The 144,179-nt window shown below is 35.3% G+C and overlaps 5 protein-coding genes and 1 pseudogene across 7 annotated transcripts; 5 read left to right on the top strand and 1 right to left on the bottom strand.

The window, feature by feature from the left end:
• The first annotated feature begins 58,345 nt into the window (after positions 1–58,345).
• Positions 58,346–117,641, top strand: LOC123527787 (beta-1,3-galactosyltransferase 1-like). 3 transcript variants are annotated; one of them, XM_053523753.1, is made up of 2 exons: positions 58,346–58,466; positions 115,240–117,641. In XM_053523753.1, the coding sequence occupies exon 2, from the start codon at positions 115,321–115,323 to the stop codon at positions 116,389–116,391; it is 1,071 nt and encodes a 356-aa protein (XP_053379728.1). In that variant the 5' UTR covers positions 58,346–58,466; positions 115,240–115,320; the 3' UTR covers positions 116,392–117,641. The 3 variants fall into 3 exon arrangements, with proteins under 3 accessions (XP_053379728.1, XP_045163387.1, XP_045163389.1); XM_045307452.2 differs by lacking the exon at positions 58,346–58,466 and adding an exon at positions 96,390–96,594; XM_045307454.2 differs by lacking the exon at positions 58,346–58,466 and adding an exon at positions 96,611–96,872.
• LOC123526140 (beta-1,3-galactosyltransferase 1-like) lies at positions 70,960–72,761 on the top strand. Its single transcript, XM_045305156.2, has one exon. The coding sequence runs from the start codon at positions 71,027–71,029 to the stop codon at positions 72,101–72,103; it is 1,077 nt and encodes a 358-aa protein (XP_045161091.2). The 5' UTR covers positions 70,960–71,026; the 3' UTR covers positions 72,104–72,761.
• Positions 100,428–102,858, top strand: LOC123543991 (uncharacterized). The gene is made up of 2 exons (XM_053522682.1): positions 100,428–100,860; positions 101,075–102,858. The coding sequence occupies exons 1-2, from the start codon at positions 100,428–100,430 to the stop codon at positions 102,856–102,858; spliced, it is 2,217 nt and encodes a 738-aa protein (XP_053378657.1).
• On the top strand, positions 103,003–103,893 carry LOC123543992 (uncharacterized). Its single transcript, XM_045330053.2, has one exon. It carries the CDS (start codon positions 103,003–103,005, stop codon positions 103,891–103,893), a length of 891 nt encoding a protein of 296 aa, XP_045185988.2.
• An 18,891-nt stretch (positions 117,642–136,532) lies between the features above and the next one.
• LOC123541041 (uncharacterized) lies at positions 136,533–138,974 on the top strand. The gene is made up of 2 exons (XM_045326394.2): positions 136,533–136,764; positions 137,115–138,974. The coding sequence occupies exons 1-2, from the start codon at positions 136,664–136,666 to the stop codon at positions 138,559–138,561; spliced, it is 1,548 nt and encodes a 515-aa protein (XP_045182329.2). The 5' UTR covers positions 136,533–136,663; the 3' UTR covers positions 138,562–138,974.
• A 102-nt stretch (positions 138,975–139,076) lies between these two features.
• LOC123541042 (uncharacterized) lies at positions 139,077–141,838 on the bottom strand (annotated as a pseudogene).
• Positions 141,839–144,179: the final 2,341 nt, after the last annotated feature.

Genomic DNA, 144,179 nt, shown 5'->3' with positions numbered 1-144,179 from the left:
GCACTACGCTTCACTTTTACTTTGCATGTTGATGAGTTATTGTTTAATGTCCTAATTTTGATACATCATGTACATGAACAAATTTTTTATATTCTGTGGTTTTCATATATGCTGATAATCATGGTGTAAACATGATTTTAGTCTGTGTTCTGGGTTTTTAGAATGTATTCATTCTTGGTGATACATGAAAGTGCTGAAATCTTCCATGATGCTTCAGATAGGAAGCTGCCTAAGGCAAAACAAAAGAGCCTAATCAAGATCTTAATGAAAAACTGTCCTGTATTTTTGATAACAAAATATTGGACATTTAACATTTGAGTTACGTTAACATTGTGGATTTTAAGATTTATATTTAAAGAGCGAATTAATATTCATTGGATATTCAGTCTGGATTCTTTGTAAGATTTGAATTAATATTGACTAGATTTAATTTGACAAGGACAGGATTTTGACTCAGTTTGGAAATAAATACTGGATTTATATTGATTAATTGCAATGGTAAAGTGCTATTGTTCATTTTGCTTTAGGGAGGGGACTCTTTCTTGCGTTGGAATCATACAACCGGAGAGTATAGACTGCTTCCGACATGCGCCCTGATTACGAAAATGTAATATTTGTTTACCGGCCTGGTTATATACTGTTATTTTGTGGTTTAATAATTCAACGACAGTTTTTGCTAGACTATACATGAATATACCCCAAAATCTAGAAATGTAATGGAAGAAGGCCTTTGTTATCTGATACAACCACTTATACTATTTCTGCTGTTCGTTTTTTTTTTTTTTTTGTTTTTTTTTTTATACACGATGCATAGGGAGGTAGAAACTAAACACTACGGAAGCCTTGGCTTCTATATGAATTTGATTTTTACGCTTAAAACTACTCTTAATGTCGGAATGAATGTCAGTGTTTGAGGCACCTTAGGTGAAATTATTAAAAGCTGTCAAAACTCGAATACAGTGAAAATTATATACGTAATTGATATTTTTTACTATGAAATTATCAAATATATTTTTCACTTTTATCTTAGTAATTTATCCGAAAGCATAACATAAATTATACTATACCAAATATAAGAGTACGAAACTAATTTGAAGACAGATGTCAAAATTGTGTAATATCAATATCTTTACAATACAGACCTATTTTGTGATATTTTGACAAATCCAATATACGTGTCTAACCAGTAATACCGATCGATTTACGGTCGGTAATGCCAATGGTTAAAGAAATAACGATTTGGCGGATTTCTGAACGATTGAAAAATTAGATTCTAAAACTACATATTCTGTGTATATTCATTGGAAAACATTTTAACATCACAGAAAACGATTTTAAACACAAACATTTCCAATTGCCTTCCATTATGGAGCTAATGAAGTTATCTAAAAATTATACAAACGCCTTTTTAAAATCGTTTATAATGAAAAGTTGTATCTGCCACTTACGACCTTTTTATCACATTAGTTTCTATTCAATAGTAAATAATGTGTAATCTAGAAGGGTTGTAAATGGCATTTTCGACCTTCACTTTCAGTAGATCTTCTGTACATTTCGTTATTTCTCAATCTGACCACAAGCTGGTCGTGGACAGTAGATACGACATTCTTAACTAAATGTGATTTGTGTTTCGAAAATCAGGGTTACATATACACAGATTTATGTTTAGACTATGGCCAATTGACTGCAGTTTCTAAAAGGTACAGGTAATAATATTGAGTTTTATTTACGTCCATTTATTTCGGTTACTTCCAGTTTTCGGATTATCTACTCCAGTTTTGTAATTATATGAAAAGCACATTCCATTGTATACGGATAAGGACATCCAGTGCAAATTCAATAATTGCCCTGGTTTCATAAATCTGCGGTATCAAACATTGGTCTTCAGGAGAAATAGTAATATACATTAAGCCTTCTTTCAAACATCAGATGTATGCTGCGTGTCCGCACTCTTAGTTCAAAAGGGGGAGCGTAGATTTATGGATCGTTGGGTCGTGAGTTCGATCCCCGGGAGGGGCGTATGTTCTCCGTGACGATTTGATAAAAGACATTGTGTCTGAAATCATTCGTCCCCAACCTCTGACTCATGTGGGGAAGTTTGCAGTTACTTGCGGAAAATAGGTTTGTATTGGTTAAGAATCAATGTACACTGGTTAGGTTAGCAGCCCGCCGTTACATAACTGAAATACTGTTTGTTGAAAAACGGCGGAAAACCCAGAACAAACAAACAAAGATCTACGCTGCATCTGAAAGTCAGTTATAATAAATGTTTAGAAACTGTAAGTGTTAGTTGCCTAGACAGACCAAAATTCAAAATAAGACATAGATATGACCGCCCGGGAAATTTAAATCTTCTTAATTTATTAAATAATGGTTACTTCTAGAAAAAAGTTTGCGAATTTCGGCACATTATCTTTCTTATATGTGACGTATGTTTTAGCCGTAATATTTGACACTATATCATTTTAAGTTTTACATTTTCTAACAAAGTAATTTGACCTTATTTAAGCTTTTATTGTCAACTGTCGTTCGGTCCCTTCCGGTTTAGCAATCATAGATACTACTGATGTAACTTTTTTTGAGACCGAACCAGCTGAAAATTCCTTCTAAACTGTTTCAAGTTCAACTATCTATAATCGCTGGAATTTAGGGAACTCGCGCTGTGTTAGCCTCACTCTAAAGCCCCCTGGAATGTGATAAATTTCCTTAAGTAAACCAGGCAAAATATTAAATCATGCTTATTTATAAAACACTGTAAGATTAGTGTGCAACTACGGCAGTTGGACCGGCATATAACACTACCAGTGTCACATTCACAAAAGTGAATGCTTCATTGATAGCTTACCGACACATACAATACAACACATTGGGAATGGCATATAATTGTCATACCAACATTTGAATATCTGTTCATGTCTCATTTATAGGTCATATGGCGACTTTTCAGCTTTTAATGGTGGTTTAAGACCTCACAGGCTTCCCTCTTTGCATCCAGCAAAAGTAACGGCCTTCAGTGAGCCAACTGGATGGCTGACGCATATGAAATGAAATATTGAACGCCCCGAGTGAGTCTTGAACCCACACAAATGAAGGTAAACGATATGTGGCCAGCAACCTTAACCACTTGGCCATGGTAGAAGCAACTAAACCAGCTTTTAAAATTAAACATTAACTGAAGAAAGATGACCTTGTTCCCCTAAAAAATGTTGTGTTTCTTCTTAATTTTATTACGTTATGATCCCAATACTGACCACCACTTGAGAGCGATATTAGGGGCTTGTTGCTGACCAGCATTAAGAATGAAGTAGTCTTCATCAGTAAGCTCTATATATAAGACATGTAGGATACCATTTGAAATGAGTATTGTGTATAATGTATTTAGTCAAAAAATCATTATACATATTCATTTACCGACCAAAATATTAGTTCTTAACAAAAACATGTCCTCCAGAAATTTTCGTTATGTAACTGATTCGTTTTCAGTAATGCAGTTAACACAAACACTGTCAGAAGAGCAAGCGCGCTGAAATAATTCAATGCTTGATACTAGACATTTACGAATTAAGTCTACGTGGACTGTGAACACCTAAGACGATCGATTTTTCAAGGGGACCGTCTCAACATGATAATTTTAACTTGTGTTTGGTAGGAAAACATTCCTATAATGATGGTAAGGTCTGGCTTAATATGTCACTGCACAGGATAATATTTGGATTTGTCTGTCCGTCCGTCTGTTCGCCAGAGAAATGTTTTGTTATACATATCGCAAAAAGTATTTGATCTAGTGTCATAACACTTTCCTGAAATGTTCTTCAATATTATAAGTTGCGCATCTGCGACAAAGTTGAAAAGATGAGCTAGTCTGATCGCAATGTATCCGTATTCCATCGTCGTTGTCGTCCAACATGAAAAAAAATCTAAACTGGGTCTGTTGGGATCAAAATGTAGGTCAGCAGGTAAAACATTGTGAAAACTGTAGAAAACGTAATATCTTGCGTCTCTATTCCTTTGTTGTTATTATACGCCCGAAGGGACGTATTTTGGGATACCACAGGTGTTCATCTGGCTTTCTGTCTGTCTGTTTGTCTGTCTGTCCGTCTGTCCGTTAACAATTTCGTGTCGACTCCGCTCCTTGAAGGATTTTAAACAATCTTGAAACAAATGTTATCCACATCAAGAGGACGTGCAGAGCGCCTTGTATAAGGTGGCTTGCTTTAAGGTCAAGGTAACACTTAGGGGTCAAAGGTCACATGACTTTGTTTTGTGTTTATGTTGCTTTGCATTGCGGTGCTCTTGGTTTTATTTGGCATATCCATTTTTTGTTCACTTACAATATTTTTTTATTGAATTACTTCCCTTTTATGTTACTATAAATAGGTTATTTTGTAACATTTTTATTACTGGCCGTAGGGAAAAAACCGATACCACTTTTCTGTGGTACAACATGTATGGTACCTGCGAAGTTAAGGTGTATTTTGACATATCTGTACCTGGTAATGATTTTAGTGGACTTAGAGTTTTGCGGGGGAATTTCTTCCCTTTGTTGTCCTTTTCGGTTGGGCTTCAACAGAAATTAAGTTCTTTAAATGTTGCTCCACTCCCCTGATATAATCCTTCGGGCTTATATTGCCCCGCTTGACGGAGCACTTGTTATTTCTGTGTTAGCGTTAAAGACTTTGTATTCGTTTAACTTTATTGTTTTTATTTGTCAGTAGTGGATGGACGAAGAGATGGACAGCTTTTTTACTAGATAAATGAACGGAAGATAGGAAAATAATCAAAATAAAAATATCTTCCCATTTATACTGTATTATGGCATAAACATGAATGAAATGAAATTCACTTCTTGTTGACAGTTTTCAGTTTATACAATCAATCCAATATGTTTTCTTCTACACACAAGGGATGCACAGACATGTACGGTTCTTGAAAGTCGTTGTCGTGAGTGCCTCCATACAGAGCTTACGCTCTTGTAACACTTCAATTCTGCGATTGAATGTTCTACAGTTATTCTGTAATGACATATATATTTGTTCAATTTAGTACATTTAATTAAAAAGGGGTATAATTCTGTCAAAATCCAAATCAGAGTTATGGGGATTGCTCTTCTTGGTGTAGATTTCGATAGTAAATAACTATTTTAAGTTTCAAGTCAATAGCTTAGATAGTAACAGAGATATTTGACTTTATCAAAAACTTTAACCAAAAATTCTAAGTTAAAAAGGGGCATAATTCTATCAAAATTCAATCAGAGTTATGCGGATAGTTTCTCCTGGTGAAGCCTTTGATGGTAAATAAGTATTTTAAGATTCAAGTCAATAGCTTTGATAGTAACAAAGATATTTGACTTGATCAAAAAAATTAACAGAAAATTCTTAATTAAAAAGGGGCATAATTCTGTAAAAATTCAAATCAGAGTTATGGGGATTAATTTTCCTTGTGTAGACTTCGATAGGAAATAATTATTTTAAGTTTCAAGTCAATAGCTTTGATAGTAACAGAGATATTTGACTTTATCAAAAATTTTAACCAAAAATTCTAAGTTTAAAAGGGGCATAATTCTATCAAAATTCAAATCAGGGTAACGCAGAATGTTTTTCCTGGTGTAGACTTCGATAGTAAATAATTACTTTAAGTTTCAAGTCAGTAGCTTTGATAGTAACAGAGATATTTGACTTTATAATAAAATTTAACAGAAAATTCTTAATTAAAAAGGGGCATAATTTTGTAAAAATTCAAACCAGAGTTATGGGGAGTGTTCTTCCTTGTGTAGACTTTGATAGTAAATAAGTATTTTAAGTTTTAAGTCAATAGCTATGACAGTAACAGAGATATTTGACTTTATCAAAAAATTTAACCCAACGGAGACGCCGACGCCGACGCCGACGCAGGAGCGAGTGCAATAGCTCTACTTTTTCTTCGAAAAGTCGAGCTAAAAACAGGCACATCCAAATTTATATGACCTACCGCATATGTCATTACAGAATAACTGTAGAACATTCAATCGCAGAATTGAAGTGTTACAAGAGCGTAAGCTCTGTATGGAGGCACTCACGACCACGACCTTCAAGAACCGTACATGTCTGTGCATCCCTTCTGTGTAGAAGAAAACATATTGGATTGATTGTATAAACTGAAAACTGTCAACAAGAAGTGAATTTCATTTCATTCATGTTTATGCCATAATACAGTATAAATGGGAAGATTTTTTTATTTTGATTATTTTCCTATCTTCCGTTCATTTATCTAGTAAAAAAGCTGTCCATCTCTTCGTCCATCCACTACTGACAAATTAAAACAATAAAGTTATACGAATACAAAGTCTTTAACGCTAACACAGAAATAACAAGTGCTCCGCCAAGCGGGGCAATATACGCCCGAAGGATTATATCAGGGGAGTGGAGCAACATTTAAAGAACTTAATTACTGTTGAAGCCCAACCGAAAAGGACAACAAAGGGAAGAAATTCCCCGCAAAACTCTAAGTCCACTAAAATCATTACCAGGTACAGATATGTCAAAATACACCTTAACTTCGCAGGTACCATACATGTTGTACCACAGAAAAGTGGTATCGGTTTTTTCCCTACGGCCAGTAATAAAAATGTTACAAAATAACCTATTTATAGTAACATAAAAGGGAAGTAATTCAATAAAAAAATATTGTAAGTGAACAAAAAATGGATATGCCAAATAAAACCAAGAGCACCGCAATGCAAAGCAACATAAACACAAAACAAAGTCATGTGACCTTTGACCCCTAAGTGTTACCTTGACCTTAAAGCAAGTCACCTGATACAAGGCGCTCTGCACGTCCTCTTGATGTGGATAACATTTGTTTCAAGATTGTTTAAAATCCTTCAAGGAACGGAGTCGACACGAAATTGTTGACGAACAGACGGACAGACAGACAAACAGACAGACAGACAGCCAGATGAACACCTGTGGTATCCCAAAATACGTCCCTTCGGGCGTATAATAACAACAAAGGAATAGAGACGCAAGATATTACGTTTTCTACAGTTTTCACAATGTTTTACCTGCTGACCTACATTTTGATCCCAACAGACCCAGTTTAGATTTTTTTCATGTTGGACGACAACGACGATGGAATACGGATACATTGCGATCAGACTAGCTCATCTTTTCAACTTTGTCGCAGATGCGCAACTTATAATATTGAAGAACATTTCAGGAAAGTGTTATGACGCTAGATCAAATACTTTTTGCGATATGTATAACAAAACATTTCTCTGGCGAACAGACGGACGGACAGACAAATCCAAATATTATCCTGTGCAGTGACATATTAAGCCAGACCTTACCATCATTATAGGAATGTTTTCCTACCAAACATAAATTAAAATTATCATGTTGAGACGGTCCCCTTGAAAAATCGATCGTCTTAGGTGTTCACAGTCCACGTAGACTTAATCCGTAAATGTCTACTAAAATAGGGCATATCTGAGGAAACTAGAGCTATCACTGGAGTGATTAGTACCCACAATGTTGATGATGAAGTGCGACAACTGTTAAAAGTTTGTTAATAACAGAGGTAGACTTAATAAGCATTAAAATTTTAAGAAGAGATTCTAATTAAAGGAAAATTATTCATGGACTGTGTTTGCCAGGGTAATGCACATTGTGCCATACGATGACATGGAACAATCAATTTTAGACAGAATCAAATTTCATTGAGTACATTAAAAATTATCGTAAAGCTCAAAGCAGAAAGGAAGCATATTTTATTAAACTTTGGTACAATAGTTACGGTCTTTGTGTCATTAATGAGGAAGAACTATAATTTTAGTTTCAAGCAAATCTATCATATAGTTACAAAGACAAAACTTTAACCAAGTTGTGGTCGCGGATGCAAACGCCGACGCCTTGGCAATTAGGATAACTTTCCTTATACTTCGCATAGTCTAGTTAAAATGTTTCAGTGAATACATACAGCATCTGAAAGCTACGTCACCACCTCCATCTTCAGCCGAGTCCAACCGTCAACGAGTGTTTCGACCCCTAACTCAGAAGATTCTCGGGAAGCGGGGTCCACAGTGGTGGTCAAGTCAACTGTGTGGTGGTTTTTGATTTCCAGCTACTAGTGTCTCATCTTGTCCACACCAAACGATGCTCTTTCAGCTGCCTGAGCTACGCTCTGGATTGCAGCTTTCCTGCTTCGTCCTGTCACTCCAAGTGCACTGGACATACGCCACACAGATAAGGCGGGAAATCCTCGTGCCCCAACTTCAACTGGGAAGTTCCAAGTGTACCATCCCTGTTGCCTGCATTCTGACAAAGGGTCCTCATATTTTGTCTTCTTCCTCTCGTGGGCCTCAGCACATCTCTCCTCCCATGGTACAGTTAGTTCAATGACAATGATCTTCTTTAATCCACAGCACATCATTTTGGTTGTGGACAAAATGTCTGGAAAAGTGAGCCTGGTTCCAAGATCGACTGCCATTATCGAGTCTTCTGCCTGGTCTAGAATGCCACTTCTGTCCTTCTTTTACAAACTGTATTGACACTCCCTTCTTTAATCTAGCCTTACGCTCCTTCTCAAACTCCCTGTGAACTTGGTCGTGCCTCCTTGTGCATCTCCCTTGTGTGAGTGCCACTTGGCATGAAGAGACCATTATGTTCAAGGGTTCCTCGCTTTTCAAACAGAGTGCAGTCTGGTCTGTCACTGAGATTCCACTGATAGAGGTTGGCTGGTGATAGTAACGTGTCATAGACTGCCCGTGAAAGAAAACTGAGCCGGTATAGTGGGTATCTCCATATCTCAGCCCAAGTGAGATTTCTGTTGTCAGTTTCCCATCAGGTCCAGGCTCCCCGGCAGCCCATCTCCACTGCCTTCGTTCTTCTCTGTTCTTCTTCCTCTGCCCTTATCGCCTTCTCTCCTGTATGATGCTTCTCCGCTCAGCAGCACTGACACCGTTCCAGAAGCAGCTGCTTCTTGTACCCAGTCCCAACTTTGCACACTGATCCCCGCGATCTCCTTATGTCTCAGCCTGCTTTCAGCTTCATCAACTGCTTTGCTGGCTGACCATTTCCTCCCTGTCTTGGCCTGCACCCCTGCCATCCATACTTTCTCATTTATTGAGTCCTTCATTGTCACTATAAGCTTCGCCTTGCTAACTTTGTACATGTCAGAAGGAGTTGCAGCTTGGCTGTTGAGCTATAGATTCTAATGCTGGAGAAACTTGGTGGAAGGCCAAGCCATTTGCGAAGATTCTTGTTAATGATACGCTCCAGTTTCTCCACCGCTGTGGCGGTTATCTTGTACATTATCAGCGGCCAAGTCAATCGTGGCAAGAGTCCATGCTGATAGATCCAAGCCTTGATCCAACCCAGTCTTATCAGTCTTCCTCATTCCCTCTTCTGCTTGCTGCTCTACTTTTCTGATGTTGGCCTTACCACACAGTGTGTCATTGAACCATTTCCTAGACACTTGATGGGGTTTCCAGTTATTGTTGGAATTGTCTCTCCCTGTACAGTCAGAGTGAACTGCTGAGAGACCTTCCCTTTCCTTATTACCAAAGCTCTTGACTTCTTTTTGGTTTGAAAGTCATTTTTGCAATGCTGCTGCATCCACAAGATCATTGAGTATCAATCTAGCTTGGATATGGGACTGTGCGGTTATCGTCAAATTATCCATAAAGCCTCTGCTCAGTAGTTGCCTGATATTAGTGGCTGTCATTGGGCCCATTGTCTCTCCGTTTATTAGCATGTTCATATAACAATCTCATTCTCTAGCTTCTGCCAGGAAGTCGTGAAACCATTGACCGAGAAGCGTAGATGGATCCCGCTAAAGTAGTTTTGTTTTGAGCTACAAAGAAGATAGCCCCTTTATTCAAAACTTTACACACACACACGCACGCACACACACACGCACGCACTTACGCACGCACACACACACACGCACACACATATTATTTGTACATATATAGATAGAACTTTCTGAATAAATCAATGAAAAGAAAAAAAACATTCAGATATATATCGGTAAGTAATTCAATATATTACGATTCGAATTTGGGTGTGTAAAGTATGATGTTTTGTTACGAAATAAGAGTCTAAAGGCCGCGGGAACTGTAGCAGAGACTTAGTGCTTTTATAATAAATTTCCCATCAAACTTTTTGTTTTAAGTCTCAACCACATCGAGATAGTTTTATAGAACACAATAAACTAAGATTCCATTTTTTTATTTATTTTCCATAAGAACACATTTATCGTTGCATTAACTAAATTAATCCAGAATAAGAACTGACAATTTGTGTTATAGCAAGGCCTAAATAGTAGACTATTTGGCGCCAAAAATGCATGAATATCGGACAAAAAGCAAGAAAAGCATGAAATAATGAGTTTATATAACAAACATATCATTGTATGCTCCAATGGGAGCTGCCTGCTCCCATCAGTGTCAATAAACAGAACATAAAAGGACTGCTCCCATGAATGTCTTTAATCGTAATAAACAAACAAAAATCGCCTTTCGCGACACTCCCGCCAGAAGTAAAGTCAAATATATCCCACATATAACAAGTTAATTCTGAAAACTGGATGTTTATTTATTTGTATCCATTTAGTTTACTTTACCCTGTGAATTCGTTCAAATTTTCATTTTGATCTCGAAGTGTAGGATCAGGTTTAAACTTACTTTGACGCATTTTACGCGTGAGTGACCCCATATTCTTTTAGTGCAAACAATGGAATAGTACTAGTCAAAACCTTTTGTAGGATACCAAACACGGGTTAGTCGGGTTTAGTAATAAAGGAGAAAATCGATATTTTACGCATGAGTGATTCATTTCCGGTTGTATGCTACCAACACTTAGTTCTCGTCAAGCGTTTTTTGGGTTTTACCACCAAGATCATTAAAATCGGTCCACAAATAGAGGAGAAATTACATTTTGAAACTTTTGGTTGCGAATTTGAATTTACCGCTCAAAAGGTGACGTCACTTCAATCTTTAAACGCCAATATCTTGAGAACGGATCTAGATAGAGGTAAATAATCTATACATTTTTTGAACCCCATGCGACGAGATCTTTCCCAAAGCTATCTGTTTCAAGAGTTTATTGCAAAGTTTAAGAAAGAAGTTTAAAAACGCTGTTACGTCCATAACTCGATACGGTTGAAAATCGAATCGAGAATGGGGGATGTAAAAAGAAAGATTTTTATGAATTCTATCACATGAAATAAACATTCAGGGAAATTTATGAATAGAAAGTGTGTCACGAAATGGGGAAAACTGATTGTTCAATGTATTTATGTTATTGAAAAACTGACGATTTCCTAAATGGTCGAAATAGGCTTTCTAGAACCTAACTGGGACTTAAGACAGTATCCTAAAGGACTATAAAAGTTTTATAACACAAAATACTCGTTTCTAAAGTTTTTTTCCTAAAAGTCATAAAATTGACCGAAATTTAAACCGCTTTTACAGTTTTCAAAGTATTAGTGTCAACATTGGCCAGTTCTCTTTCATACATTTATCTTAAGCCGATCTCAAGTCAAAAAATATTAATACTTAAAATCCGCTGAAGGTTGAATTTCATGCATAGACTTGTACGATTACATTGAAATGTATACTCTGTTAATTCAAAATTCTGGGTGTTATAAATTATATATATGAAATAAATTGTGTGATGTGTTGGGTATCTACACCGTAGTGGAACTGGCATGTTCAGTTTCGGAGACTATGATGTTGTTGTAATAACTAAAGATGACAAATGTAAAGTTACAAAGGAAGATATTATTGTGATACCTGTTAATGAAGTTGCAGACACAACTGTGTACTAGGGTAATAGGCACGAAAAATTTTGATAATTTTGAATATTTTGAAAGAGTTACATATATTGTTTAATGGCGCGTCGTGTGTGCGTGCATGCATGTATGCGCGTGTGGGTGTGCTTGGGGTGTGTGTGTGTGATTGCGCGTATGCGTGTGTGTGTGTGTGTGTGTGTCTGTGTTGTATGTGCGTGTCGTGTATGTTGTGTGTGTGTGTTCTCGTGTGTACGCGTGTGCTTTTGCTTGTGCTTGTGTAGGTTTTGGGTCTAGGGACGTGCAGAAAATGTGAATTTTACGCGTGATGATTTCACTTCCGGTTTGAGTGTACCAACTTTTAGTACTAGTCGAGACCTTCGGTTAGATACCCAACATGCCTAGGTTATCTTTAATAATAAAGGCAGAAGCCGGGTGTTTCCGGGTGAATGATTCTGGTTTAAAACCTCAATATCTGGAAAAAAGGATAGAGATAGACCCCCCTAATTGTACATATTTCTGAACCTACTCAAAAAGATCTTTCTAACGGTACCGGTCCCGAGTCTGTACGATGACTTTTAAATTTAATGACTTCATTTCCGTTGGCACCTAGTTTATGGTAAAGTACACCCTTTGGGCTTTTCAAAAATGTCAGATACCCAAAATGTAAAAATGGACCCTAAAAAGTCTTTTTTTGATGATTTTAGCAACCTTCTTAAAAAGCCCTTTACAGTTCTAAAACTCTGGATGGTCATTAAAAATGTTGACAATTGTTTAAGAAAAAGGGTTTTTTAACATCATATCATTGATGGGAAAGAAAAGGCACTTCGGTCCATATGCGACCCAGACCTGATGTCACCTCCCTTCCCGTACTCAATACACGGATTAACTTGGACAGATCAAAAGGCCTTTGTTAATGCATCCGTCCATAAATCAACAGAAGCCAGACATTGTGGCGACTTTAAAGGGGTTAACTTTGACAGTTTGAATAGGCTACTGTTAACGCATCCGCTCTTAAATAAATACACGCCAGGCATTGTGGCGACTTTAAAGGGGTTAACTTTGACATGTTTACTTTTTATTGTCCATCTATCCGGGCCTTAAATCAACCCCACGCTAGACATTCTGACCATGATCACGTTTGATGCACTCATGACCCTTATCTAAATATAGCTTATGAAGTCATTATGAAAAATAGGTCCGAGCATGCGCATTAGGAATAATACGCTTATGAATTGTAGTCATTTTGTCAATGGGCGCCAAGGAGGAAACATCGTAAGCAAGAAAGTAATACTTATTTTCAGTTAACGTTACTTCTAACGTAGCTATCTTAAATAAAGCTTAATGGTTTTTATTAAAAAAATAATAAATATTTTGCTTTCATTAAAAAAGTTCTTTGATTAAACCCTACTATGTATATTACGTTATAGATAAATCTATATGATTATTAATTAAACATTTTAATATAAGTTTTTTTGTTTTTATGTTATCCCCCGTCTAGGCTGAGCACCTGACCCTCAATGTGCGCGATCACGCCCTAGAAGGTATATTAAGTCAGCTCTATATACATCTGGGGGATATAAATAGCAGAGTGAAGTCATCCCTTAAAATAGAAAGATGATGTCCTTCTTAAATAGAATTCAAAATGGCCGCCACGCATGACGTCCATTCTCTACGCCTGCGCCTTCGTGGGCCCAAACCTGCCCCTATACTACCAAATGAATAAAACTAATCCCGTGCAGCCGCCGCATTTCCTTTTATCAAACCGTCGTAACTACAATTATTTTTCGGACCATGTACACCACAAACTCTATACGTGGACTGTAGCTCATGTTTGCACACTGTCTGGCCTTCCCATCCTGAGGTCGGGGGTTCAGATCGCTCTGTGTCTGTACTAGTAGAGGATGAATTATGCGCCCTGTGTGGCTGCATTTGAACTATGTAAAGCACCTTTGAACGTGAAATTGATCATGTACATGGCGCTGGATAATCATGGTATAATAATACTAATAATAATATAGCCATATATGCTTTGTTGAACATTTTGAGCATGAATTCTTTACCTGAAAAAAAACACCGCGATAAAGAGCAGAAAATCCCTGTTAGATAAGTGCATAACGAGTTAGCTATATTCCTAGGCTTAGAATTTCCAGCGTTTTTAAACAGTTTTTTTACACAACGTACTGGAGTCAGATCCTTGTGACCTTTTCTTTGAGGTGTATAGAATAAATCATCAGATATGTACTAATGTCAGATTAATGTGGTCCTAGAAATTTGAAAAATACTTACAGTCATAAATAAACTGTTTTAAACTACTCGACTTTGTTTTTACTTCTTCTTCACCTACCGTAATAACTGGCTTACGATAACAACTGATTATATAAAACATCGTAGAGTAATACCTAATAATTGCAGCAGTTTTTCAATGCAGCAATCCAGTAATTTGAGAGTATCAGTATCTTCTTTACTTTTGGAAGACCAAAATAATAACCAAGTACGTCATGGACGAATGTAACCCTGAACCTGTCAGTGTTAGGGGGCGATGTCTTTCAATTATTTCTTAGTTTCTTAATGAAATGCCTTTTTTTTGCACGCTTATCAGTATAAAAACGCAGTACTTTACCATACATACATTTATAACATAATTGTAATGTATAAATGGGGTCATCTTAACGTAATGGCACAGACTGTTGTGAACAGCTTGAAAACTTCTTTCTATAATTCCTACATGTTAATACTGAGCAGATTGCCGGGAAAAATCAATGCATATATATACGCACCGTGAGTTGAAAGTTTGTAAACTGTATACATTAGGACCAAAAATAAACTGTATCTTTTGGTGATCTCCCTGAATTTTATAATATTCTCAATTTAGTATTTCATTTCAATCGTTGTATAAACATCGCAATAAAAGCAAAATGTGAACAATAAGCGGACACGATATCCTGGAAATAAGATAATATATAACATCGTCTTGTGATGTAAAACATCTTATATTGGTATTATTATTATCAACAGTTTTTTTCACAAATGACTTAAAATACGAAACATAGTTTAGATCGTGTATAATGCTTAACCTGGTGTATTTACTTACATTTGTACAGGTTTACCCGGGGAACTGCAGTCAATGGCGAAGATATACAATCTGGTAAATTCTAACTGGGTGTGAGATCTGTGTATGACTAAACCTACCTACCGGGGAATAAATTTCTACGCGCTAGCAAATAGGCTCAATATTTTCGAGAGATGACTATTTCAGGTCAGATTAACGTGGAATGGTATATTTAACTGGATTATTCCCCGGTTCGTGGCGTATCCCCGAGACGTTGGTGTGTATTCATATAGGAGAAATGATTAATTTTCATTATGAAAACGGTCTTTCATTTATTCCTATGGAACGAATTATAAAAGGGGAAAATAATTGCTGCCGTATCCACTCAAAACGTTATAAAATGTTATAAATGTACAATAGGAAGATATCATGATAATTATTCATAAATTCCTTTTTTAAAGTTTGGAGTTAATTGTTGTCATCTCGAAGGTCACTGTCTTGAGGAATTCTGTCAAATTACTCGGGAACAACGAACCAATACAGGTTATATATTCCGCTCCTTGATTTCATCTCGAGTCACCCCGAGGATTTCCTTGGAGTGACTTCACATAAATCCTCGGAGTCAGACAGCGAAATTCCTTGACGGAATCTTGCCGACGCTTAGAAACTTCGAGGCGGAGCTTTGGTACTCGTTTTGGCCATCCTCCAATGATGGTTTCCGTGTGAGCTGATCTGTATAAGTAAAAAGCCATTGAATATGTTTTACATAAGAATAGGCGTTTAATCAAATAAAACAGTTTCAGTTTTAGCATTAAAATCGCCACAATGCATATTATTAAAACAATCAAGAATCTCTTTGATTCAGATTTAGTCAACATCCTAATACTGTTTTATTTATGCAATTTTTTTAGCAGTTTTGCACTTAGCGTTCCAAACCTGTCTTAACATTTCACTTGTAACTTGATGAGACGTGAATAAGTTATTCCCCTTGTATAAACATGGATCTAAATCTTGTCTGTTACGATGAAATCCTTTTATATGTTTTACAGTTCCACCAATTTTTCTGAAACAAAGTGAAACATAAATGTCTTCTATCCAGAAAAACGGCACATATATGGCGATCTTTGTCTATCCTTTTCGATAATTTTCAACTTGTAAATACCCAGTGCCTGAGCAATGCACGGTAATAACTTTCCTTTATAGTCCCTGTTCTGATGCATACCATTTAGACTCTAACTCTCTGATTGGTCCATCGTTACTACATGCCCCGCCATTTGTTGCTGAGAATCCTTGTCACATTTTTTGATTATATTTCCATGTTTCGGAACATTTATAAAAGTAGCGTCTCGCTTTTCTGACTATGTACCGCTGTGTCGGCAAATTTTGCATCCATTTTAATCCCATAATTGTTTTTAAGTGTCTTCTTTCGTACGTGGTCAACAAGTCCTCCGTCAAATATCTCTGTAAGCGTATTCTCTTGAGGAACATTTAGTATATATCATCTTTTCACCTTCCCAACAAAAACACATACCGCCGTTAGCATGTTGCCATTAGCACTAGTCCCACCCTTTTTGTCGAATGGCCTTGCCTCTTTTTTCATTAACATGCTCCTTGAAAATCATCATGAATAGGTCTATATTCCTGTCCAGACTTTTTGCAAATGTTCTTTATTAATCAAATAATTTATAGATTGTGTTGGAAACAGCAACTGCAATGTATTTCTCCTCCTCTGATCTTAGATCTAGTTTATCCATTACACGTTCGTTAAAACATTCGATTTGGAGGCACACATGAAAACTTGTTGGATGGCATCATGGTCCTCCGTCCGTTTACTGCGGTTTGCTTTTATATTAACAGTGCATGCATATCTGGAATACCTAGCGTTGATGGCCAACTTAAAAGCGATACATGCACATGGTAAAACAATTCAGGGTCTACTAATTTCATATCCAGCCTTATCATATTACGTATTATTTCTGTCCTATAGTTGATTTGAAAAATATGCCGAATATGCACTGGCCAGCAGATCCTATAAACTGAAAGAGAAAACACAAATAAACTTTAATAAGTTTTTTGGATATAGAGATGTCACAACTAATGTTGGTTATGGAAAAACTCCGTTTTTTTACACAAACACTGCTCGCTCGAACCTATCTGGTATCCTAAATGCATTATTATTTATTTAATGTAAATATCATGCATCACATATTTATTAATATTAAACACCCTAGTCTTAATAATCTGTCTCAATTCACTATAACTTTGATTCAGTGTTGTTAGTATTTTCGGTGCGTTTTCTGGGGCGTTTGGAACAGAAGTTTATTATAAGCATACTAATGTATTACTGACAAATACTGATGATGTATAATTCATATATTCATTGTTTTTATTTATCAGTGACTTTGGTATCATTTGAAGTCAAAAATGTGTATTGATAGTAAAACAGGCTAGTTGTAGTCAAATTATAGAATTAACAATAATCGCAACCAGCCTAATGTTCATTCTAACAGGTTGATGCACGAGTAGATTGCATTTAACCTTCTGCAAAGAAACATTGTTTGGAAAACCGTTTAAAACGCCAGAAAATACGAGACTTGTCACTATCAACGGCAAATACACCCGCTGTCACTATTAGTGACAAATACACCTGCTGTCACTATTAGTGACAAATACACCCGCTGTCACTATAAGTGACAAATGCATCCGAAGCAACCCTTATTATATGAACATTTGTGTTAGGGTTATGGTTAGGGTTTGTTTTTATTTCTAACATAAGACTAAATTTCGGCTGTACTAATAATGTTTTGTTGTTGTTAATGTGTGTATATTAATTAATGTTTGTATATACTAATTAATTTGTGTATATATTAAACAGATAATTCAACTGTTTTGCATGAACATGGCTATTATTTTCATCTCATGATATGAAAAAAACCATATTTCACTCATGGCTTTGCAACGAGTGAAATATTTTATTTTCAGACTATTCGATGAAAATGAAAATCATATTCATGCAAAAATAAAACTTTAGTATATTCTATATATTCGTTTTATATATAATAGAATTTCGCTGAAGCTGTTGCTAGGGTGCATGAAGGGCATTGCACATTTCTAACATTTTCATAACAGACTCATAAAACCGCGTGTTTTATTATGTTTGCTTGGTTGCGTTTTAGTCTCTCCTGGATTCTTGCAGAATATTTAATTCACTAGACAAATTTAAGGTCATTTTATCTTAAAATTACCATGATATGTTCTGAAACCGATTACTTGTTTCACTCATATCATCGGCGGAAATTTGCAGATAAACAATTTACTTCATTCACGAAATAAAGTCCCGATGTATAAGAAACTCGTTCATTTTCAACGTTCAACAAAATTGAAATCTAAGGAATTGTATCCTAATGGATATCTGGTTTGGCCAAATAACAGGAGTTCATGCCTAAAGTATTAAATGATTTCGCAGTTATGTCAAATATTTGTTTTCAATCCCTTGACATTTCTCTGATATTTGTCGCACCTTTTTTCTACGCGTTTCAAATTTATTTAACCCCCTACTCCGACCGCAATTTTTCTTAAATAGTAAATAATGTATAAGATACAGATACTGGTAACACCCCCTATTGATCACATTTATATCAACTTAATGAATGGTTAAACAAAATTATATTAAAGACATTCATAATGGAAGCATTAATTGCGATAACTAAAAATTTAAATAGAAAAGTGAAATCTTGTACCTGGCTCCTTTTTAATATCCAGAATGTCAGCACAATCGCATCTTTAAAACAATTCACGGACGTAAATAATGTATTATGATTACGAGACCAGCAAGTAGCTATTGTGAATATATCTGGTTTAACAGATGTTTTCTTTTTTTTCTATCATTTGATAGAATCGCAGTTGTTTTAATTGTGTAAACCAATGTCAAAATCCAGGTCCTACTATAACGTATAAGCGGAAACCACAGTTCACCACACATGTAATTCATGCATATCAAGATAACGACTGGCTTGATGATAACATAACATATTTTAGTTACGGTGGGATTTAAAAAGTTTCTTTTAAAGAGTTATCCGCCTGTTTCGTCAGACACAATCAAAGAAGGGTAGAGAAGCGTCTAATTACAGCAGGGCTGTAAATCAAACATGCTTTGTGTCTTATAACAGTTGGGTCGTAACTTTTTTTCACTAAAACTTTTACAAAACTTATGCAAAAAAAACCCCAAAATTTAAATACTGCTCCAAATCCGCCAAAGTTTTTCAAACCGAGTCACATAAAACGAGTTGTGATATATCTTCTTGCAAAAGGGTCTTTAGGAATTCAACATTTACAAATATTAAAAGTACAAAATACAATTTAGAGACACCTACGGATATATTAATACGGTGATGTGCATTGAACTTTCAATGTTACACATGTACTTTTCCTGAAAAGTGGCCAAAGTTCAAAAAATGGGGTTGCCATCATCTAGAAAATAATGAGTAGACACTGAGAGTGGATGATGTTATGGAAACCGCTGAACAACACTGCCAAAAGATGAACATCAAAGGGGCAAAATATCCGATGTTGATTAAACCCTAAGTTTGAAAAGGGTGGTATTGACCCCCAACCCGTGAAATAGTTCAAGTGAACATTAGACAGGCACTACACGACTGACAAGACTTATAGAAGGAAGGGGAAGTGTACCGACACAGCAACACTGTTAACGATAAAGTATACCCAGAAACAATGGTAAAACAGGTATCACCCCAGAACGACAAATGATAATGTTGTAGGATCGGTTTGATTTAATTTGTTCAAAGACGGTAGTGGAAATGCAAGGTACGGTCCACGCCCTCTAGCCCCAGGTAGAACAGACCTCAATATTTACAAATGTTACCAGCCACTAGTACCAAAATGCAATTAAGAGACACTTGTAGATGTATTCATACGGCAGTGTACATAAAACCTTCAATGATACACGATGATACACAGGCAGAGCATCCCTCCTTTCTAAAGGCAGGTATGGTTCTCAATTAAAACCTGGATCCGGTTGGCCTATGGGTACCAGTCAAAAATGGAATTTTTGGCATGGTTCTTAGTCATGGAACTGCATATCTGTCTTTGATTAAAATCATTCTGCTCATTACGAAATGAAAGTGAAACACTCACTGGCATTGACTTAAGAGAAATTCTATGAAAACATTACATTGAGGGAATCTTTGACCAAGAGAAAAGAACATACAATAAAGCCGAGTTCTAGTACGACTTATAAGCAGTATACATTTTCGTTGTGAGACAGAAAACACACAGCGCCCTCCAAGCTGAAGAGGGATCACGTAAGATGACCAAATCAGCTATAAATGATTGGGTACCCGAACGATTAAGCAGCAAGACCAGTCAGAATAGTTAAAAAACTTTCCCGTTGGAGTCAACTGTCTTTTTTACTTGATCTGCATAGGAAAAAAAATCAAATACTGACAGCGAAAAACAAGAACTTTACTTCTTGACTGTGAATTTCAAATGTCATTACTTTGGCACAGAAAACTCACCGACTTCACCGTCAATAGTTCGATAAAAAATAATTAGACCCGTATAATCGTAAAGACATTCCTTTATCTGACTTTCAACACTTCAGACGTAATTATCATGTTAAATATGGACCAGGCGCTTAAGACCATACATATTTCACCTAGTAATCGATGTCAGATATAGATATATGTCCAATTATAATTGTTCAGATTATTTGGACGTATTGCAAGTGGTTTTACGTTTAACAGCACTGATAATATTTTTTGAAGCAGATTTTCAATGTAGGATTCCTCAGTTAATTTTCTTAAAGAGTGTTCAGTGAGCTTAAAAGCCCTTGTCTGCACGTGTTCGTCTTTTATTATATCTATATATTTTACCTGTAAGACGCATGGCACGGGTGCCTTGAGAATACCGTTGTTGTCCTTTACAACCTTCTCACGTATTTTGCTTTATTTTGGTGGGTTTATGAACACAGGTCCCATAAAGTCATAGCACTTGACCTCTTATACTCTGTTTCCGCGGGAACTAATAGTCAAATAAACTACCAATTCTTAGATGACCGCTTCGTGTTTTTTCTGAAGTTCATATTTACATCTCTCTTTGTAGACAATATATGGTTATCAAATTTAGGACAATTCTATAAAATCCCTCCATTTGAATTGTCCGATGTTACCAGCACCTATTAGGGATAATAGCTTTCACAGTTGTTCGGTTCACCAGAGCTAATAATCACGTCGAGGATTTCAATGCACGTAATTCATAAATTACTATTCGTAATATTCCGTCTTTCTTACATTCATCAAATTTTGGTTCAAGATGTTATAGAAATCAAAATCTCTTATATATGCGAGAGTTAAGTTAAACCCATTTTTTATGGTAATGTTGTCTACAAACTTTGCAATAGTTTGGGCCGTTGCAATTTCCGGTGTATTTGCAAAGTTCTAAATATATATTACAGGCACTCGCTACAGTTTTTCCGACGGTCGATATTGACCCCACACCGTGCAATTTTGTTTCGATGTAGCTCGTTGCATTTTGGTGCGGTCTTCTGCGAATTTTCCCCCGAAGGTGATTATCTATCGTGCGTACTCGGCAGAAATTCCAAATTATTGTAATGTTTTCATGCATTGAATTTACAAATGTATAATATACTGACTAAAGTTATGGTAGAGTATCACCCTGGTACAAAATATATCATTTAAAGTACTTTTAGTGTCAATTGCTTCAATCCCACATCTACTGGAGTCTGTTATATTATACCAACGCTCTAACTCCTCGTGATTCACAGCGGTTTGTATCCCGTACCGTACCATTACCGTAATTCGTTAACTATAGGTTTTTTAAAAAAAATGCGGAAAACTTTCAATCATCGTTCTAATGCCTCAAATGCTCGAAACAACACCTTAAAAAAATCCGATTATAAGACTGCCATTTAATAATTTTATAATTATACATTTCGAAGTCTTTTGCTCATACCTGAAAAAGTATTTCGTGCAACCTGCGTTGGGTAATGCCCCCCACATACCCCCACGCTATTTGTAGATTTTGATTTAAGTGAAAATCTATAGGGTGACTATCAATTTTCTTTTGTTTAGATTAGGTAACATCAAAGGTATGGAGAGTTGATTAATGCTCTTTGTGTGACACTCGATAAATAGCAAGAAGTGCCACTTAAAACTGACCAAAATAGCAAAAATAGCCCTTGGGTGCTGCTGAACAAGTATTCCCTTTCTAACAAAATCATGTTCTTTCTTTTTGATTTCTCTGAGCATGTTTTTCAAATAGATATATTTTTTCCCGTGTAAAAAATTGCTTAGATAATCAAATTTATGCTGATTATTTGTACTTTACTGAAATATATTTGAGGATTACAGAATTTTGAAAAAATGTTTAAATAGCACCAAATCTAGGGGCAATTAAATTGAAACAAAGCGGTGACCTAGTATTTTATTTCATTTTAAATACATCATAACATGAATCTGTTTAATACAACACAATCTATTATGAGAAAAAAAATCGAAACTGTAACACGAGCGTCCTTAACCGAGGTTATGCCACCATAGTTTTGTTTGAAACTACATTCAATGGTTAACTGTTGACAGATAAATTACAGGTACTTTTAGATTCGACAGTTAAGCAGAAAGATACAATATGTTGTCCTATGGCACCAAAATAATTGTTTTACTTCTACAAAAAAGTGTTCTTAAATATTTGAATGAATGTAGGGAAGTTAGGGATCACAAACACAGTCAATTTACAGTCTTGAATCATAGGTGATGGCCTAGTTTGGAGAAGAATAGTTATTTTTAAATCAGTCTTACTTACAATTAGTTAAAATTTAAATGTTGTGCAGTAAAACAACATTTATTTGAAGTAGCAACGATTTTAATAAAATGCCTATGTTATCCAGGTTTTGAACTATCGAAACATATCGAATATAGGGGGACCTGCAGTGGCAAATTAGCATCCTTCTTTAATATAGTTGCCAAGAAATCACTTATTTGCAAATAGTTAATGCCAGTATGTATCTTGTTATGTTAGTTCTGGCCCGATCGATTCGAACGGTTTTTCTACAATGTAGAACTTATACTCTGATTTTTCAGAACTTCAGAAATATACATAGGAAATTCAGCATTAAAAAAGATAGAAGGGTCGTGTGCTTTTTTTTTTTTTTTTTTGGTTTTTTTTTTTTTTTTTGTTTTTTTTTTTTTTTTTTGCTTTGATTTGGAAAAAAATGAACTTACCTCATTTTTTCATACTGAAAGTCTAAGAGAAAATCAGAATTTTCACGTTTCACGATAATTACAAGACATTATTTTGAATTTTTTAGCAAGTCAGATGTTTTAGATCATATTTCAACTTAAGACAGATCCGTAGCAGCAAGCAGCAGCGAAAATTATATATTTTTCTCACAGGTGTGCATTTATTCTAAATCTATTTTAATTTCCGTAGGCCGTATCCAGGCTTTATTCTACGTTTTTCCGAATAACGACGTTTGCCATCCACGTCCGGCTTTATCACACGTGCAGAACAAACCTAAAAGCCACTTATTATTTAAATCACTTACAAACAACACCGCACATTTGTGTCTCGAAACGGTTTGGATTTTTTTGGTCTTTAGTGGAAGTTATTCCCTCAGTATCAGGAGGCTTTCTCTATCCTAGTTATGTTCAGGCAGCACGGCTTCCTTTTTTCATGTTTTACAAAACAAACAAGACATTTTGAATGAATAGATATCACTGCGGCAGCTACCTACCATGTTATGTTACTTTTTCTGGATAGAAAGATTGGCGGAATAGTAAAATATTCAGTAGGAAGATTTCACATGACCGTCTATCTGTATTTCTATCTACCTACCGGTTTCATATCATAATCATCAGGGCAGACATATAAAAAATGTGTAGTTTGCTACGCAACGTCAATGTGTACACAACATGTGTACGCACTATTTTAATTACGTCATCAATTTGTTGGTTTGGCTTATATATCAAAAAGTTAACGTTCTTTAGACAACCTATGATATTAAAGAAAAACATCAACGAATGCCGTTCCAACACACTGTATCCGGAAGGAATACAAGAACATTTAAAAAAAGATAAATTATAGAGTATGAGAAATTAAACTTTTGACACTGTTTGAACATATATTCTTCTCTTCGTCTCTCGCTCCTCCCTCACTCTCCCTCTCTCCTTGCCTCTCTCTCCCTCTCCCTCTCTCTCTCTCTCTTCCTCTCTCTAGATAATATATAGTATATATATATTTATCATATCTATATATTATTATATATATATATATATATATCTATATAATACGATACCAGATAGGTTGGAATATTTATTAATTGCTAGTTCCTTTATGTTACCATGTTGGTCAGCATCTTTCCAAACCATTAGTATCTAATAATAACTACGTTTTGATTATGATTCCTTCCGATGTGAACATATGGAGGAGATATCAGCCAATTGATAAAGCCAAGACCATAGTGACCCACAGTGCGATTCATCGGTGGCCTAAGCTTACTTATATTGTTTTACTATAAGAATGAAAAATTAAATCCCTAACGACATTAAAGCGTTTTATTACAACAAACAAACTTGCAATAAGTTATAACAAACTTGAATCATGGAGGAAGAAAATTTGTGCGTGGTGCGCCTTATTTTTGGTTTTGAAATTATAATATCATGATAACAAAATATACCTTATCATATTTTTTTCAATTAATGCAAAGGCATAAGGTAAGTTAAGAAAAGCCATTCCTTTCAAGCCTGCAATTTTCCGACACGTAACATCATAAAATGGATAGAGCATTTTATGGTAATATCACCAGTCTGAATTACAAATAATTTGTTGTTTTTTTATCAGAAAGTGTCCTAATGAAACGTTGGGTACGACAGAGTTGTGTCATCTTCGCTATTTGTTGTTTGTGTGAAATTATTCACTAATACTATAAGAAAAGATAAATACATTAAGGAGTTTTAATATAGAGAAAGACCAGAACGTTACAGAAAACAAATGCAAACTTTTTTGCAGATGATGCGACAGTATATTAATAATGGTAATAAAGAATTGCTCGAGATATTAAAAGATACCAATGTGCCGAAAAACAAGAAAGAAATTGATTATGAAATACGCCAACATTTATGTAAAAATAACATTTTCTAATAAATAAATTCAATTTAAATTTTTCTCGCGGTCATATATATATGTCTGATTTAGCTTTTTGTGCTAATAAAGGTCATGCTTGTCTTAAACATTAAAAATTCAGTGAATTGAATATATGAAAAGTAGATCCCTCAGAAGCACCGAAAAAAGGGCGAACAGTGAAAATTGCAGACTCGGTTTGATTGAGTCTGTTCATGAGCAGTATGAAAATGCCACCCTGGGCCCCACCCCCCTAGCACCGGCTTAAGCAGTCTTCAAATCATCTTCAAATTTAAATGATTTGAAATCATGACCCGAAGGACCCAGAAAATATACAACACTGATATGAAGCCGGGGCGACTTTTAAATAGACGTACGCGCCAACAAACAGCACGTTAACAACCCGCTGTTTGAAGTAAATAAAAATGAAAGTAGATCCCTCGGACGCACCGAAAACAAGGCAAACAGTGAAAATTAATTGCAGACTCGGTTTGACTGAGTGATCTGTTCATTAGCATTATTGGAAAATGCCAACGCTGCCCACTCCCCCTAGCACCGGTCTTAAGCGTATTTTCAATCTTCAAATCTAAATGAGCTGCGGAAATTTGCAGATAACCAATCTTTGAAAGAATATAACGTAGAAAGCGATACAATAGAACAATAAAATCGGAAAACTACAGGTCCCAGGCCCATGTACTGAATGATGCAGTTGCACACGACTTAGCATCAAGATAAACCAAACTAGGCCAGCGAATAGATATTTAATAGCTTAGTAAACGGTGGTTTAAAAATTCTATCATGAGTTGTCTCCGCCATAGATTCTCCTCCGCTTGTCGCAGCCTCCAATCAACGTCTAAAATGTACCCGGGCTGTACATCAAACATGCGTTGTGTCTTATAACAGTTGGGTCGTTACGTTTTTAACAAATCGTGTTTGAAAATTACAAAAACAACATTTTGAAATTACAAGATCCGAATCTTGCCAAGTTTTTTTTAAACCATACTTCCTATTCCCATAAAATAATACTCGGGCGATGATCAATCCTTCCTTTAAATACAAAAAGTGTCCTTGAATTCACATGTATGTAACCAATATTAAAAGTACAATACAATTTGAGAGACATCAAATAAAAGCGATATATTAAGACGGTATATACTTAGAAACGTATCATGTTACATTTGTCCCTAACCCCTGGAAAAGCCCAAAGTTAAAGTAATGGGGAGGTTGCCATCATCTAGAAACTACTGGAGTAGAACTTAAACAACTGGAATAGAGACGTGGGGGTGATGTTATGGCATTCTTGAATATCAAAAAACTTTGCCAAATGATATACATCAAAGTAGGCAAAATACCGATGTTGATTAAACCCCTCACGGGCTATGAAAGGAGTATTGAAACAACCCCAGCCGAAATGTGCAAGCTGACAATTGAACAGGGCACACTAAATGTCGATATAAATGTCTTGCTTAAATCGAAATATGACAACACTTGTAGAAAGTACGAGGAAACATTATGACACAAGAAAAACTGTTACGATAATAATACAGAATTAGTGGAAAACCACAGTTATCGCAACAACCGCATAAATAAAATGTTTGCTGTCCGGTTGATTGAATTTTTTCATAGACGTGTAGTGGAATGTACGCTCCGCCACGCCGCCCTCTACTAGAAACCCACCAGGTTGAAACAGAAACCTAACATTTACACATGTTACTAGTACCAAAATACAACTTAGAGACACTTCTAGATGTATTCATACGGCAGTGTACATGAACCTCAATGATACTCAGGGCAGTCAAACCATACTTCATGAGAGCGGCGGTATGGTCTACAGTTAAAGCCCATGGGTTTGCCCAAATGGTAAAACTATTAAAACTGGAATTTTGATAGGGGTTCCGAGGTCATGTAACCTACATATCTCACTGTTATCAATACTGTTCATTAGACGAAATGAAAAGTGAAACACCTCTTCATCCTTCTTATGGCTTTCCCTGGCCTTCGACTTAGAGAATCCTATGATCCTTACCCAAGACAATAAAACTAACAATTACCGAGTTCCAATTAGACTTAAAGTCTTGCAAGCAGTATACCGTTAACATTTCTGTTGGGAGGCAGACACCACACAGCGCCTTCCAACCTGAGGAGGGGTCATGTAAGATTACCAAATCAGCTTTTAATAATAGGGTGCTAAAATGATTAAGTAGCTGTCTCGACTACAGGACCACCAGGGATAGTTTCAAAAACGGCAAAAAAACCGTTGGAGTCACCTGTCGTTTTTTATCACTTGATCTGCATAAAGAAAAAACAACAACAATTTTAATACTGAACAGCGAAAAACATGAACTATATAATTATTATGACTGTGAATGTCCAAAAAGTCTATTTTGGCCATAGAAAACTCACCGCATTCACCGTCAGTAATTATAATTACATTTCCTTACAAAGTAATTAGACACGTATAATCGTTAGGATATACCTTCATCCGAATTTTAACACTACAGACTTAGTTAGAATTTACCGTGTTAAATCGGGACCAGACGACTAAGACCATACATATTTTCCTTAGTAGATCCGGGGATTTTGCCCCCAGAATATAGAGTATGATAATTGTTCAGTTTATTTGGTTTGGACCGTTTTGCAAGCGTTTCTTTCCTTGTAATTAACGTGTTAAGGCACTGATAGCTATTTTCATTTTTTTTTTGAAGCAGTTTTTTTGGAATGAGACAATGTGAATTCCTTCCTTCACGTTGTTTTCTTCCCTTGTATAGAGTTTTCATGCATTTAACTTAATTAAATAAACCACCCTTGAGCTTAAAAATAACTGCACTTTTTTATTACAGTTATATATGCAGTTTAAACCTCTAAGACTCGTGCGTTGGAAGGGTGGCCTATACATTTAGGCATTTTACCCTCTCGGACCGTTTGGAATGGTGCCTCGAGAATAACATTGCTGTCCCTGTACAAATACCAATAGAATGGGACAATTGTAATACACGTATTCTATTTACCCTGGTTCAACTACACTCAGAAACGTGGATACCCTAAAAGATTTATAACTGCGTTATAACTATGCTATGTAATAAACATTGACTGAGTGAAAAACTTGCAGGCGACTGTGAAACTGCTGGACGCTACACAACTAGTTTTAAGCCCTTCTCCAACACATAATTTTTGGCTTTATTTTGTGCGGTAGGAAACATGCGTCAAGAACAGTCATAAAGACTTGCCCTGTTAGCCCATCCCCAACATTCGGGAGGCTTAAAAAGATTTGACTTTGTAACCAACACACAACCAATATTTTTTTTTTTTTTTTTTTTCAAAAAAGATGTTACATTAACATCACATGTCTTAATGCTATAAAGCTATAAGCCACACTTAAAAGAAATTGCGCGAAACAGTATAGCAACGAACAACTCTGGGTACACTTAATTTGGTCTCCTTGAAAGGTCTTGCAGTATCCGAGATACGACGTTTAAAACTAACTTCGTCGCGGGTCCACATAGTACAACACATTGTTAACATGCACTATAGAAATGTAGATTAACCCACCCGTGGGGCAAAATTCTTTTGAATTAAAGCAGTAGTTATGACTATTCCAGAGTAGACCATGTGATGGTGATCTGACTAGAGCCCCTTTTTATTCACCTCTTGTCATAAACTTAACTTCCGCCCATTATTAAGGGAAAAAATTGACATCTGATATCTGGGCGTCTTGTTTCTTCTTTCCATACTAATAACACCTATTTTTGTATCATAAAATGCATCCTAAAGTCTCAACGCATAGAAGGTATTTTGCTGTAATCAGTTTACAACGCAACGATGCAAAACTGCCCTCAACAATGTTCTTACTACTCTCGCTTCTTCTTCTTCCCGTGTTTACTCACCTTTAGAACTCGCGGTCGTTTCACAGTTTTTTGTAGATTCCCGTGAATGTTAAGCAATCGCGTGTAACTTGTGGCGTTGTTTGTGTATTTAGGAATCATATTTTTTTATTGTCAGTATTCAGTTCGGTTTGTTTTTCATCTAATTTCTTCTCTCTCTTTCCTCGGAGAGTTAATATAAAAAAAGCTTGAATGAAAGCTTGTCACTAACTAAACCACTACGATCGTACTCATCCTACTCGAAATGTTGTCACTACTTAAAAAAATAACTCGAATGTAAAGTTTATTTTCCTTAAAAAAACCTGTGCTCTTGTTTCCCAATTTTTAAGTTAATATAGAAAATTAATTTTCTATTTTTTTTTAATGAGAGATAAAAAAATCGTTTAAAAACTTCATATGTGCTCTTTTTTTTTTGGCAAGTGTTGTTGATTTCTGGTTCGTTTTTCTTGGCCCTGGTTATGGATTTTAAAACATGTTTATAACTATAGAATATTATAATATTATTACATAAAGTTTATACTAAATAATATATAATAAAACTATAAAATGAACCGTTTCCAAAACAACAGAATGGTATTCAAAAATAGTACCGAATCGTAAAGGTCATCACATGACTATTATGAAAAACAATACATGTTAGGCGTTCATGTAATGTTTTATTCAAGTAGCGGACAAATACACAACAAACAAAAGACAACGTTTGTTTTTTGTGTATTAACGTCTGGCGAAGCCCTGGAAAACATGCCGCGGGGCTTCTTCTGTAGACGTAATATACAGAAAACTGATATTAATCCCTCTATTCCGCTAGATTGGGGGATGCAGTTTTTCAGACAAATGGTTTGGTATTCCCATGGAAAAAAAGTGTCACCCTCACCCCAGCACAAATGTCACCACCCTTCACATCACCGCTCTTCACCCCACCCCTCCCCCCCTGTCGTAGATTGTTCGATAATTGTATTTGAAAGAAATATCAGCCCATCAGCCTTTCCTACAGATAATACGGGCAGGCCCAGACATTATAATATAAATGCATTAAATCACATACTCACCCAACGGGCTACTGAAGATACTCTTCTACGCATTAAATACCTGGATTTCCTTTTTTTTTTTTTCACCTCATTGTGGATTATTATTCCCGGTATATATAGTTAAATAAAACTACTAATTTCTATTTTACGTTACGTATTACTTATTACGAATTATTACGGGCGTTCGTTTTTTAGATGTACATCTCTCATTTTATGAACAAATGATGATATACCCAATTTTATAATTAATGACAGATGGTAATGTTTTTTTACTAATTTTCCTCCCTTTGGTGATGGTGATGAACCCAAGGCAACATCTTACAGAATATAGATTTCACAGTTAGTTCGGTTTACCAGAGCGTGAAGTCATGTTGAAAATTTCAATGCACGTAATTCAAATATTACAATTAAGCTTCTTCAGCCGTTATTATAAATTACGTAAATAATTTACTGTATTTTACTATCAACAGATTTTGTTTCAAAAAATTTTATTCAAAAACGCATCTGCGAAAAGGTAAGTTAAAACCCATTCTTATTGGGATTTTGTCTACAAACTTTGCAAACTTTTCAAGATTTTGTGTCTTGGCAAATTTCCAAGTGTATTAAGTAAAGTTATAAAAAGTTTTATTAAAAGAGGTTATGACCCAATTGTTTGAGACACACCCCATGTGTAGTCTTGACAGATAAATTATAGGTACTTTTGGATTCGACAGTATAGCAGAAAAATAAAACTGTGTTGTCCCATGGCATTAAAATGTTTGTTTTACTTCTAAATATCTTATATTTGGATGAAATTGAGTAAGTTAAGGTTGATAACGAACACATTTATCCACAGTGAATATAACTAAAAAAGGTACAGGCTACAAAGTTAGTTTAGGCATGTCATGAACAAAAGTCTGCCTAGTTTGGAAGAAACGAGTTTTTTTAAATAGTTAAACGATAGTTAAAATTAAATGCTGTACAGCAAAACAACAATTACTTGAAGTCGCAACGGTATGAACAAAATGCATGGGATATCCACATCGAATATAAGGAGAACGGCAAGTGAACACATGACCAGCGTCCTGCAGCCATCATTGCTCGAGAAAGCAGTATTTCACTGTATTTGCAAATATTTAATGCCAGGTTTTATTCGTGTTTAAGGCCGCTTATTTCATTTACACCGCACAACTGTGTGTTCGAAATGTTTTGTATGCATAATTCCTTCTTTCGGGGAAGCTATTCCCTCGCTAGCAGGAGGCTTGTCGGATCTACTTATGTGCCCGCCCGTCTTCCTTTTTCATATGTCAATCATTTAATGCTTTACAAAACAAATAAGGCTTTTGAATAAATAGATATAACTATGCGGCAGCTACCTATCTGGTATATAACTAGCAGTTTTACACTTAGCATTCCAGATCGTTTTCCAATATACAGGTGTCGCTCCATGTTATGCAATTAAGTTCTCATGGTTGCTTAACCATAACTGTCAGGTGAAATCTTACTAGATATGTTACCATTCCGCCAATCTTTCTATTTAAAAAAATAACATATATGGCGATATTTTATATATGTCTTCATTTATTGTAAAACATGTAAAATAGACACTCCCTTAGCAGTGCGATGGTAGAATAGTCCTTTTCAGACGCATAACATATAGAATTTAATTCTTTAATTGGTTCATCATGTCCATATGACCAGACCAGTTGTATCTAAAGCTCTTTGCCAGAAGTATTGATGTAACTCAATAGGTTAGGAACGTTTATAAACGTATCATCGTCTGTTTTCAGTACGTATATAGTCCCGCCGCAATAATTTGCTATCCATTTAAATCCTATCATTGTTTTAAGATTCTGATTTTTATGCTTGTCTACTTCGAAGTCCTCCTTTAAAATGTTTATGTTCAAATCATTTTCTTGAGCAAAGAAGTGCTAAAAAGTTTGTGTTGCTTATATCTTATAAATATTGCACCTAGGATCATGAAACCATGTACAGTAACAGGAAGTGGGGTCACCTGTGTCCTATGGACACACCTCTATTTCTGCTTTCTTTTTCAAGAGCCAGATAAAAGATATGCATGATTCAGAAGGTCTCCATGGGCTTAAGAAGGAAATATTTTAATTCTGAAGACATCTCTAATTATTATATAGTATAACGAAACGTATTTTAAAAAAGGAAATCTCACGAAAATTGCAAACTTATGTTTTTACAAAAAAAAAAAAAAAAAAAAAAAAATACAAACGATTTTTTGTACATTTCATCTATATGGCTGGTATGAGAAACTCCAACATCAAACATTACAAAAATTGCAATTTTAATTACATGGATTAAATAAGCGTCTTATCCCGTAATTACGAGATTTTTACGAGATTTATAAAAAAATAACCGTAAGACGTAACTAATCTTTCCTCGTGACTTCCTATTTCGTTTTACGAGAAAATATTTCGTTATTACAAGAAAGTCGTATCCTAATAACGAAATTATTACAGCCAAATTTTCTCGTAATACCAAAACGTATAGTAAACCTTTAGAGAACTTGTTTTTACTTTGTAGTAGATAGGTGAAAATGCACAGTTCTGGGTAGGATTTCAATAAATGTTTGTTATGGCAAAAATTTTAGCCAATTTATCATGTACACTGCATGAGAAAGACAGGTCTGTAGCATTTGAAAAATAAAGGAAAGATATGTTTTTGTACATGGCGTTGCCATTAAAATCTACATTGTGGAAAATTTTATATTCGCGGAAATGTTATGAATGTTGCTATTTTCCCATAGACTCCCATTATGAAAAATTGCGTGAGGTCCAAAATTTTCAAATCAATCTAGCAAAAAATCAAGCACACGTCCCTATCCTTTTTATTTGCTGAATTTTCTAGGTATATTCTGAAGTTTTGGAAAATCAGAGTTTAATCAAATTCTACACTGTATAAAAAAAAATCGATCCAAACGTGCAGAACTACCTTAAAGTGCTTTTATCTGAAAACAACACTTTAATCGTAATCACCACGCTATTTTATTTTCTGACTTAAGTCATTTCTTACATATCTTAAGTTTTAGCTGTTTTATGACTAGAACTTAAGTTTTTACTTAGACTTAAGCTGAAATCACCACAGATTTAAGTAAAATCTTAAACTTAAGTCAAAACTTATACTTAAGATGCTTTATGAATACGGCCCCTGGTGTATGTCTGTGGTGCTTTTCTAGGGTAATTTAGTGGTATAAAAAGAGGGTTTTACTATTTTCTAACAGTTGAAGATTTAAACTAACTTTCTGTAACTGTTTTGGCCTATTATTTGATTTTATTTTTCTGATAATTTTGTCGGTCGATTTTGGTCAAACCTTCAGAATTTTTATTGCAGCTATTATTTCTGTAAAACGTTGCAGTTTATATTTCGACTCTTTTGAATTTTGTAGGTTGACGTTCTCACACCTCTCAACGCACAAGGTATTTGCTATACATGTCCATTACCTGCTAACTGTCCATTTTTAAGGTATCCATTATTTTAAGAATTGACAGTTACAGGTTAATAATGGATAGTTATAGTAAAATAATCGTGTGTATTATTAAATACACTGCTTGTTGGTGACAGGATACGGGATATACGCTGTCGAGGAGATCCAAATCAGGCGGGAGCGAAGCTCGAGCCTGATATGGATTTTCGAGACAGCGTATATCCCGTATCCTGTCACCAACAAGCAGTGTAACGATTTTATCTTGCCGACTACCCTTTACTTACATGCTATAATCTAATATTTTATAAATTAACAAAACGGCAGCCATTTTTTAAATCAAAATTCATATCTGAAATGTACTAGCAGGATATGGAATATATCCTGTCCACGTGACGTCTATTGACCGATAGAAATGCAAGAAACTTGTAGGAGGCAAGATATAGAGCGGTATCGGTACAATAACCTATATAATGGACAAAACTAACAAAAGATCACATCACAACCGTGTTTAAGTACAAATATGTAATATGACACTGTTGAAAAAAAGACTGTTATGTTTGTTCGGAACTGATATCACCAAAAGTATTTTTGCAATGAATACGAGATACCACCTATCGTATTAGCTTCAAATCCAATTATCGCCCACAATGTACTATAGAGATTTTCTATTTCATATCCTAGTTCTAATCTGTTACCAGTGCTACATCAAAGTATATTGTCAGCAATCTTTCACCATCAGTTTTTAACGTTATTGATTTATGATTTTCATAAGATATGTGACATATTGTGATATCATATGTAACAGATAAAAATGACTCCATCGATTCAAGTCGAAACGTCAATGAAACATCTGGCGACATAACAGCAGGACTATAAAATTGCAACAAAAACTATCACTAACCGACTTAACAGCGTTTTTGTCAACTTTTAGTAAGGTTATGAACAACTTGGAGTCATGAAGGGTAGATATGTTGGAGAAAATATTGTGTGCCTTGTTTTGAAATTATAGAATACCTCGATATACAAAATATTCCTGTTCTTTCTTTTGGACAGTCATTTATAAAATTGATAGAACTCTTTTATAGAGATATCACCAATCTAAGTATTAATGTTTATATATGAGAAAGTGTCCAAACTGACAGCGTTGTCCTCTTTCCATGCTATTTGCATGGAATTAATATGAAATAAGGCACTGCCTCAACAGGAATCGATCCGACTTCAACCCATCCCATAATATTTGAACTGTCTAATGACGGCACGGACCGAAGAACACATTTTACAAGTCGACAGTGAATATCTCATCCGGTATATCGCATGTTACCGTAGAGGGATCGATCCCGATTTTCGTCGCTTCCAGGATCGATTCCCTATCAATTTAAAGGTAGATTTTGGAATAAAAGCAACACTGCCCATATTTGTACTGATGTGCAAGACATTGCATTTCGGACAAGTTATGTGGACGTTTATTATGTACAAGGATAAGCGTATTCTTCCAAAAAATCCGAAGTCAGACGCTTTGTGCACGTGCTAGAAGTACACATTTTTCAATTTGATAATATGTATCTCATTCAGTATATCGCACGTTACCGTAGAGGGATCGATCCCGATTTTCGTCGCGAAGGATAACACATTAAAGGAGTTAATATGGAAAATACTGGAATAAAACAAGCACTCTCTGCAGATGATGCGACATATATCTAAAATGGTAATAAAACGTTTGTGAGATTAATAGAAGTTATAACTAGTTTTGGCAATATTTCGGGACTAAATCTAGATATAACAAAAACAATTATAGTACTTAGAGCAGGATCATTAAGAAAAACTCAGATGTGAAGTACGCAAGGAAGAAAAAAATCATTTGGACATCAAAAAAAGCACAAACACAATATAAGTTAAATATAAGTTAAACTGTGTTACATGAATTCAAAAAGTGCTTAACCTTTAGCCTGCTGGCGGCATGTGATTTTGCCTTTGCGACTAGTGCAGACCAAGATCAGCCTGCACATCCATGCATACTGATAATGGTCTGCACTGTTTGCTATCCAGTTAGTAAATGTTCAGTGAACACCCCTTCGAATAATAAGTGGTACTGCCCAAATTTAATGACCAGTCCATTTTAGAAATTTAGCAGGGTAAAGGTTAAAACAATAGCAGCACCATATACTTATTCTTTTAGGTTCAGTTACTGTAGTATAAACGGTTAGTCGGCCCAAACTCGTACATCCTTTTACACCCCTGCCGAACCCATCGGACAATATTATAACAGATATAATTTAATTCGAGGATTTTTAGATAATATATCTGAAAAAGACGATACTTAAGGTTTCTCTAAAGTTCTAAACTGTTTTATACAAATACCCTTGAAAAGTTTGGTGCTCAATTAATTTTTGAATGTAACTTAAATAAAAAAGACATAGAACTTATCTGCAATAAAAATAATTATGTATATTTATAGGATGTTCTAAGTGCGTTTTAAGATAAGTCTGAAATACAAAAAAAAGAAGATATAGCAATGTTTGGGGGATGTGCTTCAGCTCAAATAACACAAGTTTATTGATCATAGTTCATCATGTTGTTCAGTTTTAGTATTATCTTGTTTTCAGAGATGTCTGTTTCAGCATAGATTAATTTAAGCAAATTTGCTAAAATACCTAATGTAGAAAAATTATTTACCTTCACAGTAATAAAATACTATTCTAAAAAAACACTGAGGGACATTAAGACCAGATCAAAGCTGTCTGATCTTTATTTTTCTAAATAATTGATGTAACAAAACAAGTTATTGAAATTGTAACGCAGCATGTGTAAAGTATGTTACATACTGATTCCTTCTTCAAAAAGGTGTTCAAACTTCATTTCCAAACAATATAGCTCACATAATTGTTATTTCATTGATAACATTTAATTATATTATTTTATTAATTTTAGTGGTATCTTGTTTCCTGAGATGTTGGTTGTGCTTATGGTTAATATAATGAAAATTAGTTAAACATACCTATTTTGGAGTAAAAAACGTTACCATCAGTATTACAAAATACTTTTAAAAAAAAACACTGATAGACTTTCAGAACAGATCAAAACTGTTTGGTACATTTAAATTGATTTGAAACTTAAAAAACTTAAAAAATATTATTTTCTAATAAAATTTTGTAATTTGTAACATTCTCATTAATATTCATGAATATGTAAATTAGTTAATTAACATAAAAATGCTGTTTTTTAAAGTCTAACGTCTTAGCTCCATTTTGATAACATTGTTATTGTTTTATCACCAAAACTGATAAAGATATGACTGATGATCACCTATTTGGTCGTATTTTTCAAAAATGAACGGTTGCCATGGAAACAGTGAAATCTGATATAGTTCAAAATCAGTATTTGCCAAACGCTCCATTGTCTATAAGATTCTTTAACACATGTATTTTAAAGTCAAAATCAGTAATGCCACCAGCTGCAAAACAGTATATTTCATTCTGCTTTCACAATAAAATCGTATTAACATAATTTTTGTTATATACTATTACTTCATAAAATTTGAATTGTATTCAGTCAATATATAGATATTTTTATCTGCTAATAATTCAGCCATTGGTGAAACCTAGCTAAATGTTAGTATAAGTGCACTTTCTTTTGACAAATGTAACGAAATGTAACCAAAATTACCCACCTGGTGAAAACCTGCCCCGTATTTTCGCTAAATGACTGACCTAAAGCTGGTGTACACTTTTAGCACAGGATACACGTATGATAATCGAAGTGCAAAAAATGTCTTCTTTAATATTTTCTTTATTCGCGAATTGGAACTAAAGCTACATTGTTGAATGAACGTTGTTACTTTGACTTATTACACATTAGACTAGTTTGTCTTAAGACAATGCCTTTTCCAAGGAGATTTTATTTAATTCAAGCATTAATTAATTTTTCACAAAACATTATCAATAGTGGCAGTCTGGATCTGTATGCAATAACCATAAATAACCAACTGAGTATGAATGGCTATAAAAAATACAAAAATACATGTACTTACTTTATCAATTCTAGTAAAGGTACCAAGGCCATAATATGAAACTGTTTCAGGCTTGCTTGAAGACTTTTGACGTTGTCAATCCCTCTCTTTATCAACAAAAGTTTTTTTCAGTTTGGAGAATAACGTTTTTCGACAGTTATGTGTATGCTTTTGAATACTACCTTCGCATCCCTAATCGCACGCTTGTTTTAATATTGTTATGTACTTGTCATCAGCACTTCACACTATCGACAAATAAAACGTAGATAAGCCTTAGTATGGTCATATAGTTGCTGATACAGTGTAACCTCTGTAGAGCAACATCCTTTGGGAGATACAAATATTGAATGTTATGTAGAGGTTATTGTTCTGGAGAGGTACATTTGATGGTATATAGTATTTATTGTATATACAGCTTAGGGAAATGTTTACGGTATAGCTATAGATAGACTTTTGCTTAAGGGAAGGCCGCTCTGTAGATGGTGTACTGTGTATATCCTGGAGATCTTCAGTTAAATAAGGCTAACAAGCTTAGCTTTGTAAAACAGCTAGTATGTGGCCCGTTGTCCATTTAAATAATAATTTTAACATATCTTAAACTTAAGGAAAGTTTGTTCAAAAGCAATTCTATGATACGAGGGTTTGCTTGATTTTACCAGAATATTTATCGACACTCCTCGTTTGCAACATGTCAAACAGTTGCTCCTCTTTTACATGTATACTCAACACAAACAAAGTATATCATATTCTATATCTGAAATAAAATTACCATTTTTACGCTAATTAATTGAACGTAAAACTTCCAATTTAGACATAGGTCTCCACATCTCATTCATGCAAGATTACGTGTTTGAGAGACTAAACCTTTTCTATACACATACTCCTTTGCATACTGAAGGAACAACTGGTAATATTTTCATATCCTTGGCACATAACCGGACCTTCCGCACCAGTGCTTGATTTTACCAGAATATTTATCGGCACTCCTCGTTTGCAACATGTCAAACAGTTGCTCCCCTTTTACATGTATACTCAACACAAACATAGTATATCAGATTCTATATCTGAAATAAAATTACCATTTTTACGCTAATTAGTTTAACGTAAAACTTCCAATTTAGACATAGGTCTCCACATCTCATTCATGCAAGATTACAAGTTTGAGAGACCAAACCTTTTCTATATACATACTCCTTAGCATACTGAAGGAACATATGGTAATATTTTCATATCCTTGGCACATAACCGGACCTTCCGCACCAGAGGCGGACGCTCTTCCATTAGACAAAAGTGGATTTGCCATGATAGCTCAGTGTGTGAGCGTTCGCGAGCTCCAGAGTTTGAGACTCAGCGGGGAGAGAGAAAGAGAGACAAAGAGACACAGACAGAGAGGTCAGTTAGGCAGAGTAGCTGGTCCCGCGAGGATACCTTGTTCCTGAAAGATAGCTCATCAGATGACGATAAAGCATTACAGCTGGTCCAACAGAGATAATTTAGTATTGTGAGAGTGTCTTCAGCGTTTCATTTATGTCGAGTTGAGCGACCTGTGTAGAGTTTCGATTTGTTTTTTCTATTCTATTTTCGCAGCCGCGTTGTTTGTGCCGTGTGGCGACCGTAAAAGGCCCTGTACATTCAGTCAGGGCTGTTATATTTAGATCTTGTCAGATCGTTCAGTTCGACTTTTATGTAGTGCTATTGGTACTCTTTAGTTTCTCAGCTTGATAATTTAGGCCTAGGTGTCTTTCATAGCTTGGGTATTGTATAATCACCCCCTGGGTATGATGTCTGCTTTTTAAATTTGTCCTTTGGCAGTTCCTGTAATATGCAAGCTCCATCACCTCATATCCCATTTACCAGTTGTTTTTAGTTATGCCAATTGTTTTCTCGTTTAGAGGAAACCCACAATTTTAACTGGGTACCATATGCCACTTTTCATGGAATTACACGCTAGTGTATCATTATAGGTACCATGGCACCGCCGTATCTGTTAATGTCTCTTAATTGTTTTTAGTACTTGCAGCATGTGTAAATGTTGAGTTCTGCTCAACCGAGGACTAGAGGGCGTGAACTGTAGCATCCATTTCCACTACCGTCCACGAACAGGCTCTTTCAAACCGAGCCTGAAGCATTTTCGTTTGTGTCGTTTTGAGCAGTGGAGTTTCCACATTTTTATTTTCATATTACAATCAAAGACAGATACATGTACAGGTAATGCAAAGAATTTATTCCTTGGCGGGAACCTTTTAAGCAAGTTTCTTTCCACCACAGCCGAGACTTTCTGAACTTATCGTAGATTTTCATATAAAAATCTTATCGCAGTTTCGTCCAGTTGATATAATTTAGTTACCATCATTGCTTGTGTGTTTCGATTTACGTTTGTACGAAAATGTAAGACAGGGAAATGACATTAGTTTTGATAATGTAATTTTTCTACTGGAAATCTACTCCGTGTTTTCTGGTGTTTATATTCTTTCCCTAATAAAACTTTCCCAAGGCCTATAGTCATACTTCATAGTATTTCTTTTATCGAATGGCTTCCTTAACATGGCTGCTTTTTCATGAACTTCGTAAATTGTTTCTCAATTCTATAACCGTTATTCGGAATGATTGAATTTAAAAGTATTACGAAGTCTTTAATGGAGGATGCATTTTAGAAAATGTATGTCTTATATGTTTCAGCAAAAGCCTAGTCGTGTCAAGTTAAGAAATGATTCAAGAAAATGTAATCTCATTACGAAATTACTTTCCCGTAATAATGCGAATATACATCGTATAATAACAAAAGAAACGAAATAACAGAAAAAAAACAAAGATCTCATAATTACGAAATAATAACAAACGAAAAAAAAAAAGAATACATGTATTTTTTACAAAGAAAAAGCTCTAAAGTACGAAAACAAACGTCTCGCTATTGTATATTCAAGTAAAATTACAGCACGTTTTACGTATCCTACTGTTTCTTGCTGGGCATATTGCCCTTTCACTATGCATGCCAAAACATAAGGACTGAGAAAAACAATACAGATATGTCTCTAGAATCCCCATGATTAATATGTTTGAAGTCATTAATTAAACTGTTCATGATTTAACAACCAACAATTCTTTAGTATAATTAGGATCACCCAATTCTTTGTTAAAACACTTTTGCTGTAAATTATTTATTTCATGTCTCTTTTTATAGATATTATATAATATACGGTAGTGCTATGTTTTGGTGTCGCTATATTTGTTAAGTCATGTGCCACTATTCTATAGTTCATTTTCTCCCGAGTATTTAATGTTGCCCTGAAATGAAGTAAAACACCAGTTAGCTCTGTTTTACCGGTAATGTTATGATATGCAATCGTGTTTTGAAAAATCGACGTACACCTAATTTCTGATCTCTTTTCACTTTGGAATATTGATTTGATCGTTTTAAGTGATGACTGTCATTCATTTATTACCATGTCCGTTACAGGTGGCTGTGGAAGTTATTCTCTGACATTTGTTACAAACAATGAAGTGACTACATTTCAAAGAGGGATTTGTGCTGTGTTTTCCAAGTTATCTGGCACAATGGGACAAAACATGACACATGTCAATGTTATGTCACATGTGTTGTTTTAATCAACAACTCAACATTTTAACAATGTGACGGTAAGTGTCACTTGAAGAATTGTTTCATAGTATGAATAGTATAACATAACATGACATAAAGTATCTTTTATAAGTCTTAAGCATATAACTGCTCACCGACTTATACATACAATATTAAACATATTTGGCATACGAGAGATTTGAATTACTCAGCAATAGTATATTTATAACATGAAATATAGATAAGAAATCAGGAAACAAAACAGAAAACAAGAAAAGCGTATACACACACGGCGAGAATAGAAAAACTTGTTAAAAAAGTATATACAGCGTTTACAAATCGTATATTTATCAAGTTAAGTCTCTGAAAAAGTTAACTGTCTCAGCTTGAATGCGTTAATGATATACACTGCTAATTTAATAAGTACGTTTTTATTTTGTCGAATTTAAAAGTTGATATACACTTGATATTTACGATTGTAGTTACTTATATATTTTTCCTTATATCTGTATATAACTTGCATTTCATAACGGAATGAAATTCATCCTCAATGTCATTCATAGCACACAGAAGACATTTGCGTTGTTCTCTTGGGACTACATTTTTATTATATCTTGCCTTTTCTTTCATTAAGCCATGTGATCCCATACGTATTTTTGCAAAATTTTGAAGTATTTACTAGTCTATTTCCCATTCAAAATTGACAGGAAGTAAGAATTATTCAGTATTTTTTAAAATTAAACAACGGAAGGGACAACTGTACGTTAAACTCGATATTTGACAAATTGATAAGATTACCAGAAAATGGCATCAACAACAGTTACTGGCTATTGCATGTAAACACGTTATTTAGTGTGAGAGAATTTGGAGAAATCTGGACTTTCCCATCGTCAGTAAGTATTGAAAGTTTCACATCTGTTCTAAAGTAGAGATTTAAGGATGTGTACATAATAGACTGGCGTACACCTGTTTAAGGGAATCAAACAACTTTTGACATACCAGAGTATCTGATTCTAGTGAATACTTTAAAAATAGACTTGTTATTGCAAAAATACCATCTACCATCAGTAGATGAGTGATTGTCAAATCTTTCAAGGGGTTGCTGGTTTAGTAAAATTGACCTGTTAGCAAGTTTTAGAAAGATTCCACTTGCAGAAAAGTCACGCCCACTATGAACCTTTATAACTCCGTTTGGAAGGTATTGCTTTAACATGATCCCTATGGGTATTAATTCAGCGCCCGAATATTTGCAAAAGAAACTGTCAGAGCTGCTCAGACCTACTGTGGAGTCACATGTCACAGATGGACGACTGTCTCATCTCAGGTACCACTAAAAGTTAGTACAATACCAGATTGTTTCAAATGTTAGAGATATTGCAAAATGCAGGCATTATACTGAACAAGGCAAATTTGAGTTTTGTAAGCAATCAGTCATCTTTTTAGGGCATGTAATTGGCCAGGGTAAAATTGAGGCCGATCCCAGCAAGGTCCTTGCCGGAGCCACAAAATGTATCTGATGTAGGCAGATTTCTGTGTCTCGTAAGTCAGCTAGAAAAAAATTCTCACCAAACTTAGCAGAATACTCACAACCTGTCAGGGAAATACTTAAGGCTAAATATCCATGGGTATGGGAGTCTCCTCAGAAAATTGTCTTCCAGCGCATCAAAACAGAACTAAATTCCCTACAGATGTAAGTTCAGTATGACCCAGATTTAGAAACGCACATGTCAGCGAAAAGTTCATCATTTAGGTTAGGCGGTATAGTTAGGCTAAGGCACGGTCAATTATGAGAGCCGGTAGCTTATGACTCAAGGTCACTGTCTGATACTGAGCGTAGGTATGCTCTGATTCAGAAAGAGGATTAAGCCTTAACATGGATATGCCTGATATTCGCAAACTTACTAAGAGGGATGAAATTCCAAATAGAAACAGACCACAAACCTTTGATTCTCTTATTTGTTACGAAGGATTTGTCAGAGGTACCTCCAAGAATTCAAATATTTCGCATCAGACTTATGAGGTTTGATAACACAATTTCTCACACTGCAGGTAAAGATCTTATAATAGCAGACTGTCTGTCAAGAGCACCAATTAGCAGTCAATCCCAACAAGATTAAGCTTTATTCCTAGAGAGTAATGCCTTTGTAAATCAGGTAATGACCGACTGGAACAAATTTAATCAGCCTACTCTGAGGATGAAATTTGTAAGAACCTTTTTATCTACTGTTCTGATTAATGGCCAGAGAAATCTGCACTTTCTGATAAATTGCTGACATTCTGGCAGTACAGGGGTGAAGTGAAGTCACGGACAAAAAGGATCTCTTACTCAATAATTCAAGGTTAATTGTCCCAGAATGTCTGCAGAATGAGATCTTAGAGAAATTTCATGAAAATCACCAGGGTAATGTGAAATGCCGCGATAAAGCAAAGATGTCAGTTTGGTGGCCTGGGTAACCAAAACAATTAGAATCTTTGGGAAAGTCCTATCGAACATGCATAGAGCAATCAGCAGATCAGGCTGAGGCCATGAAGTCTATGGAATTTCCCAGTCGTCCTTCGCAAAGCCTTGCTACGGATTTGTTTGAGCTAAAAGGCCGACGTATTTGCTGTACATTATTTATGTAATGACATACAAAAAATAAGTTTAAACTAAACATTTTTATAAATTGTTGTACATTGAGATATCCAAAGTTACAAGTTTAGAGTCAAATGCTGTCATAATGCACATGAAATATATATTTGCGCGACATGGATTTCCAGAGTACGCACACTGACGGCGGCAGTCAATATAATTCTTCTGCATTTCGTGACTTCATGGCGAAATATGGTTTCACGCATATAAAGAGTAGCCCAAGCAAACGGAACTGCAAACGGAGCAGTCAGAACAATTAAAGCAAATGCTTAGAAAGGCAGACGATCCATATTTAGCTCAATTAGCCGAATGGACAACGCCTCTTTTTTATAAATTTTTGCCTTCAGAACTCCCGTTTGGTGGAAAATTACAAAATACTGTGTGCATCAATCCAAATAAGTTACGGCCTAAATGGCCAAACATAGAAAAGGTCTCTTGAACGGAAAACACGCTTTAACAAAAACAAGTTAAAAGTCAAATTTATGAGGGGGAATTGTATGGGTATAAGATAAAGAGCAATACGGCAGTAGATTCGGAAGATAAAAATCTACTGTCTTTTCATGAAGAAACTGACAATGGTATTCTTAGAAGAAATCCAAAATTCTTAAGGTCATTTTCTAGGTCATCGGTAGTACAATATCAAACAGATTGCAAGACCAAACCGGATTGCCTCCATACACCAATAAACAAAAATGAATGAATCTTCAGTGAACTGTGAACAGGAAATAATTGACCTGTCTGACAAACAAGAGCAAGAAATTTCAAAGGAACATTATATAAAAAGATCAGTTCGAATTTCTAAAACTCCAGACAGACAAAATTTATGACAGTTCAACATTCTTCTCTAATAAGATAAAAACTGTGGTAATTATTGCAAATAGCTCAGGAGAACGAGTTAATTAAACGATAAAGTGTAATGAACCATTATCCACTTGAAAAGGAGATTTAGTATCAGCACAGTAAAGACTGGGTTATAAATAGAGCATGCTACCTGTATGATAAGCCCTTAGATATATGGGTCACTCACTCACTCTAGTCTTGGCTACGGCATCTCTGTAGTTCAGTCAATTTGTTTTGCAAAGGGAGAACACAACTGACATTTTTTTGTCCAACATTATGTGCATAACTGGTTCCTCGGGCTTTCATAAAACATTATTACAAAGGCAGCCACCATTTCAAATAAGACTCCTTCCGCTTCTTGTCTCAAACAGTGTTTTAGCTTTAAGATATTAAATGAATACCTGTATTAATGAATGTCTATCTAATAACAGGGTCGAGTTCACTGTTTTCAAGACATTAAATAAGAAATATTAAACTTAAGGTTATCGGCGTGCTTCATGTCAATGGACTGGTCTTCGTCCATATAAGCGGCGTATGTAATTAGAACACTGATTTTAGTTGAGCCGCTATTATTAGTAGTAGTACCGTACCTGGCCCACGAAGTAGTGCTAAATGCGGGTTATCACAAACATGAATTCTGACAGGAAACTTCATACAACTGATCTGCAGTAAACATAATCTGAAAAGTAGATCCCTAGGAAGCAATGGGATTAGTGAGAATTGCAGTCTCGGTTTTATTGAGTCTGTTCATGAGCAGTAAAGGAAAATGCAACACTGCCCACGCCCCCTAGCACCGGCTTAAGCAGTATTCAATCTTCAAATCTAAAATAGAAATCAATGATCCCGAAAGACCAGAAAATATAACATCACTGAGAGGAAGTCGGGGCGACATTTTACGGCCACCACACAGCATTTAACACCCGCTGTTGTGAAGTAAATACATATTACATATTTACTTTACATACACTTAAAATACACAGTAAAAATGAACTTGTACCTAGCTTTTCCTTAATTCTAGAAATTACTTTAAAAACAACAGAATCAACGTTTGAAATAAACGTGTCTAGATGAATGTATTAGACCTGTCGATAACCTATGAAAGCACATTTTTGCACATCTGATACGTATCTGTGACATATGTTTTAGCCTTATTATCGGCGTTTTAATTATTGATCTACTACAATATACAGTATGCAATTTATATACTTAATGAAACTCATTTTCCCTGCATTATAAGATAATTATATTCATCAGAGAACACAGCTATCGGAAAGAATAGGTCATATTTTGACAAACCACGGTTGCCATCATGAATATTTACAGTTACCAATTAATGGTGGAAGAATGTGAAATAATGCTGCTGCATTAAACTTCCATTTATATGCCTAGAAATAACAAAGCTGACAGTTCTGGCTACTTGATTATTTTTCTGCTGTGAACAAAAAATTTAAATTATAAATTTCAATATAATGACAGTATAAGTAATATCACAGACAGAAAGTGTCACACTTATCATTAAAGCACAGATATACTAGTAATTTCACATTATGATACTTAAACACAGTGATGGCACAGGAACTCATCATGCCTCCTCAAATACTTTACATTACAGCTATTTGAGGTATGTCCAGTGACCACTTATCAGTTATCACGCTGTCCCCACTCGACAAGTGCCAGTGTGTACTTAAGGTTCATGGGCTCTGGCGTGAACTTCCAACGAACACAACACATATCCTTTTCAGCGACCTCCTCATAGTCATATGATAGTCGTCCTCTAAATCTTAACTGTAATTGCCACGAGATGGACCAGGCAATGGTGACAATGGCTCTTTCTGGACTCGCTGAGTTCCTGCGCATGAAAGCCTGGCACTTAATGTGGTAGATGTTCTTTAATGGTCCAAGGCAACAAATATCAAGGGGATGTACAACATGTGACGTGTGATGTGATAACAAAGAACACTACATTGTTTACCTCTCTGCATGCAGGTGGTGTCAGGTTAACATGGGACCTTTGTCCATCAAAAAGAAACATAACAGGATGGTCCTTCGTTGAAACATGCTTCCGGAGGTGCTGTCCGAAGTATTCTATAAATACAACCGAGTTAGACCATCCATCTACTCTCTTTCACAGTAACAGCTGATCCTGGACAAGGACAAGCCCCTGTCAAAAGGCACTGATTCCGTTTTATCCCCGGGATGGCGTAGTATGGTTGTAGTCTGCTGTCTGCTGCACTTCCACATGCTATGACTGTCACTGTTTCCCGCTGTTTGAGGATATGGCCGGTGGTGTTGTTCCCTTCATACATAAATACATATATTTAACATAGCGGGCTTTGTGTCTGTTAGTAAATCTGTTCATCAGCATTCCAGATAAACTCTGGGTCATTCTCAAAGTTGTGGTTCTTTAACACTTTCGCCAGTTCACAGAAATACCTGCTCCTGGTCTCCTCAGAGGTATACTTTGCTCCAAGCACAGACAATCTCTGGGATTTGGCTAAAGTCACGTCCGAGTTCCGTTATTTGAATTCTGTATACCGTACTTCTGCAAACGCTGGACCACCCTGTTTCTTCTTTCCAGATCTAATCACATGCCAGGCCTTGAAAATTCAGCAGGGATATAGCCATACCCTGTGCTTGTCATATAGCTGATATAGTCAACTAGTTTCCGCTCCTCTTGTGCAGTAAATGTTGGTGGTGGACTACAGCTGGGTAGATTTTCTTTCTCTCCTGTCACTGGCTAGTGCCCAAAGGCTATATCACATAGAGTGGACTCTTGTATACCATATAAACTGGCTACATTGTTCACAGATATCCCAGAAGAGACTACATTATTGTATGTCCATGCAGTCGATTTTTCTTGGTAGCCTTGCCAATGGTTGGTAAGTAATAAAATAAACAAATATAAAACATTCCAGATGCACATAATATTAAATGTATTCTTGTTTCTCGGTATTTAACAGTGACAAGTCAGAAGTATAGTCCAATAAGAGCCCAAAAGCGCGTGAGCGAGGCAATGCTCATTTACGGAAGGGGAATCCTTCTGTCAGTTAAATTCTTTACTCATCGAGTGATGTTTATGTTTATGAATGAAATAAATTAGGAAACCGGTTAATTAATCCCATCCCAAAATGCACACAGAACAGCGTCCTCAAAATTAATTGTAGCAGTATGCACTTTAATCCGTTCGGAAAACTAAGAAAAATCATGTCGTTCAAAAATATACTGAGAATTACACCCAAACAATCTCTTAAACGACACATAATTATTGTTGTGTCTAACTTATTACTATTCCCTCGAACAAAAATATAAACAACGTTCCTATCCTATAAACTAAAAGACGGATCCTCCCCTCACCCCACCCCACACCCCCACCCCCCCCCAAAAAAAAAAAAAAAAAAAAAACAACCTACCCACCATGCAGGAACGCTTGCGATATTTCAGCATTATTTAATTTCAATCAGGCCTAAAATTATGACGTCTCGCATATTAAGGAGGTATCCGAACAGCTCAGGGAGGAGAACACGTCGGCGATTTAGACTATATTTAACTATATCACAAAACAAGAAATTAAATTCCTCCCGCTAAGCAGCCAAAATATTAAGAAGTTCCTATTACATTATGCAAATAAATGATACTGTACGCAGTCATTAAAAATGGAACATACACGGAGCCGCAGGCATTCCTTCGGGTATCTGAGCAAATGTAAACAAACTCAGTTGTCTCAGTAATTATTATTATTATTATTATTATACCAGATTTATATAGCACCCTTTTTATAACAAGAGCTCGTCGAACATAAAATGCCCCCTTGATGCATTCGGTAATTGCACAAGGAAGAGAAATTATATGCTCACTGTGAACAAAAGTTCATTCTGGTTTAATCTGAACTTGACCTTTAACCTATTAACCTAACAAGAGATTACAGAGTGATCTTGGCGCCATCCACTGAGCCATTTTTGAATGTTCCAAATTTAAAGACTTGTTCAAGGTCAAAATCAAGGTCAAATTTCACTTCGGTACAAAACAGTGTGCATGTGGTCCAAATTTGAAAGCTGTAGCTTGAGAAATGTGAAAGTAGGTCACAAGGTCAAAATCAAGGTCAAATTTTATTTCGGAACATAAAACTACGCAAGTGGTCCAAATTTTAAGCCTGTACTTTCAGAAATGTGAAAATAGGTCACTAGGTCAATCTCAAGGTCAAAGTTCATTTCAGTACACAAAACTATGCATGTGGTTCAAATTTGAAGGCTGTAGCTTGAGAAATGTGAAAGTAGGTCACTAGGTCAAAATCAAGGTCAAATTTTATTTTGGAACAAAAAACTATGCATGTGGTCCAAATTTGAAGCCTGTACCTTCAAAAATATGAAAGTAGGTCACTAGGTAAATAACAAGGTTTTTTCCAGTACACAAACCTATGCATGTGGTCCAAATTTGAAGGCTGTAGCTACAGAAATGTGAAAGTAGGTCACAAGGTCAAGATCAAGGTCAACTCATGTCAAGGTTCATCTTGCCACTCAAAACTATACATGTGGTCCAAATTTGAATGATGTAAGTTATTGACATGAAGATTCTAAGTTTTTCCCTATTTAAGTCTATATGAACCATATGACCCCTGGGGCGGTGTCATAAATGACCCTAGAGGAATAATTTGAACAAACTTGGTAGAGAACCACTAAATGATGCTACATAACAAAATATCAAAGCCATAGTCTTTGTGGTTTGGACAAGAAGATTTTCAAAGTTTTTCCCTATATAAGTCTATGTAAACCATGTGACCCCCAGGGCGGAGCCATATTTGACCCTAGGGGAATAATTTGAATAATCTTAGTAGAGGACCACTCGATGATGTCATATACAAAATATCAAAGCCCTAGGCCCTGTGGTTTTGGACAAGAGGTTTTTCAAAGTTTTTTCCTATATAATCCTATATAAACCATGTGACCCTCAGGGTGGGGCCCTATTTGACCCCAGGGAAATAATCTGAACATTCTTGGTAGAGGACAACTAGATTATGCTACATACCAAATATCAAAGCCCTAGGCCCTATGGTTTTGGACAATTAGACCAGAAACTGTTTAACTGTTCCTGGCCAATGTGACCTTGACCTTTGACCTAATGAACTCAAAATCAAAAGGAGTCATTTGCTGGTCATGGCCAACCTAACTATCAATTTTCCTGACATTAGGCCCAAGTGTTCTTGAGTTATTGCCTGGAAACCATTTTACTGTTCCTGGTCACTGTGACCTTGACCTTTGATGTACTGACCTCAACATCAATAGGAGTTATCTGCTGGTCATGACCAACCTAACTGTTAACTTTCGTGACCCTAGGCCTAAGCGTTCTTGAGTTATCACCCGGAAACCGTTTAACTGTTCAGGGTCACTGTGACCTTGACCTTTAACATACTGACCTCAGAATCAATAAGGGTCATCTGCTGTTGATGACAACCTCCCTATCAACTTTCATGATCCTAGGCCCAAGATTTCTTGAGTTATCATCCGGAAACGGATTGGTCTACATTCCGACCGACCGCCCGATCGACCTACCGACGGACATCTGCACAACAATATACCCCTCCTTCTTCGAAGGGGGGCATAATAAACACGTTCAAAGGCGCCTTACATAAAGCAAATGCAGCCACACAGGGAGCGAAATTCATCCTCTTCCAGTACAGGCCTCTAGTTAGGTGGACACACAAGAGCATCTCAGAAATTTCGAGTTCCTGGACCGAGATTCGAACCCGGGACCTCTGGATTGACAGTCTAGCATGTAAATGAAGCATTTGCGTATAACAAAGCAACACTGGACAACTCTACCTTGTGGTAAATAAATGCGATACTATGTATCATAAACTCAGACGTATAAATCATACACACACAATTGAAATTGTTATAAAGTATCGGGGATAGGGTATCGAATGTCAAAATAGATAAGACTAGTGTTGAATAATTTCAATTTAGAGTGACGATCACCGCTCGACGGCCGTGTTTACAGAATCATTTTACTACGTCTTGTTATTGTTGTATATGGTGGGGTTCACTGAAAATGCATGACCCGAAAATGGATATGAAAATACAAATGAACGTGACAAACAACAATATTTATATTTGTCTATTATGTTATTAATTATGATCTATGGTAGACGAAACATAATCATGATTTTAGTTCAATCATTTTGTTAACCAGAGCTAGGCGGTAACGGTAAATTGTATTTAAAGAGGTTTTTTTTTTCTATTTACCGTGGAATTAATTTTAATAAGAGATAACAGCTTAGCTAGCGCGCGTGTATTGATAAAAAACAAGGAAGAATATTCAACAGCGAAAGCAACATTCAAAAAACGCAGCCTCCCCAACGACACACACAAACAACTCTCGCACACCACACACAAAAATGAACACAAAAGGACAAAACAAACAAATACAGGAACACAGTGGGGCACCGCCTTGGAACGGTCAGTGGCAAAACCACCACTGGGGAGCTTAAAAACATGTTTTTGTCACATTAGAATACTTACACCAGCCATAAAAGTTATGTCTCTACTTGAACTGAAAACGTTTATGATCCCAATTAGATCAAGAACTGGGATTTATTTTTGACCTAGCATGAAGCAGTCTGTTGCCATTGTGTGTGTTATTCAATTTGCGGGGATTAACTTAACTTTCTCTTTCCTCTGACTCTGGAACATATTGAGAATAAGAATGAGGTTAAGTGCGCCCAGTAAACCGGTGTAAGGTCGCCAATGGTGGATTTGCCTCTGACTATTTCAGGGCGGTGCCCATCTGTGTTCTTACAGTCGTACGTTTTGGCCTCGATTTCTTGTCTTTGTGTTTCTGTTTGTCTATTTGTGCTTGTTTTGTGTCTGTCTGCGTGCTATGATTTACGATGAGACTATGACTTCGGAACGGGGTTTTACGCGTTGGATATTCTTCCTTGCTTTTTATTGTTTTGAATGCCATTAAATATTTTACTTATGGAACAGTAGGAGTCAGTAAATCTAGGTCTAACATTTTCACTAAAATTATATGTCACGTAATTACACTCCACCTTTAATATGATAAAACTAATGTTTTTTTAATCTTTTCTGCGATAACTTTAAACCTGTACGGGTTAGTTTTATAACAATCATACATTTCATATTAACACAAGCATTGCCTGGCCATAATTTTAGGGTTGACTGATTGATAGATAATTCCAATTTTATAAGAAAATAAGATACAAAACAATAAATAAGTTACTAGAGAAAAACAAACTTACACAAGGTATGTAATGCAAACGGAAAAGAAATGGGGATCAAACTCCCGACGAAAAGGTATAATAGAAATACCACAACCACTTTGCCAACGAGGAGTTACAAATTAAATCGTAACTTGGTGCTTTGACTTAATTTTATGTTATTGTTTCGTTTTCGCTTCTAAACGCCATTATATTGTGCGCTGACTACAATTCGGTTTAGTGAGATATTCTTACTTGTACTTTTAATAATGGTCCGTTAATTAGGTTGTGTTATTCGGTACGATTCAGTGGTTCTTACCTAAATCATGCTGACTTCACTAATCGGTAGACGAGTATAAAAGCTGACCCATCAAACTACATGCCTACTTTTGATTTGCTGCCCACGTGATGATAGCGTCTTAATGTACTGTCGCGTCTCGTTCTGTATTTATTCATTTTTACAAAATAAGCGTTGTAACGGTTTATAAAAGTACATGAGAAAAACTTCAAAAATTCGAATGGCCACGATATTCTTGAAACAATAAACTGGTCAACCAGTGTGTTTCATGTATATATGTGAAACGGTGGCGGTATTTTGCCTTTCGGTGTTACATTATTTTAACAATAGCTGTCCGTAAGACAGCGCGCTCCACTATCCGGGGATTTGACAGTAAAATGATTATATGTTTCAATAAGAGACCTCTACTTTAAAATGAAAATACACCAAGGGGCATAATTCTGACAAGAACACAAATTAGACCTATTGGGATTGTTACAACACATGCAGATGATGATGGTAAAGATTGGTAAAGATATATATTTTGAGTTTCAAGTCATTATCTTATATAGTACCAAAGTTATGTCTTTATCTTATATTGGATTAAAGTAATATCTAGAAAGCGAAGATTGCAAAGAACGTTTAAGTACAAAATGTGCATTATTCTGTCAAAAATACAAAAAGAGTTATGGGATTTGTAACCACATATGCAGATGATGATTATAAAGAAATACTTTTAATTTCAAGTCCTGATCTTTTTTTACCAAAGATATGTCTATAAACAAAGCTTTCGAAAAAAAAGAACATGAACATAACTCCAAGTATAACAACTTTGTGACCTTGACCTTTGGTATAATGGGCCCAGCCCCTGCACATATTTTGTTTGTATGCCGGACAATGTTTATGTGAACTTACAGTAAGACATAAGCAATAGTAACAAAGATATGACAGAAAAACAAAGGTTTTCGAAAAACTTTAACCTTAAAAATAACCTAAGTATAATACTTTGGTGACCTTGACCTATGGTATAATGGGCTCAGCCCCTACATATACTTTGTTTGTATACTGGACAATGTTTATGTAAAGTTACAGTAAGATATAAGCAAAATTAACAAAGATATGACAGAAAAACAAAGGTTGCCGAAATACTTTAACCTTAAAAATAACCTAAGTATAATAGGGGCCTCCGTGGCCGAGTGGTTACGGTCGCTGACTTCAAATCACTTGCCCCTCATCGATGTGGGTTCGAGCCTCACTCGAGGCGTTTAATTCTTCATGTGAGGAAACCGTCCAGCTGGCTTACGGAAGGTCGGTGGTTCTACCCAGGTGCCCGCTCGTAATGAAATAAGGCACGGAACGGCACCTGGGGTCTTCCTCCACCATTAAAGCTGGAAAGTCGCCATATGACCTATCATGTGTCGGGGAGACGTTAAATAAAACAATAATACCTTGGTGACCTTGACCATGGGTATAATGGGCTTAGCCCCTACATATACTTTGTTTGTATACCGGACAATGTTTTTGTGAAGTTACAGGTAAGATATAAGCAATATTAAGAAAGATATGTCAGAAAAACAAAGGTTGCCGATAAAGTTTAACCTTAAAAATGACCTAAGTATAACAGCTTGGTGACCTTGACCTTGGGTATAATGGGCTCAGCCTCTACACATACTTTGTTTGTATACTGGACAATGTTTATGTAAAGTTACAGTAAGATACAAGCAAAATTAACAAAGAAATGACAGAAAAACAAAGGTTGCCGGAAAACTTTGACCTTAAAAATAACCTAAGTATTATAGGGGCCTCCGTGGCCGAGTGGTTAAGGTCGCTGACTTCAAATCACTTGCCCCTCATCGATGTGGGTTCGAGCCTCACTCGGGGCGTTTAATTCTTCATGTGAAGAAGCCGTCCAGCTGGCTTACGGAAGGTCGGTGGTTCTATCTAGGTGCCCGCTCGTGATGAAATAAGGCACGGAACGGCACCTGGGGCCTTCCTCCACCATTAAAGCTGGAAAGTCGCCATATGACCTATCATGTGTCGGTGCGACGATAAATCCAACAAAAAAAAAATACCTTGGTGACCTTGACCTTGGGTATAATGGTTTCAGCCCCTACATATACTTTGTTTGTATACTGGACAATGTTTTTGTGAAGTTACAGGTAAGATATAAACAATATTAAGAAAGATATGACAGAAAAAAAAAGGTTGCCGATAAAGTTCAACCTTAAAAATAACCTAACTATAACAGCTTGGTGACCTTGACCTTGGGTGTAATGGGCTCAGCCTCTACACATAAATTGTTTTTATACTGGAGATGGACAATGTGTATGTGAAGTTGATGTAAGATATAAGCAATAGTAACAAAGACATGACAGAAAAACAAAGGTTGCCGAAAAACTTTAACCAAGAAGGGTCACGTAGACGCCGATGCCGGGGCGTGTAGAATAGCCCTCTATTCTCCGAATAGTGGAGCTAAAAATTACAATTCACAGTGTGTGGGTTAGTGGGTTTAAAGTTCACAAAGTACAATACGGGTTTCTATTTTATTGTCATGTCATAGAAAGAAAAGCCTCCAGTTGGTTCAAAATATCTAATTGTGAAGTAAAATCCGGAATCTGCAAATACAAGGAAATACTATGCGAATATGTAATGTAATGATAGTCTGATAAACGTATTAGCCTTTTTTCTGCATTGTATCTTGCAATTTATATAGCGCCCTTTTTATGATCAATTTCACGTTCAAAGGCACTTTACATAGTTCAAATGCAACCACAAAGGGCGCATAATTCATCCTCTACTAGTACAGACACAGAACGATCTGACCAGAGGGACAGAGTGAGAAAAAGCCCCCATGACAGAGAAATCAGGTACAGGCTTACTTAGCCTAGCTCGTTGCGAATAGACAGCCTGGTTCTTTAACGTGCCCAGTGTATAGCACTGATACACGCAAGGATTGCCTGGGTTCCTGACCAGTACACCTCTCACTGAAAAGCGTTTCTGAAAATTTCCGAGTAGCTGCCGGGGATCGAACAATCGAATAATTATATATCAATAGCTATTTTCACGTGTAAACCAGCCTTGAAATTCATTCATAATTGGCTTGTTAATATTGAGTGGAAAATTGTCTTTATATAAAGAACCGGATAAAAGTTGAACTAGCTGAGTTTTAAAATAGCTAGAATACGAAACTATTTTTGTAGTTACGTTTAATTTTGATGCTGTAGTAATGCCCATAGGTAGCGCAAATATTGCTTTTGGTAAAAGTCGTATATCAATATATTACATATTCTATTACATATGTATTTATTTAAAGGCGTATGCTAGATAAAATTTTCACGAGGCAGAGATCGCACGACGCACCGATTACGACACCGTTTCTGGTAAGTTGCAAGCTTTCGGATAATCGGACAATCGTCGCGTGTATTTTTAATGCTTGATCAAAACTAGCCAAAATGATAGGATGTACGTTTCGGGACGGCGTGACAACTTTTGACAATCACTGTCCCGCTACGTCCAAGTTTATTCTGAATATTTCTGTAAGGAAATCCCCAATGAAAACGTACGCAAGATAAAATTTTCACGAGGCAGAAATCGCACGGCTCACTGTTTCCGGTAAAGTTGTATTGTTTTGGATATTCGGACAATCGCTGCGTTTATTTTTGATGCTTGATCAAAACGAGTCCAAATAATACGATGCAAGGTTCGAGAGCGTGATATCTTTTGACTGCCACTGTCCTGTCACGTCCAAGCTTATTCTGCGTATTTCTGTAAGAAAATCCCCAATGAAGTTTGTTAGGAACGTTTTGTGGTACAAGTACATATGAATGTATTTGTAAAGATAACAGGTCTGAAAATGAATTAATGTTGATATTAAAGCATGAAATTATCTCGCTGATAATTTTGAACGTATTTTTTTTATGTTTTGTTACTGTCATTTTAATGTCATCGGCTGAAACCGGTGTCGAGGTAGATATCTCCTCGCACTTTTTCACATCATATTTCCAAAGATTTTAGTCTCTTATTTACAGTTATGTGTTACATTTAACCCATCTGACGTTTCTTTATGAATAGTTATTTTTAATTCATTGGAGTCTGACAAGTATTTTATGACTATTTTGGATTTTAATGGTTTTTATTTCTCGGCTTAAAGATAACAAACCAGTATCATAAAGGGGCAATATTTCAAAATGAAACTGTGAAAATTCTAATTCGGTGACCACCCATTTTCTTTTTATATTTTAAAAGTAAACATTATGTTCTGCTATTCTTGCAAGTTTAATCAAATTCCTTTATGCAGATTTGGAAATATTAACTGCTGAAGGAAATATACAATATTTCATAATTATGATGCTTTTTTTACCTAAAAAACAACAACAACACACACGTGTCATGCAAGTATTTCTTGAATAACATTAAAATTTCTTTTTATTTTGAAGCGAAGTAGTCATGTCTTATGAGATTCGACTACTGTTATACTTTATGAATCATTTATTTGATTCCTTGATGTTATATGTTATAGCAGATACGCTCTAGATTTCAAGATAAACTTGTACCTAGGTCATGCATTATAATCTGAAATAAAATGAAAACGAAGTCGGTGACCCCCATATTTCTTTTTATTTTTAGGTTACTTATAGAATGAACTAACAATATATGAAATATGAACAAAATCTGTTATTAGGAAAAAAATGGTGAAATTCTAGCATACGCCTTTAATGTCATATTAACAGTAAGTATTAAGAGGACACTTGGATTTTCAATAAATGTAAAAGTTGAGGTCATCTTGAATTCTTTGGGCTCAGTTAAGCTATATTTACTTATTTAATTGCACTTAATTAACACTTCAGCCAAAGGTAATCTATAGGTCAAAAGATGAAATCACTTCAAACTGGGTTTTTTACTAAATCGAAATATTTGACAACCTTATTGCAGCCATCTTTTATCTTGGTCGCCATTTTGAATAGAAGCTTTTCAGATAAATTATGTGCTTTATAATTTTGTGATACATTTATTTTTAACCCGTTTTGTATTATTTCCGACATTTACTTAAATAATTGTTTTAATAAAGTCGTGTAAAATTAACGGCCATCCTGGTGGTCATCTTAAATTAAAAACGCAATATTCATCTTGATGTTTGGATCTCGGTAAGATATAAGTTGTCAGGTATCAAACAATAACCTAACAAAGTGATTTGCTTGTAGAATAATCTGAATTACTGTGTATGTATTTAAACTCCATCACAAATGTACTTGAAGTATAATTTTTAATAATTCTGAGATATGGGTGAATGTATGACAACCAGCGGAGTTTTAACTAGTTCTGTTTTATATTTTGTGTTTTAAAAGATCTTAAGTAAATATAAATCATCTATACGAATTTGAATTCTTGAATACGCAGAAGACAAAAGTTTGATGTCGATCGCTTCACTCCATCCCGATTCGCTCTTAGGATTTCATCATATCTACTATCTTTCCACCAAGATTTGTTTACATTTGAAAAGTTGTTTTTCTGTTGTATGTTTTTGTTTCTTCAATTGTAAAACTTACCAAAAAAAAAATTTTTTTACACAAAAGTAAGCAGATACTCTAGCAGGTTTTGACATAGCTTGTCCGTCATCTTTCCTGCGTGAGGATCTAAGTAGCTTGTTCGTCATCTTTCCTGCGTGAGGATCTAAGTAGCTTGTCCGTCATCTTTCCTGAGTGAGGATCTAAGTAGCTTGTCCGTCATCTTTCCTGCGTGAGGATCTAAGTAGCTGGTCCGTCATCTTTCCTGCGTGAGGATCTAAGTAGCTTGTCCGTCATCTGTCCTGCGTGAGGATCTAAGTAGCTTGTCCGTCATCTGTCCTGCGTGAGGATCTAAGTAGCTTGTCCGTCATCTTTCCTGCGTGAGGATCTAAGTAGCTTGTCCGTCATCTGTCCTGCGTGAGGATCTAAGTAGCTTGTCCGTCATCTGTCCTGCGTGAGGATCTAAGTAGCTTGTCCGTCATCTTTCCTGCGTGAGGATCTAAGTCTCAGCCGATTGTTAACATATTTGAATGTTGCCTACCAGATGAAAAAGAAAAACATCGAAAACCTGCCACCTGACTCAGCATGTCGGTATATTTCATTAGCATATCGTATATTTTTGTGTTGTCTTAACGGACTTTCTACCATAATATATAATATCAATATATATATATATTGAAATGAATATATAAATCGCTACAAGAAGTCAAAACGAGTAATTACGTATAAGCAGTTAGATAAAAAGTGCATCTGAAAGTCAGTCGATTTTAAGTTTAAAGAACTGTCAAAGCAAACCAAAACAGATATCAAAAATCAGAGTTTACGCATTTATTAAAGTGCTTACTTTAAGATAATACATTATAAACTTTCAATAACGGCTTTCTTTTATGATATTGAGCCTGCCTTCTTTGAAACGTGATGACAATCATTTGTTTACCTGTATATGAACCAAATATGACGCTTCAGATATGCACAAGATGCATACAGATGTGCACAATTCATTGATTATTGATAAGGATGTTTCTAATATATGCATCCAGACATGTTTATTTTTATCTTTATTTGTCTTTGTAGTGTTGTTTTGGATATTCAGGAGAACAAGGTAGAAAATTAATTTTAAGTTGCTGTAATTTACATTACTGTACTTTAAAAGTATAGGTTTGTGATTATATTTAATACTAAGTGTATTTAAACTAAATAGGGCTTTTTGTATTATTTCGATTGCACGAAGTTCTCGTGCTGCAATTACGTTTTACAAAGCAGAATATTTAACTTTGATAACTTCTGTCCCATTTTAACTGTAGCATACTGTCTTTTTTAGCTTTTATTCTTTTAACATTGTAACATATCAGTTCTTTAACAACTGTTTCTCTGACAGCGCCGCCCAGTGATAGTCGGAAATCGACGGTTGGGTGAAAGATGTAGATGTAGATGTAGATAACCTGAAACTTGTATTACGTAGTGTACCAGCTATAGACCATATAATGGCGGCTCAGTTAAAATCAGTGTTTAAGTACATGTATGATCATGAAGCATGCCGATAAGGATGTGTTCGTGATCCCTTTTTTCGAAGACAATGTATATTGCAACAACATGAAATCTTGAACACTGTCTAAAATAAGAGGTGGGAGGAGCCTTATTTCAATTTGTGACTGCTTTTGTAAAAATGTTTTATGAAAACATGAGAAATCAATTATGCACTATTTTCTTAGAAAAAAATATGATGCAATCATGGGGACATGTTCTCCCTATACAAAAATCCGCACAAATGAATGGAGCTCTGTAGCTAAAACTAGAAATAACTTAAAACTAGTCGTTTTCAGGAGCTGCTGGATGGATCTGCAGAAGATTTGATCTTTAGCATCGCCATCAGGTTCTCTCTTAATATGATTATTTGGGGGCACTAAGTGGGGCCTCTAGAAATATACATGAATTGAAAGGATTTATTTTGATGACATATTAATGGATCTTCATCAAACCTGGACTGTAGCATAATTATAAGTTCTGCTTTGAACCATTTTCAAATGGGGACATTCAGCATCCTTTTAGGGGCCGCTAGAGCTCAATGTAGAAATACATTTTAACCTTTTTCTATTAATCAACCGGTGGATGCATCTTTCATAAGTTTGGTCTGCTCCAAAATTTAGATAATGGGAGGCCTTGGTCTTTTTTTAATGTCCACTACAGGCAAAATAGGAGCATTTTAAAGATATATTCCAAACTACCATGAGCGTGCTATTGCTCTAATTGCCCTCGTGTTTAGAAGAAGCAATTTTAATGATTGCTAATTTATGTAATTAACTTGTAATGCCTCTGGAACAACTTTTGACACGTTACGCATGTTATGGTCCTTTTCCAAAGTTTCATACTCTCTAACTGTTCAAGATCTGAAATTCAGGTGAACGATCTAAGGTCATCGTTTTCCTTTTACGTTTTATTATTTTCTTTACACATCTTGTTCGAAGATATTCATAATAGCTTGTATAGTAAATTAACATGCCCATTTGACGTGTGCCAGGACGAATCTGTATGCTGGTTCACTTGCCCTGTCTTAAACTGAATCAAAATTAATAAGTTTAAATGAAACTATGTTTAAATATTCTATCTGTTTCTAAGGAACCGTCCAACACTTTTCATTGTCCCAGGGCCCTTGATGAAACTCTAAATGAAGAAGTGCAGGAGTTCAAAGTAAAAAGTGGAAATATAACATGAAATATTGGTACGAATTATGACCCTTGTGTCATTATTATGAAGAATTATTTCAAATTTTAAGCAAATCCAACATGTAATATATATGAGACGAAATGCAAGTGCGAAGGTGAGGACATGGGTTTGCAGACGCCGACGACCGGTGCGAAAAGAATACCTCTCCATATACTCCAATGTAATCGAATCAAAATGTTTCGTAGTATAATTCATTGACAAGAAAATACATTTTAGTATACATGCTCAAATATGGCATTTGTCTGTCTTGGAATAAACCTAAATGGCATTCATTAAGTGATAAATTAGTTATTATTTCACAGTTAACAATTGATTTACTTCGAGTGTACCATAAGCTAACTAAATCTGTTTCTTGTATTATTTTCATGCACAATACATGCTTTTTTAATCAAAATGACCAGATTGAATTTTTACTTTCAAGTCCAAGAGACTATGTATTTTTAACTGGTATTGATTTCTCTTATTTTGAAGAATATATATACTACGCTTCATCAAAATGTAGTTTTTTGCTACCGATAATCCTCTGATAATCCCCTGAAGTTTAATTTTCGTTTCCGTTTCGATCTGAATCGAGGGCATTAACTCTATTGTTATTTATTACATATGATATCACCGTATGACAAATACAGAAAAACACAACTTTGAAAAAGTAATGTAGAAAGATTGCTGGCAATACACGTCGACGTAGCATCGGCAATATACACAAACTTGGATATAATATATAGAAAACTTCTATAGAAAATTGTGGCATTTGGATTTGTAGCTAATAGACTGCGTATTTTCTCGAAGTGACTGATAAAAGTATTTGAGGCTTTAGTTTGTACACTGCGCAATTTCTCAATATGAAAGATAGGTGCATCCGTGGCCGAGTTGTTAGATAAGATACTGGTATTCTGAAAATGGTGAAACCCCCTCCCCCCTTTTTTAAAATGAAGCTACTTGTAAAGAAATTAAATAAACAATAGCTTAAATCTACTTTCCATCTAGTTATGTGAATTTTCAGTAGTTGGAAATTAATGCAAATGCGTCAAAAACGAAGATATTTAACAGATATTTTATTTGAAAACAGTTGTGACATTTTTTAAGGCGTTGAACTGTCCGAAAGTGTGGCCCCTATATGCATTCCTTTTCTGAAATTCAATGGTTGTAACAGTAAACTGACAATTGTTTTGCAAACTGATATAATGTTTTACAGGTTGTTTAATTTTCATGTAAAATAATCCTTCCTTTCTATAATGTTTTTCTCTCAAAATGTACGGCTAACCGTTTAAACCGTGAATCAGTCCGACTAAAAAAGTACCTAAAGCAATCGACAGCGTGAACCTTACATTTTCTTTTGTAAGGCATGTATTTCAAATTCCACTTCTTCATTGAATGTTGTCATCAAGGCTAGTATTCTACATTATGCATGTGGAAGAGATAGGCTGATCTGCATTTTTCTAGTATTACGACCCTGATTCAAAATAACGCCACCAGAGCAGCTTATCTATGTCTTGTAGTCATGTACATGTTGAGTCCTTTTGTTGTTAGATGAAGGGTTTCACCATATGGCTGCTGACCCTTTTTTCTATAACGATACAATTTATTTATTTAATACACGCGATATGTTGTTTAACAGCTTATTTAGCTTGGTTTATAGTTCACCAGTCAAATGTGTAATCATTAATATTCGTGGGGGACTAATTTTCATGGATTTCGTTGTTTGATCAATCCCCGAAATTTAATTAAAACAAAACAAGTAACATTCCCTTTCATTTTATGTTCAAAAGTTGAAATTCATGAATTCATATCCCCACGAAATTGCCGTTTTGAACAAAGCCACGAAATTTCATGCCCACGAAATTAAATGATTTTACAGTTCTTCATATAGTGTAATTGTAATAATATAAATTTTTGATGCACCCTGGTTATAAAATTATCCTTTCTTTTGTTAGAGTCGAAATGATTTTTATCAGTAACATTATACAGCCATTCAAAGTACTCACATTCTAAAATATTCATCATACTAAAGATAATAGGTAAGGGCAGATTTCTCGGAACCACACAGCACCACTAGCACAGCTTCGGAGCCACGCATTTGCAAACATTTGCAAACGTCATCACACTAAGTTTATTGTCAGAGATCACTAAATCTGCCAATGCCTTTAATAGAAATTTGCAAATTAAGGACACGTCACGGCTGAGTTAGTTTAGCATTATTGCAATACACCATCGGTATTAAAATTGTGTTTCCAAGACATGTGCTCATTAGATTAACCCTCAATATCTATGTGAAAATAAGGGATGTGTTTTGTATGATTGCAACACTGTGAGTTGATCTAATTAGTGATAAATGACTGAAACAAAAGGAATTCGTACGTGACTCTTGAATAGACAAAACGACAGTGAGGTAACAATATATTCTTATATTGTTTTGAATCACGAGTTGTAAGCTACAATATAGAATACCCATTTTTAAGAAAATCAAACTGAAAATTAGATATAACAGAAAAAAAATTAATTAGGTCATGGGTCATCGTATACCTGCCAAAATTTGTCATTAGTTTTCACGAGCTGACAAAATTATTTTTATCTCTCTATTCTGCAAATGCATTGTTTTTGTAAGTATCTTGGTCGGATATTGTAGTCTGTAACTTACTTTACATTCCACATTAATATTTATGCTTGAAATTGCTTTGTTGAGCTCACCGAAGTCACGTATGAATGTCTATTGTTTTAGTTTATTGTCTGTTATAAAGGTACCAAACCTTAATATTAAGATATAAGAATTGTTCCTTTCTGGTAGACAAAGGAAGCTATTTGGTTGAATCATAACATAACGGTGTTTGGGAAGAACTGAATAGTCTTTGTTTTTTTGTTATTCACCGGAAATTCAAAACGTGACATCACCTTAAGACGAAGACAAGCGTGAACTGATAGGACAACATATCTCAAAATAATTTAGCTTCAGCTGGGTATTATAAACGGTAGAAAGAAACACGTTGTAAAAGGTAATATGCTTTACCCTTTCGGTGCATGTCGGACAAATCGGAATTGCACATCTCTCCAAATGTACTTGAACTATTTCTTTGAACTATTTAGGAAAGCTTTTCATCTTGTTACAGAATTTTTCCCTCAAATTAGTAGTTTTAAACGTGTGCCTCATACTTCTCAAGAAGTATAACTGTATATGACCTAGAAATATGAGTCGTTGCAGAAATATAAATTCGCATAATATGAAGATTTTAAGCCAAATTCATCATTCCTAGAAGTTTTGGATTTTGCTTGGGATCAGCGAAGTTTTCCAACAGGATTCCAGATTCGTAACGGGGCAGTGTATATAACAAGTTTCCTTAGATTCTGCTAAAACTGTTCTCCGACAGGAATTGCAAACTCCTTCATAAAACAGAAGTGATTGACGAATTACTTCAGAAACAATGTCTTCCTTTCAATTTTTTTCTATTCCATCCGTCACGAAGAACGTACATCTAGCCCGGAGATCGTACTCGCGACCCCACAATCCGTAGTTAAGAGCTCTCCCTATTGTGCTGGAAATACTATATATAGATAAAAGTGTCTGCTTCAATAATTATAGGATAGATTAATTACTCAGAACAAGGCCTATATATTTAGCTTATACAAAATAGTTGAGTTTATATGTATAACCTAAAGAGTCGAGACCAGTGTCACTTTTACTATCTTTTTCGGCGACGCCGTCTAAATTCGTTTTCGTTTTCCTATGCCACGTGACTTCAGTTTGCCAATCAAACTACTTGATAACGCATTATAGATAATTCATCAAAACGGAAGATTTATGCAACACTCTGCCTGATTGGACGAGAGTGTCAATTTCTTTCACTCTGTTGACTGTGCTACGCTGAGTGAAATGTAGACAAAGCGTTTATCCTAAAAACGCTGCTCACAGTTTTAAAGTCAACTTTGGCTCAGTATATTTAGCAAGAATATTGATATATCTCAAAATAATAAGTAAGTTTAATAAATATGATAAAAACCTGTTCAAATACCAACATATATCAAATTAAAGAAAGAGCAGCTGAATACGGTCTGCGTATCACATGAATAAGGGTGTGATAAGAGTCTTTTATGTAGAGAAGTGCTTTTTAAAAGATTTTCCTTGTTACAATTGTCGTCTGTATATGAAAAGGTTTCTTGCTTTTGTGACTTATTCAGTTTGCATATTAAAATGAGTACTTGTTTGCTTTGATATATTTGTTACAAATTATTTAACTGATTTGCTATATATGAATATTTTTTTTTTAGTATTGTATGCAAGTATTGAACTCAGTTGAAATCTGTTTCATTATATATATGCTATATAATGACTGAATCTCATTTTACACTGAAATGAAGGTACGTTGCATACAGTTTATCTATGTGATATAACTACGGTCAAACTTTGCTTATGCGGTCAAAATTTGCTTATGAAACAGAAATATTGAAATAATAACAATTGTATGTTTTGTTTGAACTTCACTTTTTATAGGTGTGACGTCATTGTCCAAAGATTCACGAATAGCGAATATGCATTTGTTAAAGCGGGATCAGTTGGCCTATTTTAGAAATAAATAAAAATAATAAATAAAAAAATCCTTTAATTGATTTTTTCTTATGTATTCTAATCAAACTTGATTTGTAGCATCTTTATTAGGCCCGCAGCCAACTTTGTTCAGCTGGGACATTTGACCCCTTTTAGGGGCTGCTAGAGCTAAAACTAGAAATGCCATTATACAGCGTCTCATGAACAGCTTGGTGGATCTTTGTCATACTTGGTCTGGAGCATCATTATAAGGTCCTCTTCCAAATTTATTTATATAGGAACTTGGGCCCTATTAGGGACCACTATAGCTAAAAGTAGATATGCCTTTCTTCGCATTAACCACTAAAATGTAATGGATTTTTATCAAACTCGATGTGTAACAATATCGTAAGGTCTCCTGCTATTTTGTTACAAATGGGGATAGGGACCAATTTAGCTAAAAATATAAACACGTTTAATGACCTCTTCTCATGAACCGCTTTATGAATCTTCATCGAACTACTGCTGTAATTATTCGTCTAAGGATAAATGAAACAAAATTGCAACCCTACGAAACCTTGCGAAAAATTAAAAGAGAACTATTTAAATTGTTAAAGTGCGGTGTTTAGTTTTGCAATTTGAAAAATGTTAGATGAAAGATGAATGTTAGATGAAAAATTTATAAACTTCTTTCCTTATTACAATTCGCCGACCATCATTTTTAAAGATATTTCTTGTTAGGTATATTTTTAGAAGCCATATCATTTTGTCATCAAAACTAGTATAGAAAACTATATAGGAAATATGTGTAACATAAGTAGTGGCTGAAAGTATATCTTAACATTAGCGTACCGATGAATAATTACTTATCAGCTTTCTGACATTTCATTAGTGGTTTTAGCCGTGTATGCAAATATGTTTTTCATTGGACCTATGTTAGCTTCGACGGATATCAATCGGAATCCTTCCCTTTGAAAACTACATTGGGTGTATCTTATCCTAGAAATTAACTGTTAAGAGAAATATCGTTACAAGAAGTTTGAACATCACAAAAACATAGAAGAATAAAGTTGTTTACTGTATCTGGTAAAGTTCTAAAATGTTTTATGACCCAACTGTTTTGAGACACGCCGTACGTTTAAGGGCCGACCATTTGAACTTTGTGTGTGTTGGCGGAGACATTATATTTTTTTCAGAGTAAAATAAAATAGTGGAAAACCACAACTGTTTTGAGACATACCGCATGTTTAGTGTTCAGCCCGTTTACAGTTGGACACTACGCTTCCCTCTTTGATTGTGTCTGACGGAAGAGGGGGAGGACTCTATGATAAGCAGATTTTAAATCCTACCAGGACTGAACTGCTTTGATATCTGTCTTCTGGCCTGTTTCGTCGGGCCCTTAAGGGTGTTTCTCTTGTTGCTCTGGCTTCTGAAAAGGCATTGAGTACATGCGTTTTTGGTTCTAAAGGTTTGCTTTTTATATTTTTATACACGAGCATTTTTGTGTTTTACTTGCCATGCCTTTTTGTTTCCATTACGTATGTTAGAGATTCACCTGGAGGGGATTACTTTTATTTACACTGTCCCGTGTCTTTGGAACATGGTGGGGGTAAGAGTGAGGTTGGGTGCGCACCATAAACCGGTTTAAGCTCCCCAGTGGTGTTTTTGCCACTGACCGTTCCAAGGCGGTGCCCCACTGTGTTCCTTTGTTTGTTCGTTTTGTCCTCTTGTGTAGACTTTGTGTGTGTGCGCGTGTTTGTGTGTGTGTTCCTTTGTTTGTTCGTTTTGTCCTCGTGTGTTGACTTTGTGTGTGTGCGCGTGTATGTGTATGTGTGTGTGTGTGTGTGGTGTGCACGTCTGCGTGCTGTAGGTTTCGTTTTGGGGAGGCTGTGATTTTGGTACGTGGCATTCCCTGTTTGATATTTGTCTTTGTTTTTTTTTGGCAACAAGTTCTTAAAACATAACAAAAAGTGAAAAATACTAACAAAAATAAAACAAATAACACACTCTCTCCAAAGTGCAGCCCATAGCACGCTGACGTGCACAAGACCAGCACAAAACTATTGTGACACTTAGATACTTGCAGGATATGCGTAAGCGGCCGTAACACTTCACCTCTTCAAAGAAGTCATCATTTATATTGACATGTAAGCCATTTTAGAATAGCAATAGCCATCATCTTTGACAAGAGATAAAGTCTGTATCCCGGACGAGTCCCCTTCTTACTTCTAGCCGTAACAAATTAAAAAGTGTAGCATTAGTTAAGGCAAAAGAATCCCAATTGGATGTGGCAGTATTCGAACCCGGTTCACTTGGGTGCTACTCCAGTGCTCTAATCACTGAGCCAAAGAGCCAACTCCTTGACAGAGATTAGCACAATACGTGCAGGCTAGGCGTAAGCGACCGTACTAATAAAATTCTGAGGTTATGCCGTCAAGACCTGGACTTCATTTAATTTCGTTTCGATGTTTTCAATGACATCCGAATTGACAGGATTATTTTCAGTTACTGTAGGTGTATTCGCGGAACAATCAATTTTCAGCATCGTATATATATTCGCGCAATTTGGAATTCATAGACTGAAAATTATAAATTCGCACACGATAAAATATCCACTCAAGGAAGTCTACTGCTCGTATAAAACACGAACGAACCAGGACAACGCCCAATATCAGTCATAGGCACATAGTAAGCATAAGTTGTAACACTGAATATGAGCAAAATTACGATTTAATCTGTTCGTTATTTGTTGTCAGTCACCTAAAATTACACTTATTCCTCAGCTTTTTAATCATTGTTAAAAATGTCGTGGAAGTGTTTGATTGTTGAAAGCTCCAATAGAACTCAGGACCACCTGCCTAGTCCGCCAAAAAACGAAAAAGAATGAAGATGAGATAAATATATTTGGGAATAGTGGTGCTTTGGATGCTGAAAAAAGCACACCTGGTTCAAGTTGTAAAATCATTCATATGACAGTGAACAAAGTACTAAAATGTCAAGTCATGCTGTGGAATATGAACACTTCAAGAAGGTTTAGCATGATACATGAAACTACATAAGACGCTTAAAGAAGCGGTTTCAGAAGCAACAATCCATGGAGGGGACATCCCGAAGATAGAAAAAAAAATGCGGAAACCAATGAATACTACTGACTTGGAACTTCTTTAGACAATGTCATTTAAAAATACGCAAATTATCAGCGTCCGGCTGGGGACCAAATAAGCGTCCAACTACTTCTAGGAGCTGCTCGAGGTAGAACGAGGAATCTGTGGAACAGTCCTTCCTTCGCCGAATTGGGTATGTATAAATTTTATGTTTATGTTTGGCAAAAACTTTTTCCATGATCGATGTAAAATAAATGTTTCATCTAAATGATATTAATAGAAGAAGTAGGAGAAAAAAATCCCTTATGAAATATGTGACTGTATGGGAATTCGAACCCGGGTCCTCTCCCACCTTGGGCAAGCGCTCTACCACGACGAAATTATTTATGTACAATACTTATAAAACTCCCAATGCACACTGCAGTTTTGTATCAGAAGCTCAATTCTTACATGCGTTTTATGTTTCTGTTTTATTTCTATGCATCGAAAGGGAACCAAGGCTGCGAGAAAAGTGCCGCTTGACTTTGAAATGCAGAAAATGGAGTTCTTGGCTGATCTATAAATGATTATTACTTCGTACTCTACCCCAGACCCTCTGATAGCCAACTTGGACCAGACGGACGTATGTATTATCCCAGTGGAAAAGTACACGCTTGAGGCTTGAGGTTCTAGACCCAATTATAGGACTAGAGGACAAGCACCAGGTAGGATAATATTATTTTTCATGTGTACGAATGTGATGTAGCCCTACAGACTAGTGCACATGTATATGTTGATACTCTCAAATTTCGTCTAGCTGTAGCGCGATTTAAGGACTTTTCAAAGTCGTCTACCTTATCCAACCTGTTGGCAACCCGTGACATGCTATACGCCTCTGTTTATAGACATAACAATTGTGTTTCAATCAACACCTATATACAAACAATGAAACGGGTATTGATCATAGTAAACATCAGTAAACATTATGGAAAAGAAAAAAAAGTTTGATGTTTAATTTCAACGACAGCTGACATATTACTCATAGCGAAAACCACTGGAGCAACGCTAATACAATGAAACAGTATGCCGACAATGTTCTGAGGCCTTACATAGTTACAGTGCGTGAAACACTTTCTCTGTCTCAGTCAAACCAGACAGCGCTTTGCATATTTGATGTGTTTGCTGCTCACAGAACGGATGAGTTTTAGCAGGCGCTGTCAGACTCGAACATAAAATTCAAGTTTGTTCCAGCTTTTTGCTCTGGAGAACTTCAACCTTTGGACATTTCGGGCAACAAAGATTACTTACGTGCCTTAAAATTAGAGTTTCACAAATGTTATTCGAATCAGCCAGACACAAAGTTAAAGACCGGTGTAAATGTTACAATGAAAACATTAAAACCACGTATGCAGGATGGATAGTAATGCCATCGCAAGTGTCCCGACTTGGATGGCAAAAGTCTGGAATAAGAGATGCTCTGACAGAATTATGTTAATTTATGTTGATACGATGAAGCCGTATAGTGATTACGTGTACTGTAGCGTACTCCTAACTTGTATACATGAATGGTGACACGTGTATGTATATTGGACTGGTTTTGAAAGCCGTGTTTTAAACTTTTTATTTGTGCATGTTTGCAAGTGTTTGATAAAAAATAACACGAAACAACAATTGTTGTGTTTTCTTTTTTCAATAATTTATACCCCAGTCACACTAAAGGCGCAGTTAGCCATTGCGATATTTCGTCTAAACGGCACGAACACATATAATGGCAGAAATCAGCCACCATACATACATGTAAAATCATTTTACATCTTCGCACTTTGAATAGAAATCTTACAGTTATTGTATCATATAATGCCAATTTGCAAGTTCGATAACATTAATGTACAAAAAATAGATTCAGTCTAAATTTACAGTAAAGTATGATAATAATTATCGATCCCGAACGGTCCAACTTCAGTATGTGATAAACATTTAAAAAAAACCCCGAATGTTCCAACATCAATTTGCAATAAAGTATAATAACCACACATTTAAATTTTCCTGTATGTGCAATGGATATTTTCCCTTTTTTCATGGGAAGCACTTTCAATTTTCACTTTGAAAGCAGAAAGCAGAAGCCCAAAATCTTTGACGAATACACAGACTGCCGTCTGTACACAGGACAGATCCAGATCAGGTCCCTCCTCCCCTGGGCCTCGTTTAAGAAGAGAATTAAATACGTTTAAGACTCAAGTGAATAAACTTTCATGTACATACTCGAAAAACGACTAAAATTGCTGTGATTGTAATCGTTACGCGTTATTGACAGTTATTGTTGTTCTCCGCTCGGCTCACGAGTCACGTGGAATTTAAAAACTTTATAAAAAAAATCCTCCACGATTTAAAACTTACCACTTTGCAACTATCTTTCCTCTTACAGACTTTACCAAGCATGGTATCTGGATCAGTAACAGCTGTTGTCATAATATATTCAACGATTAAAATCGAATAAAATGTATTTATTGTAGGATTTGTCCGTGCTTCAAAAGTAAAATCTAATATGACGGATCGATTGTGCTTTGAATCGCTGCCAATGTATATTTCCACATTTTATTAGGGAGAGTGGTCGATAAAAAAGAATCTTATTTTTTTTTAATTCATCAAATAAAATATGTTTGTTACACGTTCGTATAATTAAATGTACAATATTTATCTGATCTATTTATGTGCTAATCTTGATACATTCTTTCATATGTATATACGTAAAATACTTTGTTTCTAAATTCTTTCAGTATAAATGTATAATGAAAAAAATTCTTTGATTTTAATCAGATCATAAATTAATTGATCTATGCCTTATCATATATATTCGTATACACAATTATATACATGACTATGCTGTTTTGATACCTGTTCTCTGACCTGTTTAGTAGGGACATTGAATATATTTAATGCTTGGTCATTTGCACAGGCATCTTGTTCCTTTTTGTATTGGGTTTAACTCCGTTTTTCAATAGTATTTCAATTATGTTTGGATTTTAATTAGTTCTGAAGATGACACTTTGTGATTTTATTTCGTTGATGAAGTCAAACTTAATACGAAATCATTTATCTGCAAATTCAGTCGTTGATACGATGAAACCAAGTTAAATTTCTGCTTCAGTACAATACATTTGCCGGAGAAACAGCGCATTAATCGCCGGTTAGTGAATCAGATCTTCTGAAAGATCCATTGAAAACAGTGAACAACGCAACCAAGCAAGTAAATAGCAGACTCGGTTTTAATTGACCGTATGTATATTCTGCAGATTTCCTTAAATCAACGATAGAAATAAACAAAAAGGTAAAAGGATTATGACTGAATCTAAGCTAAATAGGACATTTGTTGTTTTAATCATATACATTGTGGTGATTTCAATGTTGGCTTTTAATATCTCAAGCATTCCACAATTGCAAATTCATACTCAGCCTAATATGGCAAACAAGCATGTAAACCGGACAGATTACCATGAAGCAAGCAAACAAGCTCATGTTTGTGGTCCAATATCTAATGTTTTAACGGAAAGTATAAAACCAGATCCTAATATCAGAGAAACTACATGCAATTGCTGTTTCCAACATAATTATGATTATTTGATTAATAATAGAAACATTTGCAAAACGTCTGGATCTGATCAGAATATTGATCTATTTATGATGATTTTCACGGAGCATGTTAATTTTGAAAAGAGGCAAGCCATTCGACAAACATGGTTGACTATTGCTAATGGTAACACGGCTAGCGTGCGGTATGTGTTTTTACTGGGAAAAGTGAATGATGATCTACTTACTAAAAATGTTACTGAAGAAAATATGCTTTACAAAGATATTTTGAAGGAGGACTTCATTGACACGTACAAAAATCAGACACTTAAAACAATTATGGGATTTAAATGGATAGCAAATTATTGCCGCACAGCTAAATATGTCATGAAAAGCGATGACGATACTTTTATAAATGTGCCGAACATATTGAATTATATAAAAAATTCTGGCAAGGGTCTTCAGACACAGCTAGTCGGTTCATGTGGAAACGATGGACCAATTAGAGAATTAGATTCTAAATGGTATGCATCTAAACAGGAGTATAAAGAAAGTTCATACCCGTGGCATTGCTCAGGAACTGGGTATTTTACAAGTTTTAAAATAGTTGAAAAAATATATAAAGTATCGCCATATGTACCGTTCTTCTGGATAGAAGACATTTACGTTTCCCTATGTTTTAGAAAAATTGGGGGAACGGTAAAAAATGTAAAAGGATTTTACCGTAGCAGACAAACGTTAGATCCATGTTTATATAAGAAGGATAAATTATTCACGTCACATAAAGTTACACCTGAAATGTTTAGACAGGTTTGGAATGCTAAATGCAAAACTGCTAAATGTAAATAAAAGTGTAAATACCGGATGTGTAGTGTACAGATGATATCTGAGGCACAGTTAAAACTATTCCAAAATGACTTGCTTGTTTTGTAGAGTATAAAATGTTTGACACGTGGAGAAGAAAGATCAGGCACGGACGGGCACAATAGTAGATCCACTTATCCTTCTATTTGAAGCGAAGCTTTCCCGTGAGAAAAATATCTACATAACAAACGGGGTCTTGAACACACAGTAGTTTGGTGCATGCGATTCAAAATACAAGATCTTAACCACTCGTCGATAGCGATCCACATTCAAGTAAGGGTACACTATACAGTAACAGCAATGTTTAGAGCATGTAGAAATCACAAAAGCAATAAAACATGGCAATAGATATCAACAATGCTCTTGAGAGCAATGATGGCTGCAGTACGAGGGCTGTCTCGGGAAATTATGTCTCTGGCAATTCTCCTTTAATCCCATGTTTGGATAGCCAAAAGCGTTTTGTTAATATTCTTGCAACATTGACCCACTAGTGTTTCCTGTACATATGAAGTAATGTACATGTATTTGGTTTGTCGCTTAAAATCATTACTATACTTTGCCTTAGGAACACTGCAACTTCATAACTTGAAAAAATACATAAATATGTTTATACCAAATAAATGCCAGTGTGTTGATAAAAAAATTGATAGGATATCACACTTTATTTCATTATTACTATTTTTGCTATTTGAAACAACTGAATTCCTGTATTTTTTTGCTGTAAAAATGTCGTACAGTTGAAACCAACGGATTTTGTGATAGTTTATTGTCTCAAGTGTAACACTAATATTATAGCATTACATTTTAGTAGTGTTATGTTATCATTATCTGTGTTTCCCGTGTTGGAATTATTACAACAGCAGTTGTAATATACGAAGGGTCTAGAACGTCAAATATTTGACTTCAAATTTTTACACCTTTTCAGACTTAATATATTGCATTTTCAATAAACACTTCGTTTGATAAAATGGTGTCTGTCAGTTTAATTTAATTTCTTTATTTGAACATGGCTCTAACATATGAAACTATCTGACCATTTCTTCATAGGCTAGTAGCCAAATAAATAAAATATATGTAAATATCTTTACGGTATTAAAAATCATAAAGCCATATTTTTGCTACAAGCGACATGGTAGAGCTAAAACTTACTAGTTTTGTACCACAATTTATACATCTTTACTACCATCATAAAGAGATTTCAATACATTTAACATCTTCACAAGAGTTTTATTTGTTGTTTAAATACTGATTGCTTCAAAGACCTTGACGAAATATTTGTTCTTTAATTCATCAATTATGAACACGAAAGAGTTTACTTATTTGAAAGGGTTAAAATAAACCAATTTTAAAGGAAATATGCAACATTTGGCAACATTTCTTATTAGAAAGTTTATATCACATGTAATGGTTCAGTGATAAACAACAACAGTTGTAACTCATTTCACAACATCACTGCTCTTAAATATACTGAAAATGTACAGTACTTCAAGACTACAAATAATTGCAGTGGAAAAAAGTACCGGCAAAAAAAATGAAAATTGGGCTATAGATAAAACAAAGTCATAGGCATTTGAATGTTATCCATGTATTAGAATAACAGCCACTTTTGGCACAGTGACATCATCGTTCTTATGTGGGCATTACCATATACGGTAAATCAGTGAATAATCACAAAGACAATAATATTTTGTGGGTCATAAAGTAAAAAAAATCTTAAATAGTATGTAAAAGTTAATATCTTGAATTAACTTTTCACATTTACTTAAATTTAATATATTAGTACCAGAAATATCGTATCTGGTAATATGGAAAGAACCATGAAACCACTGTGCCAAAAATGGCTGCCATTTCAAAAAATTCATAATATTCAAATTGCAAAATGTTTATCGTTTAAACTTCAATTTTCATATTTTTTTCGCCGCTTTTGATGTTTTATTGAGCCCTTTCTAAATAAAGATATTGCTAAAAGTGGCATGTTCCCTTTTAATACAGATAATCTTTAAACTAACAATTATATTGCTATTGCAGCTAAAACTTAGCCACTATTTAAACCAACGTTTTACATGTCATGTTTCCGACAGGAACGTACTCGTATGTTTGAAACAGTTATGTTTTCATCTATATAAGTGATATATCACGAGACACGTTGGGGATTTTAGCATGAGAAACTGGTAGAATTGGATATTTACTTTAGTCAATTTCTGTTAACATAGAATAGATGCAATAAATAATCTAATCATTACACTGGTTTGTTGGACCATATTTATATTTTTACATATACGACGAAAATAGGATTTTGATGTAACTTGGCATGAAGAGTGTTGATTTATTTTCCTTCTTTATGTTCTATGCTTTTAATGAATTCATTATTGAGTTTTATATAGCTTATTGAACTTCCTACGAACTTTCTACGACAATATGAAAGAAAAAATAGAAACTCATATGTCGCATCCCTTACCTGATAAAATCTTTATGGTGACAAGCTCTTTTTCATTTACACAGAGTGCTTTTTTACACGCTTATTTCATAAATAGAAGCATTTATGTTGATATAATTTGGACATTTGAAAAGCAAGGTACAAAAAACAGTTTCTGTTCCAGTTTTAAGTTGTTGCCACTGATGCATTGATTGCCGATGTCATGTTACAATATGACGGTTCAAATATTCTTTCAAGCCAAACATTCATAGTCATTAAAAATGATTTTGTCTTGTACAGTAGCCTGGCGTCGATAGCCTGCTTTCGCTGTAATAAACAGCGTGGAATAAACCAAACCAGGCGAATTTAATCTTCCAATTCAGACATTGATGGAAACGAAAAAATTTTTAATATAAGTGCATTGATATTTTATACAAACGTGACCAAACGTAACGACTAGAATGCTGAAGCCCAAAGGGAAACAATGTCGAGCCAAGTTTTTGTTGACACACCAACTGGGTGACTTAAACATATTAGCCAATTAAGGATAAAATATAAGAGTAGATTTCCCGGTAGCACAGAGCACCCGAAATACAGAGACAAAACAAGAGCTGTCAATGGACAGCGCGCTCGACTATTCTCAGTGCTTGATAGTATACTATAAGCTATGAGTAAAACTATAACATTACAATAAGCATATTCTAAGTCGAAAAGGGGCCATAGTTCAGTCAAAATGCTTGGTAGAGTTGCTTCCTCCTTTTTACAGACTGGGGTCATGATTGTAAACAAGTATGCAAAATATCAAAGCAATATTTCAATGGACTTTGAAAATATTTAGGGTGGTACGCAAACTTTAACATTTATTCTAAGTCGAAAAGGGCCATAATTCAGTCAAAATGCTTGATAGAATTGCCTCCTCCTTTTTACAGACTTGGGACATAATGGTTAACACGTATGTAAAATATCAAAGCAATATCTCAATGGACTTTGAAAATACTTGGGGTGGTACGCAAACTTTAACATTTATTCTAAGTCGAAAAGGGGCCATAATTCAGTCAAAATGCTTGATAGAGTTGTCTCCTCCTTTTTACAGACTGGGGTCATGATGGTAAACAAGTATGCAAAATATCAAAGCAATATCACAATGGCCTTTGAAAATATTTGGGGTGGTACACAAACATTTGTGTGACGCTCACGCTAACGCCGAGGCCGGGGCGAGTAGGATAACTCCCCTATTCTTCGAATAGTCGAGCTGATGAAACTGCAACGGAAAATATAGCTGATATGTAGCTTCAAAAATCGAACAAGTACATTTTAAAAGATAAAAGAATAGAATTGTTGGGGAAAGCGGAAAAAAGGAAAGGAGGAATATACAACAGGGAAAGCCACGTTCCTAAAACGAAAACAGACACAGAAGAGCAAGAAAAAACGACTAAGTAGGGAACCGACCAAGACACACACACAAAAACTGCAAACAACCTGGAGAAAAAAAAACACACAAAAAAACACAGTGGAGCACCGCCCCAGGACGAACCGGTGGCCAAATTTATGGTTGACACGATAACTCACTCTAATAGTAAACGAAGGAAGAATAGGCGCAAATGCATACAGGGAACGGGCTGGAGGAGAGAAAAAAAGGCCAACAACAAACAAGACAACATACAAATAAGTTGCAATTCAAAACCTTGACCCAAACTTATGTTATTAACAGAAACGATCATCCACACAAACAAAATAATTCTAATTCCACAAACAACTTTAACAGGTAGAGACAGGTTAAACTACACCTAAAAATTTGTGTCATCCATGTTGTACCACAGAAAAAAGATGTTTAGTTTAGTGTATACTAATTTGTTTTAGCTCGATTGTGATGAAAGCTTCAAGCTTATTGGAACCCCTCTCGAGTCCGCTTCCTGAAAAAAACAGTAATTGTCAGAGGTGGGGGACGAATGATTTCAAACGCAATGTCTTTTATCATATCGTTACGGAGTACATACGCCCCACCCGGGGGTCGAACTCGCAACCCCGCGATTCGTAGATCAACGCTCTCCCTACTGAGCTAAGCGGGGCGGGCTGAAAAACCTGATGTCATCAGATGTTAAGGTCATTGGACATCAAATAGGAGCTACTGATGAAATGAAACATTGGATCACCTGATAAAAGTAAACAACATTTTATAGGATACAATGATGTTGACGGGTAGAATGAAGCCAAATGATAACGAATCCTTTATTTGTACCATAAAATTCGCTATATAACTGGCCAATAGTCTTGTTCAAATAAGTAGTAAGTTTGCATATGAAATTTTGAGGAAAAATGATATGGTCAGACGTATGACTTGATCCCGCAGCCCTGATATTAGCAGCTAAACGCTTTGTCCACATAGTTAACTGAATCAATTCAAAATCATATATGTAATAGTTATATCGCTTTCATATTCGGACACCGAAAATAAATTTACGGAAATATACGGACTATTCATGAGTGCCAGGTCAATACTTACGGACAATACCGCACAGTATTATGGCGTTTTTATTTTAGCAATATGTAGATTCACAATTATTAGCACTCGGAGAAACAAGTAAATTAAGATCATTAGTTGGCTTGATGGCATGGTAAGATGAGTGGATGGACATGTAATCATTTTGTTGTGATAGTTCGAATGGTTCGAACCTTGCATCCGTCCAACATTTTTTATTTTGCATTTAATGTACATATGTTGTGTAAGTTTGTTTTTCCCGTGTTTCTAATTCATTATTTTGTGTCTTATTTTCGTATAAAATCGGTGATACCTTTAATTCGCTCGATACAGAAACTATGACCGGGCAATGCTGTTTGAAGTGTAGTGTAAAATTGATATAAAAGTTATAAAACTAATCCGTTGAGCTTTAAAATATCACAGGAAAGCTTAAAAAATAGATCATATTACAGGCGAAGTGTATTTAAACATAATTACATGTTGTCTTCGTTGAATCGTACTAGAAAAAGGAATTAAATACAGTTTAAAAATACTTTTTACGGGTATGAGAACCGAACTCCCGACGAAAAAGTTAACACAAATACTGTGACCGCTCGGCCAACGAGGAATCACTGTTTGTGTCGTAAACGTAGTGTTTTTATTTAATTTCATGTTATTGTTTATTTGTTTGCATTTCAGAATGCCTAAATATTGTGCAATTACTATACTCTATTATCTATGATTATTACGTTAATTGATATGTTATACGAAACAGCATCCTCATTTTGTTTATAGGAGTCAGACGTCGAAAACACGGTATGTTTTATATTTTTACTAATTACCGTGGTGTTAAATGCAACATCATGTTATAGATCAGCTTGACGTCACCTACACGCGCTTGTGTAGGCAAGAAGGACAGGATTGGTCATGGTCATATGAGAATACATAACGCTTCATACCCCCCAAAAAAAAAGAAAAAAAAAGCAACTTTGGATTACAACATTTGCTTCTTTGATATGACGGAATACGCAACTAATCAATCTTTTGTTGGTTTGTTTTTTTTTGGGTTCAACGCCGTTTAACAACAGTATTTCAGCCATGTAACGGCGTGCAGTTGATTTATCAGTGTCCCTGGGTTCTGCACCAGTACAAACCTGTTCTCCACAAGTAACTGCCAACTTCCTCACATGAATCAGAGGTGGAGGACTAATGATTTCAGACACAATGTCGTTTATCAAATAGTCATGGAGAACATACGCCCAGCCCGAGGATCGAACTCACAACCCCGCAATCTGTAAACCGACGCTCTACCTACTGAGCTAAGCGGACGGGTACTCAATATTTTGAAATGAAACATCAAGTGAACGAAGATAACCTTGCATCTTTCCTCATAATGTTTCTACTTGAACTAAATAAGTTTAGGATGCCATTACTAACAACTAATTGATATCAAGATCAGGGATTTATTGTTGACCTGGCATGAAGTTGCTTGTGAGTGTGTGTGTGTGTGTGCGTGCGTGCGTGCACGCGTGCTGTAGGAAACGTTGTGAGTTTGGAACATGGTGTTACCTGTTTTCATCCATTTTTGCTTTTGTGTTGAAAGTTATCAAATTTTTATCAAATGGAAAAAGAAGACCCAATGTGGGCGGTCACATAACTTAATCCTATAAACCTTCTGCTAGCAAGCGTTCCTATATCCGTATGAAAGAATCCTATATCCCAAACGGGCTTCCGAGCATACAGTAGTGAGGTTGAAGTGACCTTAAGCATTTGATGGAGCTCGCTCCACAATTAGATAAGGCTGGAAATATTCAGCGCAGTTTTAGAAACAAATTTTCATATTACATAAGTACATACATGGATACAGATATTAAGAAGTAATACTCCGGTATCTGCAAATACAGAGAAACACTATACAAATGCGTTATGTTGATAATCGTTTTATCAACACAGGCGGAGGATGTATCTAATATTATATTCTGGGACTGATAACATATGATGTCGGGATTTATTTTTTCATTCTATTAATATCTATATTCGTGTGGCTCAATACTTCAATCCCGTGACGCCATTGTTGTGGTAATGAAAAGATCTAGCCTAAATGTTTATTCTATTTGTTCGTTAAATTATTCAGGCTTTCATAAAATCATTATTATAAAGGCAGCCAACATTTGAAATTAGGCTCCTTCTACTTTTTGTTTCAAACAGTGTTTAGGTTTAAGATGTTAAATCAAACAACAATTACGTGATGCCTATCTAAAAATGGGTCCAGTTTACTGTTTTCAAGACATTAAATAAAGGATATCTGGTCTGTCAAAATATGACATATTCTTTCCGATAGCTGTGTTCTCTGGTGAATGGGCAATGCAGACTGTCTGTCAAGAGCACCAATTAGCAGCCAATCCAAACAAGATTAAGCTTTATTCCTAGAGAGTAATGCCTTTGTAAATCAGGTAATGACCGACTGGAACAAATTAAATCAGCCTACTCTGAGGATGAAATTTGTAAGAACCTTTTTATCTACTGTTCTGATTAATGGCCAGAGAAATCTGCACTTTCTGATAAATTGCTGCCATTCTAGCAGTACAGGGGTGAGATGAAGCCATGGACAATAAGGATACCTTACTCAAAGATTCAAGGTCAATTGTACCAGAAAGTCTGCAGAATGAGATCTTAGAGAAATTTAATGAAAATCACCAGGGTAATGTGAAATGCCGCTATAAGGCAAAGATGTCAGTTTGGTGGCCTGGGTAACCAAAACAATTAGAATCTTTGGGAAAGTCCTATCGAACATGCATAGAGCAATAAGCAGATCAGACTGAGGCCATGAAATCTATGGAATTTCCCAGTCGTCCTTCGCAAAGCCTTGCTACGGATTTATTTGAGCTAAAAGGCCGACGTATTTATAATAAGCTTTCTGTCCAATTCCTTTATCACATTTGCTGTACATTATTTATGTAATGACATACAAAAAATAAGTTTAAACTAAACATATTTATAAACTGTTGTACATTGAGATATCCAAAGTTACAAGTTTAGAGTCAAGTGCTGTCATAATGCACATGAAATATATATTTGCCCGACATGGATTTCCAGAGTACGCACACTCTGACTGCGGCAGTCAATATAATTCTTCTGCATTTCGTGACTTCGTGACGAAATATGGTTTCACGCATATAATGAGTAGCCCAAGCAAATGGAACTGCAAAAGGAGCAGTCAGAACAATTAAACAAATGCTTAGAAAGGCAGACGATCCATATTTAGCTCTGTTAGCCTAATGGACAACGCCGCTACATTATGAATTTTTGCCTTCAGAACTCTCGTTCGGTGGAATATTACAAAATACTGTGTCCATCAATCCAAATAAGTTACGGCCTAAATGTCCAAACATAGAAAAGGTCACTTGAACGGAAAACGCGCCTAAACAAAAACAAGTTAAAAGTCAAATTTATGAGGGGGCATGGTATGGATAAAAGATCAAGAGCAATACGGCAGTAGATTCGGAAGATAAAAATCCACTGTCTTTTCATGAAGAAACTGACAATGGTATTCTTTGAGGAATTTCAAAATTTTTAAGATCATTTCCTAGGTCATCGGTAGTACAATATCAAACAGATTGCAAGACCAAACAGGATTGCCTCCACACACCAATAAACAAAAATGAATGAATCTTCAGGGAACTGTGAACAGGAAATAATTGACCTATCTGACAAACAAGAGCAAGAAACTTCAAAGGAACATTATATAAAAAGATCAGTTCGAATTTCTAAACCTCCAGACAGACAAACTTTATGACAGTTCAACATTCTTCTCTAATAAGATAAAAACAGTGGTAATGATTGCAAATAGTTCCTAAGAACGAGTTAATTAAAAGATAAAGTGTAATGAACCATTATCCACTTGAAAATGAGATTTAGTATCAGCACAGTAGAGACTGGGTTATAAATAAAACTTGCTACCTGTATGATAAGCCCTTAGATATATGGGTCACTCATTCACTCTAGTCTTGGCTACGGCCTCTCTGTAGTTCAGTCAATTTGTTTTGCAAAGGGAGAACATGTCCCCACAACTGATTTTTTTTGTCCAACATTATGTGCATAATTGGTTCCTCGGGCTTTCATAAAACATTATTACAAAGGCAGCCACCATTTGAAATAAGACTCCTTCCGCTTCTTGTCTCAAATCGTGTTTTAGGTTTAAAATATTAAATGAATACCTGTATTAATGAATGTCTATCTAATAACAGGGTCGAGTTTACTGTTTTCAAGACATTAAATAATGGATATTAAACATAAGGTTATCGGCGTGCTTCATGTCAATGGACTGGTCTTCGTCCATATAAGAGGCGTATGTAATTAGAAATGTCCTCATATACTTTACATTACAGCTATTTGAGGTATGTCCAGTGACCACTTATCAGTTATCACACTGTCCCCACTCGACAAGTGCGAACGTAAGGTTCATGGGCTCTGGCGTGAACTTCCAACGAACACAACACATATCATTCTCAGCGACCTCCTCATAGTCATATGATAGTCGTCCTCTAAATCCTAGCTGTAATTGCCACGAGATGGACCAGGCAATGTCGACAATGGCACTTTCTGGACTCATTGAGTTCCTGCGCATGAAAGCCTGGCACTTACTGTGGTAGATGTGCTTTAATGTTCCAAGGCAACAAATATCAAGGGGATGTACAACATGTGACGTGTCATGTGATAACACAAATATCACTATATTGTTTGCTTCTCTGCAATCAGGAAGTGTCAGGTTAACATGGGATCTGTGTCCATCAAAAAGAAAAAAAGACAGGATGGCCCTTCGTTGAAACATGCTTCAGGAGGCGCTATTCCATAAATACAACCTAGTTAGACCATCCATCCACTCTCTTTCACAGTAACAGCTGATCCTGGACAAGGACAACCCCGTCAAATGGTCCTGATTCCGTTTCACCCCCGGGATGGCGAAGTATGGTTGTAATCTACTGTCTGCAGCACTTCCACATGCTATGACTGTCACTGTTTCCCGCTGTTTGAGGATATGGCCGGTGGTGTTGTTCTCTTCATACATAAGTACATATATTTAACATAGCGGGGTTTGTGTCCGTTAGTAAATCTGTTCATCAGCATTCCAGATAAACTCTGGGTCATTCACAAAGTTGTGGTTCTTTTAAACTTTCGCCAGTTCACAGAAATACCTGTTCCTGGTCTCCTCAGAGGTACACTTTGCTCTAAGCACAGACAGTCTCTGGGATTTGGCTAAAGTCACGTCCGAGTTCCGTCTTTTGAATTCTGTATACCGTGATTCTGCAAACGCTGGACCACCCTGTTTCTTCCTTCCTAATATAAATCCAGTCATATTGCAAGCCTAGAAATTCAGCGGAGATATAACCATACCCTATGCTTGCCATATAGCTGATAAATTCAACTAGTTTCCGCTCCTCTTGTGCAGTAAATGTTGGTGGTGGACTACAGCTGGGCAGATTATCTTTCTGTCCTGTCACTGGCTAGTTCCCAAAGGTTCTGTCACATAGAGTGGACTCTTGTATACCATATAAACTGGCTACATTGTACATAGATATCCCAGAGGGACTACATCCTTGTATGCCCATGCAGTCGCTTTTTCTTGGTAGCCTTGCCAATGGTTGGTAAGTAGTAAAATAAACAAATACAAAACTTTCCATATGCACATAATGTCAAATGTATTCTGGTTTCTCGGTATTTAACAGTGACAAGTAAGAAGTATAGTCCAATAAGAGCCAAAATATGTGTGCGCGAGGCAATGCTCGATGACGTCATTTACGGAAGGGGAATCCTTCTGTCAGTTAAATGCTTTACACATCGAGTGATGTTTATGTTTATGAATGAAATAAATTAGAAAACCGGTTAATTAATCCCATCCCAAAATGCACCCAGAACAGCGCCCTCAAAAATAATTGTAGCAGTATGCACTTTAATCTGTTTGGAAAACTAAGGAAATAATGTCGTTCGAAAATATACTGAGAATTACATCCAAACAATCTCTGAAATGACAAATAATTATTGTAGTTCCTAATTTATTACTATTCCCTCGAACAAAAATATAAACCACGTTCCTATCCTATAAACCAAAAGACGGATCCTCCCCTCACCCCCCCCCCCCCCCCCCCCCAAAAAAAAATATATAAAATAAAATGAAACCCACCCATCCTGCAGGAACGCTTGCGATGATATGAATTTGTCAGCATTATTTGATTTAAATCGAACTAAAATTATGACGTCTCGCACATTAAGGAGGTAGCCGAATAGCTCAGGGATGAGCTCACGTTGGCGATTTAGACTATTTTTAACATTTTTACAAACTAAGAAATAAAATTCATCCTTAAAAGCAGCCAAATATTTAGAAGTTTCTATTATCATTATGCAAATTAATAATATTGAACGCAGTCATTATAAATGGAACATATACGGAGCCGCAGGCATTCCTTCGGGGATATGAGCAAATGTAAACAAACTCAGTTGTTATAGTAATTGTTATTATTATTATTATTGTTATTATTATACCAGATTTATATAGCGCCCTTTCCATGATAAACACGTTCAAAGGCGCTTTACATAAAGCAAATGCAGCCACACAGAGCGCGAAATTCATCCTTTATCTAGTACAGACACAGAAAGATCTGTCCAGAGGGACAGAATGAGATAAAGCCTCCAGAACAGACAGAGAGAACGTTTTAGATACAGACGTGTCCGGCTAACTTAGCCAAGCTCTTTGCGAATATACAGTCTGGTTCTTTAACGTGCCCGGTATATAGCACCGATACAAGCGAAGCCGTATTTCCTGGTAAGAACCAATACATGCCTCTGGTTAGGTGGGAGACACTTAAGAGCATCTCAGAAATTTCCAGTTCCTGGTCCGAGATTCGAACAGTGGACCTCTGTATTCACAGTCAAGCATGTAAATGAAGCATTTGCGTATATCAAAGCTACACAGGAAAATTCTTCCTCGTGTTAAAAAAATGCGATACTCTGTATCTATAAATCATACACACACAATTGAAACTGTTATAAAGTATCATGGATAGGGTATCTAATGTCAAAATATATAACACTAGTGTTAAATAATTTCAATTTGCCGTGGCGATCACCGTTCGACGTCCGTGTTTTCATAATCATTTTACTACGGTTTGTTACTGTTGTATATGGTGGGGTTCAAAATTCATGACCCGAAAATGGATATCAAAAAATCAAATGAACGTGAGAAACAACAATATTTATATTTGTCTATTACGTTATTTATTATGACCTATGGTAGACGAAACATAATCATGATTTTGGTTCAATTATTTTGTTAACCAGAGCCAGGCGGTAACGGTAAATTGTATTTAGATTTTTTTTCTATTTACCGTGGTATTAATTTCAACAACAGAAAGTAGATAGGCCACTGAACGCGCATGCATTAATAACAAAAAATATCTTTAAAAATGATGGTCGGCGAAATGTAATAAGGAAAGAAGTTTATGAATTTTTCATCTAACATTCATCTTCCATCTAACATTTTTCAAATTGCAAAACTAAACACCGCACTTTAACAATTTAAATGTTCTCTTTTAATTTTTCGCAAAGGTTTCGTAGGGTTGCTATTTTGTTTCGTTTATCCTTAGACAAATAATTACAGCAGTAGTTTGATGAAGACTCATGAAGCGGTTCATGAGGAGAGGTCATTAAACGTGTTTATATGTTTAGCTAAATTGGTCCCTATCCCCATTTGTAACAAAATAGCAGGAGACCTTACGATATTTTTACACATCAAGTGATAAACATTACATTTTAGTGGTTAATGCGAAGAAAGGCATATCTACTTTTAGCTATAGTGGTCCCTAATTGAGCCCAAGTTCCAATATAAATAAATTTGGAAGAGGACCTTATAATGATGCTCCAGACCAAGTATGACAAAGATCCACCAAGCTGTTCATGAGACGCTGTATAAAGGCATTTCTAGTTTTAGCTCTAGCAGCCCCTAAAAAAGGCCAAATGTCCCTGCTGAACAAAGTTGGCTGCGGGCCTAATAAAGATGCTACAAATCAAGTTTGATTGGAATACACGAGAAAAAATCAATAAAAGGATTTTTTTATTCACTACTTTTATTTATTTCTGAAATAGGCCAACTGATCCCGCTTTAACAAATGTATATTCGCTATTCATGAATCTTTGTACAATGACGTCAAGTGAAGGTCAAGCAAAACATACAATTGTAATTATTTCAATATTTCTGTTTCATAAGCAAAGTTTGACCGTAGTCATATCACATGGATAAACTGTATGCAGCGTACCTTCATTTCAGTGTAATGATTTTCAGTCATTATATAGTATATATATAATAAAACAGATTTCAACTGAATTCAATATTTGCATACCATACTAAAGAAAAATATTCATATATAATAAATCAGTTAAATAATTTATAACACATATATCAAAGCAAATAAGTACTCATTTTAATACGCAATTTGAATAAGTCACAAAAACAAGAAACCTTTTCATATACAGACGGCAATTGTAAAAAGGAAAATCTTTTAAAAAGCACTTCTCTACACAAAAGACTCTTATCATACCCTAATTCATGTGATACGCAGACCGTATTCAGCTCTTTCTTTAATTTGATATATGTTTTTATTTGAACAGGTTTTTATCATATTTATTAAACTTACTTATCATTTTGAGATATATCAATATTCTTGCTAAATATACTGAGCCAAAGTTAGCTTTAAAACTGTGAACAGCGTCGTTTAGGATAAACGCTTTGTCTACATTTCACTCAGCGTAGCACAATCAACAGAGTGAAAGAAATTCACACTCTCGTCCAATCAGACAGAGTGGTGCATAAATCTTCCATTTTGATAAATTATCTATAATGCGTTATCAAGTAGTTTGATTTGCAAACTGAAGTCACGTGGCATAGGTATCGAAAACAAATGTAGACGGCGTCGCCGAAAGACATGTTTTGTCATATAAGAATACTTTAAACTTAGTAGCAAACTATTTTGTATTGAACTAAAGCCCTCGTTCTAAGTATGACAGTACATGTATATCCAACTAATTCATCTTCTGAAATAAAACATCAACTGAACAAAGATAAACTTGAACCAGCCCTCAAAGTTATGTTTTTATTTGAAGTGAATACATCTATAATCCGAATACTGACTACTACTTTAGATCAAGATCTGGGATTAAAATGTTTGACCTTGCACGAAGCAGTTTGTTGCCACTGTGGGTGTTGAGACATTCAACCTGCGGGGATAAATTTAACTTACTCTTTCATGTGACTCTGGAACATAGTGGGAGTAAGAATGAGGTAAAGTGCGTATCATAAACCGGTGGAAGGTCGCCAGTCTTGGTTTTGCCACTGACCGTTTCAGGGCGGTCCCCACTATGTTAATTCAGTTGTTCTTTTTGTCCTCGAATTCTTGTCTTTGTGCCTTTGTTTAAATTTGTTTCCGTCCGCGTGCTGTGATTTACGCTTAGGTGAGGCTATGATTTTGGAACGGGGTTTTACCCGTTGGATATTCTTCCTTGTTTTTTCCATTGTTTTGTTAAATGTTAAACTAATGGAACAGGAAAACCCAGTGGCACTTTCAGTGACAGTTGAAACCTAACACAGAGATCTTGTTTCGGACTTCGTTTGAACTCTTTGTTAGGGAAAAGTGTTGATTTTTTTGTTTGTTTGTTTTTTAAATGTTAATAATGGCGACTGAAAATAGCAACAACATTTGTGCGTATTTTGTCAATGTAATGTACACTACCATGGTACTTGTGCAAAATAACCCTTAAAATTTCATGTATATGATTTTAGGCAAGCGTTTATAGGACTCATAATTGAAAATGCATACATGGATAAGTTAAATTAAACTTGCTTACTTATAAATTTCTGACTACAAATACTTTTCGTAATGTTATCAAAAATCTTTGTAAACTAAACATTGCGATTCAACTGAACTCAAAATGTATGTACCCCATTTCAAATTTTATTTCCGTAAATGAATGTTCGCTTCAACTTTAACTGACTTTGAAATGTTAATATTGATACAATGGCTTCACCATGGAAGAACCCAACCTTTTCTTGTGTACATATGCTATACTATATATATGGGTTGAAATACTCAAGTAAAATGTATCGTACATCACTAGCACTAAACAATCTTTATAGGAACAACAACTCTTATCCCGTTGTTAAAACTTGGGAAATGTTAATACGTCATTTGGTAACATATGGTTATACTATAGTTCAGCTTTGATTTAGGTAAAGTTTAAGGCTTCTAAATGTTCAAACGCTTCATTTAACAGGAGAATTATCTAATTTTGTTATGACAATACTCCTATATTGTCTCTGAACAGTTTAACATATCTCTGGTTGTTAGAGTATATTCAGTTCGAACAAACTGTACTACGAAAGAGTGTATATTGGGAACAATTTAACTGAACTGACACCTTCTATAATTAAACTTACTATTGTAGCGACTATTACACCTCAAATATCAGCTAGAGGTAATAACTAGGTAACTGCAAGGAAACATCCTATTCTATGCAATTTCCAAACAATTATCTAAAATGATGTTCAAAACATGTTTTTTCTATTTAACAAACGAATAATTATGTCAAATAACTGAGTGATGGGTATCGAACAATACATTGTAAATGATATAGGACATGACAAAAGCCCATGTGATGGGTAACAGGAAATTTTGATACTGTTTTCAACTTAAAAGTATTTGCTATTTAATACTTAGCTGTATACAAAGCCTCAACCTCATTTTTGTCTGCTTCGGACAACTTGAACATTCTCTTACATTTACCTGTTGCTGCCGGTGGCTGAACTACGCACAGTACATCAGATTTTTTTACCCATATCTTATCTTGTCTTCTTGGCCATTGATACATCTGTTTCTTTCTTTCCATAAATGAAACCTCTATCTCATCATCATCGTTGTCAGTGTCAACTACCTTTCCGATGTACCAACTTGCATCATAGACTGCAGCAACGTATTTATCTGCCTGTATGTCTACTGGACTTAATGATTTGTCTGTACCTTTTGTAGACGTTCCTTTTGTAGAAGCACCACTTGGCTTTACCTTGCGAGTGGTTTCTTTTCTCCAGGTATTACATCGTTGTCCAGATAAACAAAGTGCGCAATAACAATTTGTTTCTCTGACCCATATTGCAGACTGACCGTCACTGGCAACTGCGTGTAGTTTCATCGTCCCTTTATTGGGCGCAAATCTGCATTGAATTTTGAAATTTCACCTACCTTTTGCGAAATCGCTGAGTCAGCAACGAATCTGAACGAAACATTTACAAAGGTTGACTTTTCAGTGGCCCAAGTATAACAAGAGGGCCATGATGGCCCTATATCGCTCACCTGAGTAGAGTTGCTTACTTGAACAAGATCTAGGCCTTCTGGTTTATTTTTAGCAAATTTATGAAGATTTCCCTATGTACAATCAAGTAACCCTGGGGCTGGGTAAATTTGACCCTGCGTTGGGGGAGGGGGAGTCAAGATTTGAACAATTTTTGTAGAGGTCCACTAGGCAATGCTACATGTCAAATATCTAAGCTCTAGGCCTTCTGTTGTTTTTTTTAGAAAATTTTAAAGATTTTTCTATGTACAATCAAGTAACCCCATAGGGTGGAGCCAATTTAACCCCAGGGGTCATGATTTGAATTTTTTTTGTAGAAGTCTACTAGGCCATGCTACAATGTCATGTCAAATATCTAAGCTCTAGGCCTTCTGGTTTATTTTTAGAAATTTTCATATGTAAAATCAAGTGACCCCTAGGGCGGGGTCAATTTTGACCCCGGGGTCATGATTTGAACAAATTTAGTAGAGGTCCACTAGGCAATGCTACACGTCAAATATCTAAGCTCTAGGCCTTCTGGTTTATTTTTAGATTTTTTTTTTGAAGATTTTCCTATGTAAAATCAAGTGATCCCTGGGGCGGGGTCAATTTTGACCCCTGGGTCATGATTTGAAATAACTGTAGTAGATGTCCACTAGGCAATGCCACTTGTCAAATATCAAAGCTCCAGGGCTTATGCTTTTTGAGAAGAAGATTTTTTAAGATTTTCCTATGTAGAATCAAGTAAACCCTGGGGCGGGGTCAATTTTGACCCCGGGTCATGATTTGAACAAACTTGGTAGAAGTCCATTAGGCAATACTTCACACCATATATCTAAGCTCTAGGGCTTTTGGTTTTTGAGAAGAAGATTTTTTAAGATTTTCCTATGTAAAATCAAGTGACCCCTGGGGGGGTCAAATTTGACCCTGGGGACATGATTTAAACAAATTTTGTAGAGGTCCAATAGGCAATGCTACATGTCAAATATCTAAGCTCTAGGCCTTCTAGTTTATTTTTAGAAATTTTTTGAAGATTTTCATATGTAAAATCAAGTGACCCCTGGGGTGGGGTCAATTTTGACCCCGGGGTCATGATTTGAACAACTTTAGTAGAGGTCCACTATGCAATGCTACATGTCAAATATCTAAGCTCTAGGACTTCTTGTTTATGAGAAGAAGATTTTTAAGATTTTCCTATATAAAATCAAGTGACCCCTGGGGCGGGTCAATTTTGACCCCAGGGTCATGATTTGAACAAAACTGGTAGAGGTCCACTAGGCAATGCTTCACACCAAATATCTAAGCTCTAGGGCTTCTGGTTTTTGAGAAGAAGATTTTTAAAGTTTTTCCTTTTGGTTGCCATGGCAACCAGAATTCTGTATGGAATTCAATTCTTTGAACAATTTTTAAAGAAGACCATCCAAGGAACATCCCTGTGAAGTTTCATCAAAATTGGCCTGTTGGTTTAGGAGGAGATGTTGTTTAAAGGAAAGTGTGGACGGACGACGGACGGACGGACGGACGGACGGACGGACGGACGGACGCCGGACGGTGAGCGATCACAATACCTCACCCTGAGCACTTTGTGCTCAGGTGAGCTAAAAATCAGAAGCATCCTGAATCACAAACTTACCTGTCTTTATAGCTTTGTCGGCCATCCGCTTAACTGTACCTCCTAAGCCATCACATGGGCCCTTGCCATGGCCCGATTCAAAATAATTCCAAACAGCTGAGCAACCGTACAATAGCTCATGGTTGGCAACTGTATCAAAGATCTGTTTATTACGGTATTGTGAGGTAGGACAATCAGTCGAGTAATGGCAAACTTGCACATCTGGAACTAATAGTTTCACTTCCTCCATCACCTTATCTATAAATGCATTTACAGTGCTGGCATTGTGCGACAAGGTATTAGATATAATAACGATACTTTTGTGTGTCAACTCATCATTCAGTTTGAAATACAATACCACAGGGTGCAGAGTGACAAATGTCTGGTTAAAGTAGGCTGATTGTATTTCTTTGGAGGAACTGCGACATGAATAATTCTCGGCAAAGTCCATTTGTAATACAACATGCTTTTCTGGCAAGTTTTGCTTGAGACTTTTGATTTCAGAGTACTGGGTCTTCACTCTTTGTACATGTTCACTAAAGTCTTGCTTCTGGTTCTGTATATGGTCAACAAACTCTTGTTTTGTCATGTTTATTTCTTCAATCCTCATAACTTGTTTAGTTTTGCCTTTATCGTGAACCTTCAGACGCTTCCACTGTGGCACTTTTACGTTGTCTTTCGAAACTTTGTCAAGAACTGTCTGCACATCTAAATATCCTTTAACAAATACCTCTGGGTTTACAGACACATTGATACCTTCACTTCTCAGAACCTTTGCCGTCAGTGCCATGTTTTGATGTCTAGTACACAAACAACTACTTCGCGATATAAATGCTGATAGCTGGATGTACTTTGGTCTGATTCGACAAAAGATGGCAAATGAAACTGTACAAGCAGGATTTTCTGAAAGGTACTTCTGATGTAAGTTGTGCATGTAGTCCGTTAACACTCTGACTTGTTTCTCTCAACTCCATACTTCACACTGTCTGCCTTTCCTGGTTGCATACGACTATTGTCGTCTCTTTCAAGGAAACCTATGACCATTCTCTCATACTTTCTTGTCATCATAGCTGTATCTTTTGCCACAGGAGCCGAAGAAGCAGAGTACCTTGACAATGTAGTCTTGTTCAAGCCAACCTTCGAACAAAGGGCTGCATTGCATCTGTATTTCTTAATAATCTTTCCAGCAAAAAGCATATACACACTGGTTGAACCATATTTTGACTCCTCTTTTCTCGAACGCAGTTGTTCAGCCACCACATTACCAAACACTATCTCTCGTCTCACTTTATCTTTCTGCGCACTTGTTAGCCCCGCCTGATTCATGATCGCTTCCGCCTTACTCCTTGGCGTTCTTGGAGATCTTTGTAATCTTTTGATCATCCGCTGCTTTTTTCTCTGCTCTGTTCTCAATTTCCTAAACAGTTTGGTTTTGTCTTTCTTCAATTCTTTGATTGTTTCTTGGGCAATTTTCAGCTCTCTTGACAGTCTTTTTCTTGGACCTCTGCGGGAAAATTTCATCGCCACCAGCATTTGGTTTTCATGATTACCGGCTGACGTGGACGCGCACATACTTTCATAACCACTTGTATCTAAAGATTCTTCATGCCGATTTTGTGCCTGAGCCACCGACGTTTCTTCTCGCGGCATTTCCTGACGTTCTCACGCACTTTACGTCGTCTCTCCGATCGTTCAGCAGCACTTAATTCACTTGATGGAACATACCCTTTTCGCCTTCTTTCTCGCTCTTTCCGTAGATACCCCTCGTTGTCTTTAAGTTTGAGGCGTTCTCTGTAATCTCTACAAATCTCTGCACGTGACTTGACCATGATAATCTGAAAAGCAATATACAATCCAATGTAATGTGTAAGTAATTACTAAGTGTAATGTTCGATACTTCATTGTGTAATGTTCGAGACTGAATCTTATTATTATCTTGCTAACATGCATCGAAATCGTGGTTGAAAATGTATTATTCATAACATATGCTTCACAAAAAGTATACATACTAAATCTTTTTCATTACAAATGAAACAAAATCCATGTATTATTCAATTAAATGTAAAAATTAATCTTCTTTAGAACTTCTGCAAGAAAATGCATTTATATGTCGACAAAAGATATTTATTTGACAATAATATTCATTTTAAGCCTTTACAAACTCAGTTTATTAGATCTACAAAACACTTTCAATAATCTTTCCGAAGTTTTCATTTTCTGTATTGTTCGCTACATTTTGTAGCGGAGATTACTCGCATATAACGAACACTTCACCTTCTTACCATTGCAAATGTATGAGACGCTAAATTATCAACAATATACTGGTTCTAAGATAATAGCAAATATATGACTGCAAGAATTATACACGCGAAGTTATATATATGAAAGAAAATCACTTACCAAAGATTTTTTCTTGCTTCATCAAAACTCTAACAAAATGGCGGAATGACGTCTACATAGTAACTGGTGATGACATCATAATTGGTATTTAATTGACTTGTTAATAGTACTCTATAGTGGTATTGGAAGTTACAATCGCGGACATTACAAAACGATGTAAACTGCCTGATTATTTCAAAAATTCTAAAGTTGGAATTTCAGGAATCATTTCTCTGCCCTCATGTATCTTTTGAAAACAAAAAAAAGTTGCTGAAATAATCTTAACTATAAGAAAAAAGAGCAGAAATTGAGTCTCGTACAATACAAAGAAAACCATATTTATACGCCATTATTGTCTTTCTTATTAGCGTGAACTGAAGTGCCGCTTTTAAGAATGATAAAACCTTTGTCATTACAAAGATTATATACTTTGGTATCTGAAAACCTTCAATTTATCAAAAAAATGTCGATGAAAAACAATTTTAGCCGTTACTGCTTTTGTGGTAGCGAACAATACAACGGAATTTCAAAACCTGGCGACAACGAAACTCGTGGGCATATTATGCCGCATGGTAAGATCAACTACAAAATTTGAGGCACTATTTGCAACAACACCAATCTGGAACGTCCTTTGTAAAAAAAAAACTTCCAAGAATATGTGCTAGATAGTTCAAGATAAGTTTATGTCTACTAAAAAGTGGAAATGGCGACAGTCTGGAAGGTTACAAAATGCTTGTAACTGGTGATGCACTACCTGAACGATGTCATTTAAATCCAATGTAACTAGTGCAGGGCTTTTGTTATACCCTAATACTCAATGCCTGGCACAAATGACAGAACGATGCTATCTTTTAAAAGAAAGAAATTCTCGGCGACTTCAATATCCTACTACCCGTGAGAATGAGTCTAAATGTCACATATGTTTGTGTGTGTGCGTGCGTGCGTGTGTGTCTTTTATATCAAGTGTTGCTATGTTTAAACGTTGACCACACTTTAAGGCAAGTCAAATCATAACAAGAAATTGTACCCTCGTAAAGTTGTAAAATACATGTATATAGAAATTTCTTTTTACTGACAGTAAATAGGTACAAAGATGGTGTAATTTAAACTAGTAAATTTTAGCTCTACTGTGTTGCTTTTAACAAAATATTATTAATGATTTTTAATACGGTAAAGATGTTTATATTTATTTTATTAATCTGGCTATTACACTCAGATAAATTTCATACATCTGATTAATGTTCAAATAATGAAATTAAATGAAACTGACAGGCACCATTTTATTAAACAAGGTTTAGTTATTGAAAATGCGATATAAGCACCAAGAGAAAACCAACATAGTGTATTTGCGACCAGAAGAATGTAATTATTGGATTATTGGACTGCTGCGAACCATTTTTTACCGGCGTGAAGCTGTGTTTACGACCATGAACTTGGGTTTACGAAATAAACCATAGTTTACAAACGTGAACCTAGGTTTACGTTCAGTAAAATTGGTTTTCGAACAAAACTATGATTTTTGGTCGTAATCCTATGTTCACGAGAGTGAACCTATGTTTACGGTCGTAAACCCTGGGTTCACGGTCGTAAACTTAAGTTCTCGATCGTTAACATGTGTTCACGTTCGTAAACTATGGTTTACACTCGTGAACCCTGGATTACACCCGTAAACATAGGTTCACTCGTGAACTTAGATAAACGACCGAAATTCATAGTTCAGTTGAAAAAAACAAACAAACTAGTTTAAACCTGGGTTCACGGACGTAAACTATGATCAACGCCCGTTATCTTATGTTTCGCTCGAAAATATGGGTAAGTATTCGAAAAACTTGGTTTTACGTTCGAAAACCCTACTTTATCGATTGTTAATTCTCGTTTTTCGATCGTGAACCTGGGTTCACGTTATTATTGGGCAATTGGCGTGCCATAACCGTTTATATATGATTACAAAGAAGCAGTAGTAAACATTGAGTGACATTATATCAGATAAAGTATAAAGGTAACAAACACAACATCTATATTTCGATATTCAAAGCCCCCCCCCCCCCCCCCCCCAGCTACAAACCGGACTGTTGTTAATGATTATGGTCTAGTCCTGTTCCTTCCCTATTACGATGATTAGGAAAATTGACCATAAAACTACTTTAACTAATTTTTCAGGAAGGCGTAGGTTCAAGCCCCACTAGGACCAAACTTTGTCATTATATTTCTTTTTTCAAGTGAGGTAAACTGTTTTTTTTTTTCAATACTTATTATCATTGATTGGTCGTACAAAAGCGGAAATTTTTCATTTGATTAGCCATTTCTTGCTGTTTAAAATGAATTTAGCCTGAAGGGTGAGTGTTTAGACATATATAAAAATACGTTGTTACATTTTGTAAAAGTTCTTGTTTTTGCATTTACATGTATTCTTTAATTTACAAAGTTTGGAAGAATTGTAGGTAGGTTTTACTTCTGCCCTATGGTTCTTTTTGAATGCAGAGAGCAAGGCTATAATTCTTAAGAGTTGGAGCTTAATTTCTGTCCGATTAAATTTCCCAAGAAAAATTGTTATCGACAATTTTATTTTGTGTTTTATAATTGTTACGAAATACTTTGAGGTTTCATTTAGAAAAAAATGAGGTAAAATGACTTCTCTGAGATCGTTTCGCGCAATGGCTATCACTTTGAAATTTGTCTCTGTTTTAGCTGGCGGAAAAAAACATAATTTATACAAGATTAACAAATAAAAAAACAATCAAACAACAAGGACACGGTAAAAGTCGTTTAAAGATGCAACACAGTGCGAAACAATGTTAACTTCAGGACTGTATCAATAAATGCATTTTTTAAACATTACCGTTACGGGTCCACTATCTTAATATAACCTGAAATACAGTTGAAAACGTGTGTTTAAACAAAAATCGCTTACATCTATATCCCCACCCTTGAAACAAAATGGTGACAAAGCACTTTTTACAATATATCTTTCGGCATTCCACAGAATGTTTCTAAAATGAATTTAGTATAGAAATAGCCAAAAAAAAAAACTTGTACGCTCTTTAGGTATACAACTCGTAGAAAGTGGTCATTTGTTTCTTCTCACGTTACTGTGGCAATTCCACGCAGCGAGTACGTCCCGTAGTACCTATAGCAAATGATCTGAAAGAATAGATTCTTATAACTTTAGTCCTAAATATAAGACCTGACATATCTCATATCTCCATAAGTTAATTTTAATTGATATTTCATATTTCTTATTTTCCATGTTATGTCATTTCGTCGAATAATGCGCAGTATAACTCATATCGACAATTGTTTCTCGGACCAAGCGTTTGTTTAATTAGCTATTTACAGACCGGGGTCATAATCTATAACGAAACGGTCAACAGTGTTGAGTTACGAAAAAGTTCCATTCATACAGCGAATTAATTTACCATCATTATGTAATATTTTCTAATATTATCTTTCAAGTATTTACTGTTAGAAAAATAAAACATTATTATAACATGTTAAAGCAAATAGATTTATTGAAACAGGTAAGTTTAACAATCTTTATACAACTCTATGGCAAAACTGATAAACGTGGCGAAATATTTGAATTGCGCATGAAATTATATTTTGTGTTGTCAGTCTCAGCACCTTTGAACTTTTGTTGAACTTTGTGGAATCTCGATTTATGGTTATAATAGTCTGGCGAATAAATCGCCAGCCTAAAAACCGTTAGCGAACGCAAATACATGATGTTGGTTTTCTCATGGTGCGGCTCATTTTCATTAGTATATATGACGTATGATTTAGACTTAGTTTTTGACATTATGCCATTTTTAATTTCTAAATTTTCAAAATAAGACTATAAAACCTCTATTAAAGTTTTTATTCTTCGCTCTTCATCATTTCTCTCTGCTTCAACAATAACATATACGTCTGATATATATTTTGCGAGGGAAGCGAGCGGAAAATTTCTTCTTTAATAATGAAGCTTCTGTAATGCAATATAAATCTGTTTGCTGGAATTTAGGATACACATACTAGGGCAGTCACTTTAAAGTAACCGATGTCCGTTTCTAACCCTGGTTATCAGAAATTCATTGATTAAACTACCAACCGAATGACGCATCAGATATGCACAAGATGCATAAATATGTGCACAAGTTATTGATTGTTGATCAGGTAGTTTTTTATATATATTTGCATCTAGACATGTTTATATCAAGCGTTTCTTGTCTTTGTAGTGTTATTTGGATATGCAAGAGAACAAGGTAGAAAATTAGTTTTGAGTTGTTGCAATTTACATAACTGTATTTTTAAAGTATAGCTTTGTGATTATATGTAATAAGTACATTTAAACTAAATAGGGATTTTTGTGTTATAGATCGATTGCACGACGTTCTTGTGCAGCACTTACGTTTTACAAAGCAGAATATCTAACTTTGATAACTTGCACCTAGTATTACGCAGTCGACCAGCTACAAACCAAATAATGGCATCTCAATTGAAATCAGTGTTCCAAGTACATGTATGATCATGAAGCACGCCGGTAAGCTTATGTTCGTGATCCCTTTTCTCTTGACGACAATGTATACTGCTCCATTTTATATGAGAGCAACATGCAATTGTTGTTTCATGTATAATCTTAAACACTGTCTAAAACAAGGGGTTAGAGGAGCCTATGTTTTATGAAAACATGATAAACAGATTATGAACTATTTTTTAGAACAAAATGATGCAATCATGGGGACATGTTCTCCCTATACAAAAATCCTTACATGTGAAATATGCAATACGCTAAATTGCCGATTGATGGATGACTTGATGGACAAAAAGAAATGACTAACTAAAAGGTCAATTCATTTTCCAAAAACGCACTCTCTTCAGCCAAAGCTATCTTTGTATACTGCTTAACTCGCCTTTCGAGTATAATTAGCAGGTGCGCAGTCAGAAGAAAGATTTTTACAAAAGAATTGACAGTGAGAAGTCAACGTGATAAAGTGAGACTGAAAAAAACAGTTAAAAGTGTTCGATATACAGACAAGAGTAGTAGTGAGACACTGTCATATGTGGAATATAGTTGTTGTATATCCACCTGATTGCTCTTCTGTGTACCATTTCTATCTTATTATCCCCCGACGAAAGTCGGAACGATATAGTTTTGGCGTTGTCCGTCCGTCCGTTCCGTCCTTCCGTAGAACCACCGACCTTCCGTAAGCCAGCTGGATAGCTTCCTCACATGAAGAATTCAACGCCCCGAGTGAGGCTCGAACACACATCGATGAGGGGCAAGTAGTTTGAAGTCAGAGACCTTAACCTCTCGGCCACGGAGGCTCCCCCCCCCCCGAACATTTATTGTAAACATGTGAAGTTTTGTATCCACACCTGGTCACCCCCATACCTTGGTCACATCCCCACTCCCGACCCCCCCCCCCCCCCCCCCCCCAAACACACACACACACACAAACAAAGAAAAAATCTTATTTTAGATTCTTTTTTCAAACACACTTCATTCACATGCCCACCACTATAAGGTTATGAGGCCCATCAAGTTTCAGTCAAAGTTCCCAAGTAACACCAGAGTTATTGCCTTTAGAAGTTTCTAGTGTTAACTATATAGGGTATTATAAATATGACAATTTCTGAATCATAACTTTTGCTATATTTAACCTTGAACTATGAAACTTAAACAGAATTTAGAGCACCACAATTGGTTGTGCACACACAATTTCTATCGGATTTCTTTGGTAACTTCAGAGTTATTGCCCTTTAATTGTATAGAAATCCACATATTTGTACATAACAAACTTACATTATGTAGAGTTTTATTAAATTTCTTTCATTCTTTACCATGAACATTTATTATAAACATGTGAAGTTGTGCACGCACACCTGGTCACCCCCTTGCCTTGGTCACACCCGCTCCTCCCAACCCCCCCCCCCCCCCCCCCCCCACAAAAAAAATTCATTCCTTATCTTAGATTTTTTTCCAGACCTTCCTTGAATATTTATCAAAGAGGGGCAATATTTCCTTTTTCCAATCTAATGTCAAAATACCAGAGTCAGGATATTTTTAATAAGTCTTTTAAGGATAGATGCGATTTGGCCACGAAGTTCTTTAAGGTCAAGGCCTGAGCTTCATTTAATTTCTTTTCGATGTTTACAATGACATCAGGATTGACAGGATTATTTTCAGTTTCTGTAAGTGTATATGAATTCGCAGGGACAAGTTTTTGCGGAATGGTCCATTTTCGGCATCATAGATATATTCGCGCAATTTTTATTTTGCGGAGTCATAGGCTTAAAATCATAAATTCGAGCACGGCAAAATATCCACTTATGGAAGGCTATTGCAAGAGTTTTTACTCGTATAAAACACGGAAGAATTGGGACATCGTCACGGATCAGTCATAGGTACATAGTAAATAGAAGTTGTAACACTGACTATGAGCAAACTCACGTATTTAATCTGTTCGTGATGTGTTGTCAGTCGCCTAAAATTGTACTATTTCCTCAACATTTTAATCATTGTTAAAAATTTTGCGAAAGTAGTTGATTGTTTAAAAGCTCCGATAAAACGCCGGATCACCTACCCATTCCGCAAAAAGCGGAAACCAAAGAGGATGGTGAGATGATACTAACTTAGAAAAGTGGTGTTTTAGAAGCTAATAATACACACCTCGTTCAAGTTCTAAAAATCATTCATATGACAGTGAACAAAGTGCCAAAATGGCAAGTCAGAAAGTGTACCATAAATGAAAGTACAAAAAAAAGAAGCTTAAAGAAGTAGTTTCAGAAGTGTTCTGAAGAATTAGTTAAGTTTTCAAGTAGTAATTTAGGGTTCACGCGCCTAAGAGGCCGAGCACGGGAATTTTTGCTCTTTTCGGTAATTACTTTACTGTTATTTCTGTACTTGCGTGAAATATAACCATGTTTTAAGTCAGCCATGTTGAAAAGTGAATTGATAGAAAAAATAAAAGTTAAAAAAAAGAAAATAGTTGTAATTATAGTTGTAAGCGGAACAAAATGGTAGCAGAGCGAGGTTATGATAATAGGACTTAAAAAATATAAACACAAAATTGACTCTGAAGTGTAAAAATGGCTGTGGAGCTCAGCGAAGAAGAAAAACAAGTGGTTTTGCAAAGAATTGCGGACTTGAAATTGTTAAAGTCTAAACATAAATCAATCTATACAAAGACAAAAAACAAACTTTTACGGTGTTTAGACGTTGATATCGATGAAGAGTTGGACAAAAAAGAAATTCGAAAATATCAGGACTATTTAGATGATGCAAATGAAGTTGCTTTAGGGACTATGCACAAATTGTGTTCATCTTACAGAGAAGTAAATGATTTAGAAAACGAAAGAAAAGTTATGGAAGAGATTGACATAATTGAAAAAGACTATAGTGAGACCCACAAAACTGTGTTTAAAAAGTCTACAAAGGCTTCACTGCCAGCTAGTGCTACAACCGAAGGTTTAGGCAAAGATATGTGGCAGCAATTAAAAAGGGTACAAATTCCAGTATTCACAGGTGAGAAAAGAAAGTATGATTAATTTGATAGAAGCAGAAAAGGAAGAAGATTTAGGAGATGGAGCACTGTATTTGAGACTTCTGAAAAAATTGCCTGAAACAATGCTTACGAGGTATAATCGGTGGATTTATGAATCTAAAGAAGATGAATCCGTTCAAATATTAAGAAAGTGGTTCAATCAGGAGGCTAAATACTATGTTGCTGCTGCCGAAACTGTTCATGGACTTTCTGGAGACAAGTGGAAGCCTTCAAGACCACAAGTAGCTACTCACTTTGTAAATAAAAAAAAAGTCAAGGAAGCCAAAAGGTCTGTAAAGTCTGTTTTGATAATCATGATGTTTGGAACTGTTACGTGTTCAAACAATTATCACCATCACAGCGTTGGGAAAAAGCTAAAGATCTGAAGTTGTGTTTTCGGTGTTTAGGAAACGGACATGCTGGTAGTACATGTAATAGAATGAAAGTTTGAGGAATTCAAGGTTGTAAAAAGAACCATAATAGGTTGTTACATAATGAAGAAATGAATTATCAAAAATGCGGGTAACAGTTTGTCGTTACACAAAGATGAAATGAATCAACAAAATGTACCAACAAATGAAAATGCGACAAGTCATCATGTTCAACATCAGGCTCATGATAACGACAATCGTTTCTCAGTACCAAATCGGATTTCACTTCGCACAGTTCCAATAATAGTGAAAAATGGAAGTAAACAGTTGACTGTAAATGCACTGTTGGACGATGGCAGTTCAAAATCATACATTAATGCAGATGTAGCTGCAGAATTAGGATTAGACATAGTATCTAATGCACAGTTGATAACGGTAAATGTTACGAATGGTAGAAAAGAAACTTTTGAAACTGCACCTGTGAAATTTCATATTGAAGGCTTGAATGATCAAGTGAAAATGGGAATGGAGGCTACAACAACAACTTGTGTAACAGGAAATCTCAGAACAGTAGACTGGAATAAACAATCTGGACAGTTTAAACATCTAAATGGTATGCAATTTCCAGTGTGTAAGAGAAAAAGTACAATAGATTTATTGATTGGGGTAGATTATTCAGATTTACATTACTCGTTACACGAAGTCAGAGGGGAACCCGGTGAACCAATAGTTCGTCTCACTCCCTTAGGCTGGACTTGTGTTGGATCCATTGAAAATTCTGTTGAAAATGAAAGTAGAAATTATCATACATTTTTTTTTGCAAAAAGATGTAAATATCGAAAAATCGATAGAAAAATTCTGGGAAATAGAACACATTTCACAAAAAGGAAGTACCATGTCAGTCGAAGACGAATCCATTGTGAAACAAGTAAAATCTACGATAACATGTAGTGAAGGACATTATCAAGTATCCATTCCATGGAATGAGAAAAAGCCGTCTCTGAAAAATAACTATGAAATGGCATTACAGAGATTAAGAAACACAGAAAAGAAAATAGAGAAAGATCCAGTTGTGAAAGAAGCATATGAAACCACACTACAGAAATATCAAAATAAAGGTTATATAACGGAAGTTAACCCGAATGAAAGTTTCAATGACAGTGAGTGGTATTTACCACATTTTCCGGTAGTTAAACTGGATCGAGAGACAACTAAAGTCCGTATTGTTTTCGATGCAGCAGCAAAATCAGAGGGATTAAGTCTAAATGAGGCGATATATCAGGGACCAAAGTTGCAGAATGAATTATTTGATGTATTGTTGAGATTTAGAAGTCAGCCCATAGCAATTATGTGTGATATTGAAGAGATGTACTTACGTGTAGGAATTAACCCTATTGACAGATCATATCACAGGTTTCTTTGGAATTCTTCAACACCAATTCGGTATGAATTCAAAACACTGGTGTTTGGAGTTAATGCATCACCATTTCTAGCCCAATATGTTTCTAGACATAATGCTGAATTACATAAAGAAGAATATCCACGAGCTGCAGAAACGGTCTTTAGTTCAACATACATGGATGATAGTATGGATTCTGTGTCTACCGTAGTAGAAGGTATTGAATTGTATTATCAGCTATCAGAACTTTGGGCGAAAGCAAACATGTATGCAAGAAAATGGCTGTCAAATTCGGCTGATGTACTAGAAAAAATCCCCACTGAGCATAGAGCTTCTAAAGTTGAACTGGACAAAAATGACTTGCCAACTGTAAAAACACTTGGTGTAACATGGTTAGCTAATGAAGATTGTTTTATTTTCAATGTGCAAGAGTCGGATAACTATACAACATTGACAAAGAGAACAATTCTAAGAAAAATAGGGACTATATTTGATCCACATGGTTTTGTTGCACCATATATCGTGCGAGCAAAGATTCTGATGCAGGAATTATGGTTAGCTGGATTTGATTGGGATGAAATTGTTCCAAATGAAATGAATGAAACATTTTTGAGGTGGCTATCTGAATTGAAAGAACTTAAACAAATCAAAATACCAAGATGTATAAGACATGAAAGCTATGTTCAGCCAAAAAGAGTAACATTACATGCATTCGGTGATGCATCAGAAAAAGCTTACGGTTCAGTAGTGTATGCTCGCTGTGAAGATTCTGACAATAACATTTCGGTTAGACTCGTTGCAGCAAAAAGTAGAGTAGCACCGGTTAAGACGATAAGTATTCCTAGATTAGAGCTTTTGGCAGCTGTTCTGTGCTTGAAACTTACATTGTCAATTTGTGCTGCACTGAACATTTGTATTAACAATTGCACATTTTGGACAGATAGTATGAATGTTTTACATTGGATACGAAATAGAAGCACAATTTTCAAACCATTTGTTGCTAATAGAATTGGAGAGATTCAGTATCATTCAAATCCTATACAATGGCGACATGTACAAGGAAAACAAAATCCGGCTGACATTTTAAGTAGAGGATGTTCAATATCTTATTTAGAAACGAACGAATTGTGGTGGAACGCACCTGAATTTCTGAAGAAAAATGAATGCGAATGGCCAAAAAGTAAAGTTGAATTTTCACATGAGAACAGTTAAATAAAAAAGTCAAAACAAATGCAGTTTGAAGTACAAACAATGCACACACAGAGCGCGGATGTACAAACATGCATTGAAGAATGGCGGCTTGATCCGAAACGATATTTCAGTTGGACAAAATTAGTACGGGTATATGCTTGGGTTATGCGTTTCGTGGAAAATTGTAAACGTACAAAAACAGCAAGAATTGAAGGACAACTGGGTGTGAATGAAATACATGATGCAGAGGTAAAATTAATAATAAAAGCTGAAAGGTCTCATTGTAAGGAAGAATTTACATGTTTATCTAAGCAAAAAGAACTACCAAAAGATAGCAAATTGATCAAATTGAATCCAAAAATTGACGGTGAAGGAGTAATCAGAAGTGATGGACGCTTAAAATATGCTGAAATGTTATCGTACGACTGTCGATATCCAGTGATACTACCTCGACATGATTGGATTACTGAACTAATTGTTCGTCACTTTCATGAAGATTCAGGACATAGTGGTACAAACTATACACTTTCCGTGTTATCAACACAGTATTGGATACCATCTGCAAGGGAGGTAATTCGTGCAGTAGAAAACAAATGTACTAAGTGTAAACTTCGCAAAGCAAGACCAAAAGAACAGATTATGGTGCCACTTCCAAATATCCGTCACAATATGCCATTAAGAGCATTTGTTCATGTAGCAGTAGATTATGCGGGACCATTTGTAACTGTTCAAGGCCGTGGAAAACGTCGAGAAAAAAGATACCTTTGTTTATTCACTTGTTTGAGTACAAGAGCTGTACACTTAGAGATTGCATTTGGAATGGATGTAGATTCTTTTCTTAATGCGTTTTACCGGATGGTTAGTCGTCGGGGATTACCAAAAACTATGTTATCAGACAATGGATCAAATTTTGTTCGTGCTGACAAAGAATTAAAACAGTTATTGCAGTGTCTTGATCAGGATAAAATTATAGAAAACACAGCAAATAAAGGAATACAGTGGCAATTTATTCCATTCCACCCTTTGCTCCTCATTGGGGAGGTGTACACGAAATAATGATCAAAAGTGCTAAACGTGCAACATACGCAATATTACAAAATGCTTCAGTTACTGACGAAGAGCTTATGACGGCATTTGCTGGAGCTGAAGGCTTGATCAATTCAAGACCACTTACATATCAAACTAGTAATCCAGCAGACTGTATACCGCTTACACCCAACCATTTTCTGCATGGACAAATCGGGGGAAAGTTTGCTCCTGAAAGTGTGGATACTACAGAATTCAGTCCTAGAAAGCGATGGCGTAGAATACAGGAGTTAGTTCGACACTTCTGGAATAGATGGTTACATGAGTGGTTACCCAGCCTACGAACATCAAAAAAAATGGCATAGAATTAATCCAGACTTGAAAGTTAACGATGTCGTGATTGTTACGTCTAATGATTTACCGCGAGCACAGTGGCCATTAGGGCGTATTACGCGTGTGCATACAAGTCGCGATGGACATGTGCGCGCAGCAAATGTTTTAATGAATGGCAAAGAATTTGTGCGACCAATAACAAAATTGTGCCCATTAGAAATAAATGCTGATGATTAAATAATATTAACGCGTACTAAAGCAAAAAATGTTTACAGTTAATCATAATTCGCGTGTGGAGGGCATAATAATCCCTCATATCAGTGGCTAATTGTAAGTGGAGGGCATAATAATCCCTCAGATGCAGTAATTTTATAAATCAGTAAATTAAGATAAAGATTGGGCACAAGGACAAACATTTTTCTTATTTCAGGAATATTATAATCTGATGAAGAAGATTGTAAAACAAACAAAGACTCTAGAAGAAAATATTGTCTCTAGGAGATTGTACATTTTTTATTAGTTATTAACATTTTTTTGTGTGAAAATGAACTGTTTAAAGTTTACTATGTCATGAACTTAATTGTTTAATGTTTATTGAGAATGTACATGTATGTAACTATGTAAAACAGTTGTGGGACTATATCATCTGAAAATCACATATTACAAATACTTTTTATAAGACAAATTAATAGATAGAACATCAGTACATTAGTAAGTACGCAGAATGTCAAGAATTGTTTAATTAACAAAAATACTAGCCATAAACGGTACACATGAATAGCGTAAAAAAAATATAGTGCTCAATATTTTATTCAATAAATTATGTTAACATGACAATTGTTGCTAGAGTAAATTTATGTAAAGTTTTCTAGCGATTAGTATTATAGTAAATAGTTGAAATGTATAGGTTTAAAATTTTAGGTGTTTCGTAATTGTTGGTTATATATTGAGCATTGTAAGACTTTTTTGAATGCTAGAATTTTGTATACATGTAACTGAAGGAATAATTATTGGTGTTGACTGGATTGATATTATTGTCCAAAGTCTGAACTGAAACAACCAAATTGTCCTAAGCTTTATTTACTATATAATTTTACAAGAAAAAGAAGCTGAATTGGTTCTACCTGATGATAAAGAGTAAAGTGAAATATTCTAGTTATCAGTGTAAATATGAAGTATATTAAAAGTGTCTAGCTTTAGATATTTTCTTGTAGTTTTGTCAAAATTGTTATTTTTCAAAAATGTTCATTTTTGTATAAAATAATTTTCTGTAGTCAAATGTTATTGATAAGTTAGATTGAATCAAACTTATCAAGGTGGGGGAGTATGTTCTGAAGAATTAGTTAAGTTTTCAAGTAGTAATTTAGGGTTCACGCGCCTAAGAGGCCGAGCACGGGAATTTTTGCTCTTTTCGGTAATTACTTTACTGTTATTTCTGTACTTGCGTGAAATATAACCATGTTTTAAGTCAGCCATGTTGAAAAGTGAATTGATAGAAAAAATAAAAGTTAAAAAAAAGAAAATAGTTGTAATTATAGTTGTAAGCGGAACAAGAAGCAACAATACACGGAGGGGACAGCCCCAATTCAGATAGAAAAAAAAGAACGTCGAAAACCATTTGTACTGGGAACTTCTTTAGACAATGACATTGAAACATACGTAAAATATCACCGTCAGGCTGAGAATCCAGTAAGGGTCCAACTACTACTTGGAGCTGCTTGAGGTATTATGCTCAGCAAAAATCGCCAACATTTTTTTTGAAAACGGGGTATCTGTGGAACTCACCAAAAAAAAAAAGCACAGTCCTACCTTCACCGAATTGGGTATGTATAAATTTCATGTTTATGTTTTGCAATAACTTGTTTCATGATCGATACAAAATAAATGTTTCATCTAAATAGAAGAAGTAGGAGAATAAAAAGTCCTTTATAAAATATGTGGCTGTATGAGAATTCGAACCCGGGTCCTCTCGCACCTGGGACAAGCGCTCTACCACGACGCCTTTATCTCTGTACAATACTTATAAAACTCCCATGCGCACTGCAGTTTAGTTTCAGAAGCTCAATTCTTACATGCGTTTTATGTTCCTGTTTTAGATGTGTACATCGAAAGGGAACCACGGCTGCGAGAAAAGTGTCGCTTGACTTTGAATTACAGGAAATGGAGTTCTTGGCTGATCTACAAATGATTATTACTTCGTACTCTATCCCTGATAATCTGATAGCCAACTTTGACCAGACGGGCGTCAGTATTGTCCCGGTGGGAAAGTACACACTTGAGGCTTGTGGTTCTAGGATCATAGGACTGGAGAACATGCGCCAGGTAGAATAATATATTTCATGTGTACTAATGTGTTTTAGGCCTAAAGACTAGAGCACATCAATATGTTGAAACTCTCAAATTTCTTCTAGCTGTAGCGCGATTAAAGGACTTTGCAAGGTCTTTCACCTTATCCAACTTGTTGCCAAGCCGTGACATGCTATACGCCTCCGTTTATAGACATAATAATTGTGTTTAAATCAACACCTACATATACAAACAATAAAATGGGTATTGATTATAGTAAACATCTACCGAGCATCATGAAGATTATGCAAACAAGGTTACCTTGGTAGTTTATAAATGTATTAAATCAACAATAGAAATATATCTTAAAAGCAAATGATTTCAAAGCTGATAGAAGGATGGTTATTAAGCGTGTTTGCTAAGTTTTGTTTGATGTTTAATTTCCCCGACAGCTGGCATATTACTCATAGTGAGAACCACTTGAGCAACGCTAATACAATGAAACAGTATGCCGACAAACAGTATACTTACATAGTGTAAGTACGTGAAACACTTTCTCTGTCTCAGTCAAACCTGACAGTGTTTTGCATATTTGATGTGTTTGCTGCTCACAGAACGGATGAGTTTAAGCAAGCGCTGTCAGACTCGAACATAAAATTCAAGTTTGTTCCAGCTTCTTGCACTGGAGAACTTCAACCTTCGGACATTTCGTGCAACAAAGATTACTAACGTGCCTTAATACTTTAGTTTCAGAAATGGTTTTCGAGTCAGACAGACACAAATTTAAAGACCGCTGTAAGTATTGAAACAGTACAAGTTGATGTTACAATGAATACATTAAAACCCCTGTATGCAGGATGGATGGTAATGCCATCGCAAGTATCCCGACTTGGATGGCAAATGTCTGGAATAAGAGACGCTCTGAAAGAATTATGTTAATTTATGTTGATACGATGAAGCTGTATTGTGATTACGTGTACTGTAGCGTACTCCTAACCTGTATACATGTATGGTGACATGTGTATGTATATTGGGCTGGTTTTGAATGCCGTGTTTGGAACTTTTTATTTGTGCATGTTTCCATGTGTTTGATGAAACATAACACGAAACAACAATTATTGCTTTTTTTTTTCTTTTTTTTTATTCAATAATTTAATAAATTACAATAACTAACAAGTTGTTTATATACAAGAAGGTACAGATGTATGCCAGCTCATGAATACTTTTACAGACTAGATTGCGATTGTTCACATTTGCGCGAAAATATGACTTATAAGTGGAAATTTGTGTAGAAATAATCGCGGTGATCATGAATTCGCAGACTGTCGATCATCTCGAATATCGCGAAAATTTGAAGCCCACGAATAATTCTACAATGGAAGTAATTATTTCAATTTTTGTTTCAATGTTTTAATTTGACAGTGCTTCTCGGCATTTTTCTGCTCACAGTAGATAATTGATGTTTCTTTATTATTTTTATCTACATAGTTTGAATTGAGATTTCAATTGTTTGTAGAAATGTTTGACTTACACTGTATATATCTGTCACAAACTGTAGTTTAAATGCAGATATTGCATCATCATTTTGTTTTTGAGTTATTGAGGTAAATGTCTGATTTTACGCAAAAAAATACCTCTTATGTTCTTCTGTATTTCATAACTTCAATTTACATGTAAATTTTATTAAATTCGGTTCAGTAATAAGAAAGTTGATATTTTTCAACTTCAGTTATTTATATTTTTTATCCCCAAAACCAGTATAACGGTCCTTAAAGTGTCCAATTCATTCCGCGAAAGTAGTCAGATTTCCCGGCTACATCGTGATTCCCTTGAAAATGTAAATAGTCAGACTTCACGCCTATGTCGTGAGTCCCTTGAAATCCAATATTTGGCGGGACATAACCCTACAAATAGACCGGACTAGATATGCCTAGTGCACACCATTTTCGACATTAGACGAGATTATGTCACTTTGATTTTTCTTGGTAGAAAATTTTGCTCGATCGAGGTAAGAAATTTATTTGTTTGATATTTGAATTACGATTTTTATGTAGTAAATTTTTGTTCATTCTACAGAATTTTGTAAACGTTTACTTTTTCGGCAAGAGATTATCTAGTTTCGGAATGTCAAGGCTAATTTATTAAATTTTTCAGACTTTTGTAAATTATTTCGAAAGAAGAATCTAAAATGTTTCGTTTGTATAAGCTGAAAGATTTGTACTGAAATTTGTGTAACATGATAATTGTAAGGTACTCTTTGTCATAAAACATATATGTCAAACATTTCAATGTAAACTATAGAACGCCGGTACTGCATTGCATTGTAATGTATAAATGTATATATTAGCAAGTCTAGTATCATGTATTTAACAATATGTAATTGTAATTTGATATTATTACCAGTCTATAGCATATACATACAATGTCCGTTTTGTTGAATGGAAATTGATATTATATTCATGCTAGCTTTCGTATAACGTTTAATTTGCTTTGTATTTTGTTAATATTTTGTTGTAAACAAGAGCTCGTAGAACACTAAATGCCCCTGCTTGATGCATTCAGTCATTGCACAAGAAACAGGAATTATTTGCTCACTGTAAACAAAGTTCTACTGTTCTGGTCCAATGTGACCTTGGCCTTGACCTATTGACCTCAAAATCAACAGGGATCATCTGCTGGTCATGATCAACCTCCCTATTAAGTTTCGTGAGCCTATGCATAAGCATTCTCAAGTTATCGTCCAGAAAGGGTTTAACTGTTCCGGATCAATATGACCTTAACCTTTGGCTTACTGACCTCAAAATCTATAGGAGTCATCTTCTGGTCATGACCAATCTCTCTATCAAGTTTCATAATCCTTGGCCCAAGCATTCTCAAGTAATCATCTGGATACGATTTAACTGTTCCGGGTCACTGTAACCTTGACCTTTGACCAACTAAACTCAAAATCAGTGAGGTCATCTGCTGGTGATGACCAACCTCTCTATCAACTTTCATGATCCTGGGCCCAAGGGTTCTTGAGTTATTGTCCAGAAACCGTTTAACTGGTCCTGACCAACAAAACCAAGGGCATATGCTGCCCCGGAAACTAAAGAAAAATGCCCAGTACATCTGCAGCGGCTTTATGCCGAAAAGCGTCCTGTCTTGGTGATGGACCGGACTGTCCCTTTTTCTTGTCTGTGTCACACAAATTACCAACGCCTGGACAGCCATGGTTAAAACATCAGGCCATGAGAATCAATAATTTATGGCATAATGAGGGACATGAAATCTGAAGCTGGCAAAGAATCTGACAAAAGAATAACACCCTACAGATATTAACCCTGTTAAATATTGATATCTACTCACCATTAAACTGTTGAAATTGTAGCTATTGTACAACAGCTACTTTTCAATGTATTGTTTTCATGGTATGCATTCCATCTTGATAACTTGTATACATAAACAGCAGTGTCCATTTCCTTTTCATAACCTGGGGGAAAAGTTTATAAAATGTAAGTGACAAAAATGTCCAACTGACCTCTTTAGTGAGACAATTAAGGCAAAGATATAAAAGAATTATGAAGGTTATTAATAAACCCTGGCCAGTACGTGTATTGAAATTTTTTCTTAAAAATAATAGAACAAAATAAAAAAATAGTTTGGTTTTCCTATTACCGTTTTTTCAATAATTAGCTTGCTGTCTCCTGCAGTTTCCAGCGGTGTTCGTATAATTACGATCGGCTATTTTCCTTGGTTGGGAAGGACCTGGCTTTTTTAATAACTGAATATGAATGTATCGAATTCCTTATGTGATTTAATGGGTAAAGCCCTGATACAGAAAGTATTGGAATAATCTCACTATTTAAATGAGAAGAACTATGTTTTTTCAGTGCAAGAAAACATTTGATACAAAAGCTAAATGATGCTGGGGTACCGTCTCGTCAAATAGCTCAATTATCTGGCCAAAGGACTAGAAACTCGCTGAACAACTACAGCAAGCTTAGCCTTTGCCAGAGCAAAGAAATATTTGACATTTTGACTTAAAAACATCAGCAGAGGGTGTCGCTCTACAATCTACATGTGGAAATATTGTACCTCAACCATCCCAAACAAATGCTTTTGCATGTATTGATCAAAATGCTAAACCCATGAATTTTCCGCAGTTTCCATGTTCATCAATGATAAAGAATCTTTTGTCCATGTTCATGGGCAGCACTTTCAATTTTCATTTTGAAAGCAGGAGCTCAAAATCTGTGACACATACACAGACATAGATAGCCGTCTGTACACAGGACTGATCCAGATCAGGTTCCTCCTCACCTGAGCCTCGTATAAAGAAGAGAAATAAATACATTTCAGACTCAAGTGAATAAACTTTCATGTACATTTATTGTGATTTTTTTCTCGCTTCAAAAGTAAATCCAATATGACGGATCGATCGTGTATTGAATCGCGGTCAATGCATTTTCCGCTTTTATTACGGAGAGTAGCCGATGAAAAACATTTTTTGAATTCATCCATAATCATCAAATAAACAGAAAATTTGTTTGTTTTCGTTCGTATATTTCAGCATAAATGTATAATATTAATCTAATATATTAATGTGCTAATCTTGATAAACTTTACGTTTTTCTGACATATGTATATACGAAAAATGTTTTTACATTGTTTCAGTAAAAGTCGCAGAATCAGTTTCAAATCAAACATTTGTAACAGCCTCTATCCAAAACGTGCAGAATAGACATCTACCAGCGAATCATACCGTAAAACTGCACCATTGCTAGCTGTTGGTTAGCGTTATTTCACGTATAAAAAGTATTTTTCCCTCCTCCGATGTCCGTCGATTTCCTTGTAACAAGCTGATCCCTTCTAGCCTCACTAAAAATGATAATTTAGTCAGCGGGTGCATAAAGATCAAAAGATGTGTTTATACAAGTAAAATAACACATGTAAACAACATGTGTATTCTATATCGCTTGGTCAGGATTATAGTAAATCATAGTTTGATGGGCATGACTTTTCATGTTAAAAAATGAAATATTTAATTTAAACATAAAGTACCCTATCCATCACTCAAGTTATCATTTTTGTGTGCTTGAGAATCTAACAAACATATGATTGTGAAGACAGGTTTGAATTAACTGCAATCATTTTTTTTTTTTTGGTAAATTGAGCAAGTAATTAGGCCCTACTTATCAACAATTCACTTCCGGTCATGTAGCCGTTTCACATGAAGTTAAAAGCCTTAAGTGTTGGGCTCCTTAATTTGACTTTAATAGCGAATTGAAACTTGATTCGGTATTCAAGACTATAATATGTAATTTTCTTTGCTTAGAAACTTGCTCACGATGGAATTTTATTTTTTTGATTTAACGCCCGTTTACAGCAGTTCCTCCTTTATCTCAGGTGGTCAGTTTACCTAAACTTCGCTCCTGAGAAGAACCAGTACTAGACTCCCGTCCTCTGTAAGGAACTGCCAACTTTCTCACAAAAAGACTTAGAAATATGGTTTGTAGCAAGGCTCGAACCCATGTCCCCAATCAGTGAGAGGTTACAGTGAATTCAAATCAGTGACTAACCACTCGACTACGGGGGTGGTCACACGATTGATGTATACTACAATTCGGATTCTTATGTAGTTGCAATAAAGCAGAAGTCGATATAGCACTCTCAAGATGGTTAAGGGCGATGGGACTAACTGGTTATTTTTGCCTCTACTTTTTCCCCGTTTGACTTAAGTATTCATGATATTGCATACCAAATGTCTTCTGTATGCAGTTATAATTTGAAGGATTTCTATGAAATAATGTATAATTTTTTCAAATGAAAAACTTTTCAATGAAATTCTAATCTATGTCGATCCTTTGGTTAAGTATTTTACAGATTACGTCGTAAATACAAAATAGATTCTATAGAACTTAGTATCCCGGAAGAGGGCTCGTCTGAGATAAAAAAAAAAATATCGGTAAAAGTATTTTATCTTTTGATTTAAAAATTGTTCACAGCGTTTGTAAAAGGCGATCTTGCTGATACTTTTGCCTGTCACAAATACTAGTAGTTAACGGCTATGATATGCATTTAATCTGAATCATATGTGCTTTTATTATTTTAAAATCATAACCATAGTTTTCCTATCATAAGCTTGACCAGCTTCGGCAATTCTTGGCATCGGACTTGGAAAAATCGAAATAAACAGCATCTAAGACAACCTAAATTAACCTGGAAGACTAAATGTAGTAATCAGACTAAATAAACAAATAAGTATTGCCGAGTTGTTTTGTTGTTGTTGTTTTTCACACAAAAACCAAGTTGAAAAAAGAACCTTACAGTTCAATGTGTAAAGACAAGATCGAGTAGGCATGACCGACATCCAAGGACATTTACATCATTTTAAAATGAATAAATGAAACCTTCGAACATTAACAGACAACATTTTTGTATCGCAGTTTTGTTGTATTTCGTCGAGAGTTGCTTTAAGTACAAATTATACCCATCAATGTCGATCTTCAAACAGTTCAAATCTAAAATCTTAATAGTTTTAAATACAAATGCTGCGTATGTGTACATGCACATGCAAGTATGTATTATCATGATTATGCAGGAATATCTTGAAATAAACTCGCTCTAAACCATTGTGATCGATAGAAATATACTTTCAGGCGGAGGAGCAAACTAAAGCGTGCTCGAACACTGATAACTAGGGTAACAGCTACGTCATTTACTACCTGCGTTTGATGTAAACGCCAATTCGGCGGGCTTTTCTGAAATCGGGAGTAAAATATATAATGCAATTTTCAGTAACATAATAATAAATTCTTTCCAACAAAATGGAAACAGGCAATTGTAAGACCTTTGTTGAAGAAAATGGGACTGGAACTTGAATTCGCAAACTACAGGCCTGTTAGTAATCTATCGTTTCTGTCAAAATTAATTGAAAAAGCAGCTCTGTTCAGACTCAATGATCATGTAAACAAACACAATCTTCTGCCAAAAAACCAATCTGCTTACAGGAAAAACCATTCTTGCCAATCAGCACTGTTACGTCTTGTAAATGATTTACTGGATGCTATGGAGAAGAAAGAAGTTACGGCGCTAATTGCCATCGATCTCAGTGCCGCTTTTGATACTGTAGATCATGACATTCTTGTTGATGTGTTAAACAAGCAGTATGGCGTTCGTGGAACAGTACTGAGCTGGGTTGATTCCTATCTGCGCCCCAGAAGTTGTCGTGTAAGTGTCAATTCAGCCATGTCATTTCCACGCCAATTAAATTGTAGCGTTCCACAAGGGAGCTGCTTAGGACCATGGCTATATTTGACATATGCGGGAACACTGTTTGATGTTATTCGCCGTCGATTTCAGTTTACGGCTTTGCGGATGACCACACTGCTAATAAACGCTTTAAACCATCATCTCCAACAGTAGAATCCCAGGCAATACGAGAACTTGAACAATGTGCTAAAACAATCAACAACTGGATGAATGAAAATAAGCTTAAAATGAACACTTCCAAAACCGAGTTCATCATGTTTGGTAGTAGGCAACAGCTCTCTAAGTGTTCAACTGACAAAGTATGCATTGTAGGTGATGAAGTGAAATAAGTGAGCTTTATTCGATATCTAGGTGCATTCCTGGATGAAAACTTGAATCTAAAAGAGCATGTAAAACGAAAGTGTAGAACAGCAATGCTCAACTACTTCAGAATAAAATGTATCCGGAAATATCTTACCAAAGAGGCTACCGAAACCCTTGTCCTGTCATTGGTGATATCCCATTAGATTATTGTAATGTCATTCTGTATGGTATTGCTCAAAGCGAAGTAAACAAAATGCAACGAATTCAGAACATGTGTGCAAAACTTGTCCTAAATCGAAGAAAATATGACAGTTCCAAGCAAGCGCTGTATGACCTTCACTGGCTACCAATCAAAGCCAGAATCACATTCAAAATGCTCACCTACATGTATAATTGTTCAGTTGGAAACTCTCCAGAATATCTTTCTGAACTTCTCATAAAACAAACACAGACAAGAAACTTGCGTTCTTCAAACTCCGTTACTGGGTGGTTCGTTGTTCCTTTCAACAAGCGCAAAACGTTCAGCGACAGAAGTTTTGGTACTGTTGGACCTAAACTCTGGAATGAATTGCCTCTCGAAATAAGGAACTCGGACTCAATAGATGTTTTCAAAAAGAAGTTGAAAACTCATTATTTTGGAGATTACTTTGCACTCTTTTAGAGACTGTGACTGTAATTTTTAAGAAACTGAAGTAACGTGAACTGGATGATTTTATTGTGTAAATACATTCGAAAATGAACTATATTATAACAAATACAAAATACAGTTGTTTGTAATAACTTCTGGACATGTCGCAATAACCCACTTATTCTTACTTAATAACAAACAGCTGTCTCACTGTATCTTAATATTCTAATATTTTATTAATCTTATCTGATGTCTGATCATTTTTTTTTAATGCTTACTAAATAGTTTATTCACAATGGTATTTATGCTCATTTATGTTATATGTCATTAAATATCTTAATTTTTGTCGTATTTTTATGTATTTGTAAAACGCCATTGAATATGTTTTGCGTAAAAATAGGCGTTTAATCAAATGAAACAGTTTCAGTTTCAGTTTAATAAAATTTAGAATTACCAGATTCAAATACCATTGAGTCTGTGTTCTGTTATAAAAAAGTTCCTTAAACCAATGTTAGTTGTGCAGCTCTATATCCAAAATCATTATAAATACGTTATTGTTCATTCTCTTTCAGTTTCCTAAATTGACCGGTTAGGCATATTCTGCATATTTCTTCAAAATCAACGACAGAAATAAACAAAACGGTAACAAGATTATGAATGAATCGAGGCTAAATAGGACATTGGTTGTTTTAATCATATACATTGTGGCGACTTTAATGTTGGCTTTTAAGATCTCAAGCATTCCACAAATTCATACACAGTATCATAGGGCAAACAAGCATGTAAACCGGACGGATGACCATGAAGCAAGCCAACAAACTCATGTTTGTGATCCAATATCTAATGTTTTAACGAAAAGTGTAAAACCAGATCCTAATATCAGAGAAACTACATGCAATTGCTGTTTCCAACATAATTATGATTATTTGATAAATAATAGAAACATTTGCAAAACGTCTCAACCTGATCAGGATATTGATCTATTTATGATGATTTTCACGGAGCATTCTAATTTTGAAAAGAGGCAAGCCATTCGACAAACATGGTTGACTATTGCTAAAGGTAACACGGCTAACGTACGGTATGTATTTTTACTCGGAAAAGTGAACGATGATCTACTTACTAAAAATATTGCTCAAGAAAATATACTTTACAGAGATATTTTGAAGGAGGACTTCATTGACACGTACAAAAATCAAACACTTAAAACAATTATGGGGTTTAAATGGATAGCAAATTATTGCCGCACAGCTAAATATGTCATGAAAAGCGATGATGATACTTTTATAAACGTGCCGAACATACTGAATTATATAAAAAATTCTGGCAAGGGTCTTCAGACACAGCTAGTCGGTTCCTGTAGAAACGATGGACCAATTAGAGAGTTAGATTCTAAATGGTATGCGTCTGAACAGGACTATAAACAAAGTTTATACCCGTGGCATTGCTCAGGAACTGGGTATTTTACAAGTTTTAAAATGATAGAAAAGATCTACAAAATATCGCAATATGTGCCGTTTTTCTGGATAGAAGACATTTACGTTTCACTTTGTTTCAGAAAAATTGGTGGAACGGTAAAAAATGTAAAAGGATTTTACCGTAGCAGACAAATGTTATATTCATGTTTATATAAGGGGGATAAATTATTCACGTCACATAAAGTTACACCTGAAATGGTTAGACAGGTTTGGAATGCTAAATGCAAAACCGCTAAATATAAATAGAATTGTAAATAGCGGATATGTGGTGTACAGATGATAGCTGTCACACAGTTAAAACTATTCTAAATGACTTGTAGAGTATAAAATGTTGGACACATGGAGAAGAAAGACACGGGCGGGCACAATAGTAGATCCTTAACTTAAACCTTTTATTGGAAGCGAAGCTTTCCCGTAAGAAAACAATTCTACATAACAAACGGGGACATAAACACACAGTAGTTTTGTGCATGTGATTCGAAATACACCTTAACCACTTATTGAGAGAGATCCACATTCAAGTAAGGGTACTTTATACAGTAACAGCAGTGTTTACAACATATAGAAATCACGAAAGCAATAAAACATCGTATTAGATATCAACAATGCTTTCCCTCTCTCTCTCTCTCTCTCTCTCTCTCTCTCTCTCTCTCTGTCTCTCTCTCTAGAGTGAGAAAGAGAGCAATGATGGCTGCAGCATGAGAGCTGTCTCGGGAAATTCATGTCTCTGGCCGTTCTCCTTTAATCTCATGTTTGGATAGCCTAAACCCTTGGATACCTCAGACGATTTGTTAATATCCTTGCGACCTTGAATCGTTAGTGTTTCCTGTACATATGAAGTAATGTATTAGTTTGTCGCTGAAAATCAGTACTATACTTAGCCTTCTGAACATTGCAACGTTATAATTTGAACAAATACTTCAATATGTTTATACCAAATAAATGCCATTGTGTTGATAAATACAAATAGATAGGATATCTCATTTTATTTCATTATTACTATTTTTGCTGAAACAAGTGAATTCCTGTATTATCCTGTTAATATGTCGTACAGTTGAAACCAATATAGTTTAAGTTTATTGTCTCAAAACGTAACACCAATATAACAGTGTTACATTTTAATGGTATTATGCTACAATCGCCAATGTTTCAAGTGTGTGCGGATGTCTCTAAATTGCTTTTTGTATTTTTAGTATGTGTAAATGTTGAGTTCTGCTCAACCCGGGGCTAGAGGGCGTGGACGGTAGCATGTATTTCCACTACCGTTCATCAACAGGCTCAATCAAACCGAGCCTGCAACATTTTCGTTTTTGTCTTGTTGGGCGACCTGTGAAGTTTCCACTTTTCTCTGTTGGAATTCTACAACTGCAATTGTAATTTTTGTATTTGGAGTTAGGTCGTACAAGTTTACTTAATAAAAGGTTGTTATGTATATTACGGTACTGATTTAAGTTATTAGAATGTGATTTTATAAAATAAATGAAAATTGTGTACAATATGACGTTACAATATTTGGATGTGTATCCTTACAAGAAATCACGGAATATCACACTAAATATTTACTTGAATCTTTAGGTTTTAATCATATGGCTGTTTCAAGGTGTTGTCAATAAAGATATGTTTATAAACAATGACTGCACGATACTGGGTTGCAGTAGTGGAATGCCAAACTAGAAATCTCGACCAGAGCAAGAGCATATAGACTATTTTCCTGTTTTAGATATCAATCTTATTTAGACATTGTTGATATTTAAAGTTTAGAAATGCTACAAGACTGAATCTGCACATTACTTAGAAGTAGAATCAGGCAGATGGCATAAGCCAAATAAAATAGCGTTTCACTTGAGAAAATGTAAGTTACGCAATACCTTGGGAGACGAATTCAATTTCTTATTTGAATGCCCCCTGTATCAATTCGACATATGCATATGAAAAATACTACTGGAAAAATCCAAATACCCTAAAATTTAAAGAATTGTTTCAATCTGATAACATATGGATAGTCAAAAAATCTAGCAATGTATATATGTAAAAGTTTTGAAAAAAAGAGGTGTTATACTTTACCAACAGTAACCATGTCCTCTCACTATTTGGTAAATTTGTTATAACAATATATTTTGATCTGTTTACATAATATGTTTATGATATGCAATTGACATATTTTGAAATTAATGACTGTATACATATTATACTGATAGGCGTGTTGCCTTTGCACGAAGAGAATCTATCTATCTATATCTACGTAATAAAAAACTTGGTCTAGAACGTCGAATGTCTGATGTCCTTTTTTCACATGTTTTCGGGACATAATATAATTTTATTGCATTTTCAATAAACATTTTGTTAGATAAAATGGTGTCTGTCGGGTTCTTTTAATTTCATTACTTGAACATGGAGCCGACTTTTAAAACTATCTGAACATCATTTCTTCATAGCCTAGTAGCCAAATAAATAAAATATATGTAAATATCTTTACCGTATTAAAAACCATTAATAATTTTTTTTCCTACAAGCGACTTGGTAGACCGAATAAAATTTGGAAAGTAGATCCCTCGGAAGCGCAGAGAACAAGGCAAACAGAGAAAAACGCAGGCTCGGTTTGATTGAGTCTGTTCATGAGCAGTAATAGAAAACTTACTAGGTTTGCACCACAATTTATACTTCTTTACTACCATCGTTAAGAGATTTCCATACATTTTACAACTTCACTCAAGAGTTTTATTTGTTGTTTTATTACAGATTGCTTTAAAGAACTACGAAATATTTGTTCTTTTATACACCATCTGTGAACACAAAAGGAGTTTTCTTATTTCAAAGGCTTAAAATTAATCAATGTGAAGGGGACTATGCAACATCTGGCAACATTTCTTATTAGAATGAAGCTTGATGAAACATCAATACCGGCAAATGTGAAAATTGGGATATACAGTCAAAACTGTGTCAAAGACTACCTCTGAACAGAGATCACCTTGCTATAAATACCACATATTTTATTTCCCATTTTTACTTTTACAGTGTATTTTAACCTGTGAATAAAGACCACCTCCCAATAAAGACCACATTCTGGCTCTCCCAAAGGATGGTTTTTATAGACAGGTTTGGCTGTAGATAAAACGAAGTTATATTTATTTGAATGATATCCATGTATTGAAACGTGTATATTTTGAATTATATTTTTACATGTACTTATATTTAACATATTAGTACTAGAAATACCATATTTGATAATACATCTCCAAGGAAAGAACCATAACATCACTGTACCCAAAGTGGCTGTCGTTTCAATAAATTCATAATATTCGAATTGCCATATATTTTATCGTTTAAACTTCAATTTTCATAACTTTTTAAGCCACGTTTGATGTTTTATTGAGCTCATTCTAAATAGATATATTGCCAAAAGTTGCATATTCCCCTTTAATGCAGATAATCTTTAAACTAATAAGTATACTGCTTAGTCACTATTTCAACCAACGTTTCAACGTTTTACCAAGTGTCCGACAAGAAAGTACTCGTATGTTTCAAACAGTAATGTTTTCATCTATATTACTGATATATTACCAGACACAATGGGGATTTTAGCACGAGAAACTAGTAGAATAGAATATTCAATTTTGTCAGAGTTCTGACCGTTCAAAATAGATGGAATAAATCATCTTGCTAATTATTTATACTGGTTTGTTGGAACATATTTATATTTTTACATATACGACGAAAATAGGATTTTGATGTAACTTGGCATGAAGAGTGCTGCTTTATTTTGCTTTTTTATGTTCTATGCTTTAAATGAATTTATTATTGAGTTTTATATAACTTACTGAACTTTCTACGAACTTTCTACGACAATATGAAACAAAACGAAAGAAAATCATATGTCGCATCACTTATTTGATAAAATCTTTATGGCGACAAGCTCTTTTTCATTTACACAGTGCTTACGTACACGTTTATTTCAAATGTAGAGCATTTGTGTTGATTTAATAGTTTGGACATTTGAAAAACCAGGTACAAAAAAAAACAGTTTCTACTCCAGTTTTGAGTTGTTGCCGCTGATGCATCGATTGCCGATGTCATATTACAATATTATTGTTCAAATATTCTTTCAAGCCATACATTCATGGTCATTAAAAATGAATTTGTCTTGTACAGTAGCCTGGCGTCGATAGCCTGCTTTCGCTGTAATAAACAGTGTGGAATAAACCAAACCAGGTGAATTTAATCTTCAATTCAGACATTGATGGAAACGAACTAAATTTTAACATAAGTTCACTAATATTTTATACAAACGTGACCAAAAGTAACGACTAGAATGTTGAATTCCAAAGGGCAACAATGCCGAGCCCTTTTTTGTTGACACACCACCTGGGTGACTTAAACATTTTAGCCAATTAAGGATAAAATGTAAGGGTAGATTTCCCGGAAGCACAGAGCACCCGAAATACAGAGACAAAATGAAAATGCAACGGAAAATATAGTTGATTCGTAGCTTCACAAATCGACCAAGTACATGTTAATAGATAAAAGGATAGGCGTGTTGGGGGAAGCGGAAAAAAAGGAAAGGAGGAATATACAACAGGGAAAGCCACGTTCCTAAAACGAAAACAGACACAGACAAGCAAGAAAAATGACTAAGTGGGGGACCGACCAAGACACACACACACACACAAAACGCAAACGACCTGGAGAAAATTAAACAAAAACAAAAAAAATCACAGTGGAGCACCGCCAAAGGACGAACCGGTGGCTAAATTTATGGTGGACACGATAACTCACTCTCATAGTAAACGAAGAATGGGCGCAAATACACACAGGTAACTAGGTGGAGGAGAGAAAGAAAGGCCAACAATAAACAAGACAACATACAAATAAGTTGCAATTCAAAATCTTGACCCAAACTTAAGTTATTAACAGAAACGATCATCCACACAAACAAAATAATTCTAATTCCACAACGTTTTTAATAGGTAGAGACAAGTTAAACTACACCTAAACAATTGTGTCATCCATGTTGTACCACAGAAAAAAAAGATTTTAGTTTTCTCGACCAATAATAAAAAAGTAACAAAATAAGCTACCAACAAAGGGATTAATTGTTTAACAATATAATTTCAGTCCACAAAAACGCTTACCAGGTAGATATTTCAAAAAATAGGATTTATCAGCTGACCATTCTCAGTGGCCTTAAGGCAAGTTTTTCGAAGACATTGCAATATGCAGTTAGACATTATCATTCAAACAGGCTGAAAATGTAGGATGCAGCACATTTTCACTATTACCGTGTCAGTATTTATCAAAATGAACCAGGCAATTCCACAGGAGTTCTACCCTTACTTTAGTATAAGGAGTTCTGAAGAGTTGGTGGTACTGGATGAATACAGAAATATACAATGGCGACTTAAGCTTGGCAAGGGTACGTTTCTTTATTGATCTTGCTATGTTGTTTCTTGTGTAGTATTACCAAGAACCGGATTAGTACATTGTACAGAAAAACCTGGTGTTTGTTTGTTTGTTTGTTTGTCTCAGTCATGTAAAGACGGGCAGTTAACCTAACCAGTGTTCCTGGATTCTGTACCAGCACAAACCTGTTCTCCGCCAAGTAACTGCCAACTTCCCCACAAGAATTGTCAGAGGTAATATCAAACAAAATGACTTTTATCAAATCGTCACGGAGTACATACGCCCCACACGGGGATCGAACTCGCAACCCCGCAATTCGTAGATCAACGCTCTCCCTACTGAGCTAAGCGGGGCGGGCTGAAAAACCTGATGTCATCAGATGTTAAGGTCATTGGACATCAAATAGGAGCTACTGATGAAATGAAACATTGGATCACCTGAAAAAAGTAAACAACATTTTATAGGATACAATGATGTGGACTGGTAGAATGAAACCAAATGATAACGAATCCATTTTTGTACCATAAAATTCGCTAAAGAACTGGTCAATAGTCTTGTTCAAATAAGTGGTAAGTTTGCATATGAAATTTTGGGAAAAAAAAGATATGGTCAGACGTATGACTCTATCCCGCAGCCCTGATATTGGCAGCTAAACGCTTTGTCCACATAGTTACCTGTACATACGACAGTAGATCAATTCAGAATCATATATGTAATAGTTATATCGCTATTTATGTTCGGACACCGGAAATAAATTTACGGAAATATACGGACTATTCATGAGTGCCAGGTCAATACTTACGGACTATACCGCACAGTATTATGGCGTTGTTATTTTAGCAATATGTACATTCACAATTAGTAGCACCCAGAGAAACAAGTAAATTAAGATCATTCATTGTCTTGGTGGCGCAGTAAGATGAGTGGATGAACATGTAATCATTTTGTTGTGATAGTTCTGACGGTTCAAACCTTGCATCCGTCCAATATTTTTCATTTTGCATTTAAGGAGGTAGGTTACCTTGATATTTGTAAGTGCGCATGTCCAACCGGAAGCTAACGTGACGATTTACGACGACGTTTACGACAAACTAAATGTGTTTGTATATCCATTCTTCTGGAAATAAATCTTGAACCTGCCTCCGATCTTATGTTTAATGGTTTAATAATGCAGAAATAATGAATGAATTGCCGCAGAAACGCTTCAAAACATTGTTGCCTTAAATGACGTCATTGACGTCATGGCGTTACGTGTCAGTTACCGCGCAAAATTAATAGCTTTTATTTTGAAAGTACGTTATTCTGTGCCTTTTATTTATTTGAACTATTTTTGAACAGTCATTATTTGCTGAAATACTTTTTATTAGTCTTTTGCTCTGAAAAATGATCAATATTTTGCTTCTTTTATGTAATTATATTGAAATGTTATGCGGAATGTAAGGAAATGGATGATGGTAACTGATGTGATTGGGAATATAGATGGCTGAAAGGTAACTTATTACGGTCATTTACAAATAAAAATTGGACAGTTTGATTTGTTATACCTATTTCCCAGTTTCCGTTGATAATTTGTTACTTAAATACTAAAACTAAGCTCTAAAATTGTTAAAATTTCAGTATAAAATTGTGGTGTCTTGAATTAAATTGATGTTACCATGGAAACGAAGCCCGTGACCTATATGTCTAATTGTAAAATTCAAAAGCGTTGACACTGGTCTATTTAAGGAACACAGCTTCGGCTTTTTATTTTCATTTCAACAATATCCATGAGAATAATAGCAGCATGCAGAACGATTTTTCAATAAAAATGTCAGACGACGGGCACTGCTGTAAGTATTTTAAGCTGTGAAATTTGTTAAATTAACTGTAATTCATAAGAAAATATTACTAACGTTAGAAATAAGATGTTTAAAGCTACATTAACAAGAAAGATAATTTTATATAATATTTTTTTATAAGAAATTACGATAAAAAGCAACATATAAGCTATTTTAAACATCTCTGTTGCCATGGTTACTCTAAACTTTAAGAAAAACATAGTACCATGTAAAGTTCTTGGTATTTTGCTAATCATATTACCCAAATATTCCATGTTGGTCAATAACAGAATGGCACTGAAGCCGTCGAAAAACCCGTTTTCATACATAATTGTTGAAAAATGAGAGAAAATGCGTTACCATGGAAACACGAGCCCCGCGACATATACATTTTAAGCTTTTATAAGAAAGCTTATGCGCATACTAGTAAAACTATTAATTATGCAGACTTCTACGGATAACCAAAATACACTGAAAAGTGTTAAATATCCGTATTTTCCTTCTTCTTTCTATATAAAATACCTTAAGAGGGTCATGTACTTCAAACCTGGATAAAAATTGTACTTGAAGGGACAGAGATAAACGGAACTGAAATTGTAGCAGTTAAAACATTAAATTACACGAAATACAAAAAATCACTGCGGTTCAACTAATTTGAATTTACCCTGGTAACAAGGTAACCTACCTCCTTAATATACATATGTTGTGTAAGTTTGTTTTTCCCTTTTTTCTAATTCATTATTTTGTTTCTTATTTTCGTATAAAATCGGTGATACCTTTAATTTGCTCGATACAGAAACTATGACTGGGCAATGCTGTTTAAAGTGTAGTGTAAAACTGATATAAAATTTATAAAACTAATCCGTTGAGCTTTAAAGTATCACAGTAAAACTTAAAAATAGATCATATTACAGGCGAAGTGTATTTAAGGTATTGGACCCGTAATAGAGTACCTCCTTTTTGAAGAGTATTCAATTCCTACCATAAACCTACTTTGACTGCAGTTTTCAGGGGGGCGTAGGTTCAAGCCCCACTGGGACCAATTTTTTTTCCCAATATTTTCCTTTTCTCCTAGTAAGTTTTTACTTCTTTTAAGGCTTATTATGGATGTATTGTACAAAAGTGGAAAATTTTCATTTTATAACGAATTTTTCGCAGTTCAAAGTGAATTTACCTCTGAATCAGGAAGGATAGAGTTAGACATCTTTAAAAATACTGAGTTACATGCGGTAAAAGTTCTCTATTTTGCCTTTATTCTTTAGATTGCATATTTTGGAAGAAATGCAGGTAGGTTTTACTTCTGCCCCAAGGTTATTTTTAGCTCACCTGAGCACAAGTGCTCAGGGTGAGGTATTGTGATCACTCACCGTCCGGCGTCCGTCCGTCCGTCCGTCCGTCGTCCGTCCGTCCGTCCACACTTTCCTTTAAACAACATCTCCTCCTAAACCAACAGGCCAATATTGATGAAACTTCACAGGGTTGTTCCTTGGATGGTCTTCTTTAAAAATTGTTCAAAGAATTGAATTCCATACAGAATTCTGGTTGCCATGGCAACCAAAAGTAAAAACTTTAAAAATCTTCTTCTCAAAAACCAGAAGCCTAGAGCTTAGATATTTGGTGTGAAGCATTGCCTAGTGGACCTCTACCAAGTTTGTTCAAATCATGACCCCAGGGTCAAAATTGACCCCGCCCCGGGGGTCACTTGATTTTACATAGGAAAATCTTAAAAAATCTTCTTCTCAAAAACCAGAAGCCCTAGAGCTTAGATATTTGACTTGTAGCATTGCTTAGTGGACCTCTACTAAAATTGTTCAAATCATGACCCCGGGGTCAAAATTGACTTCGCCCCAGGGGTCACTTGATTTTACATAGGAAAATCTTCAAAAAATTTCTAAAAATAAACCAAAAGACTTAGAGCTTAGATATTTGACATGTAGCATTGCCTAGTGGACCTCTACAAAATTTGTTCAAATCATGACCCCCTGGTCAAAATTGACCCCACCCCAGGGGTCACTTGATTTTACATAGGAAAATCTTCAAAAATTGTCTAAAAATAAACCAGAAGGCCTAGGTCTTAGATATTTGACATGTAGCATTGCCTAGTAGACTTCTACAAAATTCATTCAAATCATGACACCCGGGGTCAAATTGACCCCGCCCCATGGGATTACTTGATTGTACATAGAAAAATCTTCAAAGTAAACCAGAAGGCCTAGAGCTTAGATATTTCATATGTAGCATTGCCTAGTGGACCTCTACAAAATTTGTTTAAATCATGAACCCCGGGGTTAAAATTGACCCCACCCCAGGGGTCACTTGATTTTACATAGGAAAATCTTCAAAAAATTTCTAAAAATAAACCAGAAGGCTTAGATCTTAGATATTTGACATGTAGCATTGCCTAGTAGACTTCTACAAAATTTGTTCAAATCATTACCTCTTTGGTCAAATTGACCCCACCCCATGGGGTTATTTGTTTAGCTTTAGCAAAGAATTTTTTTCAAGAAAGCAATTAAACTCAGGTGAGCGATATAGGGCCATCATGGCCCTCTTGTTGAAAGAAGTGAGCAAAATTTTAAAACAGACCCACAGGATTCAACCTTAATTTTTCAATGTTGGAGTTAGAATTCTGTCTCATTAAATCTGTTTACTTGAGGCACCCTAGAAAAAATGATATTTACAGTTTTATTTTGTGTTTTATAATTGTTTAACAATAGTTTGAGGTTTCTACTATTAAAATTAATGCTGTAATGAATTCTCTGCAAACGTTTTAGATAGTGGCCATCACAATGAAATTTGTCTCTACTTGAGCTTGAGGAAATACCATAAATTATACAAAATTTACAAAAAACGGCACGGTAAAAGTTGTTTAAAATTTGCAACACCGTGTGAAACATGGTCAACTTTAAGAATATACCAAGCAAATGCCATTTTGTAAACATTACTATTAGGGGTCCAATACCTTAAACATAATTACGAATATAAATAGAGACATATTAAGTTAGTGAAAAATTAGAACTAGATTAACAAATTCATGTTGTCTTCGTTGAATCGCACTTGAAAAGGGAAATTAAATACAGTTTAAAAAGTACTTTTTACAGGTATGGGAACCAAATTCCCGACGAAAAAGTTAACACAAATACTGTGACCGCTCGGCCAACGAGGAATCACTGTTTGTGTCGTAAACGTAATGTTTTGATTTAATTTCATGTTTTTGTTTTGTTTGTTTACATTTCAGAATGCCTAAATACTGTGCAATAACTATACTGTATTATCTATGATTATTTCGTTAACTGATATATTATACGAAACAGCATCCTCATTTTGTTTGATTTGGGTTTAACGCCGTTTTTCAACAGTATTTCAGTCATATAACGGCGGGCAGTTAACCTAACCAGTGTTCCTGGATTCTGTACCAGTACAAACCTGTTCTCCGCAAGTAACTGCCAACTTCCCCACATGTATCAGAGGTGGAGGACTAATGATTTCAGACACAATGTCGTTTATCAAATAGTCACGGAGAACATATGCCCCGCCCGAGGATCGAACTTGCGACCCCGCGATCCGTAGACCAACGCTCTACCTACTGATTTGTTTATAGGAGCCAGACGTCGATAACACGGTGTTTTTATGTTTTTACTAATTACCGTGGTGTTAAATGCAACATCGTGTTATAGATCAGCTTGACGTCACCTAAACGCGCTTGTGTAGGCAAGAAGGACAGGATTGGTCATAGTCATATGTGAATACATAACGCTTCATACCAAAAAAAAAACAACAACTTTGGATTACAACATTTGCTCCTTTGATATGAAGGAATATGCAACTAATCAATATTGTGTTTGTTTGTTTTTGTTTGTTTTTGGTTGGCGCCATGTAACCTAAACTGTGTCGGTGCGCCGTAAAACCCAAATAAATGAATTGTTTGTTTTGGCTTCAACGCCGTTTTTCAACAGTATTTCAGCCATGTAACGGCGTGCAGTTAATTTACCAGTGTTCCTGGATTCTGTACCAGTACAAACCTGTTCTCCACAAGTACCTGCCAACTTCTCCACATGAATCAGAGGTGGAGGACTAATGATTTCAGACAAATGTCATTTATCAAATAGTCATGAAGAACATACGCCAAGCCCGAGGATCGAACTCACAAACCCGTGATTCGTAGGCCGACGCTCTACTTACTGAGCTAAGCGGACGGGTATTCAATATTTTGAAATGAAACATCAAAAGAACGAAGATAACCTTGCACATTCCCTCATAAAGTTTCTACTTGAACTAAATAAGTTTAGGACGCCATTACTAACAACTAATTGATATCAAGTTCAGGGATTTCTTGTTGGCCTAGCATGAAGTTGCTAGTGAGTGCGTGTGTGTGCGTGCATGCGTGCATGCGTGCTGTAGGAAAGGTTGTGAGTTTGGAACATGGTGTTACCTGCTGGATTTTCATCCATTTTTGCTTTTGTGTTGAAGGTTATCAAATTTTTATCAAATGGAAAAAGAAGACCCAATGCGGGCGGCCACATAACTCAATCCTACAAACCTTCTGCTAGCAAGCGTTATGGCTTCTCCGTATGAAAGAATCCTATATCCCAAACGGGCTTCCGAGCATACAGTAGTGAGGTTGAAGTGACCTTAAGCATTTGATGGAGCTCGCTCCACAATTAGATAAGGTTGGAAATATTCAGCGCAATTTTAGAAGCACATTTTCATATTACATACATACATGAATACAGATATTAAGAAGTAATATAATTCGGTACCTGCAAATACAGTGAAACACTATACAAATGCGTTATGTTGATGATGGTTTTGCCAACACAGCCTGAGGATGTATCTAAATTATATACTGGGACTGATAACATATGATGTCGGGATTTATTTTTTTATTTTTTTAATATCTATATTTGTGTGGCTCAATACTTCAATCCCGTGACGCCATTGTTGTGGTAATGAAAAGATCTAGCCTAAATATTTATTCTATTTGTTCGTTAAATTATGACGTCAGAATTATTAACACGACAGCATGACACGATCTTTGACTTAGAAAGGGAAAATAAAACACAAATACTGAATAAATTTGAAAAGCACCCAATTTTTACTTATTTTTTACTGAATGTTCTAAATTAATATTTTACAAAGAGATCTTAATATACCAGTTAGAAAAATGCCAAAAATACTGATAAAGATGACAAACCTGCCTAATGAATAACAAAAATGAAGTTTCAAGTTTTGCCAAACAGTAGATAATAAGAATGTATTTAAGTGTATTTTTGTAAATCTATGCTTGTATGACTCTGTCCCTTAACAGAAATATAAATTAATTAAAAATAATTACCTAAGTAATTGTAGATGAAAATCTAAAATAATTGCTATTAAAACAATAGAATTTAAGTTACTTTACAAAAGAAAATTACTTATTCATTTAGAGAAAATTTACCATGAATTTAGCAAATCTCTTAAGTTAAAAATATAGCAAAAAATAAATACAAAATAAATTAATTACTAAATTCTTACAGATGGAAGAAGTGGCTCTGAAATTCTACTGAGGTAAACTCTCCGAGAATTCATTTTTTCCATAAAGGATGTAAAGTACATTCTGATTGGTTAGCCTGTTTGTGATAAGCCATCCAGCATTTATCTTACAAATCAGGTATGACCTTGCCAATGTTTATATAACCTCTTTGTCAATAATCTTAAAATACAATTTAGCTCAAAATTCTTTCACAATAGGACATGTATGAGAATAGCTGATGAAAACAAAATGAAAATATGCAAAGATAAAAAATGCAATTTGTAAAAATAAAGATCAACTGAGATTACTGATGACGATGCAGTATATAATTAATAATATAGTATAAAATGAATATTCTGAACTGTGTTAACATGTTTTTAAGAATATGAAAATGATCTATCTATATAAATCAAAACTTTAATAAACTAGCTGAATGCACTTGACAGACTAGTTAAATACCTATGCTTCCTAAATATTTGAAAATACAAAGATTTGTTATACATTTGTTCTATATAATGTAATCATGTAATATTGTATCACAATAAAATGTAAAACTATATAGCAATAGGTATATTGTTTGTAAATCAGATTTGAGTCATCACAATTAGTTGTATTACTGGACTGGGTTAAAAATTGTCATAATATATAAAAAAAATGAATAAAAGTTGAACAAGTTGATTATTAAAACAAGTTTAACATGCACCTATATTTGTATTTATCTTTAATTCTGATGTTGTGTTGATGCTCATAGACAAAGGAAATATTGATGTTAATAAAAATCGATAGTGTGTTACGAAGTCTATAAGCTATGTATCTATATAATGTCATATTAAGAGTAAATATTAAAGGAGCACGTGGATTTTCAATAAGGTCATCTTGAATTCAGTGGACTCAGCTGAGCTATATTTAGCTATATTGACTTTTTTGGTGACACCGTATTACACTTCATCGAAATGTTATGTATAGAATGTAGATCACAAGTTGAAATATGTCTTCCAAATTCTTTGATTTTTACTAATTATAATTACTTTACAAATTAATGTGGGCCATTTTAAGTTTGAGTAGCCATTTTGAATAGAAGCTTTTAAAATGGTCATTTCTTAAAGTTAAATGAAGCGTTTAATATCATAATCCGTTTTGCACTTTTTTCTAACATATACTTAGATTATTGTATAATAAGCAGTGTAAAATTTTGCGTCATCTTGGATTTCAAACGCGATATTCATTTTGATTTTTGGTCTCGATAAAATATAAAGTGTTAGGTATCAAACCATAAAATGCAAAGTGGTTTGCTTGTAGACTAATCTGAACGATTTACTTTTGCATTCACAAACGTACTTGAACTATAACTTATTATAATAAAGCTGCTATGCAGTGTATTGGAGAATAGCTTGTTTCATTGCTGAAATTATACTAAAAAAAAGTTACAGCATTTTATTGTTTTATGTTTTTAATCTAAACTTTCTATATTATGTTATGAATTAACATAAAGTTGACATTGCATACCGAAAGGCAGGTGTACAGGTAGAAATGACTGGCGATTAAGATGTCTGAAAATGACTAGAAATAGATTCTTTCAATGTCAAAGTTAACTGTCGCTGTATACATTTTAATGATAGCGTACCCGGAATTCTTTGTTTACAAAATTACACGACTTGCGCCAAAGTAAATCTTTCGTGAAACATGTCTTTCCTAAGGTACTTAATCATTTTATATGAATTGATGAAAAATATTTATCTAATTTATTTTGGTCATTAACATAAACATCACTTGATGAATAAAGAATTATTCACCAGAAAAAAATATCAACAGGATTCCCCTTCCTGTCAATGACGTCATCGAGCATTGCCTCGCACACACGCTTTAGGCTCTCAGTTTGATAAAAAAAATGTAACTGGACTAAACTTCTGACTAGTCACCGTTACAAAAATTGAGAAATCAAAATGCATTCAATGTTATGTGCATGTGGAAGTTTATTTTGTTCATTTTATAGGTTACAAACCATTGGCAAGGCTACCAAGATAAAGCGACTTTATGGGGGCATAAAAGTATGTAGTATCTTCTGGGATGTATGTGTACAAAGCAGCCAGGTTATATCGTAAACCAGAGTCCGCTCTACGTGATAGAACCTTTCGGCTCTAGCCAGTGATAGGAGAGAAAGAAAATCTGCCCAATTGTCCTCCACCAGCTGAATTTATTAGCTATATGGCAAGCATAGGGTATGGTTATGACATGTGATTTGATGTATGTTAGGAAGGAAGAAACAGGGTGGTCCAGCGGTTGCAGCTTCATGGTATACAGAATTCAAAAGACGGAACACGGACGTGACTTTATCAAAACCCCAGAAACTGTCTGAGCTTAGAGCAAAGTGGTGTACCTCTGAGGAGACCATGAACAGGTGTTTCTGTTAACTGGCGAAAGTGTTCAAGAAGCACAACTTTGAGAATCACCCAGAGTTTATCTGAAATGCTGATGAAACAGGTTTACTGATGGACAAAACCCCCGCTATGTATATATGTATGAAGGGAACAACACCACAGGCCATAACCTCAAACAGGGGAATCAGTGACACTCACAGCATGTGGAAGTGCAGCAGGCAGTAGATTAACACCATATTACGTTTTCCCGAGAATGAGATGGAATCAGGACCTTTTGACAAGGATTTGTAAAATATCAGCTAGTACTGCGAAAGAGAGTGGATGGATGGTCTAATTCAGTTGTTTTTATGGAATACTAACAATTAGAACAGCGCTTCCTGAGGCAACGAAGGAGGGAGAAGCAAACAATGTAGTGTTCTTTGGGATACCACAACATATCTCACATGTAACACAACCCGATGATATAGGTTGCTTTGGCCCATAAAAGAACATCTAATATAGTAAATAGCAGGAACCCAGGAATGCAGATCTATCTCTACAATATAGCAGAAGTCTCCAGCGAGGCATATAACAAAGGAGTATGCGCAGAAAATATTATCAGTGCTTTCATGAAGACTGATGTGTATCCTCTGCAGCGTAGACCTATAGAGATGCAGATATTGAAACCACAGGTGACAAGAAACAGCACATCAGTGACAATCAAGAGCCTGTATCATTCATTGACTGTAAAAAAAGTATTGAAAGTGCAGGAAACATCAAAACGTTACAGGAGGAGGAAACCTTCCATCTTGGGTGATACATCATCCCTGTCAAAGAAAATGCTGTTAGCTCAAGTTGATAATTCGAAAAAAGTAGAAATTTTCAAGAAAGACAAGAAAGCAACAACATTAAAGCTATTGAGTCCATCTGGGGAGAAGGATGTGCCAATGAAAACCCGAGAAAGCACGAAGCGAGTCCAGAAAGCACCACTGTCATTAGTGCTTTGTCCTTCTCGTGACAATAACAGTTTAGATTCAGAGGACGACTTTGATAGTGAGGAAGTCGCTGAGAAAGATATGTGTTGTGTTCGTGGGAAGTTTACGCCAGAGCCCATGAACCTCATTTACACGCTGGAACTTGTAGAGTGGGAACATTGTGATAAGTGGTCACTGGATCTTTTAATACAGGGAAAATGATTTTTCTTGAAAATGAGTAAATAAATTGCAAGTCGTATACTGCGTTAGATCAGTCATTAAAACACCGATAATCGGTGCGTCAAGGCAATCGCATATGTCGCAGATGTGTAAAAGTGTGCTTTTATAAGTTATTGACAGAGGTTGTTTCTCATACATGCATCCAGACAAGTTTATTTCAAATGTTGATGCTCTAGTTTTTGAAGTGTTTTCTGGAAATTCAGGAAAAGCCAGGTACAAATTCACTTTTGTGAATTGTGAATTTGTACAAATTTTGAGTTAGTGCAATTGATGCTTCATTTGCAGTTTAGTATATTTCTAGGGCATTGCTTTTATTATTCATTTAATAAGTGTATGTAAAGTAAATATGTAATTCGTATTACTGTTGTTCAGTTGTATGAAGTTTCCTGTGCAGAATTCATGTTTGTGATAACCCGCATCTAGCATTACTTCGCGGGCCAGCTACTATTTAAAGATAATAGCGGCTCAACTAAAATCAGTGTTCCAAATACATACGCTGCTTATCAGGATGAAGACCAGTCCATTGACATGAAGCACGCCGATAACCTTATCTTTGATATCCTTTATTTAATATCTTGAAGACAGTAAACTGGACCCTGTTATTAGATAGGCATCATGTAATTGTTGTTTCATTTAACATCTTAAACCTAAATACTGTTTGAAACAAAAAGTGGAAGGAGCCTAATTTCAAATGGTGGCTGCCTTTATAATAATGTTTTTATGAAAGCCTGAGGAATAAAATATGCACTGGCATAAATTTGGGAAGAAATGCAGTTGTGGAGACATGTTCTCCCTTTGCAAAACAAATCCTCACCGAAACACATGAACCCTGAGTATATTCTGGTCCTCTAGCATGTTTAAGATCTCAAATTCAAATGAGCGATCAAGGCCATCATTTTCGTCTTGCTTTCAATTGTTATCTTGACACATTTTATTTGAAGCCATTCGTTTTAGTTAGTTAATTGAAAGGTCACGCACACACCATGCGTGCTGGGCCGAAACCTTATGTTTGCCCGTCAAAATGTTGCGTCTGTTTGTGTACGTGCTCTAGTCTTGTGTACGTCCCCGTGCTTGCTGTGGGTTGCCCTTATAGGCAGTCAGCGTTTTTGGAATGTGGCTTTTTCTGTTAGATATTCATCCTTATTTTTGTTCGATGATATTTGTTTCATGTTTTATGATTTGAACACGAATATAACTGATTATCCCTTCATAGGCTCTAAGCCAGATAGACAAAAAGTATGTAAAATTCTGTACAGTATTACAAATCTTAAACACATATGATTTACACTGACAGTTTTCAACAATAGACAATGTAGATCTAAAAATGACTAGTTTCAACACAATGATACCTCTTTACTACAGTTTAAAGATATTTCTTTACATTTTACATCTTTTTAAAAGGAATTGCCTGAGAGTTCTTGAAGCGCACCTGTTGTTCTTTTATCAACAATTATGAATATGAAATGAGTTTCTCATTTCAAAGTATTGATTAATCTTTATACTCTAAGTGCAAAAAGTGCAAATGAAATTTCATTCACCACTTTTGAATCAACTTTTGAAGCATGTAACAAATAGTGTCTAATAAGATCTTTGGGACAGTAATGGTCTTAATTTACATTATTGACTTTTATTTCAAGACATACTGTAAGTGTAGAAATATTCGCGAGATTCAAATTTATAATGAATATAAACAATTTGTTAGTTATTGTAAGTTATTAAATTATTAAAAAAAAAAACAATACGGAGTTAGAGGGCGTGGACGGTAGTTTACATTTCCCTTATTCATCCATGAGCAAGCTTAGTCAAACCGAGCCTGCAATATTTTCGTTTATGTCGTTTTGGGCGACCTGTGACTTTACACCTTTTTATTTTAACCTTTGGCCAAACCAGGTATCCATGAAGATATGAATTCGTGGATTTTAATTTTTGAAGATTAAAACCGAACGGGATTTATTTTGTACGTTTATATTGATATCATGGAAGGAGTTATACACAATATGGACTTTTTAATCTGCAAAGTCAGTCCTGTAATGAAAACGAGTTAAATACCGGTCTCCCGTTGGACTTTTGTTTTTCACTAAGTTGGCTCGAGCTTTTAAAATGCCTATCTAATAATTAAGCAGATTACTCCTATTATTTGCTAACGTATCATCTATATAGGTTAAATATTTCAAAGCATGAGGTGAAACGTAAACATTGGTTGTGAGAAAAGTGCCTCATAACCATTTACTGTATTGGAGCTTCATAGTTTTTTTTTACTATTACCACTAGCCTGACTGTTTTCACCTTAGGTCATTATTTTCGCTCGGCAGTTTCTAAAGAGTTAAGTAGCTATGAAATTTGATTCAAGTATTCATTTAAGTTTCTAAAAAAAACGGATAATCATCAAAAGGAGGGATGAACTCAGAACCTAACTGGTGTTGATAAAATAATATAGATACATTTTGCTCTGCAACAGAACTTTAATTTACGTATTGCAACAATAGTACAATATATATGTACAATTGCAATAATTTTGTAATAATATAATTTAGGAAGAAAATGTAATTACTGCCTTACTAGCATCGATTACCGCTGAGAAATGTGTTCTGTTGTAAAAAAAAAAACAACAATTCCATGAACTAGTGCATCTCAATATCCAAAAATATTTACAAATACGGTATTATTCTTTTTACTTTTAGTTCTCTATATCGACTGGCTATGCACGGCCTGCGTATTTCGTCAAAACGAACAACAGAAATAATAATACGGTATGAGGATGTTGACTGAATCTTTATCAAACAGATTATTGATTGTTTTAATCATATACATTGTGGCAATTCTAATGTTGACTATTAACAGCTCAAGTATTCCACATTTTCATAAAGCAAACAAGCATGTAAACCGGACGTATGACCATGAAGCAAGCCGACAAGCTCATGTTTGTGATCTAATATCTAATGTTTTGACGGAAAGTGTAAAACCAGACCCTAATATCAGAGAAACTACATGCAATTGCTGTTTCCAACATAATTATGATTATGTTATATATGTAAATATCTTTATCTTACTAAGAATCATAAATACATATTTTTGCTGCAAGCGACATGGTAGAGCTAAAACGTTCTAATTTTGCACCACAGTTTATACTACTTTACTACCATCAGTGAATAGGAGTAATCACAAAGATCATATTTTTCGGGTCATAAAGTAAATTAAATCTTAATTTGTAAGTAAAAGTGTATATCATGAATTAAGTTTTCACATTTACCTAAAGTAGTTCTGCACGTTTGGATCGGAATTGTTTCTACAATGTAGAATTTGATTAAGCTCTGATTTTCCGAAATTTCAGTATATACTAAGAAATTTCAGCAAATAAAAATGGTAGCGTCGTGTACTTGATTTTTAGCTAGACTTGTTTTGACAAATTGGGACCTCACACAGTTTTTCATAATGGGAATCTATAAGAAAATCACAACTTTCATAACATAGAAATTTTTAAAAATAGAAATGACACTTCTAACGGTCGTAAATAAACCTATGGCCTTTAATGTGGTGAAATTAAATCAACTGCACTTTTCAAGCTAATTTTAAGACATTATTTTGAACTATTTAGTCAGATGTTTTAATATCGTATTTTAACTTAAGAAAGATAGTAACAGTGCCATTGTAATAAATTTACTCACAGGTTGCTGAAATGATCGTCATATCCGTACGCAGAATCCAGGCTTTATTCTACGTTTTCCGGATAAATGACGTTATGCCATTACTTCCGGTTCATCAAACGTGCAGAACTACCTTACGTTTACCATCTTAATACCAGAAATACCATATTTGGTAATACATCTATAGAGAAATAACCATGACATCACTGTACCCACTGCTGCTATTTCAATACATTCATAATATTCGAATTGCCATATATTTGTTTTCGTTTGAACTTCAATTTTCAATTTTTTATCGCCGCTTTTGATGTTTTATTGAGCCCATTCAAAATAGATATATTGCCAAATGTTTCATATTCCCCTTTAATACAGATAATCTTTAAACTATTATTTATACTGCTGTTGCAGCTAAAACTTCGTCACTATTTGAACCAACGTTTTACCAATGGCAGATAATAGTTGGTTATCTTCCCCTGCCAACCGATAGGTGGCGCCACTGTTCCCGGTCCATCAGAATCCCTTATCGATTAGCATCATTCTGAGACAAATCAAAACAAACGTTCTTTACTTTTAAAAAATGGAATCTAAGTTCGGATCACTTACAATTCCACAACTGAAGGCAGAATTGAAAAAAAGGGGTGCTAGACTTTCTGGACGTAAGAATGAATTGGTTGAAAGGTACGTACATTTCCCGTTATTTTAGAGAGAAAACAGATATTTTGAAAACGAAAGTAGAATGCCGCCGCGGCGAAAATGAACGCTGTCAACATTTATTTCGCGTATAATTTGCTATTTAGCGTATGTTTGAAGAGTTAATTGTAGCTTTATTTTATATTAGTCTAAATAAATGACCAGAAAATATATTTTCCTTTGTTTCTTGATATTTCTTTATTTCCAGACATTTTTATTTTACGTTGTTGTTCATACATCTGTGAGTGGGTGGGGTTTGGTTTCAACGTTTTCATTACGAATTTATATTCTGCCGTGTAATACATCTTATTTGAAATAGTTCCCTATTCTATTTACAGATTAGTGTCTTACGAGAGAAATCAAAACTTTGGAAATGTAGAGACTTTAGAGCCTGAATACAACATGACATTACCAGATCCCACAAAATATGCGGATGTCAACTCGGATTCAAAATTTCCGAAAACAGAACTAGACAGTGTGCATAAGTATCTGGCACAGCATGAGAAAACCCTGGATAATCGTATTCAAAGACTATACAATGAGCAGTTTTTGAGATATTTCCGTATGTCACCAGGACAGGATGTTGTATATATTAAATCAAGTTGTCATGCAGAGATGAAGAAAGGTGTGTGTTATACTGTAGATATTGAACTTAACTCTGGGGGGTCAGTTATTGAGGCACAGTGTGAATGTGCTGCTGGTATGGGGCCACATGCTCACTGCAAACATGTGTGCACAGTACTTTATGGTGCAGTAATGTTCTCCCAGAAAAAGACAGTAAAAACGGAAGAAACATGCACCCAAAAATTGCAAAGTTTTCATAAGTGTAAAAAATATTTAGGTAGTCCATTAAAGGCTGATACACTTGATATGCCTGGTGCAGCTGAATTAACAAACATTGACTTTGACCCAAGACCAGAGCAGTTTAGAAATTCTGTTAGCTATCAAGACCATTTCAGAAATGCATGCTTGAATTTCCCTGGCATATCCAAAATGCCAATATTTCAAACTTTTGAACCAGCAAACACTAAAGCTGTTGCATTAGATCATGACTATTTAAAACTTTCGCCAGAAGAGAATTTCCTTCAGAAAATTTTCGTTACCAAAATCAGTGATGAAACGGTTATTGATATCGAAAAAAAAACAATGGGCCAGAGCGTGAATAAATTATGGAAAGAGGAACGTACAAAGCGCCTACCATCCTCGATGTTTGGTAAAATTTGCAAGTCTACTGACCGGACTGATAAAGATAAACTAGCCAGATCTTTAGTTGATACAAGAGAAATTAAAGCGGCCGCCTTGGAACATGGACGCAAACATGAAACAATCGCTATAACAAGATTTATGGAAGACACCGGCAACACTGTGCATTCCTGTGGTTTAGTGGTCTCGAAACAATTTCCATTTTTAGCATCTTCACCGGATGGTATTATTAATGCAAAGCATATTGTTGAAGCAAAATGTCCTTATTCTGCAAGAGACAAAGATATCACTCCTGTCACAGTGCCTTATTTAAGTTGTAACGACCGTGGACAATACTCTCTTAATATGAATCATAATTACTATTATCAAATCCAAGGCCAGCTATTGTGCACTGGAGCTAAAAAATGTTCACTGATTATCTGTTCAGCAGATAACCTGAAGATTAGGGACATCAAATATTTTGATATTGAAAGAAATGACACTTTCATATCAGAAATGGTTGGCCAGTTAAAAACTTTCTTTGAAAGCCATTTCAAAATGGTCCTGCTGGAAAAACATTTTTACAAGCCATATATAGACTAAGTTCATTGTCATATATATATTAAGAAAACAGACACCTCTCAGATGTTTTTATTTGCGATAACCTGACCTGTCTGTAAAATCACTGCGACTAGTCAGCTAGAATCAGAACTTTATTTTTTCAAGAATATCTTCAGTTAAATAGAATACCTATATCTAAAAATCATCCTGATTCTATCATTGATATCGAAAACCATTTTGTGATGTAAAAATTATTGATATAATTTGATTTTATTAAATGAGTTATAGATATCATTGATATCATTAAATTGTTTTAAAGATATCAATAAAACTGATTTAAAATTAATAATGGTAAAATGATTATCTAATTAAAAAAATTTTTTCTGATATATTTGAATACATTTGATATCATTATTAAATGTCAGTGATGTAAACGATATCACGGTATCAAATGGGTGCGTAGTTAGTAAAATGGTCTGACATAAATCTTTCAAATCTGTACTGATGCTACATCAAGTATTCATTTTCTAAGTTTAACTTCAGGAATAAACACAGAATGAAGTTTTGAAATTGATTTATTTTACTTGTTTTTAATCTCTTGTTTGATAATATGCAGAAAGTATTCAATATATACATATTTATTATATCAAAGTGTTGTGTTTTCTTTGACATCAACAACTGTCAACAGAAACTATGTTGTACTCAATGTGCTAAGCATGTTTTGGAACTATACACGTCTTGAAGTTACACAACATAAAACAGACATAAGTTATATGTGATGACAACTTTGTTTCCGTGCCCGTTAAAGGACATGTCAAGATCTTGTAAGTTTTTCCTAGTCCAATAATTCTTTCAATATGTACCCTTTTACTGGATATTTTCCTGTCATTAAGAACTATTTTCCCAGACATTCTATTTTTCTTTTTGAAGAACGTTGGTACATTAACTCGAACATTTGCTGTCGCAAACAAATCCTGAACGTTAAAACCTTTATCGGCCATTACACTATCCCCGGGGTCACAGGCATTTACAATTTTACACCTTTCAACAATTTGTCTGTCACTGGTAGACCTCCATAAGCTTCAGAAATATAGTTTACTAATCCACCAGGTGTTGTGCCAACAAGAACTTTAATAGTGTTTCTGTTCTTGTATGTTGAATATGTAGACTGCTGAGCTCTAGGTGCTTTAGGTTTCTTAATTGGGCATTCAGTTCCATCAATTATGATTCTTGTCTTTGGAAATTTTAATTTAAAATCCGACGGCATAAAATACCTCACCAGATTCTGACTTGGCCATATATTGGCTTCCCTCCACTGTTTTGACATAAATATAATCCATGTGTAAACAATATTTTTCACACTTGATTCAGAAACTGAGAAAAAAGTTGACAGTTCAAAGTTTGTTGAATATCGCCTTAACTTCATCAAAGTCATAAACAGTTGGTTTTCAACAGATATACCACTTATTTGAAAATATATGTATTTCAAACAGTATGCTGCAGGTCCCAAAGAATTCAACACAAACATAAATTTAGCATATGACTCCAGACCTGTATAAAAATGTATCAGTTCATTGTTGGAAGAAAATCTCTCAATTGAGAACATTGGTGTCTCATCAGTCTGGGTCATACAGTTTTTTACAGTGAATTCATCTTCAAATAGAGGTGTTGCTGTGAATGTCTCAGTCTCTATTACTTCTTCTGCGAAATCAACATGTTCAGTAAAACTTCTCTCCAAGTCTTCTTTACAAGACCTATCTAATTCACTTTTTCTATAATCTCTGTTCAAAGCTCTTTCTTTCCTATTTTTTGCTGTCTCCCCTTCCGCTGTTGTCCAAGGAAAAATACTAGGTACTGCTGTTGCCAGAAGCCGTTCATATCCAGGTTTCAATCCTTAAAATAAAGAAATAAAAGACATGTTTAATGATTTTATTTTAATTTATAAGCAATATCGTACTTCATTATAGATACAAGATACCCGTTTCAAGGGCGTTTGTCATACCCTAGATTTGTAAATAGACTATCCGGGCTTTTAACTTGTAAGGTACAAACTTGCATGGATAAACACAAGAAACTGTCTAGCCTTGCGGGAACCCGGACACCTAGCCTATCTGCTAGTGTTTTTCTAGCCGTCCGGTAATCAATTTATTTAGAAAGTGTAATAAATAGAATTTATCATTTTAATATTACCTTGGTTGCAAAGAAAATGGCAATATTAACCTGTACACAAATACCAGGCTTAACTCAGACCAAAATTCAATATTTTTGTCTTTTGTTTAGTTTACATCTGCATTTTAGCACAACTATTCATTGATTGTATTGATGATTAGCAATTTATCAACTAAATAACAAGCACACTATTTTGACAAAAAAAAAAAAACACCCAAAAAAACGCCAAAAAACAGATAAATCATGAACGCATTTGATTAACGCACAGCTAAAAAAACGGGCAGAAAGGTAACACGTCAGGTTAACGGACTGCTAGAGCACAGGCTAGGCATACAGTTACCGGACAGCTAGGCACTACCTAAATACAAAGCTGGTGATTTAAACGTAAGTATTTACTGTACACGATTACAGTTTACTGTGCGTATACACGCGATAAATCCAATAACTCTACATGACTTTGTACTGTGATTCATCCTCCATTATTTGGGTCCTCCCAAGTTTTGACATTTAGAATGCCAGTCACAAATATAAAACAATCCAACGTCAAATTATTTTGACTAATGACCCCTATAACCTGAATTTTAGTCCTTGACAGAATGAAAGACAGTCAAACATGTTACATACCCAACAAATAACCCATTATTTATGATGAAATAAATTAAGACAGTACATTGAAACATTACCCCTCCCACTCCCAAATAATTGTCAGTTGGTACTTTCGTTTTGAAATAAATCAAATTGCAATACAAAAACATGCTACAGGCGAGAAATTATACAGTTTTTATCATATTATCATACCAAAAATAGTCTCCTTTATGTAGTCATCCGGTGTAAAGTGTTTCTTGCATACGACGGACGATTTTGTTGGCGTCCACATTTTCATTGTGTTTTCATCAAGTCGTCGAACGGCCTGTACCCATTTCGCCCTTCTTATAGGATCACTCGGGTATTCATGTCCTCCCCTTTCATGACAACCCGGTACGGAACAACAAGTTTTCGGCATTTTAAGACGTTTAAATTGAATTTATAGAACACGGAAGTAAACTTTCTTTGTTTTTGTGTGAGATAAATCTCGAAGTAATCCGAATGATGGACCGGGACACGTTGCGCCACCTAGTAAGTAACGATAACTCGCCGCTATCTGCCATTGTCCGACAAGAAAGTACTCGTATTTTTGAAACAGTTATGTTTTCATCTATATTACTGATATATTACCAGACACATTGGGGATTTCATCACGAGAAACTGGTAGAATTGGAAAATTATACAGATGAATAATTACATCTCAGTGTTAAATTTTGTGACTGGGTGGTTAGGGATTATTTGTCCTTCACGCGGCTGTGTGTTTGAAACCTTGCCCGGGGTGTAGAATTCTTTCATGTGTGGAAGTAATCAAGCTGGCTTGCAGGACAGTGGCTTAACCTAGCTGCCCGCCTATGCCTGAAATAATGCCTTGAAAATTGATATATGACCTATAATTCTGTCAGTCTAAAATCAAAATTGACAAAAAAGAACATTTGTATTAACTCTACTGGCTTATGCTGTAGAGTTCAAAAGATAATGCCTGGCTATGCCATAATTAGCCTATGCTATTTATTTTCTTAACATAGGAATGAAGTTAAAGTGTCCCCTGCCAATAGAACAAATTCTGGAGAGGACCTTATAATGATGCTTCAAGCCAAGTTTGATGGCTTTGTTTGCTAACGACAATTTTCGTGTAAAAAGAAAATATAAGCTTATTTGCCAACAGTTTTGATCTGTCGAAACTGCCCACATTTCTCAGACGTGTTTTAGAGTTTTAACTTACTAACTGGTAGTACCATTAAAATATAAGTTGTCCGTAAATTGACTTGGCACTCATTTATCTTCGCCAATATTTTTGGGCGCTTTCGTTAATTTACGCAATATTTGTATCTTGAAAATTATTAATATCTATACATGACTAAAGCAACATATACTGTTAATCAATGACACGGTGGCGTAGTGGTAAGGCATCTGACTTCTACACACTTTACCACGGTTTCGAGATCACCTTGGATTATTTCTTAATGTAATGTTATCATTACCTGTTTTATTTTTTACATTATTTTATGTATCATATTTCATGAATTTTAATTGTTTTCTCTTACAGTATTTATTTTCTGGAAAGCTGTTGACAAGTGATTTGTCTTTTTATCTAAGATACTTTGAAAACCATTTTATTCCACTTTTTACAACGGGTAAATATGACTCACATTTTTTTCATTCTTTCTTTTATAAATCTTAAAACTTCCATGAATGCTTATCAACATGCAAAGTTGTACCCTCCCCCAACTCGCTCCTTCTCCCGGTCACCGCCACCACACTCCCCCCCCCCCCCGCCCCACCACCATTTTTTCATTCCTATTGTAATTTTCCAAATCTTCTATGAAGATTTTTGTTTGTTTGTTTGTTTTGGGTTTAACGCCGTTTTTCAACAGTATTTCAGTCATGTAACGGCGGGCAGTTAACCTAACCAGTATTCCTGGATTCTGTACCAGTACAAACCTGTTCTCCGCAAGTAACTGCCAACTTCCCCACATGAATCAGAGGTGGAGGACTAATGATTTCAGACACAATGTCGTTTATCAAATAGTCACGGAGAACATACGTCCCGCCCGAGGATCGAACTCGCGACCCCGAGATCCGTAGATCAACGCTCTTACCTACTGAGCTAAGCAGGCGGGCTCTCTATGAAGATTTATCGACATATGAAATTCAAATGTAATGTATTATTGGCTTCTTTGTAACATTCTTAACTTTATGCTGGATATATGTCTTTGCCATTCCTCAACAAAGACCCCATTCGATTAATGGAATTTGCTTGTTTTAGGATAAATATTTTTACATCGAATTGAAGATGAGAAATTGATGCATACTGTCACATCAGTACCTATGATTTTTAATACATATTTCCGTTTTAAACTTGATTCTCAGTCAGTACACAAGGTTTAAAGAAATACATATAGGCAACTGTCCCATTTCCCTTTAACTGTGAAAACACGCGACATTTGAGAGAAGTTAAAGGGGACTATTTTTGCCCTTAGCTATTCGCATTATTCGCACATATCGTTTTGTGTACTACCAGGGTCACTCAAATTTTTTGAAAGACCCTGGTACTACCGACGACTATTGCTTGACTTTATTTGGTCGAAAAATTTATCTGTATATGACATTCAATCTGTCAAAACATAGAATGTGTCTAGGAAAGATGACTACACTAGCTGCTTGTAAACCCCAGACATTAAATATCAGTCGAGTTCATAATTTGTGTGAATAATATAAAATTTCACATTAAGTCCAGTACCAATTGCAGTGACAGTTGTACAACGTGTAACTCCATGTAGTTTATTAAATTGAACATACCGAAAATCCAGTGGGATCCCCTCTGTGTCCCTTAGGCATTCTTTCTACACGTGAAAATCCAAATTTCTGCTACTACAACCATATTATGAAGTATTTTTAAACTGTAT

This window comes from Mercenaria mercenaria, chromosome 14 (genome assembly GCF_021730395.1).
Source record: "Mercenaria mercenaria strain notata chromosome 14, MADL_Memer_1, whole genome shotgun sequence".
NCBI classification, from domain to species: Eukaryota; Metazoa; Mollusca; class Bivalvia; order Venerida; family Veneridae; genus Mercenaria; species Mercenaria mercenaria.
Note: the sequence above shows the minus strand (reverse complement) of the source record. Positions and strands in the feature narration are given on the sequence as shown.

What these genes read in the sequence shown, in the direction of transcription:
- LOC123527787 (XM_053523753.1), top strand. Translation starts at nt 115,321, where the DNA reads ATGAATGAATCGAGGCTAAATAGGACATTGGTTGTTTTAATCATATAC.
- LOC123543991 (XM_053522682.1), top strand. Translation starts at nt 100,428, where the DNA reads ATGAATCAACAAAATGTACCAACAAATGAAAATGCGACAAGTCATCAT. An exon ending in ACAGTTTAAACATCTAAATG is followed by an intron (nt 100,861 to 101,074) that starts GTATGCAATTTC and finishes TTTTGCAAAAAG; the next exon opens with ATGTAAATATCGAAAAATCG.
- LOC123543992 (XM_045330053.2), top strand. Translation starts at nt 103,003, where the DNA reads ATGCGTTTCGTGGAAAATTGTAAACGTACAAAAACAGCAAGAATTGAA.
- LOC123541041 (XM_045326394.2), top strand. Translation starts at nt 136,664, where the DNA reads ATGGAATCTAAGTTCGGATCACTTACAATTCCACAACTGAAGGCAGAA. An exon ending in AAGAATGAATTGGTTGAAAG is followed by an intron (nt 136,765 to 137,114) that starts GTACGTACATTT and finishes TTCTATTTACAG; the next exon opens with ATTAGTGTCTTACGAGAGAA.
- LOC123526140 (XM_045305156.2), top strand. Translation starts at nt 71,027, where the DNA reads ATGACTGAATCTAAGCTAAATAGGACATTTGTTGTTTTAATCATATAC.